This window comes from Leucoraja erinacea, chromosome 8, assembly GCF_028641065.1.
Source record: "Leucoraja erinacea ecotype New England chromosome 8, Leri_hhj_1, whole genome shotgun sequence".
Lineage (NCBI taxonomy): Eukaryota > Metazoa > Chordata > Chondrichthyes > Rajiformes > Rajidae > Leucoraja > Leucoraja erinaceus.
In genome coordinates, this window is record NC_073384.1 from 25,177,954 (window position 1) to 25,322,132 (window position 144,179).

A 144,179-nucleotide genomic window follows, 5' to 3' on the forward strand; every position below is an offset into this window, starting at 1 on the left:
TTTTTTTTAATTTATTCTGTGGTTCTTATAGTCCCAGATAAAATTTGTAACAGCTGAATCATTTTTTAAAATAATTTTTTTGGGAGATATATTGGAATTGATTGGAATAACTATAATAATTGTGGGAGAAAAATCATCTTTATAGCATTAATTCTACCAACTAAAGAGATGGGAAGCGTTTTCCAATATTGGATATTTCTGTGTAATTTAGTAAGTAAAGGAGGAAAAATTGATTTGAATAAAGAAGTATATTTCTTGGTCACATAGATTCCAAAGTATTTAAACTTTTCAGAGGTAATTTTAATACTGTTGAAGTATGTGGGTTTTGTTCCATTATTGGCTTCATTTCGCTTTTATTCCAATTAATTCTATATCCGAGAATGAACCAAATTGAGTTATGAGATTTAATAAATTCGGAATGCTAATTTCTGGGTTTGTGATGTATAATAATACATCGTCTGCATATAATGAAATTTTATTAACTGTATGTTTAGTATTATACCCATGTATTTCTGAATGGGATCTAATACTCTCTGTGAGTGGTTCTGTAACAAGGGCAAATAGAAGCGGGGACAGTGGACATCCTTGTTTCACACCCTCTGGATAAATTAAATTTAGGTGACAACATTTGATTTGTCAATATTCTAGTTGTTGGGTTTTTATATAGGAGTTTCACAAACTACCTGAATTTTTAACAGCTGAATCATTGTAAAAATATTATATAAATCATACCTCAAACTCGTCAAGACCAAAACCTGCACATTTTTAAAAAATGTGGTAATTACGAGTAGTAATTGTCCAATCAATGCACGTTTGACATTGAGGTCGGACCCAAATTGACCAATCACGCGCTTTGTTTTATGATCGCTAGGGATCAATTGTTGTATAACCTTGGGATCATGGCTGCCTCCTCATTACATCAAAACAATAATAAGGTTTCCAAGGAATAAAGATAATGCTAACCTTGCTGATCATTTTGTTTTTCAATTGATTTATCTTTATAAAGTTATGATGTGAACTGTTAAATAAAAATGATAAATAACAAATGTAGAGCTAGGATTAGGATTAGGGTCAGTCAGTCGGTTGGTCAGTCGGTCAGTCAGTTATTCAGTCAATCAGTCGATCAGTCTATCGGTTAGGCTGTCGGTAGGCCGATAGATGATGTGGAGGGTCGGTTGGTCTGTTGGGCCGTCGGACGGCCGGTGGGCGCTGCGAATGGTCAGACTGCCGGTGGGTGCTGCGAGTGGTCGGACGGCCGGTGGGTGCTGCGAGTGGTCAGATGGCCGTTGGGTGCTGCGAGTGGTCGGATGGCCGGTGGGTGCTGCAAGTGGTTAGTCGAGCTGTCGGTAGGCCGGTGTTGCAGCGAGCGGGCGGACTGACAGAGCAGGCGCTATGGGGGTGCTGAAGGCAGGCCCGGGCGGTGTGCAAGGCAGTGCTGCTCCCCAACAGAAGGGCATGCTGGCCGATGTGGATGCGCTGCGGGGCCACACGTACGGAGCCCGCAGCCGGTCCCAAAGGGGCTCCAGCTCCAGCCGTGGGCAGCTCTGGAAGGGGGGCGAGTTAGGGTTAGGCATTTTCCAGTCAGTGGAAGATACCTTAGCCTTCCCCTAGCCTGGCACTACCTCAGTTCCCACTATGGCCGTGACCCCCACTCTGCACACTGGCAGTCAGTGAGGTTCAGTAAATGGGGGAACCCACAGGAACTACCCTCACCCATTAATTAGGCTGGTTCAGGAGCCAGACCTCTGCAACAGTCTCATTCAAAATACCCACTCACAATTATATTAATTACTAGATTAAGTGGGACCCGTTGGGTCCCATGTTCACATGGGAGGGCTGGTCCCTCAACTCAATATTTCACCTCACCACCAATTCCAATATTGGTGGCCAGGGGGGGGGGGGGGGGGGGGGGGGCTAGTATGGGAGTTGTGGGCCGAAGGGATTGGTTTCCAGAGGGCTAGTATGGACATTGTGGTCCGAATGGATTCTTGGGCTGGCAGCTCAGTCACTCAGGCCTGGTGGGTTGGCAGCTCAGTCACTCAGGCCTGGTAGGCTGGCAGCTCAGTCTCTCAGGCCTGGTGGGCTGGTAGTTCAGTCACTTAGGCCTGATGAGCTGGCAGTTCAGTCACTCAGGGCTGGTGGGCTGGCAGCTCAGTCACTTAGGCCTGATGAGCTGGCAGTTCAGTCATTTGGGGCTGGGGGGCTGGCAGCTCAGTCACTCAGGGCTGGTGTGGTGGGCTGGCATATCAGTCACTGAGGGCTGGTGGGCTGGCAGTTCACTGACGGCTATTCCTTGAAATTCCATTTCGAGCTGAGTGCTGGCAACACAATTAGATATAATAGCATTTCAGGCCGAGTGCAGGCCACCAAATCGATTTCATGCAGAGTGCAGGCCACCAAACTCAATTTCACAACATTTTGGGCAAAGTGCAGGCCGCCAAACTCGATTTCACAGCATTTCGGACGGAGTGCAGGCCGCCAAACTCGATCTCACAGCATTTCGGGCAGAGTGCAGGCCGGCAAACTCGATTTCACAGCATTTCAGGCGGAGTGCAGGCCGCCAAACTCAATCTCCCAGCATTTTGGGCAGAGTGCAGGCCGCCAAACTCGATCTCACAGCATTTCGACCAGAGTGCAGGCCGCCAAACTCGATCTCACAGCATTTTGAGCAGAGTGCAGCCCGCTAAACTCAATCTCACAGCATTTCGGGCAAAGTGCAGGCCACCGAACTCTATTTCATGCAGAGTACAAACTCGATTTCATGGCATATCGTGCGGAGTGCAGGCCGCCAAACTCGATCAAAGGCATTTCTGGCGGAGTGCAGGCCGTCAAACCCGAGCTCACGGCATTTCGGGCGGAGTGCAGGCCGCCAAACGTAATGTCACGGCATTTCGGTCGGAGTGCAGGCCGCCATACTCGATTTCATGGCATTTCGGGCGGAGTGCTGGCCGCCAAACTCGCTCCCACGACATTTCAGGCAGAGTGCAGGCCGCTAAACTAGATCCCACGGCATTTCGGGCGGAGAGCAGGCCGCCAAACTCGATCTCACGGCATTTATGGCGGAGTGCTTTCCGCCAATCTCGATCTCACGGCATTTCAGGTGGGGTTCAGGCCGCCAAACTCGATCCCAAGGCATTTCAAGCGAAGTGCCGGCCGCCAAAGCCGACCCAACAGCATTTCTGGCAGAGGGCAGCCCACCAAATTGCCAAACAACTCATTGCATTATCATTAAGGGCAAATCATTTATTGCAAGTACATTGCAGACTCACAGTTCAGTTAATTCACAGCTTAAAATCAGTTGTGGACTCTCCCTCGTGATCTTCTAGAGTGACTGACTAACGTCCAGGCATCCGGGGTTGTATAGTTCTGCTCCCCCGGAAGGGGCGTTACCTTCATCGTGGTGATTGACATGCAAGAGGACCAATCAGCTGATCTCAAGATTTTTTTATACATTCATAATCGATTGGAAAAATTCACGGGGCTGCCTCAGCGTAGGAGGACTGTGAGTAAGATGGCCAAAAACCAGAGCGATATATGGTAGTTTTTTCTAAAATCCCAAGTACCAAAATCAATGTACAGCGCAGACAGGAAGTGGTCAAGATGAGGCTGTTAGTTATAGACACTTTTATATAATACTAGACCAAGGGGTTAGGTCCCGTCCCCTTAATGCGCAGTTGCGGGGGGGGGGATGGGGGCTGCAGCGTCACACACACATTAACCACCCCCCAAACACACAGGGGGGAGGGGGGTGAGAGGGGGGGGGGGGAGGGGGAGGTGGTTGAGGGGGATGAGAGGGGGGGTGGAGGGGGGAGAGGGGGGAGAGGGTGGGGTGAGAGGGTGGAGAGGGGGTAAGAGGAGGGTAGGGGGAGGGCTAGAGGGGGGGGAGGGGGAGAGAGAGGAGGGGGAAGGGGGGATAGAGTGGGGAGGGGGAGGAGAGGGAGATGGGGGGGGAGGGAGGGAGGGAGGGAGGGGAGAGGGGGATAAGAGGCAAATCTCTATCAGAATATGTAAAAATCAGCAGCGGAAATAAGCGCGAAGTTTTAAAAAGATTAACCAATTATCTGTTCAAAATGGAGGAATTTGAAATAAAGAGAGAAATTTTAAAAAATGGTTGTCGAAATCGGCAGATGAAATAAGCACAGTTTTTTTAAACTGAAAAGCAATAATCTGTTCAAAATGGATTAAATTGAAATAAAGAGAGAAATTAAAAGAAAACAGCTCAACTTGGATTGAGGATTTTCCATGAATGTGACTCTGGTCCGTCAAAATTCAGTGTCCAGAAGACGTATGTAAATAAGTTTCGTGGAAGTGGGTTGAAACACTCAGCTACCCCCTTTCTAGGCTACCCTAGAGGTCGTCTACCATTGTTCATTATTGTCAATTTACTGGCTGGAAACATCAACCTCAACCCTGGCCCAAAAGGTCAGCACCGTGGACGTAAACCAAAGTATCCGTGTGGTTTGTGCTCATTTGCTGTTAAAGATTCTGGCATTCATTGCTCGATGTGCACAAGTAGGCTTCACCTGAATTGCTCCAATGTGTCAAACGACACTTTTGTTTTTCACTCCAAAAATCCAAATGCCAACTGGTTATGTCCATTGTGCAATGTCATCAACCTTGCTCGTTCATTTTTTGACTCGTCAAGCAACCTTACATGTATGCTCAACTTGAGCAATTCATTTGAAAGTCTTACATCTCTGATTGATGACCCTGGTTGTGACCTATGGAATCATGAGAATTTAAGATCATCCATCCCAATTTGTGCTAAAATAATACTTAAAAAAACTGCTTCTGGGTGGTCTTGTGTAACAACATCCAAAACAGAGAAAAACCCTCTGCTGAAATGTGCGAAGACAAAGGATGGCTGGACCGTTGTTGGGAAAGATGGTAAGAGTAAAACCCCTGATGATGACAATCCTTCATCCTTCCCCCGACACCAGCTATCACCCCTGTCAACATGTTAATGACAAAGAAATGTGTGTAATGGTGATGCTCAAAAGGAGATTCGTGGTACCAACAAAGATAGTGATCGCAATGATGTCAGCAATGAACATGGGATCAAAATCACTGTTATAAATTGCCGCAGTATAAAAGGAAAGTGTGCTGTGATCAATTTATTTATTGAAACTGAAAACCCTGATATCTTTATCAGGTCTGAATCTTGCCCAGACCCATCAATCAAATCTGCTGAGATATTCCCTCCTCACCTCCAAATTTTTAGAAAGGACAGAAACTCGCATGGAGGCGGTGTCTTAATTGAAGTTAACAATGTCATTCCTTGTTTTGAAAGAACTGATTTAGACAGCGGCTCTGAGCATATCTGATGTCAAGCTACACTACAGGGTCAGTCGTTACAGATTGGAAGCTTTTACCGACTACCTGACATGAAAACGGAGCCTCTTTTAGATCTTGGATCAAACATCTCCAAAATTAACACATCGTCACGCTCTCCACTTATCATCGTGGGGGGCGATTTCAATGCCCCAAGTGTAGATTGGTCTGAAGGGACACAAAGCAAACCAAAAGGGGGTCTCCAGGAAGCCATAGTTGACCTTACTCTGGAAAATCATCTGTCCCAAAAAGTCACTTTCCCCACCAGGCGTGATATGACAAGTGGCACCGAAAATACTTTAGATTTATTGTTCACTTTGCATACAGATTTAATTTTGGAAGTTTCATCGTGTGCTGGAATCAGCGATCATTATATTATCCTAGCAAAACTGCACACAAAGCTTAAAGTTCCTTCAAAACCACCGCGTAAAATTTTAATCTGGAGAAAAGTGGACAGTGAGGAATTTAAAGACGGCAAAAAAAACTGGGAAAATACTTATTCAACCTGCAACTAGATAAAAGATCCGTAAAAGACAACTGGGCGTGGCTGAGAGACTCTTTAAATAATATTGTTGCAAATCATGTTCCTCAAAACTCATTAAGGGCCGTATGCGTCCTCCTTGGTTTTCGACAAAACTGAAACGTCTCTGCAGTAAGAAAGAGAAGTTCTATATCTGTGCCAAAAAAAGGGGTACAAAACTGGACTGGGTTAATTTTACTAGAGTGCGAAAGCAAGTTGATGGTACTATTAGGAATGCTCATAGACAACATGTTTCTTCTATTCTACGGGAAGAGCAACCTAAGGCTTTTTGGAGGTATGTGAAATCCAGACAGACAGACAACACCGGTGTCCAGATGCTTAAAGTGAACAACTGTCCGATCACTGAGGACCAGGCGAAAGCAGAAGCTCTTGGAAACCAATTTCAACACGTTTACACCCGCAAAGATATGGAACCTTCATCATTTCCAGATCTACCGCACAGCCCGTATGCTGATATGCTTGCTATTAAAATTGAGGTTGAAGGTGTCAAGAAGTTATTGCTCAACATCAATACAACAAAAGCAATTGGACCAGATCAGATACAGAATCAAGCCCTCAAGCTCGCGGCTGAAGAACTGACTCCAGTTTTGCAGTTCATTTTCCAACCGTTGCTTTACTCGGGTGATGTTCTGCTGGATTGGAGGAAGGCTAACATCACTCCTCTCTTTAAGAAGGGTTCAACCACCAACCCGGCGAATTATCGTCCTGTTTAATTAACAACTACTTGTTGCAAACTGCTGGAGCATTTAATTGACTGTAATCTGATGAGACACGTGAGCAAACATAACATTCTTGCTGTCAACCAACATGCATTTAGGAGGCATAGATCATGTGAGTCTCAGCTTATCTTGACGACAAATGATCTGGCCAAGCACCTTGATAGTAACGTCATCACGGATTTAGTAGTGCTGGACTTTTCTAAAGCATTTGATGTCATCCCACACCAGAGACTGCTTCGGAAGCTTGATTTCTATGGTATTCATTCCAACACGAAATGATGGATTTCCAGTTTCCTGACAAAATGTCTTCAGCGCGTGTGTGTGAACAGAAGGAGCTACGATCGGCGTCCAGTGTTGAGTGGTACACCTCAGGGCACAGTACTTGGCCCACATCTGTTTTTGCTTTACATCAATGACATCCATGAAAAAGTCACAAGTGTGATCAGACTATTCGCTGATGATTGTTTGCTGTACCGTCCAATTAAGTCAGTTGATGATGAAGATGCTCTCCAAAAGGATCTCAATACCATGGTTGAGTGGTCACAACACTGGGGCATGCAGTTCAACCCTTCCAAATGTGAAACCATGCGTGTCACGAGAAAGAGGAGTCCAAGCAAATAATCTTACAATATACCACCCTTGAAGAATCCAAACAAAGCAAGTATCTTGTCATCAAATTGCAGAATGATCTGCATTGGAATGGGCAGACTCATCATGCAACGGTGAAAGCAACAGGTGTCCTACATTTTTTGAGAAGCAACTTTCATCATTGTTCAACTTCTGTCAAGGAGAAGCTATACTTCACCCTCGTTAGACCTCATTTAGATTACGCAGTTGCAGCATGGAACCCATACACAAATAAAAAAATGTCTTCCATCGAATGTGACCAAAGACAGGCAGCTTGATTTGTTACTAATACCTATGAGAGAGAAGCGATGTTACCAAACTTCTGAATTCACTGGGGTGGAACCCTCTCCAAGACAGACGTGAGGCACACCGTTTGACCTGTTTTCACAAAATGTTAAATGGCCAGCTCGACATAGATTACAAAACCTACACCAAACCCAAACCAATTAGGAGCAGACGAGGGCATTCGATCCAATTTGAGATACCTGAGAGGGACTCAAATAGGGAAACCTAGCTGTCAGTGCGTGAGGCAGGAGGCAGAGAAGAGTAGCACTCGGACCCAAAATGTAGGGGAGAAAGAAGAAAAATACAATAAACAGAGAATAAGAGGGGGTGGGTTTCTTAAATGTGTATATTTTAATGCTAGGAGCATTGTAAGAAAGGTGGATGAGCTTAGAGCCTGGATTGACACCTGGAAGTATGATGTTGTCGCGATCAGTGAAACATGGTTGCATGAGGGCTGTGATTGGAAACTAAATATTCCAGGATTTCGTTGCTTCAGATGTGATAGAGGTGGAGGTGTTGTATTGCTTGTCAGGGAAGATATTACAGCAGTGCTTTGGCAGGATCGATTAGAGGGCTCATCTAGGGAGGCTATTTGCGTGGAAAGGAGAAATGGGAAAGGGGTAGCAACACTTATAGGGGTGTATTATAAACCGCCAAATGGGGAGCAAGAATTGGAAGAGCAAATATGTAAAGAGATAGCAGATATTAGTAGTAAACGCAAGGTGGGAGATTTCAATTTTACACACGTAGACTGGGAAACACATTCTGTAAATGGGCTGGATGGTTTGGAGTTTGTAAAATGTGTGCAGGATAGTTTTTTGCAGCAATACATAGAGGTACCTACTAGAGAAGGGGCGGTGCTGGACCACCTGTTAGGAAATGAGATAGGTCAGGTGGCAGAGGTATGTGTTGGGGAACAGTTCGGGTCCAGTGATCACAATACCATTAGTTTCAATATAATTATGGAGAGGGTCAGCACTGGACACAGGGTTGAGATTTTTGATTGGAGAAAGGCTAACTTTGAGGAGATGCGAAAGGATTTAAAAGGAGTGAATTGGGACATTTTGTTTCATGGGAAGGATGTGGAAAAGAAATGGAGGACATTTAAAGGTGACATTTTAAGAGTACAGAATCTTTATGTCCCTGTTCGGTTGAAAGGAAAGAGTAAAAATTGGAAAGAGCCATGGTTTTCAAGGGGAATTGGACACTTGGTTCGGAAAAAAGAGAGAGATCTACAATAATTATAGGCACCATGAAGTAAATGAGGTGCTTGAGGAGTATAAAGAATGTGAAAAGAATCTTAAGAAATAAATTAGAAAAGCTAAAAGAAGATATGAGGTTGCTTTGGCAAGTAAGGTGAAACTAAATCCAAAGGGTTTCTACAGCTATATTAATAGCAAAAGGATAACGAGGGATAAAATTGGTCCATTAGAGAGTCAGAGTGGACAGCTATCTGCAGAGCCAAAAGAGATGGGGGAGATATTGAACAATTTCTATTCTTCGGTATTCACCAAGGAGAAGGATATTGAATCTGGTGAGGAAAGGGAAACCAGTAGAGTAGCTATGGAAACTATGAGATTTCAAAGAAGAGGAAGTTGGGATGTAATGTTAAAATTGTATAAGGCATTGGTGAGGCCAATTCTGGAGGATGGTGTACAATTTTGATCGCCTAATTATAGGAAGGATGTCAACAAAATAGAGAGAGTACAGAGGAGATTTACTAGAATGTTGCCTGGGTTTCAGCAACTAAGTTACAGAGAAAGGTTGAACAAGTTAGGTCTTTATTTTTGGGAGCTCAGAAGGTTAAGGGGGGACTTGAGGTCTTTAAAATGATGAGAGGGATAGACAGAGTTGGCGTGGATAAGCTTTTCCCACTGAGAGGAGGGAAGATGCAAACAAGGGGACATGACTTGAGAATTAAGGGACAGAAGTTTAGGGGTAACATGAGGGGGAACTTCTTTACTCAGAGAGTAGTGGCTGTGTGGAATGAGCTTCCAGTGAAGGTGGTGGAGGCAGGTTCATTTTTATCACTTAAAAATAAATTGGATAGTTATATGGACGAGAAAGGAATGGAGGGTTATGGTCTGAGCGCAGGTATATGGGACTAGGGGAGAATACGTGTTCGGCACGGATTAGAAAGGTCGAGATGGCCTGTTTCCATGCTGTAATTGTTATATGGTTATATGGTTACTGACACTTTTGAAAAATATAAAAGTGGATAAGTCTCCAGGTCCGGACAGGATATTCCCTAAGACATTGAGGGAAGTTAGAGTAGTAATAGCAGGGGCTATGACAGAAATATTTCAAATGTGATTAGAAACGAGAATAGTGCCAGAGGATTGGCGTTCTAGGGTTCTAAGAGTAAACCTAGCAATTATAGTCCTGGTAGTTTGATGTCAGTGGTGGGGAAATTAATGGAAAGGATACTAAGAGATATATATAAGCATCTGGATTAACAGGGTCTGATTAGGAACAGTCAACGTGGATTTGTGCCTGGGAGGTCATGTTTGACTAATCTTCTTGAATTTTTTGAAGAGGTTACTCGGGAAATTGATGAGGGTAAAGCAGTGGATGTTTTATATATGGACTTCAGTCAGGCCTTTGACAAGGTGCCTCATGGAAGGTTGGTTAAGAAGGCACAATTGTTGGGTATTAATGGTGGAATAGCAAGATGGATTCAACAGTGGCTGAATGGGAGATGCCAGAGAGTAATGGTGGATAGCTGTTTGTCAGGTTGGAGGCCAGTGACTAGTGGGGTGCCACAGGGATCTGTGTTGGGTCCACTGTTGTTTGTCATGTACATCAATGATCTGGATGATGGTGTGGTAAATTGGATTAGTAAGTATGCAGATGATACTGAGATAGGTGGTGTTGTGGATAATGAAGTAGATTTTCAAAGTCTACAGAGAGATTTAAGCCAGTTGGAAGAGTGGGCTGAAAGATGGCAGATTGAGTTTAATACTGATAAGTGTGAGGTACTACATCTTGGCAGGACAAATCAAAATAGGACGCACATGGTAAATGGTAGTGAATTGAGGAATGTAGTTGAACAGAGAGATCTAGGAATAACTGTGCACAGTTCCCTGAAGGTGGAATCTCATGTAAATAGGGTGGTAAATAAAGCTTTTGGTGTGCTGGCCTTTATAAATCAGAGCATTGAGTATAGAAATTGGGATGTAATGTTAAAATTGTACAAGGCATTGGTGAGCCCAATTCTGGAGTATCGTCTCCAATTTTGGTTCGCCTAATTATAGGAAGGATGTCAACAAAATATAGAGAGTACTAGGAGATTTACTAGAATGTTGCCTGGGTTTCAGCAACTAAGTTACAGAGAAGGGTTGAACAAGTTAGGTCTTTATTCTTTGGAGCGCAGAAGGTTAAGGGGGTACTTGATAGAGGTCTTTAAAATGATGAGAGGGATAGACAGAGTTGACGTGGATAATGTTTTATCACTGAGAGTAGGGAAAATTCAAACAAGAGGACATGACTTGAGAATTAAGGGACAGAAGTTTAGGAGTAACATGAGGGGGAACTTCTTTACTCAGAGAGTGGTAGCTGTGTGGAATGAGCTTCCAGGTCTAGGTGGTGGAGGCAGGTTCAATTTTATCATTTAAAAATAAATTGGATAGTTATATGGACGGGAAAGGAATGGAGGGTTATGGTCTGAGTGCAGGTAGATGGGACTATGGGAGAATACGTGTTCGGCACGGACTAGAAGGGCCGAGATGGCCTGTTTCAAAGAGCAAAGAGCAAAGAGTAGGAGTAAACGGGTCCTTTTCACAATGGCAGGCAGTGACTAGTGGGGTACCGCAAGGCTCAGTGCTGGGACCCCAGCTATTTACAATATATATTAATGATCTGGATGAGGGAATTGAAGGCAATATCTCCAAGTTTACGGATGACACTAAGCTGGGGGGCAGTGTTAGCTGTGAGGAGGATGCTAGGAGACTGCAAGGTGACTTGGATAGGCTGGGTGAGTGGGCAAATGTTTGGCAGACGCAGTATAATGTGGATAAATGTGCGGTTATCCATTTTGGTGGCAAAAACGGGAAAGCAGACTATTATCTAAATGGTGGCCGATTGGGAAAGGGGGAGATGCAGCGAGACCTGGGTGTCATGGTACACCAGTCATTGAAGGTAGGCATGCAGGTGCAGCAGGCAGTAAAGAAAGCAAATGGTATGTTAGTTTTCATTGCAAAAGGATTTGAGTATAGGAGCAGGGAGGTTCTACTGCAGTTGTACAGGGTCTTGGTGAGACCACACCTGGAGTATTGCGTACAGTTTTGGTCTCCAAATCTGAGGAAGGGCATTATTGCCATAGCGGGAGTGCAGAGACGGTTCACCAGACTGATCCCTGGGATGTCAGGACTGTCTTATGAAGAAAGACTGGATAGACTTGGTTTATACTCTCTAGAATTTAGGAGATTGAGAGGGGATCTTATAGAAACCTACAAAATTCTTAAGGGGTTGGACAGGCTAGATGCAGGAAGATTGTTCCCGATGTTAGGGAAGTCCAGGACAAGGGGTCACAGCTTAAGGATAAGGGGGAAATCCTTTAAAACCGAGATGAGAAGAACTTTTTTCACACAGAGAGTGGTGAATCTCTGGAACTCTCTGCCACAGAGGGTAATTGAGGCCAATTCATTGGCTATATTTAAGAGGGAGTTAGATGTGGCCCTTGTGGCTAAGGGGATCAGGGGGTATGGAGAGAAGGCAGGTACGGGATACTGAGTTGGATGATCAGCCATGATCATATTGAATGGCGGTGCAGGCTCGAAGGGCCGAATGGCCTACTCCTGCACCTAATTTCTATGTTTCTATGTTTCCGTGCTGTAATTGTTATATGGTTATATGGTTACCTGCTACCAAGTCAGATGTGTACAGCAATTCATTCTTCCCCCGCACAATTAAAGCTTGGAATAGACTTCACCTTACCATGTTTACCCAACCAGATGCAACTAAATTTAAGGTAGCTCTTTCTTCCCAAAACCCCTTTCTGGCTTAAGTCCTCCCTCCACCACGTCCAGTTTAAATTCCATTTGGAATATTTTGGTGGACCAAGAAACCAAGCTGTCGAAATCGGCAGAGGAAATAAGCGCGGTTTTAAAACTGAAAAGCAATTGTCTGTTCAAAATGAAGGAAATAGAAATAAAGAGAGAAAAAAAAGTTGTGGAAATCGGCGGAGGAAATAAGCGCGAAGTTTAAAACTGAAAAGCAATAATCTGTTCAAAATGGAGTCAATTGAAATATAGAGAGAAATTTAAAAAAAAAACGGCAGTCGAAATCGGTGGAGGGTATAAGCGCAAAGTTTTAAAACTGTAAAGCAATTATCTGTTCAAAATGGAGTAAGTTGAAATAAAGAGAGGAACCAAAAAAAACGGTTGTGGAAATGGGTGGAGGAAATAAGCGCAAAGTTTTAAAACTGCAAAGCAATCTGTTCAAAATGGAGTAAATTGAAACAAAGAGAGAATTCTTTTAAAAACGGCTGTCGAAACCGCCGGAGGAAATAAGCGCATTTTTAAAAGTGAAAAGTAATTATCTGTTCATTAAGGAGGAAATTGAAATAAAGAGAGAAAATAAAAAACTACGGTTGTGGAAATTGGCAGAGGAAATAACTGCAAAGTTTTAAAACTGAAAATTATCTGTTCAAATTGGAGTAAATTGAAATAAAGAGAGAAATATTAAAAAACGGTCGTCGAAATGATGCATAGGAAATAACCTTGAATTTTTAAAACTTACTTGTGTAATATAAATCAAAGAAAAACAAAGAACATCAGCGGAGAAAATAAAATTATTATCTGAATTCGGGCGTTCGGGGGAGGGCAGCTGAGACACGTAACTCACAGCTCTGGCTGCGCATTGAAAAGTCTGCGCAGCTGGTCGCGAGGAGCAAAGGCATTGTGACGTCATCAGCTCGCTTCAGATTCAGTTAGATTTTAAAACAATTTTAGTAAAAAACTCGGGAAGTAATGAACCAAATTTTCAGATGAGGGGAATTTTGAACTCGAGGCAAATCACTGCCGGAATATATAAACATTTCTCCGTTACCGCGTCTGGATGCTTGCAAGAGAGAGCTAGATATGGCTCTTAAAAATAGCGGAGTCAGGGGAGATGGGGTGAAGGTAGGAACAGGGTACTGATTGGGGATCAGCCATAATCACATTGAATGGTGGTGCTGGCTCGAAGGGCCAAATGGCCTCCTCCTGCACCTATTGTTTATTGTTTTGGAGGAGATGTGAAAGACAAACAAACTAACAAAGAGAGTTTTAATAGTTACTAGACCAAGGGGGATCCATTGGGTCCCGTCACCTCAACGCGAGGTTGCGGGGGGGGGGGACTGCAGCGTCACACACAGACTATCCACCCCCTACACACACTAACCACCCTCCTTGATATTAATATTATTAATTGGCGCCTTTTAGCCCATCCCATCCCCGCCCTAACTCGAGGGCCAGAGAGATTGGGGCAGAGAAAGAGATAGAGGGGGAGAGGGAGATGAGGGGAGAGAGGGGGGAGATTGGATGGAGGGGGAGAGGGGGGTGGTGAGGAGGCGGGGGAGAGAAGGGGGAAGATGGGGGAGGAGACGGGGAGAGGGGTAGATGAGAGGGGAGGAGATGGGGGAGAAGGGGAGGAGACGGAGAGAGGGGGGGGAGGAGACGGAGAGAAGGGGAGGAGCCGGGCGAGAGAGCAGGCCGCAGCCACAGAGGGCTGATTCCCAAATGTTACCGTTGGCGGCTTCAGGCTTCATTCAGGCTTCAGGCTTCATTCTGGCTTCAGGCCTCATTCAGGCTTCAGGCTGCAGAATTGAGGCTTCAGGATTCAGGCGGAGTGGTCGAGGAGAGAGAGGGGGGTGGAGGAGAGGGGGTGTGAGAGGGAGAAGGGGGGAGACAGGGGGAAGGGGGAGAGAGCGGGGAGAGGGAGACGGGGAGAGGGGGGGGGAGGGGGGTGGGGGTGGAGAAGGAAGGAAGGAAGGGGGGGGAAAGAGTGGAGAGAGGGGGTAGTGGAGGTGGAGGGGAACGGTGAGGTGGGGAGATGAGGGAAGGGAGAGGAGGAGGGAGAGAGGGAGAAGGAGAGGGGGAGAGCAGGAGGGGGGAGGGGGGGGAGGTGGGAGAGGGGGGAGGAGGGGGGGGGGGGGGGAGGAGGGAGGGGGGGGGGGGGAGGGGGGGGGGGGGGAGAGGGGGGGGGGAGAGGTGGGGAGAGGGGAGGGGGGGGGGGAAGGAGGGGGGGAGAGGAGGAGACGAGGGGGAGGGGAAGGGGAGGAGGCGGAGGAGAGGCAGTTGGGGAGGGAGGAGGAGAGGGGGGGGGAAGGGGGGGATAGAGGGAGAGGGGAGAGAGAGGGAAGAGGGGAGAGGGGGTTAGAGGGAGGAGGGTAGAGAGGAGGGAGGGTGGGGGAGGGGGAGGAGAGGGGGGGGAGGGGGGTTAGAGGGGGAGAGGGGGAGACAGTGAGGAGAGGGGGAGGAGGTAGTAGAGAGGGGAGGGGAGAGAGGGGGGAGGTGGTTTTGAGGGAGAGGGGGGGGAGGGGAGGTGGAGGGGGGGGGGGGTTAGGTGGAGAGGGAACGAGGTGGAGGAGAGGAGGGGAGAGGTGGAGAGGAGGGAGGGGGAGAGGGGGAGGGGTTTGAGGGAGTCCCTCCCTCCCATAACTCCTCTCCCTCCCTCCATAACTCCTCTCCCCACTTCATCTCCCCTATCCCTCCTCACCTACCCCACTGCCCGCCTCTCCTTCTATTCCCCACTGCCCACCTCTCAGTCTATTCCCCACTCCTTATCTTCTCCACTCCTCTCCCTCTCTATCCCCTCCTCTCTCTCTCTAACCCCTCCTATCCCTCTCTACACCCTCCTCTCCTTCAATCCCCCCCACTCTGGGGCACGAGCAAAGGCATTGTGACGTCAGCAGCATTTGATTTTAAAAATTGGTCAGATTTGGTGATGAATTTTACTAAAAAGGTGGGAAAATAATTAACCAAATTAGATTTTTGAATTCACGAGGAAACACTCTACCGGAATATGTAAAAATGTCTCCATTACCGCGTCGGGTTTAGGAGGAGATATCACTGACAACTAACTGCAATATTGGAGAAATAGAATGTGTACGAACATTCGAACGAAGAGAGATTTAATAGTTACTAGTCGAAGTTCAGACCCGTTGGGTCTGTTCCTGCAATGCGCAGTTGCGAGGGGAGGGGGCGGCCTGAGGCGTCATACACACACTAACCAACCTCTCACACACACTAACCACCCCTCACACACACACACACTATAAACCCCCATTGATATTATATTAAGAAGGTAGGGAGGAGAGGGTAGGGCCGCCCAGCAGCGGTCGGCCTCAGAGTGAGCCTCAGCTCCATGGCTTCGCATCCTCGGCGCTTCAGACCCCGAGTACGGGGAGGGGAGGGTGGAGTGGGCGAGCGGGCGTGATGCCGAGTGAGCCTGCGGGCCACCAGCGAGGACGGCGAAAAGCAGTAGGGGAACCAGCCGATCTGTGGCTCCCGCCAGCATGACAGAGCCGGGAGGGGGGGGGGGGGGGGGGGGGGGGGGGGGGGGGGGGGGGGGGGGAAGTGGAGGAGAGAGGGCGGGCAGCAGTAGCCGTTATGGTCACACAGGGCACGCGATGAGAAGGTGGCCAGCGGGAGGGAAAAAAAATGGCTCAGTGGGGGGGGGGGGGGGGGGATGAAGGATTTTATTAAAAATGTGTACAGAAAAAAATGAATAAATTTAATGTGGATTTGTGAATGTAAAAGTCAAATCGCTAGGACATTGGTAAAAATCTCTGCGTTTTTGCGTCTGGTTTTCGCGGAAGAGTAATGAATCAAAGGCAAAATCAAAGGCAAAAAATCAAAACCACATACACCCACATACACACACAGAGTTTTTAAAAGTATTTAGATTAGACCAAGGGGGGGACCCGTTGGGTCTCGATCCCTCAACGCTCGTTGCGGGGGGGGAGAGGGCCTGCGGCATCACACACACTCACTAACCACCCGCCAAAAACACACAGGGGGGGAGGTGGGAGGAGGCTGAGGGGGGTTGAGAGGAGGGGGAAGGGGAGAGAGTGGGGAGGGGGAAGTAGTGGAAGGAAGGGAGGGGGAGGGAGGTGGAGGGGAGAGGGTCCCATCCACTCAACGAGCGGTTTGCGGGGGGGGGGGGGGGTGGGGGTGGGGCTGCGGCGTCACACACTTACCACCCCCCAAACACACTAACCACCCCTCCTGCACACACACACACACATTATCCACCCCCCTAGATATATTAATATTGCTCATTGGCTCCTTTTATCCCATCCCCGCCCTATAGAGAGAGAGGGGAGGAGTGGGGAGGGAGGTGGAGAGGAGGAGGGAAATGGGTAGACAGGTAGGGGAAGGAGGGGGGGGAGAGGGGGGGATAAAGGAAGGGGGATGGGGGAGAGAGGGGGGGGGGGTTGGTGGAGGGGGGGAGAGAGAGAGGGAGGGGGAGGGGGGGCGGGGGAGAGAGGGGGAGGAGGAGAGAGGGGGGTAGGTAGAGTAGAGGGGGGGGGGGAGATAGAGGGGGAGGGAGAGTAGAGGGAGAGATGAGGGGGGAGATTAGAGGGGGAAGGAGAGTAGAGGGGAGAGATGAGGGGGGGGAGGGAGATTAGAGGGGGGGGGAGAGTAGGGTGAGATGAGTGGGGGGGGAGAGGAGGAGTGGAGAGAGAGAGGAGGCGGGGATGAGGGTAGTGGAGAGAGGGGCACAGAGAGGGGTGCACAGAGAGAGCAGGGGGAGAGAGAGCAGAGAGGGGGGGTAGAGCATGGGGGGGGAGAGAGAGGAGGGGGAGAGAGCAGGGGGGAGAGAGAGAGAGGGGGTGAGAGGGGGGGGGGAGAGAAAAGGGGGGGGGGAGAGAGGGGGGAAGGGGAGAGAGGGGGGAAAGAGGAGGAGAGGGGAGAGAGAGAGGGAGGGAAGGGGGAGAGAGGGGGGAAGGAGGAGAGAGGGGGGAGGAGGGGGGAGGAGAGAGGGGGGAACGAAGAGAGAGGGGGAAGTAGGAGACAGTGGGAAGGGGGGAGAGAGAGGGGGGGGGGAAGAGGGGTGGAGAGGTGGGTAAGATGGGTAGAGGGGAGGAAGGAGGGTAGGAGGGGAGAGGAGAGTGGCGAGTGAGTAGGTGGCAGGAATTGAACGGGCAGCGAGGCACGTGTCAAACTAAAGGTCTCATCGGCTTCAATCCAGACTCCGGGGGGGGGGGAGGGAGGGGTCGTCACAGAGGAAGACTGATTCCCGTAGGCAGTTCCGGGCTGCAGGTGGCAGGGATTCGGGCTTCAGTTCCGAGTTGGGGGGGGGGGGGGGGGGGGGTAGTGGTCAGGGGGAAAGATGTGGGGGAAGAGGAGGAAGAGGGATAGAGGAGGAAGGGAGCCGGGAGAGGAGAAGGTGGGTGGGAGGAGAATGGGGGAGGGGAGGGGGGGAAGCGATGAAAGAGGGAGGAGAGGGAGAGAAAGGGGGGGAAGAGGAGAAGGGGAGGGAGGAAGGGGGGGGAGAGGAGAAGGGGGAGGGAGGAAAGGGGTGAGAGGAGAAGGGGAGAAGTAGGAGGAGGGGGGAGCCAGGCGGGCAAGCGAGCTGCGGTCACAGAGGAGGACTGATTCCCAAACACTACATTTGGCGGCTGCAGGGGGAGAGGGACACAGAGAGGGAGGGGTTAGAGAGGGAGAGAGAGGTAGAGAAGGAGCGGGAGGTAGAGAGGGAGCGGGAGGTACAGAGGGAGAGGGAGGGGGAGGGGATAGAGAGGGAGGGGAAGGGGGTAGAGAGGGAGGGGGAGGAGGTAAAAGCAGCACGTACCACGAAGAAAAGGCGTCTCTGCCCTGCAGTATTGTGGCCATCTGTGCCAATATGATTACTGAACATCCCAAAAGTTGATCTGAAGATATGGGAGGCAAAAAGGAGGAACAAAAATTCAGACCTAAAGACAGAATATCATAGCCATATAGATAATAGATACAGGGAACACCTCTTAATTTTCACAGATGGATCAAAGGACCCAGTAGCTGAAACAACAGGGGCAGTTGTGGTAGTCCAGGGGATGAATGTTGAGCTTTACAAAAGAACAAATAACTATTTGACAGTATATACAGTGTAACTGTACGCTATTGTGATGGCAGTTCAGTGGATGGAACAGATGCAACCATGTAAAGTATTAATATGTAGCGACTCATTATCTGCAATCCAGAGTATTGGGTCTGGTGCATCCCATTGGCGGCCTGACTTAGTGTATGAAATCCTGCTACTATTAAGCCAAGTGACAAGGAGGGGCAGTGACGTGACTTTGTTGTGGGTCCCAGCACACATTGGTGTTCTAGGGAATGAAAAGGTGGATAAATTAGCAAAGGAGGCTGTAAAAAAAAGAAACATAGAGGTAAACTTACAACTATCCAAATCTAAAGGAAATCACATTGTGTGGAAGAAAATAAATAAGGAATGGCAATAATACTGGGAACAGGAGACAAAGGGGAGACACCTCTATTCGCTACAAAACAGAGTGGGCATTACAGCAAGAAGAGGGGGGAACAGGAGGGAACAGGTAGTATTAACAAGATTGAGGATAGGACACACTCACCTGAACAGCACATTAAAAATATTGGGAAAACACCCTACTGGGCTGTGTGAGGAATGCCATCAGCCAGAAACAGTTGTGCATGCCCTTATTGTATGTAGGAGATATGAGACAGAAAGAGGATTTATGATAATTGAAATGAGGAAAATTGGAGTGACAGAAATATCAGTAAAGAACATTCTAGAGTGTGGAGGGAAAGGAAAAGGAATAAAGTTGTTGTTTGATTTCTTGAGGGCCTCTGGGCTTATAAAAAGGATATAATGTAAAGACATGAGTACTGTGGAATGAAGCCAGAAGGTGGCAGCAATGCAACATTGCGGATGCCGGCTGCCGTAAAACTCCAAAGAAGAAGAAGTAGAAGAAGAAGAAAAGACGTCACCATTCCCCGTGTCCCTGCAATCAAAGGAGGAATCGCAGGTCTCCATAGATGGCCTCTCCAAGAGCCAGGGCCACTTTCCCATCGCGCTGTCTGTCCGCGCGATGGTAATGGCCGCCGAGCTGAAGCTCGAGCGGCGGGGCTGGGCTCTGAGGAAAGAGGGAGGAGGGATGGGATGGAGAGGGGGGGTGGGAAGGTGGGGAGAGAGAGAGAGCAGACAGAGAGTTGGAGATGGGGAGGGGGCGAGAAGAGGAGAGGGACAAGGAGGAGGAGAGGGGAGGAGGGGAGGAGAGAGAGAGGGATGGGGAGGAGGAGGGGGAGGGGAAGGAGGATAGCGGGGAGGGGGTGGAGGGGGAGAGAGAGCGGTGAGGGAGGGAGGTAGAGAGGGGTGGGGGAGGGCCGGGAGGGAGTAGGAAGGGAGAAAGGGGGGAGGGGCGAGAGGGGAGAGAGAGAGGGGGAAGAGTGGGGAGGAAGGGGAAGAGGGGGATAGGGGTAGGGGGAGAGGGGGGAGAGAGGGGAGGGAGGGGTGAGGTTTTTGATATTTTTTAAGTTTTTTACCAAAAAAGCAGTGAAAGGATGAACCGAATTTTGTAATTTTTGAAACAAAATGTAGATGAGGAAAAACCCTCCGGTAATATGTAAACATTTCTCCGTCGCGGCAAAGGGCGGAGGAGCAAGTTCACAAATGCCTTAAACAAATTTTATGATTACAGTCATATTCACAAGTCATATATATATGTATAATATATATAATTAAAAGTCTCATCTTGACCACTTCCTGTTTGCGCTGTATATTGATTTTAGAAACGCCACCCTGTATTGCTATGATTTTTGGCCATCTTACTCACAGTCCTCCTCCGCTGAGGCAGCCCCGAGGATTTTTACGATCGATTAAAAATATATTAGACGATTGTTTGAATAGACATGCCGATACAAGTAAGTTGATATCTTACATTTATAACACTCTTCTAAATATTGATACCCCACCCTCTGAGATTTATAGGCGAGCATGGGAGGACGAGCTGGGTTTACCCATTTCGAAAGATATATGGGAGAAAAGCCTACTATACATAGACTACTGTTCTTTAAATGCCAGGTATTGCCTGATACAATTTGAAGTATTGCATAGGTTATACATTTGAATAAGTCAACATATGAGCAAAATCCGATAATACACAGTACTATCCGTATCTGGAAACAGCTGAAATTCAGTCTTAAATTGAGAAATATGTCTCTCCTTCTTACCATTGCAAATAATCCCTCGTTTAAACCGTCTACTTTAAATGTGGTGTTTGTTCAATGGAAGAACCTGGGAATCAATACTGTGGGAGACCTCTCTAAGAAGGGGACTCTCTTCTTTTCAAGAACTACAGGAGAAATATCACTTGAATGCCAATACTTTTTTTAGATACCTTCAAATCCGAGATTACGTGAAAACATATACACAAGACTGTCCTCTTATGGGTCCAGATATATTAGACGATTGTTTGAATAGACATGCCGATACAAGTAAGTTGATATCTTACATTTATAACACTCTTCTAAATATTGACACCCCACCCTCTGAGATTTATAGGCGAGCATGGGAGGACGAGCTGGGTTTACCCATTTCGAAAGATATATGGGAGGAAAGCCTACAATACATACACTACTGTTCTTTAAATGCCAGGCATTGCCTGATACAATTTAAAGTATTGCATAGGTTATACTACTCAAAGACCAAATTGAACAAGATCTTCCCAACTGTCTCTCCTCTCTGTGATAAATGTCACTTCCAAGAAGCTACCCTAACCCATTCTTTGGTATCCTGTATAAAAATACAAAACTTCTGGACGGGAATATTTAATATCATTTCTAAAACACTCAAAATTCAATTGGAGTCAGATTCAAAATTAATAATATTAAGAATGTCAGAGGGCTGCCCTAAGTTAACGATATCTCAAAGATGCTTCCTTGACAATGGTTTAATAACTGCAAAAAAACTTTTTCTTAAATTCTGGAAAAAGATAACAGTCCCCACAGTGAAGATGTGGATCACAGAAATGGCCGAGACGCTACATGTAGAAAAAATAAGGCTTGTTTTGTCTGACAAACCAGATTAATTTTCCAAAATATGGTCTCCTTTCATTGAATTTCTTCAACAACATAATGGTTGAACACAAATTCAAAACCGACGCTCAAGTCGGGTTGAGTGGGCGTAGGGAAGGGTAGTGGGAATCCCCACTTTTTTCACTTCTTTGTTAATTCAGAGGTTTTTCTTTTTTCTCTTTCGTATCTTTTTTGAAATTCTTTCTTTTCTTTTTCTTTTCTTCTTCGTTTCCCTTCTTTCCTTTTTTCTTTTTTCCATTTTAGTTATTAGTTTATAAAATGTTTAAATTGAAGCTGTACGAAAATTGTATAATTGTTATGTCGATTACTTTCTCCTTGTACAATTGCTTCTAATAAAATAAATATTAAAATAAATAAAAAAGTTATGAGTGTTTAAAAAATCTTGAGATCAGCTGATTGGTCCTCTCGCCTGTTAATCACCATGATGAAGGTAACGCCCCTTCCGGGGGAGGGCAGGACTATAAAACCCCAGGTGCTTAGACGTGTGTCAGTCACTCTGAAAGATTGTGATGGTGATGCCACAACTCTGATTCTGCTGTGAGTCTACTGAACTGTGAGTCTACCCTTTATGTGCTTTATGTGGTTAACCCTTTATGTGCTTACAATAAAGGATTTGTTAGCCAGCAATGTGCTTGCAATAAATGATTTGTTAGCCGTGAATGAAATGAAATGAGTTGTTTGGCCTGCCCAGTGCTTTTGCTTTTGCTTTTGCTTTGGCTTTGCTTTGCTTGAGCTCACCTGAAATGAAAGCAAATGGATTGTATTGTTGGCTGGCCCCACCTGCCCTGTGCTTTTCCTTTGCCTTTGCTTTGCTTGACCTCACCTGAAATGAACAATTAGATTGTTTTGTTGGTATTGTATTGTATTGTATTCAAATTTATTGTCATTGTCTCAATTTGAGACAACGAAATTAATTTCCCTTACAGGCAGTATCATAAAAAAAATCACCAAAAAAATAAATAAATAATAAATAAATAATAAAACATATTAAAAATAAAATTGAAATTGAATTTAAAAAAAAGCACAAACACAGAAAGTCCACGACACAACATAACATAAATGGCACCAAGGTGAGGATGGCACCATAGTCCAGCCAGCCTCCCCTCCGTGTTCATCCGTGGTCGGGGCCTTCCGAGCACCCGCAGTCGCCGCCCCGGGTGGCCCGATGTTCAGGCCCTCACGCCGGGCTGGTGGAACGCCGACGCCGAACCCCGACGGTGAGCATCCTCCTCCTCAGCGGCCCAGACCTCCTGATCAGCCGCCTCCCGCTGCCGGAGTCTGCAGCTCCTGAGTCCGCAGGCTGAGCCGGGCAGAGTCGCAGGACCCCGCGCTGTCCATCAGCGCCGCCCGCGTTGGGAGCTCCGCAAACCGCAGCTCCAGGATGTCGGTGCAGCAGGTCCAGCACTCCGGGCTCCAGACGGCGACCGCCGGTAAGGCATCGCCAGCCCCGCGATGTTTCAGCGCTGTCCCGCCGCTGCTGGAGCTCTGGTCGATCCCGGCAGGAAGGCCGCGCCAATCCAGGTAGGTAGGCCGCTGTGGGGGGAGGGGGGGGAGCGAGGACGCGACTCGAATAATAGTCGCGTCCTCACCAGGAAGCGGCTGAAGGATGGTATCCCCCGCACCGTGCCATCTTCCCCCACATAAAAACACCAAAAAAACACAAAAAAACACACTTTTACATAACTAAATAAACAAAAAAACAAAAAGATACCGGGCTGTAGGTGGAGGCTGCTGGCACCAGCGCCAACAGAAGTACAACACTTCCGTGGACCCCTCCTGCCCTGTGTTTTTGCTTTTCCTTTGCTTTTCTTGAGCTCACCTGAAATGAGAGCAAGTGGATTGTATTGTTGACTGGCCCCACCTGCCCTGTGCTTTTGCTTAGCTTTTGCTTTACCATATAACCATACAACAATTACAGCATGGAAAACAGGCCTTCTCGGCCTTTCTAGTCCGTGCCGAACACTTACTCTCACCTAGTCCCATCTACTTGCACTCAGACCATAACCCTCCATTCCTTTCTCGTCCATATACCTATCCAATTTATTTTTAAATTATAAAATTGAACCTGCCTCCACCACTTCCACTGGAAGCTCAATCCACATAGCTACCACTCTCTGAGTAAAGAGGTTTCCCCGCATGTTACCCCTAAACTTTTGTCCCTTATTTCTCAAATCATGTCCTCTTGTTTGAATCTTCCCTACTCTCAATGGAAAAATCTTATCCACGTCAACTCTGTCTATCCTTCTCATCATTTTAAAGACCTCTATCAAGTCCCCCCCTTCACCTTCTGCGCTCCAAAGAATAAAGACCTATCTTGTTCAACCTTTCCCTTTAACTTTGGTGCTGAAACCCAGGCAACATTCGAGTAAATCTCCTCTGTACTCTCCCTATATTGTTGACATCTTTCCTATAATTTGGCGACCAAAATTGTACACCATACTCCAGAATTTGCCTCACCAATGCCTTGTACAATTTTAACATTACATCCCAACTTCCATACTCGATGCTCTGGTTTATACAGGCCAGCACATCAAAAGCTTTCTTTACCACCCTATCTACATGAGATCCCACCTTCAGGGAAATTTGCACAGTTATTCCTAGATCCCTCTGTTCATCTGCATTCCTCAATTCGCTATCATTTACCATGTACGTCCTATTTTGATTTGTCCTGCCAAGATGTAGCACCTCACACTTATCAGCATTAAACTCCATCTGCCATCTTTCAGCCCACTCTTCCAAATGGCCTAAATCTCTCTGAAAATCTACTTCATTATCCACAACACCACCTATCTTAGCATCATCTGCATACTTACTAATCCAATTTACCACACCATCATCCAGATCGTTGATGTATCTGACAAACAACAGTGGACCCAACACAGATCCCTGAGGCACCCCACTAGTCACCGGCCTCCAACATGACAAACAGCCATCCACCATTACTCTCTGGCATCTCCCATTCAGCCACTGTTGAATCCATCTTGCTACTCCACCATTAATACCCAACAATTGAACCTTCTTAACCAACCTTCCATGAGGAACCTTGTCAAAGGCCTTTCTGAAGTCCATAGAGCCAACATCCACTGCTTTACCCTCATCAATTTCCCTAGTAACCTCTTCAAAAAATTCAAGAAGATTAGTCAAACATGACCTTCCAGGCACAAATCCATGTTGACTGTTTCTAATCAGACCCTGTTTATCCAGATGCTTATATATATTATCTCTTAGTATCCTTTCCATTAATTTGCCCACCACTGACGTCAAACTAACAGGTCTATAATTGTTAGGTTTACTCTTAGAACCCTTTTTTAGACAATGGAACAACATTCGCAGTACGCCAATCCTCCGGCACTATTCCCGTTTCTAATGACATTTGAAATATTTCTGTCATAGCCCCTGCTATTTCTACACTAACTTCCCTCAATCTCCTAGGGAATATCCTGTCAGGACCTGGAGACTTATCCACTTTTATATTTTTCAAAAGTTTCAGTACTCCCTCTTCTTTGAATCTCATAGTTTCCATAGCTACTCTACTTGTTTCCCTTACCTCACATAATTCAATATCCTTCTCCTTGATGAATACCGAAGAAAAGAAATTGTTCAATATCTCCCCCATCTCTTTTGACTCTGCAGATAGCTGTGCACTCTGACTCTCTTTGCTTGACCTTATCTGAAATGAAAGCAAATGGATTGGATTGTTGGCTGGCCATTTCTTCCCTGTGCTTGACTTCACTTGAAATGGATTGACTTGACATGAAATGGATTGAAATGGATTTCCCACAACACCCATGCTAGCGCTCAAGAATCCCCCACTAATATTGGAATTGGTGGAGAAGTGGAATATTGCGTTGGGGGACCAGCCCTCCCGTGTGAACCTGGGACCCAACGAGTCCCACTTAGTCTAGTAATATATGGTTTAAATAGACCGCAGCACGGAATTATGCTCCCCATGGTGTTATATGGGCATTGGACACTAGACGGCGCTTACTATTTCGATCTCATTTTCTAATTAGTTTAATTAATGTGCAACTTTTGGAACTGATGAGTTATGACTTCTCAATTATATTTTATCTAAATCTGTACAAAATGTAATGCGGTTCAAAGACATGGGTCACAAAAGTTAAATTCTAGACACATTTTTGATGCTCGGCCCACAGCCTACAGTTCTCCAGTTGGCTGCTTGCTCTGGACAATTTTTATGCCTCTTCCTTGGATTTAACACTATCCCTAATTTCCCTCATTAGCCACGGTTGAGCCACCTTCCCTGTTTCATTTTTACGCCAGACAAGGATGAACAATTGTTGTAATTCATCCATGCGATCTTTAAATCTTTGCCATTGCATATCCATCGTCAACCCTTTAAGTATCATTTGCCAGTCTATCCTAGCCAATTCCATCTCATACCATCAATGTTATCCTGACATTGTCTTGGTGTTCTCATAATTTGCCTCCAACAGGCTGACTGTGAAAGGTTTAACTCCAATCCATTGCTCTCATTGAACTATTTTTGCCAAATTCATATTCTTGTTCAAATGTTGTCAAAGGCAGCTACTTTCTGCATCTCTTGTGCATGTGCCTAAAGCATGGATGTGGGATGGGCTGTAACCAAATAGTACTGTTTAGAATTTGGGTTGAATGTTAATGAGCAGATTATTGTGGGTACTGAGTAGGCTTAACTTAACTGCTCTACTATGATTGGAAAGTGCAAAATAAATTACTAAATCATTATATTAGAAATTTGATTGCCATTTGTAAAATATTAGTAATGATCCCATTCAGTCAAATAATGTTCATTCAAACACAAGCTATTTCTATTAGCTTTCTGTAGTTCAGCTGTATACATTTATACTAACTAAACGTGACACAGCTACAGAAAGCATATTTAATTCCCTAAAGATTGAAACCTAGAATCCGGAGTACAATAACAAGATAAAAATAGAATTAAAATCATTTAACGGTATTCTTTGTTTTTCCTACAGGTCTCCCTCTGTCACATTAAGCTGTCCTGTGCGTGGAACGTACAGAATTTACCCATGGGTTTATAATCAGGCATGTATTTTTCCCCTTAGTGAAGGGGAGCTAATGAGAGAGATAATTTTATTTTAAACAAAGTTTCCCATGCCACATTTCTTACACTAACTTTCCTCTAACTTGGACAAAATACATTTGAGATTCTACGCTACAGTTATTTTCAATTCAGTGATAGGAAACCAATTTCAGTTCAAATATCTACTCCACATTAAAAAGAAGAAACTGTTGATCAGAATACTTGGAAAAATTAGAAAGGCACTTTATTTCACCATTAAGTAAAGTGTGATTGTGTTACTGGACCAGCAATCTAGAGGTCTGGACCTAAAATATGGGCAAAATGAGTTTAACACTTGCCACAACAGCTGTGGAATTCAAGTTTAATAAGTTACATAATCTGGAATGGAAAAGATACTATCGTTGATATTAATGATTGTAATAAATCGATAGAAATTATACTAGATTGTTGTGAGAAAATGATTTTGTTCATTTCTGCTCATTTGTGCGATGCTTACTAGGGCAGTCCTTTATGTGTCCTTTAAACCCCCTTTTCACGGTGCGACTTGACGCAAGAGGTAACCAGAGTTTGACATCGTGGGAACCTCGTGCGGTAACAATACGGCATTCGTGGACCACCGTGGCGCTAACGGCAGGTAATCGTGTACCTTGGGTACTCGGGAGAAAATTCAAACATGTTTGAATTTGTCCAAGAGTGTCTTGTGCACTTGTGGTTGAGCATTGCAACATTTTATGAACGAAGTCTCCCGTGCGATATCCGTAGTAACTCTTGCGGTCACCGTGGGAACTCCTGCCAACGGTGAACCCGGAAGTTGGATTGAGTGAATCCAGCCAGTTTGCTATTTACATACAAATCTAATAAAACTAGCTAAGCATTTCATTAATGTCAGTGTGTCTCTTTTTGTCTGAAAGCAGTTTCTAACTGGAGGAACTCCGCGGGCCAGGCAGCATCTACGGAGGGAAATTGACAGGCGAGCCTTTCCTCAGGCTGCCTTATCTCTCTACCACCCCAACTCCCACCCACACACACAAATGCTGGAGAAACTCAGCGGGTGCAGCAGCATCTGTGGAACGAAGGAAATAGGCAACGTTTCGGCCCGAAAAGTTGCTTATTTCTTGTGTATGTGTCGGAAGGAACAGCAGATGCCGGTTTAAAGATAATGAGTTCGACGGCAGGCAGCATCTTTGGGGAGAAGGAATGTGTGACATTTCGGGTCGAGACCCTTCTGATATGCTGCTTGTCCCGCTGAGCTACATGTTGTGTCTATCTTCGTTTTAATCCAGCATCCGCAGTTCCTTCCTGGCCGAACCCGATTGAAAGATGAGAGGCTGGGCGATAGAAATCATTAAATGAATTAAATAACTAGATACCTGTCTAATCGTATCTACGGGATTGAACAGGCTAGATGGAGGAAGAATGTTCCCGATGTTGGGTGAGTCCAGAACCAGGGTCCCAGTTTTACAGTCTACCGTGGGAATTCTTTAATTACAGCGGGAAACCTTCAGTTTCCCAGGGGGTCGGGACGGGACTGGAGTTGGGAGGGAAAGGTGGGGGAGTCGAGGGAGAGGAGGGGGAGACAGATGGGGGTGTCTTCATTTACTGGCGGTGGGTGTCTGTCACTGAAACAGGCAGGTAAGATTTCGCATCCACCTTGTGTGTGCGTCTCTCTCTCTCTCTCTCTCTCTCTCTCTCCCTCCCTCTCACACAGGCATGAATGGAGGAACTCCGCGGGCCAGACAGCATTTACGGAGGGAAATGGACAGACGACCCATTCTTCAGGCTGCCTTATGTCTCCCCCCCCCAACTCCCACCCACACACGCGAATGCTGGAGAAACTCAGCGGGTGCAGCAGCATCTATGGAACGAAGGAAATAGACAACGTTTCGGCCCCGCTGCACCCGCTGAGTTTCTCCAGCATTAGTGTGTAGGTGGGAGTTGGGGGGGGGGGGGGGGGGGGGGGAGAGAGAGAGACATAAGGCAGCCTGAAGATGGGTCACTGTCCATTTCCCTCCGTAGATGCTGCCTGGCCCGCGGAGTTCATCCATTCATGCCTGTGTGAGAGAGAGGGAGGGAGCGGGAGAGCGAGGCAGTCCTGGTCAGTCCTTTGAAGATAGACACCAGTTGCTTGGAGCAACTCAGCGGGACAGGCAGCATCTCTGGAGAGAAGGAACGTAAATGCTGCCTGGCCCGCGGAGTTCCTCCATTCATGCCGTTGTGAGAGTGAGGGAGGGGAGAGTGTGAAGAAGGCTCTCGACCTGAAACGCCACCCGTTCCTTCTCTCCAGAGATGCTGCCTGTCCCGCTGAGTTGCTCCAAGCAACTGGTGTCTATCTTCAAAGGACTGACCAGGACTGCCTCTCTCTCTCTCTCTCTCTCCCTCCCTCCCTCTCACATAGGCATGACTGGAGGAACTCCGCGGGCCAGACAGCATTTACGGAGGGAAATGGACAGGCGACCCAGTCTTCAGGCTGCCTTATGTCTCTCTCCCCCCCCCCCCCAACTCCCACCCACACACGCGAATGCTGGAGAAACTCTGCGGGTGCAGCAGCATCTATGGAGCGAAGGAAATAGACAACGTTTCGGCCCCGCTGCACCCGCTGAGTTTCTCCAGCATTCGTGTGTGTGGGTGGGAGTTGGCGTGAGGGGGGGGGGGAGAGAGACATAAGGCAGCCTGAAGAATGGGTCGTCTGTCCATTTCTCTCCGTAGATGCTGCCTGGCCCGCGGAGTTCATCCATTCATGCCTGTGTGAGAGAGAGAGAGGGAGGGGAGAGAGAGAGAGAGAGAGAGAGAGAGAGAGAGGCAGTCCTGGTCAGTCCTTTGAAGATAGACACCAGTTGCTTGGAGCAACTCAGCATCACAGGCAGCATCTCTGGAGAGAAGGAACGGGTGGCGTTTCGGGCTGAAAGTTTCTTCAGACTGAAAGTTTCAACTCTCAGTAGATCATAAAATAACACAATAATCACGGTCAATGTGAGATACAGTCTTTATTCATATTTGACAAAATAAAAAGACGACTTCTTGCACATATTGAGAGAAGGTGCATCACACCAAACAACATTTGTCTAAAAAAACACAGATTATTCTTCAGCTCATTAAAGAGCTCGGGTGAAAAAAACGAATAGAGTGTGTGACAACAAAGTAACATCATTTGTGCCACGTGATTAACTACACTACAGTCCACGATGTTCATTCGGGAAAGATCGGGAGACGAACAAGTCACTCGCACAAATGACAGAATTGCCGAGTACCGTGGGAACTCTTTACTCTACCCCCGTTATATCGTGTGATATCGTGCTAGACCACGACCACTCCACTCTGGCTACATCTTGCGTCAAGTCGCCCCGTGAAAACGAGCCATCATCCTTCTGCCATGCTTACTGGGGCCGTCCTTTATGCGATAACAGTCCAATAACAATATGGCATAACTTCTCAATGAAATAGGTTAACAGGAGACTATGTTATTTCAAACTGTTACATCAAAGCAACTATAAAACTATCAATTATTGAAGTTGTGTGGAAATGACAAAGGCACCTCAGCTACTTGCTCCTGCAGAATCCTCTTTATGAATAACTAGGGATGAGCCTAAATTGCAGGAGTTGCTCCATAGACTTGTTCATCGGTAGATTAATCTTTTTGTTTTTGTTTTTAAATGTTTTAAAGTTTTTTTTTTAAACTATAATTTTGGTTTTAATGTGATTAAATTTATAGTCTTGTTAATGCACTTTGTTTCTTTCTCAGACGATAGAAGATGCTCCCCGCACATTTAATTTAGGTGCTGCCTTGTTTAACTATATATGGTATATGGTGAGAATGCCTGAGAGGTAATTGTTCATGGTGCAAAAAAACTTGTTGAATTAATGCATCAATATGGATGTACAGTACAACTCCATAGCCCACAAATACAATTATTTGGAAATCTTAATGATTCGTCACACCAGGCTGTTTCTTTTTAAACACACTAGGGCTGCATTTATTGCATTCCCTGCAAATACACTAGGCCTCTGTTCCCTGTGCTTCCTGTAAACGCACAAAAAAACCCCCCATTTACTACACTCCCTATAAAACACACTGAGGGTTCCGTTCCTGTGCTCTATGTGAATGCACTGAGGCCCCTTGTTTTCTGTGCTCCATGCAAATGCACTGAGGCCTGCACTTTCTGCATTCACTGCAAATGCACTGAGGGCCCCATTTCCTGCACTCCCCATAAAAGCACAGAGAGCCTTGTTTTCTGCAATCCAAACAAACGCACTAAGGGGCCTATTTCCTGTGCACTCTACAAATGCCCTGAGGAATACATTTCCTGCGTACTCTGTAAGCGCACTGAGGGCCTCATTTCTTATGCCCTGTGTAAATGTACTGTGGGCCCTGTTTCTTGGGCTCACTTTAAGCATGCCAGGAGCACTATTTCCCATGTATTCCCTATAATGCCTATAATAGGTCTTACATATTTTCTGGATGAACAGAATGAAAGGAAAGGGAAGTCCATTTCCTTTTCTAACCAGTCATGTGTTTGGCTAGTAACTGATGTGCTGTTTTATACTCTACTTGGCCTTGTTGTTCCACTCTGCCACAAATATCTGAGATAGCGATGAGTGCTGTGATCATTATTTTCTTTCTCCCATCAGAAAGATCTTTATAGCCGCAACAACCTTCATGTGCCAATTGTTCTGTGGTTTTGTATTAATGTGTACATTTAAGCTGAGAGCAAAATTGGCTTCATAGTTAATTTCAGAGCAGTAATTATATCAATTTTGTGGATTCCCACACAAATCTTTCTGATATTATTTTGTTTGTAATCATTAACAAAACATGAGCTGATTGATTTTGTTTGCTTGATTGTGCAGTTTAGCAGCTGATTATACTGATGTGTTAAAATTTGGACCTGCCGTTCAGAAGGATGTAAGTAATTCTGAGATGAAGCTGAAATTATATGTGTAGTATCGGATCAGACAGCCAAAATAACATTTGTAATCAATGTGCAACTGAATTTCATAGAATATAGAACAGAACATGGGTCTCTACCAAAAACGTCACCCATTCCTTCTCTTCAAAGATGCTGCCTGTCCTGCTGAGTTACTCCAGCATTTTGTGTATATCTTTGGTGTAAAACAGCACTTGCAATTCCTTCCTTAACAGGAGAACAGTATAGCACAGGAACAGGCCCAACGGCCCACAACACACGTGCCAAACATATTGCCAAGTTTAACTAATCTCCTTTTCTGCAAGTGACCCATATCCCTCCATTCCATGCACATCCATGTGCTTATCCAAGACCCTCTTAAACAACTATTGTAACTGACTCCACCACCAGCCCTGATAGCATGTTCCAGGGAGCCACAACTCTCCATATTAAAAAAAGCTTGCCCTGCACATCTCCTTCAACTTTGCCTGTCTCACTTAAACCCATAACATCTAGTCTTTGACATTTTCACCCTGGGAATAGGTTGTGACTGTCCACCCTATCTACACCACCCATAATTTTATATACTTCCATCAGAGATCCCCACAGCCTCTGATGCTCCAGCAAAAAATAATCCAAGTTTGTCCAACCTCTCTTTGCAGCTAATTTCGGTAAACATCTACTGCACCCTCTCCAAAGCCTCCACATCCTTCCTGTAATGGGGCTCCTCACCTGATTCCACATGACTTGCCTTCCTCCTTCTTCTTACCTCTTTTTACTAGCTTTCTCCACTTGACAGTCCTGAAACGTTAACTTTCTATTTGCCTCCACAGTGCTGCTTGACTCAGTTGAGTTCTTCCAGCAGTTTATTGTTTGCTCTGGAGTGATTTGCAGCAGACTGGCTGAATGTGAAGTGACATTAGAGTAGCGTGCTAGGCCAAGACATCTTCAGCTGCTTCATCATAAGATCAGAAATTGAGATGTTTGTTGATGGTTCCACAATACATAATTTCTCAGCACAATTCTCACAAATTCTTACACTATTTAATAGTAATCAATTTGTCTATTAATGTATTTGTGCAGGTACTCCGAGTTTGGATACTGGATCCTGAGAAAGCATCTTCTGCAGAGTTGAATAATAAAGCTGAAATACCTTCTCTGGTAAGAATAGAGGACATTATCTTGTCATACTTGACCAAACACATCACTTCCAGCATGACTGTGGTTACTGAGGTCAGGGTGGGACTCGGCGACTCTACACAAGGATGGGGCAAGAGGCAATTGACAGGATAAGTGGGTGGGTAGCTTGTGTGAGATAGTGTGTTCCTCCTTCCCTTTGCACAAGGGCAGAACAGGGTTTCTGTTTGCTCCTGATGCAAGGATTAGAAGCTTTCAATGACATCCCAAATGCTCCCATGTCAAAGCAGTCTGGGGTTTCAATTTGCAAGAAATCATTGGGGAATTCTTATTTGAGATAACATTTAAACTATTAATTTGTTTTGTTGGAAAGAGATTTTTTTGTCATGATATTTGGAACTTGATCTTACTCCAGAGATGTAATGTAGAAACCTAGGCTGACATTCCTTTCCATGTCGGGAAGAATGGTGTTGGAGCTGCTGCCTTGAAAAAGAGTGATTTAACTTAAACTACATCTGATTTGTCAGGTGAACCAAAGATCCCATGGTTCCATCTTGAAAAGAGCAGATGAGATTTCTTGGTGTTCTTGTCAAGATTTCAATTGCCATTGGAGCTAGTACAGTTTCACAACTCCAAAGATCTAGATTCAATCCTGACCTCTGGAGCTGTCTGTGTAGAGTGTGCATGGCCTCCCTGTGAAAATTAGGTTTTTCTTTGGTAGATCCGGTGTCCTATATCCCAAAGATGTGGGGATCAACAGTTAATTCACCACTATAAATTACTCCTCAAGTATACAAGGGTAGAATCTGAGAATTTTGGGAAAATATACTATAAATGGGTGCTGGGTGGTGGATGCGGATTCAGTGGGTTGAAGGGCAGTTTTTGTGCAGTATGACACAATTACTATTATTTATCCTCAATCAACATTTCCCAAATATGTAGAGACATAAGAGATGACACATGCTGAAATCTGGAGTGAAAAACAAACTGCTAAAGGAATTTAGTGAGTCAAGCAGGATCTGTATGGGAGGGAGGAATTATGGTTGTTTCGGGTAGCAACCCTGCAACAGAACTCCTCCAAAAAAGTGGATTATATGTAAACAATATTATTGTTCAAGGAACCTTTATGCTCAAAATTGGTATCTGTGTTTCATAAAATCAATGGAGATTACACCTAAACTATTTTGGCTGCAAGTCATCGTATTCTGAAAAGGGCAACGTTTATGAACATTTCCTGAGAGTACCTTGGATGCTTCACTTCTGATTTGATTTTATATTAGCTTCTAAATCTTTGTTAACACATTTGGAAGCACAATTAATATATTTTCTCAGACAAAGTAGTTAGTTATCAACGTTGCAAAATTCCCTTGGAATGGAGAGAGGATCTGTGAAGGCAAAGTATAGATAATCAATGTTTCATGCTGTGACTAGCATCAATCATCTTCATGTATTTGACATTGTGATTCATTGGAATCAAAAGAGAACATGGCTGATCACTTAAATAAATGTCACAAAATTATTTACCAGTGAACAGCTACTCGCTATTCAAAACTGTTTAGAACTGACATATGTTTTTTCCCAACAGTTATCTCGTGCTATAACCAAAGAATTCTTTAATCTGGGTCAAACCGTGGAGCTGCACTCTTATCCATTCTCTCTCACGTACAACGCATATTTTCATGCTGCAGACGGGTACGTATTCCAAAAGGGGCTGTTCGAGTAATACCAGCATGTAATATATTCTTTACGTGAACCAATCATATGGGAAATGGGGTCCCAGTGAGTATAAAGGGTGTAGGAAACAGGGATCCAGTGAGTTTAAAGGAGCCTTGGTGAGCTAAATACCTGACTATTGAGATATCTAAATAATTGAATGGCAGATTATTGTTTACTGTGAAATGAAGGATATTTTGAAAGAATCTTATCTATTTCAGCTTGAAGACATTCAACTATTTGATAGAATGAGTGAATCCGCTTTGTTTGTTGAGGAGTTGTTCTCTGTTCTTTCATTGTGAGCCATTAGGCACAGGCTAGATTCAAAACCACCGTATAATTATGAACATTGACTTCTCTAACTTCAAGTAACCCTTGCTTTCCCTCTCTCTCCATCCCTTCCCAGTTCTCCGACCAGTCTCACCATCTCTGACTACATTTTTCCTGTTTGCTTTGTTGTCATCTTCTCCCAGCTAACAATGATCTATTCTACATTTTCCTTGATCTCCATTCCCTTTGCCCTGCTTTCACACCACACCTTCTTATCTATCTATCTATCTATCTATCTATCTATCTATCTATCTATCTATCTATCTATCTATCTATCTATCTATCTATCTATCTATCTATCTATCTATCTATCTATCTATCTATCTATCTATCTATCTATCTATCTATCTCCCTCCCTCCTGGCATCAGTCTGAAGAAGGGCCTCAACACGAAATGTCACCCATTCTTTCCCTCCAGAGATGCTGCCCGTCCCACTGAGTTACTCCAGCATTTTGTGTCTATCCTTTGTTTAAAGCAGCATCTGCGGTTCCTTCATGCACACCACATAATACCAAACTGATTGAGATGATACAAAAGCTGTTGTGGACATAGAATTGACAATGTCATCCAGTGACCAATGGCATGAAAAGCAAAATGCTGGGAGTTGCAACACCAGCTGAATATTAGCTGCTGCAGGCACCTCCTGCCACCTGCAGAAGTTTTCAGATGGCTACAATTGCGGGCTGCATCAGGGAGGGGACAGACGCTGAATGCAGAGGTGTAGTCAATGACTTTGTTCTGTGATGTGTGCTGAATCACCTGCAGCACAACACCAACAAGACTAGGGAGTTGGTGGTGGACTTTATTGGGAGAGGAACACTCCTGTCCCCTGTCTCCATCAATGGTGTGGATGTGCAGTTTACCAGGGAGTACAAATACCTGGAAATGTACCTGGACAGTAAACTGGACTGGTCCAGGAACGGCGAGGCCCTGTACAAGAAGGGACATAGCCGCCTGTACTTTTTGAGATGGCTCTGCTCCTTCAACGTCTGCAGTGAGATGCTGCAGATGTTCTACCAATGCAGTGGTAGCCAGTGCCATCTTCTTCACTGCCATTTGCTGGGGCAGCAGGGTGAAGGCTGGGGACACCAATAGGATCAACAAACTAATCAGGAAGGCTGGCTCCATCCTGGGGGTGGAGTTGGATTCATGGGAGGTGGTCTTGGAGGGGAGGATGCTCCTCAAACTGCGCAGCATCCTGGACAATACAGCTCGCCTCCTCCATGACACACTGGTTAACCAGAGGAGTACCTTCAGCAACGGACTGGTTCCACCAAGGTGCAGGACAGAAAGCCACGGGAGATCCTTCTTCCTAGTGGCTATAACATTTTACAACTCCTCCACCTTCTGTCGTGGGGTAGACTGAGACTGACTCCCCTCCACCTACCCTGCCCCCCACCTCAATCTTAGCATATCCTCAAAGCCTTTCCACTCGTCACTTTAAATTCATGTTTCATGTATTTTGTGTTTTTTATGACTTGGCAAATTAATTTCCCTCCTGGGATAAATAAAGTTCTATGTATCATTAAACCTAATAGCAATGAGACTGGACAGCGGATCTTTGCAGTTTAGAAACCAAATGAATGTGCTAATACATTAAAAAAGCATAAATTGCTTCAACATGCTACAAAGATGTCTGAAGGTTTTATGAATAGCTAAGAACAATGAAGAATCATGAAAAATCTCTGAAATACAGCAAGATATTAGAAATAAAGATATATTTTTTTATTAACTTAGCAGAAAGGCAAGAGAGATAGTCACTGACTTCTTAAATATTAGTCAGGGCATGCACGCATGTGACTCCACATGGTGTTATGACTTCTGACAAAATTTCCAATAGGAAATAAGATTTCTCTCCAAACACCGTTTGAATAGAGGCTGTGGATATAAAGGTGGAAGTGAACTTTGTTCAAGGTTACTGGAAATTAGGAACGGAAGTGCGTGTAAGCTATTTGTGTGCAGTTTTAACATTACCATTCATCAGAGTGTAATAAAAGGTACCCTGACGTGGCGTCGAAAGACGAGAAGCCGAAGCGAAGAAGTTGGAGCCAAATAACTGAACGGAAATGATGCTGAAAAGCCAAATAACCAAAAGCGTACGACCCCGAAAAGCCAAATAACCAAAATGGCGCAATGCCGAAAAGCCAACTCGCCGAACGTGCGCAACGCCGAATAGCATAATAACGAACATGTCGGAGACTGGTCCAGACCCCCATTTACATCACATCATTAGCCAGGGGAGACGAGTGGGTTGGTGTCATTTTCCCACACAAGACCGCCCAGGACTGGAGGGGAAGGCACTCTAAACCCGAGCACCAAGGTGCAAGTGGCCGAAGGAGCACATCCCTCGGAACAGCCCCCACTCTCCTCCTGGGGTCAGCGCTGTCTGGCCACGGCCACCCTCTGCCTCGTCTCCACCGTGCGGCCACACTGTGACAGGCTGTGGGTCGGCAGCGCACACACACATGGGTCTGGGTGGAGTGGGGCCACGGCTCCGGGCAGCGGACACATGGGGACGAAAACCCGGCAACTTCTCCATCAGTTGAAGCAGAGTTGGGGACAGTCTGGTATCTCCACCCACCCAGAGTCACCGACCGCGATGCACCACCACCGGCACTTGACCCCCACACCAGGGCGATTTACCCCCCGACCCGCACATGGGGTGATTCACCCCCACCTTGACCCACACACGGGGAGATTCACCCCCCGCCACCCACGCTCGGTGATTCACCCCCCGGCCGCGGGGACAGTCGGCCCGGGGTACTGGCAGCCATAGTAAGTGTCTCTCTTGGCTCGCTCTCTCTCTTGGCATTCCTGGAATCATTTGGCGTTTTTCAAAGACAACTGCAGCTGCAGTCCCTTCCTATTGAAGAAGAACCCTGGCCTGAAACATTCCCTCCACAGATGCCGCCTAGTCCACTGAGTTCCTCCAGCACTCTGTTTTTTATTTAACTCTGGAATTGAAGATAGACACAAAAAAACTGGACTAACTCAGTGGGACATGCAGCATCTCTGGAGAGAAGGAATGGGTGACATTTTGTGTCGAGACCCTTCAGCATTATGCGTTGCCCGTGCATAAAATAGATCACTCCTGCGTGTGTGTGAGTAAGTGTGAATCAGCGTGAGTTAGTGTCAGCGTGCATGCCTGCGTGACGGGAAGTGTCCACACTGCGCTGCCTTGGGTCTTTATTCCCAGTAAGCAGAATTTTTCCAACTTCTGTGGACCCCCAGCTGAACCCAGCTCCAAAATAAATTACAAATGTCCCCGCAGCCGGGGGGGAGATGAATCACCCGGTGTGGGTGTTGGCGGTTGAATCTCCCCGTGTGTGGGTCGGGGTGGGGGAATCGCCCCATATGTGCGTCGGGGTCGGGGCGTGAATTGCCCTGGTGTGGGTGTCAGGCGGCAGTCAGTGACTCTGGGTGGGCGGAGGGACCAGATTGTCCCCAATCCTACTGCAGTTGACGGAGACTTTGCCGGATTTTCGTCCCTGTGTATCCGCTGCCCGGAGCCGCAGCCCACTTCACCCAGCCCCATGTGTGTGTGCTGCTGCATGGAGGAGATGAGGCGGACTAGGCCGGACATCGCTGACCAGGCAATGCCGTGAGTACTGGGCAGTCAGTCGACTTTAAAAAAATCTTAAACCGCGCATGCACAGATTGTTCTCCTCTCCGTAAACTGTCAGTCGACTTTTATAAGGTAATTTGTCTTCAAAAGTCATATCTCTTTATAGAGTACAGTATTTCCCGGCAATGATGACGCACCTGCGTCAAAGAAGCACCCCCATTTTGAGTTGCTACATTTTGAAAAAAAGCCTGGCGGGACATAGAATTTCTCATGCTCAAAAAAAATAAAAATAAAAATAATGAAAGTAACAATTCAATTTGCCCAAGGTTTCCAAATTTCCTCCATTCTGAATTACTGAATGGGTGTGGGGTGGAGGATGATGGCAGGTAGAGAGATGGTGGGAATAACGGGAGCACACCGGGACAAGTTGAATCAGTTGTGATCTTATTGAATGACAATACTAGTTTAAGGGATTAATTGGGTGGAGATTTCCTTTCACAGCGTGTGGGGAGTCTGGCCCAGGTCAGCGCTCTGGCGCGGAGCCACCGCAATGTGGCCGGGGAGGGAAGTAACTCGGATGGCTGCAAGTGGCTGCCGGGACCTCAGCGCCTCCTGCCGGCCCGCTCACCTCTGGCAGTGCTCTCCGTCTGAGCACCTCTCGCGTGCTGCTCGCCGGCCTCACTCATGTCAGCCGCTTCCCGCAAATCCTTATATTATGACTGCCGCAGGGTTCAGGACATGGCCTCACATGTTGCGCTGGGTGACACTGCATGGCATTCACTGCCTGGTCCATGTCTTTCAATGTGGGGACCAGCTCAAGAATGGGTTAGTGGGCGATGGATAACAGGACAGCGGGTGGTGGAGCTTACTCCTGTGTCAGCACGAGTAACCTCAATTGGTCCCTTGATCGCGCTGACACAGGACGCCGGTGAGCGGCAGGAGATAGGTGTTCAGACTAAGAGCATTGCCAAAGGTGAGCAGAAGGCCCTGAGGTGGCGGGCGGTTCCGCTGTCCTGTCCCGGAGGCCGCTCGCAGCCACCCAAATTAATTCCCTCCCCGGCCACATTGCGGTGGCTCCGTGCCCGGAGCGCCGCGGCAACGGTGAGTGAGTTGCTGGTATGATCCCCAACCCCCTCCTTCTCAACGCTCCTGCCCTCCCCGCAACTTTACCCCTGACTCGACTCCCCACACGCTGTGAAAGGAACTCTTCTCCTCCCCCAGCAGCGCTGTCCTTTTAACAGCCCTTCCCACTTTACAGCCGCTTCCCATCAGCTGCCAGCAATGAGGGATAGACTTGGCTGTTCCTCAGTACAGCAGCATCATTCTTGATGTTGCTGTACTGAGGTATAGGCAAGTCTATCTTTCTTGGCTAACAACCTAACCTGGACGCAGGTAAATTTTCGTGCCTTATTTTTGGGTAAAAAATTGCGTCTTCATTGCCTTGAAATACGGTATTTCATTTATTTGACTTGCCACATTATTTGTACACAAACTCCATTCTTCTCTCTTTGTTTCTTAAGATACTTTTAAGATAATGACAATCCATGTTTGAAAAACCCGCCAAGAATCTTGCGCTGCACATGCGCAGTAGGCTGCTGTACAGCACATGCACGCAGTCCTTGGTGCAAAGGCAGCATTTTTAGCAGCCTTCAGCTCCCCTTGTCATTGAAGGCTTGAAGCAGCGTCGATGGCAAGTGAGCTGCACATACTTTTGCGTGTTACATATACTGCAGATGAAAGGCACGGGAGAATTATGCCTACCAAAGATATTGATCCCGTGCCTATACTATTTATATTTAATAATTACCATTTTATAATTTTAGTCAGGGTGGGCACTGCCTACCTTGCCTACCCTGACGGCACGTGCCTGGCGCTGATCACGGGGACAGTGGGGGCTGCCCCGAGGGATGCGCTCCTTCGGCCGCTTACACTTTGGTGCTCGGGTTCAGAGTGCCCAGTCACCACCCAGCCCCGGGGAGTCTAGTGTGGGAAAAGGACCCCCACCCTCCCGTCTCCCCCGACCCATGATGTGATGGACTCGGGGGTCTGGACCAATCGCTGACAAGTCACACCCGCCCCCCCCCCCCCCCCCCACCCCGGTGACGTCATGTCCGTTATTTGGCTTTTCGGCGTTGCGTCCGTTCAGTTATTTGTCTCCCACTTCTTTGCTTTGGCATCTCGTCCTTCGACCTCATGTCCGCACATGATAATAAAACAATATATTTACATGTGAATGCTTGTGTGCTTCAAAACCAAGTACCTATTTGATTTGCCCCCATCCTATGATTCCCCCCCCCCCCATCCTATTATTCTCATAGAACTATTATGTTTTATTTACCATTTCAAAAAAATCCTATTGCTTCTATCTTATTACTAAAACTCTCATCTTGACCACTTCCAGTTTGCTTTTTTTTTACTATGCGCAAAAACGGTATCCTTTATCAATAAATAAATTGCCACTTTACTCGCCCTTCTCCTCTATTCCAACCCACCGAGTTTTGTTCTGATCGGTGGAATTATACAAACGTTATGAAGGTTTAAAAAATCGTGAGATCAGCAGATTGGTCTTCTTGCACGTCATTCACCATGAAGGTAACACCCCTTCTGGCACTCGCTGGAGAATAAAATCCCGGAGGCGGGGCTGAGTAAACGAGTGCTAATTGAGTGTGCAAGAGTGGAGTCGGGAAAGTCGCTGTGTGGTGTCGGGAAAGTCATTGAGTGATGCCGCGGCCGGTGGCCGCTGAGTGCAGTCGCTCGCCCCCCCACACAGCCCCACACACCTCCCCCACACACCCCCTTCCCACCTCCCACTTCCCCTTCCCCCTTCCCACACACCCCCCTCCCCCAACACATCCACCCTCCCCCCTTTATCCCTCTCCTGTTCCTCCCCCCACCCCCCAACACCACCCCACTGCCCTCTCAACACCACCTCACCCCTTCCAACACCACACCCCACCCCACCCACCCCCTAATGCCACCCAGAAAGTCCAGAAAGCCGTGTCAGTGTCCAGAAAGCCATGAGTCAGTGAGTGAGTGTCCAGAAAGTCGTGTCAGTGAGTGTGTCCAGAAAGCCGTGTGTCAGTGAGTGAGTGTCCAGAAAGCCCAGTGAGTGAGTGTCTAGAAAGCCGTGAGTCAGTGAGTGTCCAGAAAGCTGTGTGTGAGTGTCCAGAAAGCCGTGAATCAGCGAGTGAGTGTCTAGAAAGCCATGCGTGAGTGTCCAGAAAGCCGTGAACCAGTGAGTGAGTGGCCAGAAAGCCGTGAGTCAGTGGGTGTGAGTCCAGGAAGCCGTGAGTCAGTGAGTGAGTGTCCAGAAAGCCATGAGTTAGTGAGTGTCCAGAAAGTCAGTGAGTGAGTGTCCAAAAAGAGTTAGTGAGGGTCCAGAAAGCTGTGAGTCGATGAGTATCCAGAAAGCCGTGAGTAAGTGAGTGTCCAGAAAGTCAGTGAGTGAGTGTCCAGAAAGCTGTGTCAATGAGTGAGTGAGTGTTCAGAAAGCCGTGAAACAGTGAATGTCTAGAAAGCCGTGAATTAGTGAGTGAGTGTGTCCAGAAATCCGTGAGTGAGTGTCCAGAAAGCCGTGAGTCAGTGAGTCAGGTACGAGAAAGCCGTGAGTCAGTGAGTCAGGTACGAGAAAGCCGTGAGTCAGTGAGTCAGGTACGAGAAAGCCGTGAGTCAGTGAGTCAGGTACGAGAAAGCCGTGAGTTAGTGAGTGTGTCCAGAAAGCCCCGAGTGAGTGTCCAGAAAGCCGTGAATGAGTGTCCAGAAAGCCGTGAGTCAGTGAGTGAGTGTTCAGTAAGCCATGTGTCAGTGAGTGAGTGTCTAGAAAGTCATGAGTCAGTGAGTGAATGTCCAGAAAGCCATGAGTCTGTGAGTGAGTGGTGGAACATTGCATTTGGGGTCCAGGCCTCCCATGTGATAATGGGACCCAGCGGGTCCCACTTAGTCTAGTTGGACATAAGAGCAGTGCTCGATAACCTAATCAACAGTCACACGGGAGGCCTGGTCCCCCAATGCAACCCATCCCCTAACGCAATATTCCACCACCCACCTGTTCCTCCAACGCAACCCGTTCGCCCAACGCAATATTCCACCACTCACCCATAGCCCCTAACTGCACAGGCGCAGCTCATTTCCCCTCATCCCCCAGCACTCCCTCACCCTCTTCAGGTTTGCGAAGAAAGGTGGGGGAGGGGTGGAGTGGGAGGGGAGGGCAGGGAGTTTGTGGGCGGGGAGGTGTAGGAGGGCGGGGAGGGTGGTGTGGGGGGTGTGTGTGTGGCAGGGGGGGGGGGTGAATGTGACGGGAGGGGGTGTGTGGCGGGGAGGGGGTGTGGTAGGAGGGGAGGTATGTTTGGGCGGGAGGGGTGTGGGAGGTGGGATGTGGTTGGGGGAAGGCAGGGCAGGGGGAGTGGTGTGGGTGGGGGAAGGGTTGTGGGCGGGGGGTAGTCGGGGCATGGAGCAGGGGGGGTGTGGGGGGGTAGGAGTGAGGCGGGGTGTGGGGGGGGTTGTGTAGGCAGGGGAGTTGTGGAGGTGAGGTGGGGTGTGGATGGGGGTTGGCGGGGGGATTTGTGGAGGCAGGGGGGTGTGTGGGGGGGAGGGGGGGTGTGTGGTTGCGGTGTTGTGGAGTGAGGGGGGAGTGTGGGCAGGGGGGGTTGTGGGGGGAGAGGGGTGAGGGCGGGGGGGGGAGAGAGGGGTGTGTGGGCGGGGGGACAGAGCTTGGAGAGAAAAGACGGGTAGAGCCATGGGGGAGAGGGTGGTATCACATGGAAGGGGGCAGTGAGGGGGACCAGAGGGGAAGGGGCTGTAGTTGGCGGTGCAATGGGGATTCACAGCGGGCGCTGGTCATTCTCCTCCGCCAAAGTGTCTCCGCTTTCCATTTGGCGACAACGGCGACATCTCCGACTCCGTGCTGGGTTGGGCCGTTTGCAGTCTCTCCGAAAATTGTGTCCAGTTGCAGACCTCCACCGGCCATTCAGAGCATCCCTCAGCTCCAGTAAAGATGCGATGGTGGAAGAAGGGGCGGACCATCCTGCGGAGTGACAGGAGAAGAGACTAATCCGCGCTGCACTGACTGGCAGGAGAGGAGATCGATCTGCGCACCCGTGGTTTTTAAGATTTTTAAACCTCGCTAACTTTTCCAATATGCCACCGATTGGGAAAAATCTTTTTGTATTGGCAGCACAGGAAAACGGTGAGTGAGCTGGCGAAAAATCGCTTACCGTTTTTACGCAAATAGAAAAACTGCAGAAACCGGAAGATAACAAGATCAGATTTATAGTTATGTACTAGTACAAGTGCAGACCTGTTGGGTCTGCTCCCCCACCGTTCCCTACAATTGTGAAAGAATCAAATTGAAAATGTAAGTGGTGTCCTAGGATGTTTACCCTTAGTCATTGGATCACCAATTTTTAAAAAAGTTTTAACCATTTTTTCTGCTTTTTACAGGTACTGGACAGTTGTCATCTATAATGTAACTACTGAAGTAGTTTTAACAATTCGTGGCAAACCAATAACTTTCCAAGATTTATTTATCATCGATACACACTATACAGTTGAAAAACGTCTTGATTTGTCTGTCATTAAAGCACTGGGATATCTTTCACTGAAACTTGCTTATGGCAGCAACCCCTTAATTATACATCATCCCTGTTCTGTCACCAGTGCTTTACTTCTGACTGATTTTGGCACCTTTATAAGTCACGATGGTTTCATTACAGTGGAGGAGCTAAAAATTGTGCCCACTGAAAGACAACAAGAGGAAGAAATTGAAGTAAAGACAGCTGCCTTCCTGGAGCTAAATATCTTATTTCTTATTGGAGATGCAATCTACATAAGACATGCAAAAGGTTTTTATGCACAACTTGGCAGTGAAAATAATCTACCTGAAGCCGAGATTATTGGCCTACTAAGCAGAATGTCATGTGCAGATGCATATCCAGTCAAGGTAAGTCTATTTAGAGTATAGCTAAGTTAGAAACATTTTCTCTTTGCAAACTTTTATATTTATTGACCAATCTGATTTTAAATTACTCGCTATGGTGATGCTGCAGATGGTGTAGCTGACTCACAGCTTCAGCGACCTGGGCTCAATCAAACATCCAATACTATATACAATATCATACAATATTTTATTCAATGTCATTTGAACCTCTGTGAGGCTGTTTCTACAGCCATACAAGCAAAACAATTCATACAAGACACACAAACAATTCAATTCACACAAACATCCATCACAGTGAATCCCCTCCTTACTGTGATGGAAAGCAAAGTATTTTCTCTCCCCTGTGCACCATTTTTCTCCCGATGTTGAAGCCCCAGGCGGGCGATGGTAAGTTCCACGGCCATTAAAGGCCGCATGGGGCGATGTACGGCCCCGCTCCAGGTCTAAATGTCTCAAAGTTGGAGCCCCGGCGGGCGTTGGAATGTCCCGCGGCCATTAAAGCCTTGCCGGGCGATGTACGGCCCTGCTACGGGTCGTTACAACCCTGCGACACGGGCTGGAGAAGTTGAGTTGCAGAGCTCAGAAAGCGGTCTCCACCAGGCACCAGCGAGCTCCCAACGTCTCGTCCACCGGGCCTGCGGCTGGAGCCTCCGAGCTCCGGAGTCGGGCCGCAGCAGCGAGCCACCACCGCTCCCCACGCTCCGAGGCGAGCGAGCCCCATGATGGTAAGTCCGCAGCTCCGCATGCTCCGCGACTGGAGCCCCCAGATCGTTCCAGTTGGAGGCCGTTCCACGGTGCTAGGCCCCAACGACAACGGAGACCCGGCAGGGAAGAGATTTTAAAAGTTTCCCCCCCCCCGCCCCCCACATATACACAGTTAAAAACAGTATTAAAAAAAAAACCACAACTACATTTAACTAGTCTAAAATGTTTTAAAGGACAGACATGCTGCAGGGGCCGCTGCAATGTGCTATTTATATGGTTTGCACATTTTCACTGTAACTGCCGGTTTCCCGTGCTGCTCGGATTTCCTCCCACATTCCAAAAGCGTGTTGGTTATTAGGTTAGTTGCCTATTATAACTTGCCCCAAATACCCCAAGGTGGCAGGAGAATCGAGGGGTGCTCAGGGGCATGTGTGAGAGAATAAGCTGCAGGAAAATAATTAAGGGAATGGGATTGATGGAAAGACTGGAAGAAACTCGATGGACCAAATGGCCACAGCCTATGCCGTAATGTAAGATGAAGAAATATGAACAAAAACGTGTCAGTTATGTACGAAGAGGTAAGGTTGCCAAATTTGGATGCCATTTTGCTGGTTCCAGTATAATGAATGATGCTTATAGCACAAGTAATGATGTTCATCATTGGTCATAGGTTAGTGCATCAGACACTAGTGCTCATCAGAAAAGTGCTCTCTCTCTCTCCCTCCCTCCCCTTTCCCTTTCTCTCTCTCCCCCTTCCTTTTTTCTCTCCCTCCCTCCCTCTCTTATTCCCTCCCTCTATCCCTCCCTCTCTCATTCCCCCTCTCACCTTCTCCCTCTCTCCCTCCCTTTCTCCCACTCCCTCCTCTCCCTCTCTTCACTCCTCCCTTTCTCCGTCTCTCTACCCCTTCCTCTCTCCCTCTCTCCACCCCTCCCTCTCTCCACCTCTCCCTCTCTCCCTCTCTCCCTCTCAGCCCCATGAGCCCACCCACCATTCTGTCAAATCAAGGCCAATCTCAATCCCAATCTCAAACTGCAATGCCACCGCCCACTGGTAACTTTTCACCACTAGGCTTATCCAGAAATCTACGACTGCCTGAAAAATAATCAAAGGCTCAACTTCCACTATGAAAGAGAATTCCAAAGACTCATTGTTATACGAGATTTTCCCGAACAGTGTGTGACCCATAGCGCTGTGGCCATAGTGCTATGTGTAAAGCCCCTAATGCTGCAGCCGGTTGCGCTATATTTAGAATCCATGGCGCTGCAGCCGACAGCTCTTTGTTTAAACTTCAAAGCATTATACTGACAGTGCTCTGCTTAAACCTTTGTGCCAAACCGGCAGTGCTGTGTGTCTTTACATCCATTCGCGGGCCGGATGTGGAAATTTCCAGAGATTTCTCGAAAATTATTAAATTTTCCTAAAATTACTCAAAGACAACCACAATTTCTCGTATTTCGGGTAATTTCCTTCAAGGTGGAAACACTGGTTCTTACTGGTTTGAGCTCTCTTCAAACTCTCCCAAAAAAGAATAAAGAGTGAGAGCTCTCAACCCAATCACAACAGTGCATACTCGCATAACAGCATCAATCAGGCTTCACGTGGTTATGTAGGTGGTAACCTCTCAGCTCAATCACAACAGTACACATAGCATAACAGCCATCAATCAGGCATCACGTGGTTACAGAGAAAGAAACTTAAGTCACATGGTTTCCCGGAAAGTTTATGCTTTACTCTTTATGTCTCAGAGTATACCTACTCCAGTATATTCTCATTCCTTTCTTTTATCATTTTATGATAACTCCTCATGTTCCTTCTAATCTAATCTCCGTTCGAGCAGTATATTCGGTTGCTTCTAATCTTCCCAGTCGTTCAAACCCTTCCTGCACCCTATCAATGTACCCAGCCTCTTCTTCATCGCATACTTTAGTCTGTCTTACTAATAACATTCTCGGAACACGTATGCCTTCTAACGCCATCTGCATTCTTCCCAATACACAATTCAGAATAGCCAAAAATACAAACATACAGACAATTGCGATCCCCAGGTACATTGCCATATTGATTAGCCACACTGACCAGCCTCCGAAGGCCCAATTACCCCAGCCACTTGCCTCCTTCATGTTATGCAGCTGTTCAATTATTTTAACAATGAAACGGGTGATCTCAATCTGGTTCTCTACTCATATGATACACTTTCCTTTCACAATGATACAAACACCATCGTCCCGAGCCAGTAGTAGTGCAGGGCATATCTATCCTGTTTCGCAAATAGTCTGAGCTCAGATAACTCTTCAGTTACTGCTGCGAAAGCCCCCAAGGTAGCATTTTTCCGGTTGTTAGCCGCTATGTAGCATCCTGTTCATCCTAGAAAGAAAAAGCCAGCCCATCCATATCCCACCGAATTTCCCAAGGGTGTATGATTTTTTCCATTTAGAGCAGAATTCTTCCGAAACTGCTTTAGTCACCAACCTTCGATCGGACACCCACTGTGAAGGACAGGGTATAGTCATAGGGACCAGGGTTCCTACCACTACCTGCCTAGGAAATGGTGGATTCAGGACATTAATGGCTATGCCATCAAAGAAAAAGAGGAGAGTCGCGATTCTAAAAACAAGACGCCATTCCATCCCGAATACACATTTACATCTGGGTAAATGGGAGCATGTAGTTTCCTACCCCTACGTGTGTTTTATTGCATACTCCACAAACCAGTTGGGGTTCCATGGCAAGGGGAACACAGGTATAGTGGTGACATTCACTCTTCCCTTGGTCGTCTTTGCCCTGGCTGGTCCTGTTATCGCAGAGCGACATCAAGCACGCAATGGTCTTTGAGTTCTTGACATATACGCATTCCTCCCCTTCCTGGTGGAAGCAATTCTCGTATGACCCGGGGTCCACATTGGGTTTGAATTTGCACGGGTTGGGGGGCCTCTGTTATTACATCCAGCCCACGAATGTGAGTTGTCCTTTGGTAACGGAAGACAGATAGCAAGCGGGACATCAGGGGGGGTCATAAATGAGGAGGTTGGGTTTGGGCGCCTTTACATTTTTGTTCCCCATCCAATTCTCACATGGAAGGTACCTTAGTGGGTTCCATAGTGGCCATCATGTTGAATAATGCCTGTACTGATGTCATGGAGCGGTAGCAAACAACTGACTGTGGGGAGAACAGTGGGCTTGGAGGAATAAGCAAAGTGGGCTTGGAGGAATAAGTTGCCCTTGGATTTCTTCTCAAGGAGGTTTCTTTGGAGGTCCCATTTATCTCTTATTATCTGTGGACCTTCGTGCATAAAGGGACTTCATGGCACAGGGACTTTTGCTCCTTCTTTTGACATACATAATCAAATTTACACGGCACCTGGTAACATGGCAATAATCCATAATTATGATTCTTCTTCCTTAACAATGACGATTGGTGAGATTGTGCCAGGAATCTGAGGCATCCGGCCAGTCGAGTGAGTCTCCATTCTCCGAATCCTTCCTTGCTGTCGTCATCATATTGCAGCGCATCTCCTTCACATAGGTGATGGATTATCTTCGGGTCATCACGTCGGCATACTCTGTTTATCGCAAATCCATGTATCAGTATCCCAAGGTAGACGAGCAACAGTGGCGTGTCCATGGTGACTCAACTTGTCTGTCCTGGGAAGAGCTTTCTTCAGGAAAGAAGAGGTTAGCATTTTAGGTTTTAGGCACAATACTGACAATCTCAAAGGTTCAAAAGTTATTTTATTGGTCACATACACCTAGGTGTAGTGAAATGCTTCTTGCCATGCAGCACATAAAGAAATAATACAGACATAACAGTAATAAAGAAATGTAAACATAAAAACATCCCCCCACAATGGTTCCCATTATGATGGAAGGTACAATGTCCAATCCCCATCCCCAGTTCACCCATAGTCGGGCTTATTGATGCCTCCACAGTTGCCTCCACGGAGGCCCGATGTTCCAGGCCGTTCTCGCCGGGTGATGGTGCTCCGGCGTCGGGAGAATCCTCACAGCGGCATGGGACACCTGGAACGGCCGCTTCCGTACTGGAGGCCGCGACTTCCGAAGCCAACAAGGCCTCGCCGGATGGAGCTCCATAACTGGTGATCTCGCTGAGAGATCCCAGGCTCCCGATGAAAAGTCAGCGCCGCCGCCCGCAGCTGGCCGCTCCTCAGACCCGCAGCTCTGCGATGTTTATATCGGCGGTCTCAGCTCACTGGAGTTCCAGCGCAGCGACCCAGGTAGGGCATCGCCCTGCTCCGCTATAGCGCTCCAGCGCTGTGCCGCTGCCGAAGCCGAGGTTCTGGGCTAATCCCGACAGGAAACGCCACTCCAGGCCCGCTGGTAGGCCGCGAGGATGGGTCGACGGTGCAGCCCGGAGAAAAGCTGCCTCTCCGACCAGGTGGGGACCCTAGAAAAGCAGTTTCCCCCTCCCCCCCACATAAAAAAGGCTAGAACTCCAGAACAAAAACCTCAACTAACTAAAAATTAAAAAAAGAGAGAAAAAACGGACAGCTGCAGGCTGGGCAGCCATACCATACAGGACGGCACCCCCAATCTTACAGTGGTGAAGGTGGATCCACATGTTTCTCCCTTCCAATTTGGCAGCGGTCGGGGTTGTGAGAAGGACCTGTTATGGTCTTTCCCACTGAGCATCCTGTCCCTTTCTCGTCCAATTCTTGTTCATTACATAAGCACAAGGTTCAATTTTAGACGGAGTGGTTGGAGGTGGGAGTTCAATGTCCGCCTCTCGTACCCTGGAATGTAGGTCTCTCAATGCCCTGCTTAACGATAAAATATAGTTAGTCATTTGCGTTGTCATGTGGTGAAAGTGAACGGCCTTTGAGGTATTCTGGTTCCATGGGGTTCAGAGTGGGCGATGCCCAACTGGGTACAAAATTCTTTGTTCACCTGTCCCACAAAATGAGGGACATTGTCCGAACTCAGCCGAGTTGGGAGCCCAAACCTGGATGTAATTTATTTTGTAAGTACTTTAACAACCATAGAGGCTTTGTTATCTGTGGTAGGGTAGGCCTCAATCAATTTACTAAAGACACCAACAATAACCAATACATATTTATAACACTGACATCGTTCCAACTCAATGTAGTTCATCTGGACGGTCTCAAAGGAACCCATGGGTAATGGGGTTCTCCCATTTTCGCAAGTCATACCCTTCCCGGGATTATGTTGTTGACAGTTCAGACGACGACTACTAATCCGCTGAGCCAGCGTCTGCAACTTTGGATGCCACCATGTAGCTAGAAGCATATCGCCAGTTGGTTGGGCGCAGCATAATACATCTCAGTCAATCACAACAGAATCAAATGTCACATGATTTACAGGAAATTATACGTGTCTCCAAGGAAATCGATACATAACTTGTGATATCTCTACAAGAAAGTGAAGCTTTAGTTTAATCAGTCACTTGGTGTCCCATTCTTCCAAAGAGAAAATATTTAACCCTTTCAGTCCCAGAGTATCCCCAAATAATCTAAAATATCAGCAGTTGCTTGGGCACCGCAGTGAGTTGCAAAGTGTATATATTCAATAACCCACATAGCGAGTTCATCTGACATACATGTTTGCCGTGCCGGGTTAACTCATAAGCCCAACATGCACTCAACCGTAGAACCGAGCTGCTTCCACATTTCTATGTCTTGTTCTGGAGCATCCTCCTGTAATCTAACGACGTCTTGGATGGTTGACATTGGCTTTTCCGAGGAAGACTTGCTTTTGTCTATGCCTTTAGTCTGCCTAATCATTTTAGGCACAGCCACCCTGCGTCCCTGGGACACTTCCTTAGCTTCTTGGTCGGCACGGTGATTTCTTATATCTACTGGGGTTTGGCCCGTAGTATGGGCCGTACACTTTATAATGGAAATTTGTTTAGGCAAAATTAAAAATAAATAACTGAAATATCACATTTACATAAGTATTCAGACCCTTTACTCAGTACTTTGTTGAGGCACCTTTGACAGCGATTACTGCCTCAAGTCTTCTTGGGTATGATGCTACAAGCTTGGCACACCTGTATTCGGGTAATTTCTCCCATTCTGCTCCGCAGATCCTCTCAAGCTCTGTTTGGTTGGATGGGGAGTGTCGATACACAGCTATTTTCAGGTCCCTCCAGAGATGTTCGATCGGGTTCGTCCGGGCTCGTCACAAAGCCAAAACATATAGTGCTGAAGGAACTCAACAGTTCAAGCAACATCTGTGGAGGAAATGGACGGATGGCATTCAGGTCAGGACCCTTCTTCAGATTGAAGCTCATGACCCCAAAAAGTAATCTGTTGATTTCCTCCACAGATGTTGCCTAACCTACTGAGTTCCTTTTTATGATGCCCAAGATTCCAGCATCTGCCATTCTTTGTGTCTCTATTTAACTAACTTGTACACAGCTTATTGGTTCTGTTGAGGTCCAATATCATGAGAGACTAGCATCAGATAAAGCCAGACTACTGTTCTTAAGAGGCAATATGATGTGGTTTTGGTAACACTGGTAGAGCCTCTTGACCTCATTTGCCATCGGGAAGAAGGTACAGGAGCCTGAAAACTGTAACATTCAAGTTCAATAACAGTTTCTTCCCTTCAGCCATCAGGCTATTAAACACGACAACCTTCAAATAAGCTCTGAACTACATAGACCTGGTGGGCATTGGCTTTGTCTTTTTGCTATATTATTGGAGTTATTTTATGTGCACCTATATGTGTACATACATCGATGTGTGTGTATATATATACATATATATTACACAGATTCACCACACATGGGTGAAAAAGATTTTCCTTGCCTCAGTCCTATATGGCCTACCCCTTATTCTTAAACTGTGACCCCAGTTTCTGGACTCCCCCAACATTGGGAACATTTTTCCTGCATCTAGCCTGTCCAATCCGTTACGAATTTTATGTTTCCATAAGATCTCCTCTCATCTTTCTAAATTCCAGTGAACATACAGTGCATTCAGAAAGTATTCAGACTCCTTCACATTTTCCACATTACAGCCTTATTCTAAAATGGATTTAATTAATTTTTTTTTATCATCAAGCTACATACAATACCCCATAATCAAAAAGCAAAAACAGGTGTTTAGAAATTACTTAATTAAAAAGTAATAACTGAGTAAATTGGTAAATCAGGCAATTTATCAGCCAATTTAAGCAAGACGGCTCTTAGCGAGTGGCAGTGAGGAGCGGCCTTGTGAGGGAAGTGCCCTGTGAGTAAAGTGTGAGTCTTTGGCTCGAGAGTCTTCGGCGAGGAGGCTGAGGAGAGGAGACCACGCAATACGCTTGAGAGGTAGAGACGAAAGAAGGAGATGTCAGGCAAGCTGATTCAGTGTGATACTTGCAGTATGTGGGAGGTCAAGGACACCGCTGGTGCCTCTGGCTGCTACAAATGCGAGAAGTGCATCCAGGTAGAGCTCCTGAAGGGCCGTGTTGGGGAACTGGAGAAGCAAGTGGATGACCTCCGGTTCGTACGAGAAACGGAGTCGTTCCTCGATAAGTCCTACAGTACGATTGTTACACCTAGGGTACTGGAAGAGAGAAGGTCGGAGACAGTGAGAAAGGGAGGGAAGCATGGAATGCCAACGTCCCCGGGTGGTGTACCTCTTGTGAACAGGTTCACCCGCTTAGAAGCTGTTGGGACAGAAGACGTGTTTACACTGAGCGGCGGACTGGCTTGCGATGCGAATAGGGCTGTTGAGCCAAAACCAAGAAGGCCTAAGGCAGGCAAGGCCATTGTAGTGGGAGACTCCATTGTGAGAGGTACGGACAGGGGTTTCTGCGGCAACAGACGGGATGCGAGGATGGTGTGCTGCCTTCCCGGTGCCAGGATCCAGGATGTCACGGACAGAGTACAGAAAATCCTCAAGGGCGAAGGTGAACATCCGGAAGTGGTAGTGCATGTCGGCACAAACGATGTCGGAAAGAAGGGGATGAATATTCTGCAGCATGACTTTAGAGAGCTCGGAAAAATGTTGAAAAGCAGGACCTCCAGGGTTGTTATCTCCGGTTTGCTTCCAGTTCCCCGTGCTGGTGAGAGCAGGAACAGGGAGATACGGGACCTGAACGTGTGGCTGAGGAACTGGTGCACGGGGCAGGGATTTAGATTCTTAGATCACTGGGATCTGTTTTGGGGTAAGGGGCAACTGTACAAAAGGGACGGATTGCATCATAACAGGTGTGGGACCAGCATTCTGGCAGGCAGGTTTGCCACTGCTACACGGGTGGTTTTAAACTGAATAAGGGGGGTGGGGTGTCGAATGGGATAGTGGAGGATGGAGTTAGAGGGAAAGGGTTTCTTAAATGTGTGAGCGTAGAGACAGAGGGATGTAAAATGGGGGTAGAAGCAATAGGTAGCAAGGTGAAAAGTAATGGCTCGTTTTCACGGGGCGACTTGACGCAAGATGTAGCCAGAGTGGAGTGGTCGTGGTCTAGCACGATATCACACGATATAACGGGGGTAGAGTAAAGAGTTCCCACGGTACTCGGCAATTCTGTCATTTGTGCGAGTGACTTGTCCGTCTCCCGATCTTTCCCGAATGAACATCATGGACTGTAGTGTAGTTAATCACGTGGCACAAATGATGTTACTTTGTTGTCACACACTCTATTCGTTTTTTTCACCCGAGCTCTTTAATGAGCTGAAGAATAATCTGTGTGTTTTTTTAGACAAAATGTTCTCTCTCTCTCTCTCTCTCTCTCTCCTCTCTCTCTCTCTCTCTCTCTCTCTCTCTCTCTATGTCTCTCTATCTCTCTCTCTCTCTCTCTCTCTCTCTCTCTCTCTCTCTCTCTCTCTCTCTCTCTCTCTCTCTCCTCTCTCTCTCTCTCTCTCTCTTCAAAGGACTCTCTCTCTCTCTCTCTCTCTCTCTCTCTCTCTCTCTCTCTCTCTCTCTCTCTCAGGCATGAATGGATGAACTCCGCGGGCCAGGCAGCATCTACCGAGAGAAATGGCCAGACGACCCATTCTTCAGGCTCCCCTATGTCTCTCTCCCCCCCCCCCCCCCTCACGCCAACTCCCACCCACACACACGAATGCTGGAGAAACTCAGCGGGTGCAGCGGGGCCGAAACGTTGTCTATTTCCTTCGCTCCATAGATCCCGCTGCACCCGCTGAGTTTCTCCAGCATTCGCGTGTGTGGGTGGGAGTTGGGGGGGGGGGGGGAGAGAGACATAAGGCAGCCTGAAGACTGGGTCGCCTGTCCATTTCCCTCCGTAAATGCTGTCTGGCCCGCGGAGTTCCTCCAGTCATGCCTATGTGAGAGGGAGGGAGGGAGAGAGAGAGAGCGAGAGAGGCAGTCCTGGTCAGTCCTTTGAAGATAGACACCAGTTGCTGGGAGCAACTCAGCGGGACAGGCAGCATCTTTGGAGAGAAGGAACGGGTGGCGTTTCGGGTCGAGAGCCTTCTTCACACTCTCCCTCCCTCACTCTCACACAGGTTATGAATGGAGGAACTCCGCGGGCCAGGCAGCATTTACGTTCCTTCTCTCCAGAGATGCTGCCTGTCCCGCTGAGTTGCTCCAAGCAACTGGTGTCTATCTTCAAAGGACTGACCAGGACTGCTCTCTCTCTCTCTCTCTCTCTCTCTCTCTCTCTCTCTCTCTCTCTCTCTCTCTCTCTCCCCCTCCCCCCCCCCCCCCCACCCCCCTCAACCCCCCCCCCCCCACCCCACCCCCCCCCCCCCCCCCCCTCCCACCCACAACATACGAATGCTGGAGAAACTCAGCGGGTTCAGCAGCATCTATTCACGAAAAGTTACCCATTTCCTTCGTTCCATAGATGCTGCTGCACCCGCTGAGTTTCTCCAGCATTCGCGTGTGTGGGTGGGAGTTGGGGGGGGGGGGGGGGGGGGGAGGAGACATGAGGCAGCCTGAAGAATGGGTCGTCTGTCCATTTCCCTCCGTAAATGCTGCCTGGCCCGCGGAGTTCCTCCATTCATGCCTGTGTGAGAGGGAGAGAGAGAGAGAGAGAGAGAGAGACACACACACAAGGTGGATGCGAAATCTTACCTGCCTGTTTCAGTGACAGACACCCACCGCCAGTAAATGAAGTCACCCCCATCTGTCTCCCCCTCCTCTCCCTCGACTCCCCCACCTTTCCCTCCCAACTCCAGTCCCGTCCCGACCCCCTGGGAAACTGAAGGTTTCCCGCTGTAATTAAAGAATTCCCACGGTAGACTGTAAAACTGGGACCTTGGTTCTGGACTCCCCCAACATCGGGAACATTCTTCCTCCATCTAGCCTGTACAATCCTGTAGATACGATTAGACAGGTATCTAGTTATTTAATTCAATTAATGATTTATATCGCCCAGCCTCTCATCTTTCAATCGGGTTCGGCCAGGAAGGAACTGCAGATGCTGGATTAAAACGAAGATAGACACAACATGTAGCTCAGCGGGACAAGCAGCATATCAGAAGGGTCTCGACCCGAAATGTCACCCATTCCTTCTCCCCAAAGATGCTGCCTGCCGTCGAACTCATTCTCTTTAAACCGGCATCTGCTGTTCCTTCCGACACATACACAAGAAATAAGCAACTTTTCGGGCCGAAACGTTGCCTATTTCCTTCGTTCCATAGATGCTGCTGCACCCGCTGAGTTTCTCCAGCATTTGTGTGTGTGGGTGGGAGTTGGGGTGGTAGAGAGATAAGGCAGCCTGAGGAAAGGCTCGCCTGTCAATTTCCCTCCGTAGATGCTGCCTGGCCCGCGGAGTTCCTCCAGTTAGAAACTGCTTTCAGACAAAAAGAGACACACTGACATTAATGAAATGCTTAGCTAGTTTTATTAGATTTGTATGTAAATAGCAAACTGGCTGGATTCACTCTATCCAACTTCCGGGTTCACCGTTGGCAGGAGTTCCCACGGTGACCGCAAGAGTTACTATGGATATCGCACGGGACACTTCGTTCATAAAATGTTGCAATGCTCAACCACAAGTGCACAAGTCACTCTTGGACAAATTCAAACATGTTTGAATTTTCTCCCGAGTACCCAAGGTACACGATTACCTGCCGTTAGCGCCACGGTGGTCCACGAATGCCGTATTGTTACCGCACGAGGTTCCCACGATGTCAAACTCTGGTTACCTCTTGCGTCAAGTCGCACCATGAAAAGGGGGTTTAAAAGTGGCAGGCAGACAAAACCAGGGCAAAAATCAAAAAGGGCCACTTTTCAACATAATTCAATTCAATTCAATTCAATTCAATTCAACTTTATTGTCATCGCACAAATACAAGTATGAGTACAATGAAATGCAGTTTTGCGTCAGTCCGTAGTAGTTGTGCACAAAGAAATAAAAAAAAATAGAAAGAGAGAAGATACAGAATAATCAAAAGATACAGAATAATTAAACAATGGGGACGGAGGGACCGGAGAAATCTATCGGCGGGTCTCCGAGTTCAGCAATGTGATTGTATTGTTGTAGAAGCTGTTCCTCATCCTACTAGTACGTGACCTGAGGCTCCTGTACCGCCTCCCTGATGGGAGGAGGGCAAACAGTCCATGGTTGGGGTGTGAGGGGTCTTTGATGATCTTCCCAGCCCGTCTCAGACACCGTTTTCGGTGGAGGGCATCCATGGCAGGGAGCGGGGCACCAATGATGTGCTGCTTGGTTTTCACCAACCGTTGTAGTGCCTTGTATAATTGTATAAGGGGTAAGAGTGTTGTAAAAACAAGCCTGAAGGCTTTGTGTCTCAATGCAAGGAGCATTCGTAATAAGGTGGATTGAGTTGAATGTGCAGATAGCTATTAATGACTATGATATAGTTGGGATCACGGAGACATGGCTCCAGGGTGACCAAGGCTGGGAGCTGAACATCCAGGGATATTCAATATTCAGGAGGGATAGAGAGAAAGGAAAAGGAGGTGGGGTAGCGTTGCTGATTAGAGAGGAGATTAATGCAATGGAAAGGAAGGACATTAGTTTGGAGGATGTGGAATCGGTATGGGTAGAGCTGCGAAACACTAAGGGGCAGAAAACGCTGGTGGGTGTTGTGTACAGGCCACTTAACAGTAGTAGTGAAGTTGGAGATGGTATCAAACAGGAAATTAGAAATGCGTGCGACAAAGGCAAAACAGTTAAAATGGGTGACTTCAATCTACATATAGATTGGGTGAATCAAATTGGCAGGGGTGCTGAGGAAGAGGATTTCTTGGAATATATGCAGGATAGTTATCTAAATCGACATGTAGAGGAACCAACGAGAGAGCAGGCTATTTTAGACTGGGTATTGAGTAATGAGGAAGGGTTAGTTAGCAGTCTTGTTGTACGTGCCCCCTTGGGCAAGAGTAACCATAATATGGTTGAGTTCAAGGGAAATCAGGGATAGTATCAAAAAAAAGGATGATGCGTACAAATTAGCCAGAAAAAGCAGCATACCGGAGTACTGGGAGAAATTCAGAGACCAGCAGAGGAGATCAAAGGGCTTAATTAGGAAAGGAAAAATAGATTATGAAAGAAAACTGGCAGGGAACATAAAAACTGACTGCAAAAGTTTTTATAGATATGTGAAAAGAAAGAGATTAGTTAAAACAAATGTAGGTCCCTTGCAGTCAGAAACATGGGGGACAAGGATATGGTGGACTAATTGAATAACTACTTTGGTTCCGTCTTCACTAAGGAAGACATAAATAATTTGCTGGAAATAGCAGGGGACCGCGGGTCAAAGGAGTTGGAGGAATTGAGTGAAATCCAGGTTAGCCGGGTAGTGGTGTTGGGTAAATTGAATGGATTAAAGGCCGATAAATCTCCAGGGCCAGATAGGCTGCATCCCAGAGTACTTAAGGAAGTAGCTCCAGAAATAGTGGATGCATTGGTAATAATCTTTCAAAACTCTTTAGATTCTGGAGTAGTTCCTGAGGATTGGTGGGTAGCAAACGTAACCCCACTTTTTAAGAAGGGAGGGAGAGAGAAAACGGGGAATTACAGACCAGTTAGTCTAACATCGGTAGTGGGGAAACTGCTAGAGTCAGTTATTAAAGATGGGATAGCAGCACATTTGGAAAGTGGTGAAATCATTGGACAAAGTCAGCATGGATTTACGAAAGGTAAATCATGTCTGACGAATCTTATAGAATTTTTCGAGGATGTAACTAGTAGCGTGGATAGGGGAGAACCAGTGGATGTGGTGTATCTGGACTTCCAGAAGGCTTTCGACAAGGCCCCACATAAGAGATTAGTATACAAACTTAAAGTACACGGCATTGGGGGTTCAGTATTGATGTGGATAGAGAACTGGCTGGCAAACAGGAAGCAAAGAGTAGGAGTAAACAAGTCCTTTTCACAATGGCAGGCAGTGACTAGTGGGGTACCGCAAGGCTCAGTGCTGGGACCCCAGCTATTTACAATATATATTAATGATCTGGATGAGGGAATAGAAGGCAATATCTCCAAGTTTGCAGATGACACTAAGCTGGGGGGCAGTGTTAGCTGTGAGGAGGATGCTAGGAGACTGCAAGGTGACTTGGATAGGCTGGGTGAGTGGGCAAATGTTTGGCAGATGCAGTATAATGTGGATAAATGTGAGGTTATCCATATTGGTGGTAAAAAAAACTGGAAAGCAGACTATTATCTAAATGGTGGCCGACTAGGAAAAGGGGAGATGCAGCGAGACCTGGGTGTCATGGTACACCAGTCATTGAAAGTAGGCATGCAGGTGCAGCAGCCAGTGAAGAAAGCGAATGGTATGTTAGCTTTCATAGCAAAAGGATTTGAGTATAGGAGCAGGGAGGTTCTACTGCAGTTGTACAGGGTCTTGGTGAGACCACACCTGGAGTATTGCGTACAGTTTTGGTCTCCAAATCTGAGGAAGGACATTATTGCCATAGAGGGAGTGCAGAGAAGGTTCACCAGACTGATTCTTGGGATGTCAGGGCTGTCTTATAAAGAAAGACTGGATAGACTTGGTTTATACTCTCTAGAATTTAGGAGATTGAGAGGGGATCTTATAGAAACTTACAAAATTCTTAGGGGGTTGGACAGGCTAGATGCAGGAAGATTGCTCCCGATGTTGGGGAAGTCCAGGACAAGGGGTCACAGCTTAAGGATAAGGGGGAAATCCTTTAAAACCGAGATGAGAAGAACTTTTTTCACACAGAGAGTGTTGAATCTCTGGAACTCTCTGCCGCAGAGGGTGGTCGAGGCCAGTTCATTGGCTATATTTAAGAGGGAGTTAGATGTGGCCCTTGTGGCTAAGGGGGGTCAGAGGGTATGGAGAGAAGGCAGGTACGGGATACCGAGTTGGATGATCAGCCATGATCATATTGAATGGCGGTGCAGGCTCGAAGGGCCGAATGGCCTACTCCTGCACCTAATTTCTATGTTTCTATATTTCTAAATATCACATTTACATAAGTATTCAGACCCTTTACTTATTACTTTGTTGAGCGATTACTACTTCAAGTCTTCTTTGGTATGACGCTACAAGCTTGGCACACCTGTATTTGGGGAATTTCTCCCATTCTTCTCTGCAGATCCTCTCGAGCTCTGTCAAGTTGTATGGGGAGTGTCAATGCACAGCTATTTTCAGGTCCCTCCAGAGATGTTCAATCAGGTTCAAGTCCAGGCTCTGGCTGGGCTACTCAAGGATATTCACAGACTAGTCACGAAACCACTCCTGCGTTGTCTTGTCTGTGTGCTTAGGGTCGTTGTCCTATTGAAAAGTGAACCAATTCTGAGGCCCAGAACACTCTGGTGCAGGCTTTCATCAAGGATCTCTCTGTAGTTTGCTCCGTTCATCTTTCCCTCGGTCCTGACTAATCTCCCAGTTCCTACCGCTCAAAAATATCCCCACGGCATGATACTGCCACCACCATGCTTCACCGTGGATATGGTATTGGCTAGGTGATGAGCGGTGCCTGGTTTTCTCCAGACTTGACGCTTGGCATTCAAGCCAAAGAGTTCAATCTTGGTTTCATCAGACCAGAGAATCTAGTTTCTCTTGCCTTTTGGCAAACTCCAAACGGGATTTACTGAAGAGTGGCTTCCGTCTGGCCACTCTACCATAAAGGCCTGATTGGTGGAGTGCTGCAGATATAGTTATCCTTCTGGAAGGTACTCCCATCTACACAGAGGAACTCTGTCAGAGTGACCATCAGGTTCTTGCCTGCACATGGCCCTTTTCCACCGATTGCTCAGTGTGGCCGGGCGGCCAGCTCTATGAAGAGTCCTATGAAGTGGTTCCAAGGTTCTTCCATTTAAGATTGATGGAGATTGGTGTGGAAACCATTTTTGATAGGCATAACTGTCGGATTTATTTATTTTGCTGCTGTGCTATGTCTTTAATCTGAGCGAACTTTGATCTTGCACTCTGACTGATATTCTGGCTGCTCTCCACTCTTTTTTTTTTTTTTAAATTGTTTGTTGATATGTTCTTGGGTTTATTTGTTTGTTTTTGTTTTATTTGATTTTTTTTGTTTCTTTAATTGTTGTTTTTTGTTCTCTGTCTACTGTGTGTTTGTTAGGATAAAATTTGAAAAAAGTGAAGCTGTACAATATCCGTGTACAATTGCTTCTAATAAAAATAAATAAAAAAATAAATAAAAAAGATTGATGGAGATTACTGTGCTTTTCAGGACCTACAACGTTGCAGAAATTGTTTTAGACCCTTCCTCAGATCTGTGTCTCGACACAACCCTGTTTCAGAGGTCTACGAACAATTGAAGGGTTTCGGCCCGAAATATTGCCTATTTCCTTCGCTCCATAGATGTTGCTGCACCCGCTGAGTTTCTCCAGCATTTTTGTGTACCGTCTACGAACAATTCCTTTGTTTTCATGGCTTGGTCTTTTATCTGACATGCACTGTCAACTGTGGGACCTTATATAGACGGGTGTGTGTTTTTCCAAATCATGTCCAATCAATTTAATTTACCACTGGTGGACTCCAATGAAGTTGTAGAAATATGTCAAGGATAATCAATGGAAACAGGATGAACCTAAGCTCAATTTTGAGTGTCTTAGCAAAGAGTCTGAATACTTATGTAAATGTGATATTTCAGTTATTTCTTTTTAATTACTTTACAAGAAATTCTAAATACTTGTTTTTGCTTCTTCATTCTGGGGTATTGTGTGTGGATTGATGATAAAAAAAATGAGTTTAATCCATTTTTTGTTTATATAATAAAGGTGCAGTTTAAAGGTCAAGAGGGAGCAGCTGTTGTGAGTCAGATACCTGATGATTTCTCTCAGCAGTTTCTATTGTATTATATTTGTATCGGATCCAGGGTAAGGCGGGAGAATGACAGTCAGAGCAGTGTACTGTTCTGGATGTCAGATGTGGGAGGTCATGGTGTCGGATGGCCCTCCAGACGTCCACATCTGCACCAGGTGCAGCGAGATGGGGCTCCTAAGGGACCGTATTAGGATCCTGGAGCAGCAGCTCAATGACCTGTCTGATCAGGGAGAGTGAGGAGGTCATAGAGGGGAGTTATAGGGAGGTGGCCACTCCAAAACCACGGGAGGAAGACATGTGGGTCACGCTAAGGAAGGACAAGGGGCAGAGGCAGGAACGAGTGAGTACTCCAATGTCGGTACACCTTGCAAATAAGTACTCCTGTTTGAGTACGGATGGGGGTGACAGCCTACCCGGGGGTAGCGACAGCGGACGGGCCTCCAGCACAGAGACCGGCCCTGTTGCTCCGAAAGGTAGGGAAAAAAAGGAAGAGGGCAATAGTAATTGGGGACTCTATTGTTAGGGGGTCGGATAGGCGATTCTGTGGACGCAGTCGGGAGACCAGGATGGTGGTCTGCCTCCCTGATGCCAAGGTCTCGGACGTGTCTCAACGCATCCAAGATATCCTGAAATCAGAGGGAGAGGAGCCTGAGGTCGTGGTACAAATAGGTACCAATGACATAGGTAAAAAAAGGGAAGAGGTCTTGAAGGGAGGATTTAGGGAGTTGGGAGGAGAGATAAGGAAAAGGACCAAAAAGGTAACAATCTCAGGATTACTGCCTGTGCTACGTGACAGTGAGAGTAGGAATGGAGCGAGGTGGAGGATAAATGCGTGGCTGAAAGACTGGTGCAGAGGGCAGGGATTCAAGTCTCTGGATCATTGGGACTTCTTTTGGGGAAGGTGGGACGTGTACAGAAAGGATGGGTTGCACTTGAACCCAAGGGGGACCAATATCCTGGTGGGGAAATTTGCATAGGCTACTGGGGAGACTTTAAACTAGAATGGTTGGGGCGAGGGACTCAAATAGAGAAAGCTAGTAGACAGAATGGGAGGCAGGAAGCAGAAAAGGGAAGCACTTGGACACAAGAGGAGAAAGAAAAAAAAGGAAATAAACAGAGAATAAGAGACAGGGGGTTTCTTAAATGTGCATATTTTAATGCTAGGAGCATTGTAAGAAAGGTGGATGAGCTTAGAGTCTGGATAGACACCTGGAAGTTTGATGTTGTGGCGATCAGTGAAACATGGTTGCAGGAGGGCTGTGATTGGAAACTAAACATTCCACGATTTCATTGCTTCAGGTGTGATAGAATTAGAGGGGCAAGAGGTGGAGGTGTTGCATTGCTAGTCAGGGAAGATATTACAGCAGTGTTTTGGCAGGATAGATTGGAGGGCTCATCTAGGGAGGCTATTTGGGTGGAACTGAGAAGTGGGAAAGGTGTAGCAACACTTATAGGGGTGTATTATAGACCGCCAAATGGGGAACGAGAATTGGAAGAGCAAATATGTAAGGAGATAGCAGATATTAGTAGTAAGCACAAGGTAGTGATTGTGGGAGATTTCAACTTTCCACACATAGACTGGGAAACACATTCTGTAAATGGGCTTGATGGTTTGGAGTTTGTAAAATGTGTGCAGGATAGTTTTTTGCAGCAATACATAGAGGTACCTACTAGAGGAGGGGCAGTGCTGGACCTCCTGTTAGGAAATGAGACGAGACAGGTGGCGGAGGTATGCGTTGGGGAGCACTTCGGGTCCAGTGATCACAATACCATTAGTTTCAATATAATTATGGAGAGGGTCAGAACTGGACCTAGGGTTGAGATCTTTGATTGGAGAAAGGCTAACTTTGATGAGATGCGAGATGATTTAAAAGGAGTGGACTGGGACATTTTGTTTTATGGGAAAGATGTAGAAGAGAAATGGAGGACATTTAAAGGGGAAATTTTAAGAGTACAGAATCTTTATGATCCTGTTCGGTTGAAAGGAAACAGTAAAAATTGGAAAGAGCCCTGGTTTTCAAGGGAAATTGGACATCTTGTTCGGAAAAAAGAGGGAGATCTACAATAATTATAGGCAGCATGAAGTAAATGAGGTGCTTGAGGAGTATAAGGAATGTAAAAAGAATCTTAAGAAAGAAATTAGAAAAGCTAAAAGAAGATATGAGGTTGCTTTGGCAAGTAAGGTGAAAGTAAATCCAAAGGGTTTCTACAGCTATATTAATAGTAAAAGGATAACAAGGGATAACATTGGTCCATTGGAGAGACAGAGCGGACAGGTATCTGCAGAGCCAAAAGAGATGGGGAAGATATTGAACAATTTTTTTTCTTCGGTATTCACCAAGGAGAAGGATATTAAATTATGTGAGGTAAGGGAAACTAGTAGAGTAGCTATGGATAAATGTGAGGTTATCCATTTTGGTGGCAAAAATGGGAAAGCAGACTATTATCTAAATGGTGACCGATTGGGAAAGGGGGAGATGCAGCGAGACCTGGGTGTCATGGTACACCAGTCATTGAAGGTACGCATGCAGGTGCAGCAGGCAGTAAAGAAAGCGAATGGTATGTTAGCTTTCATTGCAAAAGGATTTGAGTATAGGAGCAGGGAGGTTCTACTGCAGTTGTACAGGGTCTTGGTGAGACCACACCTGGAGTATTGCATACAGTTTTGGTCTCCAAATCTGAGGAAGGACATTATTGCCATAGAGGGTGCAGAGAAGGTTCACCAGACTGATTCCTGGGATGTCAGGACTGTGTTATGAAGACAGACTGGATAGACTTGGTTTATACTCTCTAGAATTTAGGAGATTGAGAGGGGATCTTATAGAAACTTACAAAATTCTTAAGGGGTTGGACAGGCTAGATGCAGGAAGATTGTTCCCAATGTTGGGGAAGTCCAGGACAAGGGGTCACAGCTTAAGGATAAGGGGGAAATCCTCTAAAACCGAGATGAGAAGAACTTTTTTCACACAGAGAGTGGTGAATCTCTGGAACTCTCTGCCACAGACGGTAGTTGAGGCCAGTTCATTGGCTATATTTAAGAGGGGGTTAGATGTGGCCCTTGTGGCTAAGGGGATCAGGGGGTATGGAGAGAAGGCAGGTACGGGATACTGAGTTGGATGATCAGCCATGATCATATTGAATGGCGGTGCAGGCTTCAAGGGCCGAATGGCCTACTCCTGCACCTAATTTCTATGTTTCTATGTTTCTAGCTATGGATACTATGAGGTTCAAAGTAAAAGAAGTACTGACACTTTTGAAAAATATAAAAGTGGATACGTCTCCAGGTCCTGACAGGATATTGCGTAGGACATTGAGGGAAGTTAGTGTAGAAATAGCAGTGGCTATGACAGAAATATTTCAAATGTCATTAGAAACGGGAATAGTCCCCGAGGATTGGTGTACTGCGCATGTTGTTCCATTGTTTAAAAAGGGTTCTAAGAGTAAACCTAGCAATTATAGACCTGTTATTTTGACTTCAGTGGTGGGCAAATTAATGGAAAAGATACTTAGAGATAATATATATAAGCATCTGGATCAACAGGGTCTGATTAGGAACAGTCAACATGGATTTGTGCCTGGAAGGTCATGTTTGACTAATCTTCTTGAATTTTTTGAAGAGGTTACTAGGGAAATTGACGAGGGTAAAGCAGTGGATGTTGTCTATATGGACTTTAGTAAGGCCTTTGACAAGGTTCCTCATGGAAGGTTGGTTAAGAAGGTTCAACTGTTGGGTATAAATGCAGGAATAGCAAGATGGATTCAACAGTGGCTGAATGGGAGAAGCCATAGGGTAATGGTGGATGGCTGTTTATCGGGTTGGAGGTAGGTGACTAGTGGGGTGCAGTAGGGATCTGTGTTGGGTCCTTTGTTGTTTGTCATGTACATCAATGATCTGGATGAAGGTATGGTAAATTGGATTAGTAAGTATGCAGATGATACCAAGATAGGGGGTGTTGTGGATAATGAAGAGGATTTCCAAAGTCCTCAGAGTGATTTAGGCCATTTGGAAAAATGGGGTGAAAGATGGCAGATGGAGTTTAATGCTGATAAATGTGAGGTGCTACACCTTGGCAGGACAAATCAAAATAGGACGTACATGGTAAATGGTAGGGCATTGAAGAATACAGTTGAACAGAGGGATCTGGGAATAACCGTGCATTGTTCCTTGAAGGTGGAATCTCATATAGGGTGGTAAAGAAAGCTTTTGGTATGCTAGCCTTTATAAATCAGAGCATTGAGTATAGAAGCTGGGATGTAATGTTAAAATTGTACAAGGCATTGGTGAGACCAAATCTGGAATATGGTGTACAATTTTGGTCGCCCAATTATAGGAAGGATGTCAACAAAATAGAGAGAATACAGAGGAGATTTACTAGAATGTTGCCTGGGTTTCAACAACTAAGTTACAGAGATAGGTTGAATAAGTTAGGTCTTTATTCTCTGGAGTGCAGAAGGTTAAGGGGGACTTGATAGAGGTCTTTAAAATGATGAGAGGGATAGACAGAGTTGATGTGGACAAGCTTTTCCCTTTGAGAATAGGGAAGATTCAAACAAGAGGACATGACTTCAGAATTAAGGGACAGAAGTTTAGGGGTAACATGAGGGGGAACTTCTTTACTCAGAGAGTGGTAGCGGTGTGGAATGAGCTTCCAGTGGTAGTGGTGGAGGCAGGTTCGTTGGCCTGTTTCCCTGCTGTAATTGTTATATGGTTATATTTTAAAATGAGACTAACGTATCAAAATGTGGAAAAAGTGAAGGGTCTGAATGCTTTCTGAATGCACTGTAGCTAATACTGATTTCACAGAAATACAAATGCCAGCTGATTTCACAGAAATACAATGCCAGCATCAGAAGTTGTGTGCCTATGTTAATCGTGTATTGTTGATCCTGTATTTAGACATTGAGTCCTCTTTGGCTCATACTATTGCTTAAAAGTATGTTGACAGAATTTTTGAAGTGTTGATTAATTATATTTCAGAGTATTTAGTTTCACATTACTTTACAAAGTACACGGAAAATCTGGAGCTCTTCATATAACATTTTACTTTTGTTCACAAAACTAACCACTTTTATTAAAGTGTGTGTATTTTTCATTTTATTTTGCAGGGTGGACGTACCATAAGTTCAATTGCTGTATGGACTGAGAAGAGCTTGTATCTTTTAACTTCTAAGGATCACAAATATACTAAACATTTACAAATACCTGAATGGCCATATAGAATTCTGACTTTAAAAATGGACAAAGTAAAAATTAGTACCGTATCATATGGTTCTCGTCCACCTGAAATTGGAGTTCTGATGGAGGGAATGGATTACTTCGGTTCTAGAAGATTGTTCTTAATTATTTACAATGAGGAAACAGGAACGTGGGTACTTTCTTCCCTTTTTTTTCATTCTTCGTCGGACTCTTTGCCTGCCGGTCTTCTTTATATGCAATTTATTGATTCAGCTTTGCCAACAGTGTTTATCTGGAATAAAACTTCAGTGCACTATAGCCTAAGGAACAACAGCGATAGTGGAACATTGCATGTTAATGGAGTTACCGACCTTTCCAAGGCAATGGAAGGAAGCTCTATCCATCAAATTGTTTTTGGTTAAGTACTTCACTTTCTTAATTCAGAGTATTTTTTCTTATTATGTTAAGGAGGCAATGAAGTTGCTCAGGATCCTGTTATTGGAAATTGGTTTTGTCATTCATCATGTTTACAGTCGTTAGAAATATTTTGGAGTGTTTTAAGATAAAAAAAAACCCTGGTTCTTAGAGATCATTTTCAGCTTGTCACACTAGTGTAATTATGTGGTATAAATGAGTGAAGTGAGCAATGGCTTAAATTAATCAAATTTAAGTACTTTCATTTAGATATATGGTTGGTAATTATAACCATAATCAACAGATGGCTTGAGGAGGAACCAATCCCAAGCCTCGAATTACCCATTTACTGATTTAATAAAAGTAGAATAATAGGGCTGGAAGCCTCATAAAAGCATATAGTTTTACACATTTAATCCTAGCTGGCCAAGTCCATGGAAGTTCAGAGTTAACAGAGATGGTTGTGTGCTGGGGAAACAAGAGTATTTGCAACATTTGCTAACCCCCAAGAAAGCTACTGTTGCTTTCTATCATTCCCCAGTACAATACATACATTCATAGTTAAATCTGACATCATATTTTGATTAATCACCTCTTCCTCAGTGATTCCACTAACTCTGCAACAGGTCTGACAAAGAGATGACCCTGTCAAGCAAGGTCAGCCAGACATAAAAACAGCTTTTTTCCACGAGTAGTAGCTCTACTCAATAACCAAAAAAGCCTCCTTTTGCTCTGGTATTTTATTTAATTCACATGTTTCATCAATAATGTTTTATTATTAATGTTTAATGTTTTATGTATCATTCTTAACTGTCACTGTATGTCATGATGTCACTTGCGGGCGGAGCACCAAGGCAATTCATTGTCTGTGAATTCTTGGCCAATAAACATATTCATTCATTCATTCATTTTGGGCAGGGATCCTGTAAATATGAAGCTTTCTCTGGAGTTAAAACCATATAGCATGACATGAAACTAGTTTTGCAGATTGAAAGCACTCCTTCCCAATTTGAAAATCCATACACAGAAACATACAAATGGAAATAATCCCTTCAGCCCAACTTGTCCATGCTGAACAGGTTTTATAACGGAGTTAGTCCCATTTACCTGTATTTGGCCATATCCCTTTCATCCTCTTACCAAGTACTTGTCTATATGTCTTTTCAGTCACATTGTACCCATCTTTACAGCTTCTTGTATTCCCTGGGATGGCAAGACTGTCATACAAGGAAGGATTGAAAAGACTAGGCTTGTATTCACTGGAGTTTAGAAGGATGAGGGGGTATCTTATAGAAACATATAAAATTTTAAAAGGACTGGACAAGCTAGATGCAGGAAAAATGTTCCCAATGTTGGGCGAGTACAGAATCAGGGGCCACAGTCTTAGAATAAAGGGGAGGTCATTTAAGACGGAGGTGAGAAAAATCTTTTTCACCCAGAGAGTTGTGAATTTATGGAATTCCCTGCCACAGAGGGCAGTGGAGGCCAAGTTACTGAATGGATTTAAGAGAGAGTTAGATAGAGCTCTAGGGGCTAGTGGAGTCCTGGGATATGTGGAGAAGGCAGGCACGGGTTATTGATAAGGGACGATCAACCATGATCACAATGAATGGACCAAATAGCCTCCTCCTGCACCTATTTTCTGTGTTTCTATTGCTACTCCGGCCTCTTTTAAATCCTTCCCCTCTTGCCTTAACCCTTTGCCCTCTGGTTTTGGCCTCCTTCACACCAGGACAAAAACTGTGACCATTTACTTTATCTATGCCTCTCATAATTTAGTATACCTCCATAAGGTTTGTCCTCCCATACTCCAGGGAAAATAAATTCCAGTCCTTGAGTCCTTGTAACATCCTGGTGAATCTTTTCAGAACTTTTTCCAGCTTTATTAGATCCTTCCTATAGCAGGGCAACCAGAATTGCATATAATACTCCAAATGTTGTATCATCAACATCTTGTACAACGGCGATTTAACAATGCAATTCCTGTTCTGAGTAGCCTTAACGATGGAGACAAACATGTCAAAAGCGGTTCTCACCATGCTTCTACCTGTGTTGCCACTTTCAGACAACTGTGTGCCTGTAGCTTGAGGTCTCTTTGTAATGGCAGATTATTATATCATTCAAGGAATCTTTCCTCTAGCCACTATGATTGAACACAGGGGTAAGGAGATAATTTTGATATGCATGTGAGCTCTCCATGAGACTTTCAAAGCCGTCCATAAATAAATCTTCAAAACACAGTCTCTTAATTTATAGTTTCTTTATTGTCGTAGCAAAAACAGTAAGATATTCATCAAAATTTCTTCTTAAGTATATTTTGCTCTTACTCGTAGTCAAACTCGAGCATGGTCGAAAGCTGTGCATTCTTCCCCCATGCTTCCTCCAACTAAACTAAAAACTACTAGTGCATCTGCGTGAGAATCCCAGCCTCAAACACGCCTCCGACTACCTAATTAATCCCACCCACATAATTACAGGCAGATAAAATTTAAAGGTAACTGGTTATAATTATAACATACAGAGTTAAGCTAAATGGCTACCTCATATTGCCCCTTAATTGCTCTGAGTATATAATGAGGCAATTACTAATAGACATTAAAAAAGGTAGCTATAAAAGCTTAAAATTCTTTATTTTTTATTTTTAGTCTGGCAAAAAGTTTTGTTTTCGAGGTCTTTTAGTCTTTTTTATGTGGGGGATGGGGGGGATGGAAGGGGGAAACTTTTTCTTAGTCACTACCTGGTCGAGGATGCGTCTTTCCTCCGAGCCGCATCTTCGCCCCTCGTCGCCGCCTATCATCTGGATTGACGCGGCCTTTCCTGCCGGAGACAGGCCAGAGCTTCAGCTTCAGCAGCGGCGCAGCACTGAAGTACCATCGCGGAGCGGGCGATGCCTTACTGGGATCGCCATGTGGAGCGCCAGAGTGCTGGGACTGCCGATGCTAACAGAGTGGAGCTGTAGTCTGCGGAGCTTCCAGCCGCAGGCAGCGCTGACTTGAATATTGCGGAGTCCTGGGATCCCTTAGCCGAGGGCCGCCAGTGTTGAATCTCTGCCAAGCTCGGCCTATAGACTTCAGGAGACGCAGTCTCCGGTAAGAACTGGCCGATTCGGAAACACCAAGCCGGTGAGAATGGTCTACCATTCCGACGTTGGAGTTTCGGTCATCCCGGCGAGAGGGCCTGAACATCGGGCCACAGGGGAACAAAGAGGAAGGAAGATGACTGAACTTTATTGCCTTCCCTCACAGTGGGAAATTCTGATTCCGCTGTGTGGGGATGTTCATGTTAAATTCTATCGTGTGTTGTGTTCTTTTTATTCGTATGGCTGTATGGTAACCCAAATCTCGCTGTACCAATTGGTACAGTGACAATAAATGTAAACTTGAACTTGAACATATATCGAAAACAAAAAAATAGCATGCATTATATATCCACATTCAGACTTCTTTAGTGATTCTTCCATCTTCACCTTCGCCTTCTAGTAGCAAACATAACTAGGTTATTGGTCTTATTAACACATTGTGTTTAGTCTAAAGTTGTACTGTGCGCACCAAACCCTTAACATCGGGCATGATACCCAGTATATGGTCCTAAACACAAGTTTTGACAGCATGAAACTTCTTCCTCCATGTCCAATGAACTCATGGATATGTCGTAACAATAATGTTGAATTGTGAAAATCTTTCGAAAGAATAATAAGATTTTTAGCAATAACGTTCACTGTGATGTTTTGTTTAATAGTAAGATTAAACGAGAACTTACCATTTTGAAGTTTGATCTTTATTTTATTAAAGTAAATTAAAGAGAATACCCCTAGAGCCTGCGAGAGCGGGGGCGGAAGATGGCTCACCGATTGATAACACGGTTACAGACCCAGGAACGGAAACGACTACGGACAAGGAGAGCATGGCACATGAGACATTCACAACGGCATTTGTGGTTGGGAGAAAATTACATCAGTGAAAGGCTTGAAGATCCACCAAGGGAAGAAAAAGTGCTTGAGAGAGCAGAGACATGGGCCTCGCATTGACCAGTACTTCTTACGAAGCAACCAGTCAAATCAGTCGAGTGAAGCACAGCGACGGGACACAAACCAAAGTTCGCAGAGCATCAGCACCCATGTCACTGAAGAGGGTGATACAAGCACAGAAATGCCGGTGGAGGAGCCCACGCAACAACGACAAAGACCTCCATTGGAGGGTAAGATCAAAGGCCAAAAACCTGGAGTGAAATGGCCCAAAGCTGTTGAAAAGAAAGAGTGGGAGATGGTCAACAGTGACCTTATACATATCTTGGAGCAACAAGCGGGCACAGCAGTGGAAAAGCTTGAAAGGATGGGCAACACAATCTACAGCTACGGAGAAGAACGGTTTGGGGTGAGTAAAGGGAGAGGTGGAAAGAAATTACCAACACCAATCAAGTCCAGGAGGCAGCAGGAGATCGAGAGGCTAATCAGAGAGAGGAGACAGTTGAAAAAGCAATGGAAAAAAGCAACTGACGCAGAGAGAGAAGGTATCATGCTACTCCAAGAGGACATCAAGAGCCGATTGGCAACCTTGCGAAAAGCAGAGAACTTGAGGAAACTTCGCAAGAAGAAAGAACACACAAGAACACGGTTCTACAAAGACCCTTTCAAGTTCATCAAAGACCTCTTCGCAAAGGAAAAAAGTGGAACTTTGAAAACATCGAAACGGGAATTGGAGGAACACCTGGAAAAGGCCCACCAAGACACGAAAAGGCATGAGCAGTTAGTCATCCCACATGACATCCCGCCTATTCAACCACCTGAATTCAACCTGGACACCAGCCCTCCAAGATGGAAAGAGGTAGAGAACACTGTCCGGCGGGCAAGAGCAGCATCAGCTCCGGGGCCAAACGGAGTACCATACAAGCTCTACAAGAATGCACCGGATGTGTTACGCTTTCTATGGAAGCTCATGAGGGTGGTGTGGAAGAAGCAAACAATACCTAAGGCGTGGCGAAGGGCCGGGGGTGTGCTAATACCTAAAGAAAAGGATGCGTCAGACATCAGCCAATTCCGGCCAATATGTCTCCTAAACGTTGAGGGGAAAATATTTTTCAGCATTGTATCACAAAGGCTGTCCACCTATCTGGTAACAAACAAGTACATTGATACATCTGTACAGAAAGCAGGAATTCCAGGATTTTCGGGCTGCTTGGAGCATACAAGCATGATCTGGCACCAGATCCAAGCAGCTAAGGACAAAAGAGACCTACATGTGATCTTCCTCGATCTGGCCAATGCATTTGGTTCAGTTCCCCATGAACTCCTTTGGGAATCTTTTGCCTTTTTCCATGTACCAGAGCTCATCACCACACTGGTCAAGAGCTATTTCCAAGACCTGCAGCTGTGCTTCACAACAGCTGACTTCAGTACAACATGGCAGCGCTTGGAAGTAGGCATCATGGCAGGCTGCACAGTCTCACCCTTGGCCTTTACAATGGCCATGGAAGTCATCATCAGGGCCTCAAAATGGGTGGTGGGCGGTGAGCGAACAAGGGCTGGGCTCCGTCTGCCACCCATCAGGGCATACATGGACGACATGACAACACTAACCACTACTGCAGCATGCACCAAGCGGCTACTTGGAAAGCTGCAGGAGAACATCAAGTGGGCCCGAATGAAAATTAAACCAAGTAAATCTCGAAGCATTTCCATAGTCAAGGGGGTGCTTAGAGGCACAAGGTTCTGTATCGGTGATGACCCAATACCAACAGTGTCTGAACAGCCAGTTAAAAGCCTGGGCAGATGGTACAACGCAAGTCTCAAGGACAAAAGAGCAGGTGCAACAACTAAGGCAAGAGATTGTCAACGGCCTGGAGAACATCAATCAGACCCTGCTGCCTGGGAAACTGAAGCTCTGGTGCCTACAGTTTGGACTCCTTCCTCGGACGATGTGGCCACTGACAGTTTATGAAGCCCCAATAACAACTGTGGAGAAGATGGAGCGAACCATAACTTCATACGCGAAGAAATGGCTCGGGGTCCCACGATGTCTAACTAACATCGGCCTATATGGCAAAGGGGTCCTGGAACTACCTCTCACTAGTCTAACAGAGGAATACAAGTGTTCTAAAGTAAGACTTCAGATGACACTGAGGGGCTCTAGAGACAAGACCATCAGTGCTGTTGCGCCACCCCTAGTAACTGGCCGGAAGTGGACACCATCTGATGCAGTACAGCAAGCTTCATCAGCCCTGAGGCACAAAGACATCGTGGGGCAAGTCCAGCAGGGAAGAGGAGGCTTTGGCCTTACGACAAGTAAACCAACTTGGCGAAAGGCCACAACATCAGAGCGGAGGACATTGGTGGTCGAGGAGGTGCGGTGACAGGAGGAGGCCGCAAGAAGTGCAAAGGCTGTCTCTCTTGCCAAACAGGGGCAATGGATGCAGTGGGAAGGTGTGGAGCGGAGGAAGATCAGCTGGAAAGAACTATGGGAAATGGAAGCAAGCAAGATCAGCTTCATCATCAGAGCGACTTATGATGTGCTTCCAACACCAAAGAACCTCCAGCAGTCGTACGGCGAGGATCCAACCTGTGCCCTCTGCCCAACTCCAGCAACCCTGAAACACATCATGGTAGGCTGCAAGACCAGCCTCACGCAAGGGAGATACACGTGGCGGCATAATCAGGTACTAAAAAGCCTGGCATCAGCCCTTGAGAACAGGCGGTGTGCGACCAAATCCTTGCCTCCGAGAGCAAGCAACCCCCCCCGCCTAAGGGCAACAACCTTTGTCCGAGAAGGACAGAAAACATCTAAACATCCTTCCACCCAGATCAGAAGAAGGAAACCTATGCAGGGCCCGTGACTGGAGGATGCTGGCGGACATCGGCCGACAACTAGTTTTTCCACCTGAAATAGCTTCCACCAACCTCAGGCCAGACTTGGTGTTCTGGTCCCCTTCACAGAAGACTGCTTACATCATAGAGCTCACAGTTCCATGGGAGAACTGTGTTGAGGAGGCCTATGAGCGTAAGAAGCTGCGCTACGCAGAGCTTGCAGCAGAGGCAACGCAGCGTGGCTGGAACACCAAAGTCTATCCAGTTGAAGTGGGATGCAGAGGATTTGTTGCGTCATCTACCATCAGACTGCTGAAGGAGCTTGGAATCCACGGTCAGGCTCTGCGGAAGACCATAAGATCACTCTCAGAGGCGGCTGAAAGAAGCAGCCGGTGGATTTGGCTCAAGCGGAAAGACCCATGCTGGGCCCCAAGTACGTCAGGGTGAATCTTTGGGATGGTTTGACACGGGACACGCGCTGAGGGCTGATCATCCTGCAGCGGGCCGCCCTTGTGGAGGGTGTATAGTGTTAAAAGGCCGAAACACCCAGTGATGCAAGGGTACACTACTGATGATGTGTCCTGTGCCCAACTATCCTGAAGGTTACACAGGCCAAGATATGTGTATCACCCCCCCCGCCCCCCACCGATGTTGAGCGTCTACCACTCTCAACAATCAACGGATGTCGTGAAATGCTCCCCACCTATTGGCACAAGGGACTTTTAACATCTAGTCCTGTGTATTTGATTCCTATGAGGAGTTACGGTGAGCGATTACGTGAAGAAGCCCCGCCAGGCCGCATGCGTATCATTCTTCAAAGCAGCGGTGTGAAATCACAGATAACAGCAGTCGAAGTAACATAGTAAGACTCAGAAGACTAGAACTACCAGATGATCTTTGCGATTATGAGGGCCAGGAGCGGAGGGCACGTAATTGCTCACCGTAACTTCAAACTGGTAAGTTCGCGTTTAATCTTACTATTTTACTTCGGAGTCACGTGAGTGATTCCGTGAAGATTTCAAAGCTCTGTGATTTCATGCCGTGAGAATCGAGTCACCACGGTTGCTTCAATGATAGATGAGGGAAACATTCATAATGAATAAATAATAGTAACTCCTCTCATTCGGGAGTAACTAACCACTGAACCCAAGTAAAGTTGGCAAAACCCCTGTTCTGGCCTTGGGTTATTATGAATTTTTTATAACCCTTGCTGCGGAAATAGTAGCAGCCCTGGTGGAGTGAGTCTCGGAAATATATCAGTATCTACTCCTGTATGAGCCAAACCCCGTTTCAATCACCTGGGGATGGCCTAACCCAATATCCTTTTAAAGTTTTTTATATTATCAACATTGCTAGTTCCGAGCCTCTAAGCTCTTCGCGAACTTGATGTATTGTTATATATATATGTGACCATAACCGAAGGTTCATGAGGTATGTCATGAATTAGTTTGAGATTTTATGTCTATTCTGCTTATATAAATATTAAAACATAATATTATTTGCAGATGTAATCATCCTATGTAATCACAATGTAGTGACTGAATCCGTTGGTTGACCTGCGTCTTGAGGATAACTTCCTATGATAGCCGAGCCAACTAAGGATGTACTTGGAGCCCTCTGTTGAAATAGTATTAATACCACATTAAATATCCCATTAGCCCTGTGCTTATCTTGGGAACTAATGTGAAAAATATCCTTTCTCCCTTGATATTAGCGGTGAACCCTGGCAAAGTGGGTCCCTATTGCTGCCGTAAATAAGATAGGAAGCACGTTGGGCACAGTTAATGGTCCTATAACTTAATTTTGTCAAGACCCATTTGAAACGAACAGCAAGCTGTTAGTTATCTGTGCCGTATGAACTGTGACTTAAATATTTAAGCAACACTTCCCATTTCCTGAAGATGAGATGTAATGCTTTCCTTTCTTGGTGCTATCCCTGCATTTGCAGCGAACACAGACATGAATTGGACTGACAGTCCAAGTCACAGGACTGGTCCACTCAGAATGTATAAATGAATAATTGATTTACCATGCAGAGGCTGGTTTCCCGAACCACAGGCTAACCCAGCAAATTTTATGTTAAGTATAACCGTAAAGGTTGTATTTTTATTCCCGGTAAAGCGGGAAACATAGCTGCATAAGACAGTCAGACAGAACGTTGGTACTGAATAATGTACATCTTTCAGATCTAAACTTGCCATATAATATCCTTTGGAAACCAATTGTTTAGTAGTACCGAATGTTTCCTTTTAAAAGCTTATACTGGACATAGGAATTCAGTCGGGTTAGATCCAGAATGGCTCTCCACCCCCCATCCTTCTTTTGCTTGAGAAATATATTTAGACACAAACTGCAGAGGCTGATGAACCGTCTTTTTTATTACACCTTTTGTGAATCATGGTTTCAATTTTATCATTTTTTATCTGTAAAGTTTCTGGTTTTGAAAACATCAATTTCTGACTTGGTGTATGTTTAGTTCAAGAATAACTCATTTTGAACCCCTGAATGCTGTCCAGTGTGAAAGGATCTGATGTTATGCAGCACTATTCATTATACACATTTGCAATCTCCCCCCATTGGTGATTGGTCTATAGGAGATATGTCCTGGTCAAGTCCAGCTGCTTGTGCCTCCATGGTTGCTGGATTCTTTTGCCTCCAAATTTTAGTGGGAGTATGCACTGGTGCACGCCAATGGCGTAGTGATGGGATAGTACCCTTAATAAGACCGACCATCTTTGCCTCGTCATCTAAGTCCTTGTCTTACTTAGCCAGGACTTCTCCAAATATCAAGTTTGGTGGCTGTATGTTTGATGATCAGCACAGTGCTACAACTTTGGATTTAACGTCGGTCTGATAGTTCTTTCTCAGGCAAATAATCTCAAAGTGGGCGTTACACACCCGGCCCAATGTATCCTGCTGGGTGTCTGATAATGGCTTAGACTGACCGTCCAATGCCGTTATGCCTGATCCGATTGGTTTTAATACTTTCTGTAGCCTTAGTTCCTGCGATTGCAGGATTGCACCCATTTGCCCCCAGATAACCTGGTTCATGATGGGCATTCTGAGTGACGCATGATTTACAGGCGTTTCATAGCGTTTTGATTCTTGGAGCTCATATTGAGCTCACATGGAGAGGTCATATTGTTGATATTACCTCACCACTTTCTGCCGGTATGGTAAATTTACTTGCCACATCCGGCTCACCTGGAGCATGGCTCTCGTGCCTTCAGGGTCAGTGCCCTGGTTCTCCCTGCTCTTGCATGAGGGAGGCTTTAGCAGCCCTTGACATGGTGCTGCTGGTATGGGCACCCAGGTAGACCTACGGTGCCTTGGGGTATGCTCCTCCGCTATACCTCCAACTTCAAGGTCAGTGCCGTACTGCCCTGGCTCTCCCTCTTTTTTTCATGAGGGAGGCTTCAGCAGCCCTTGACATGGTGCTGCTGGTATGGGCCCCCATGTTGACCCGTGGAGGTATGGTTCCTCCTGTTTGGTACAGGTCTGCCCTGTATAGACCTCTGCTGGAGATTGCTGCCCCAGCTGATGGGGTGGCCCATGAGTATAGTACTTACGTTGGAATTGTCATGATGGAACATCCTTTCCATAAGGTGCTCTTTTTTGTCTAGACGCCCCCAGACGTTTTTATGTCCCAAAGCTATTCCAGGCCATAATACTGAGCCTGCCCTGAAACAACTCTGGACAATTTCTGTGCTTGGATCCTAGCATTGTGCAGTTTTACATGGTTAAATCTCATCCATTTGTGTGTTGTAAGGCTACTAGGACCTTTTTTATCCTTACCAAGGGAAATGCTATTTTCGTACGACAAATGACCCAAACATATGTTGTTATTATCATCAGTGCCAACAAGTGTAATTATTGCCAACTTTTAGATGGCCCCATATTTTCCCTGAGCTTGACTAAGGTCTAGTATTTTCCCGTCCATCTTTCATGCTACCACCAGCTTCAGTGAATTGTTTACTGTCTCGAGGGCGTGGGGTGTGTTGTTGCCGCAATAATGAAGCTTTGCTTATTAACCTAATGAAGACTTTGTGGCATAGTTTTTTCCCCTAAGAGAAGTTCAGCGGCTTATTTTTATGTCACCCCTTAAGCGTTTTTATTCTCGTCACTTATAGCATTAGGGGAACTCTGACTGGGTATTTTTCCACCTTTGTAGTTGGTTATACTGACACTGATGATCTCTTTCATGGAGAGAGGATTTTTGGACAGCCTGACCAGGTCCAGCAAGCAGAGTTTCCTGAAGAGACCTTCAAATACAAAGCTCCCTTACTGGAGCATATACTACTGGAGCTGTGCTCAACAGCCTTACTTGGCTTTATACTTTGGGGTATGTTTTTCAATACCTCCAACCTCAGAGTCCACCTCTACCTCAGGATATAATGCTCTTTTGCTGGAGGATATCATGCTGGAGCTGTGCTCAACAGCCTTGCTTGGTTTTATGCTTTGGGGTATGCTTTCCAATACCTCTAGTCTCAGAATATATAAAGCTCCTTAGCTGGACCATGTTATGCTGGAGCTGTGCTCAAACAGCCTTACTTGGTGTAATGCCTTGGTGCCTGCTTTTCCATACCTCCAATCTCAGAATATAAAAGTTCCTTACTGGGGTAAATTATGCTGGAGCTGTGCTCAACAGCTTCTTGGCTTTATGCCTTGGGGTAAGCTTTGTAATACCTGTAACCTCAGTGACAGAATAACTCTGCCCTGGTAGGCTCAACCTCCTTCATGAGGGAGACATAATGCAGCCTGCCTATAGGTGTTGCTGCCATTATCCCCCAAGAGGACCTGTGGATATAAAGCTCCTGTCCTGGAGCTGATTTTATTTATACAGCCTTACCCTGAAGCTGCTGCCATGGCCCTTGGGGTGACCTGTTGGGTATGAAGCTCCTCCTGGAGCCTGTCGTGATGGAGCATCTCTTTTATCAGGTGCTCCATTTTATCACACGTCAACAACAATGTTTTTATTGGGAGGTGTATCTTCCTGGCCCAATTTACGAGTTATATTTAGAATAGCTTATAGCCCCGGCATAAAGCACAGAAAGCAAGCCCTTTGGCCCAACTCAACCACCTAAGCTAGTCCCAATGTCTTTTAAAGAAAACATAAAAAAGACATATGTAAGTTACCCTAATATCGTTGGGACTTACCCCTCCACGGAAACCTCAGCGGTCTGGAAGTCGCTGACTGCCTTGTCAGCGATTGGAGTAACGCACCCGGCGCCCGCCGGCTCCTGCGTTAGCGGTCTGGACTTGGAGTTCTCCCTACAGCCCAATGCCGGTTTCCCAGCTGCTCGCCCGGACTGCGCTACTATAACCAACAGGAACCTCTGTAAGAGGAGGTTCCTGCAGGAAAAACACAACCTGGTAACTAATGAAAAGTTACCTGTAGGTTTAACTTACCGCTGGCAGGAATGAATTGCCTGCCAGACCGGTGCCTCGCCATGCGGATGACGATAATGATACGCATGCGGCCTAGCGGGGCTTCTTCACGGAATCACTCACGTGACTTCGAAGTAAAATTTCTGGATCATTAGCAGGGATTTCAAATCCCAGCTCAAGTTTTGGCCATTCTCTATCTGGCTTACAGAGAAACTCTGGTCCATTGATCCATCTCTTATTGCTTAAGAAGCGGTCTGCTGTTAGTCCTCTAGAAGCTTAATCCGCAGGATTTTCCTTTGTGTTAACATATTTCCATTGTAAAACTTTAGTAGCTCCCAATACAAAAGAGATTCTGTTTGCTACAAATGTCAAAAATGTTTGTTCTCATGTTGAAGTATTTAAGTACCGTCGTACTATCAGTCTAGAAGATAGATTCTTCCAGTTGAAGCCATAGTTCTTTTTGCAGCAATATGTCAATTTTAACAGCTAAGACTGTGGCAGTAAGTTCCATTCTGGAATTGCCATTTGTTTCAATGGTGCCACTCTGGCTTTTCCCATTAAGAATAAAACATGTACTTCTTTGTTATTATTTTCCAGCCTTAGATATTAAACAGTACCGTAGTCACTTTCACTGGCATCTGAGAAATGATGCGGCTGTGCACTTCTGACCTTACCAAAGCTTGTAGGCTTCATGCACCGGTTCACTTTGAATTCTGAGATCTTGTTGAGATGTGCTAACCATTCTGTCCATCGGTGAGGGGAAGTATGTGTACACTCTCATCCCATCCAAGTTGCTCCTTACAAAGATCCTGCAAAATCAACTTGGCTGGCAGTGTAGATGGTGCAAGAAATCCCAGAGGGTCATAAACAGAACCAATCACAGATAGGATACCCCTTCTAGTACTTGCTCTTGAATCGAGATTCTGAACGTGAACACATCTGTTTCAACGTACCAGTGCAGTCCCAATGCTCTTTCCATTGGCAAATTGTCTTTGTCCAAATCCAACTCCCTTGTCTCCTTGGCTCTGTCATCTGGTGGAATGCTTTCCAATACAGCATGACTGTTGCTGATCCACTTGGACAGCGCAAATCCTTTCTTATCACAGAGTGAAGTCAAATGTTTTACCATTTGAATTGCTTCCTGCTCTGTAGACATGGATTTTAAACAATCATCCACATAGAAATTATTCTTCACAGTGGTTATCACTTCTGGAAAGTGAGTTTTATTGTCCTCTGCATTCTTCTTTAATGCAAAGTTTGCACAACCTGGTGATGACACTGCTCCAAAGAGATGTACCTTCATCCAGTATTCAAGATCTTGTTGTGCATCCTCTTCAGGCCACCATAAGAATCGCAAGTAGTCAATGTGTTTTTCTGATACTTTGACGATGAAACATTGTTATAATATCCACCATCAAAGCAATTAGTTCTTGTCAGAATTTAATGAGAACTCTAATGAGTGAGTTGGTAAGGTCTGGACCTTGCAGTAGTTGACAGTTAAGTGATGTTCCTTTGAAGACTGCGGCACAGTCAAAGACCAACCTCAAGGTCCGTTTCTTCGAGTGATACACCGCATGGTGCGGAATGTACCAAAGCACTCCATCACTTCGATTTAGTTGGTTTGTTGGTACCATTTTGGCATAATCATTGTCAATCATATCGTTTAGGAGAGACATATATTCTTCATGAAATTTCGTATTGCCAAACATGCGTTTCAGATTCTGGGTGCGTTGCTCTGCCATACGGCAATAATTCGGCAGACTAACACTTTCTTGTTTGAAAGGTAAGTCCGGACAATAGTGTTCGTCTTATCATCTTTACTGAGTAGTTCATAATATCCAAGAACTTTATCTCTTCCCTGGACATTTCTTCAGATTCCTTACTGGTACTTTCATTGAAGTCATGATTGTATTGCTTGATCAATAGCTTTTATAATTTATCAGTAGATATTTGATTAACAGCAGAGGCAGGGTAGTTCTTCTGGTTCCTGCTTTCGTTGTTCCTTCTCAAGGTACCATAAATAACCCACGCTGGTAGGGTTTTCACAGCAAACAGTCGACCCCCTTAGTTCCTCACAGTCTGTATGGGTTCCAATGCCTTCAAAGCATTCGTTCTGATAAGTAGGTCGATACCAGAATTTATTTTTAGGTATCTTGATATCCTTCAAGTAAGGCCATTGTCTCAAGTCATCATGTCTGGGTATATTTTGATGACAAACTGGTATGGTCTCATGTGTAAACACTTCAGATATTGGTATAAAATTGTCTTCATCCAGACTAGATATTTACATACTTGTAATGGAATGACTATCACAGGATTTCTCCTCATTCATGGTACGCAATAGAATCTTAACCTCTTCTCCTCTTATGTCCAGCCTTATCAAGCTTTCTGTACAAAAGTTAGCCGAACTTCCATGTTCCAAGAAAGCATATGTTTGCAACACTGTACTCGTCTTGCTATTCTTTACCTGAACTGGTAAGATAGAGAAAATACAGGTTTCTACCCCGGCCCCAATATGGGCAGTTATCTGAGGTGAGGTGACAGCAGCACTGGTAGCTAGTTTCTCCTTCTGTTCTATTTGCTCAGGCTCCTTCTTTACATTTTGAAGTGCTTCAGGATGGTCTTGCGTGCACCCATCACAAGTTGTAGGACTCCCACAGTCTTTAACCATGTGTCCTTTTTTCAACCATTCAAAACAGATTCCCTTCTCTTTTAAGAAATCCATCTTTTCTTTATATTCCTTCTTCTTGAATCTACGACATAATCTTATGGTGTGACCAACTTCATCACATAACAAACAAAATCCTTTTGCTTGACAGTAGATACATCACCTTTCATTCCACCTGTCGATTCCATAGGTATTATCGTGGTAGCAAAACTGCTTCCCTTAGGTCTTGATCTTCCTTTAGTTTTAGTAAAGGTAGAACCTTTGACAGTTGCAATTGGTTTAGGATCTTGAATACTCCCATGGCATGGATCTGACATGAACAGTACTTCCTTTTCTAAGAAAGCCACCAGATCTGGTAACATGGCTACACAATTCATAATTTCCATTACTTGGCCTGCTTTATCTCTCCACTCTTCTCTAAGTCTATAGGGCAGTTTTAGAATGATGGCTCTAGTTTTACTAACAACATTCATTTCCTCCATGTGGTCGAGATATTTAATCGAACTACAACAACCTCTAAGAAATATTGCAAACTCACTTAATGCCTAAACATCTTCTGACTTGATATCTTTACAAGCATAGGCCTTCATATATGCATTAGCAATCCTCTGTTCATTACCATAATGTTCTTTAACTAACCTTCTTGCCTCTCGATAGTCTTAGCTTCCAGGCCTATTTAGACAACTTTCTACAAGCACCAGAAATCATAAGCCCTCTTTTTCATCAGTAATTTTCATTTCTACTCCTTCGTGAAACGCCATTATGAAAGCTTCATACCGCAAAGGATCACCATCATATCTAGGAATTTCTATTGGTGGTAGGGTGGAAGAGAGATTTTGTTGAGCTATGAGCTTGTTGATTTCAGCTTGATTCCGCACCAATTCAAAGAATTCACCTTGGGATCCTTGGCTTGGCGCAGATGTATGATAAACAGGCCTCTGAAAAGGACACTGGTCTGAGTAAGCTTTGTCATGAGTCATACGACTAGTTGTTTGTACCTGATTAGGCTTCTTCGCATCATGAACAGGCGTTGTCCAATCTTGGCTTGCTCAAGCCTGTGTAGTAGGCCTCAGAAAAGAGTACAGGTGCACAACCTTTTAATCCGAAAGCCTTGGGAGCGGACACTTTTCGTAATTCAGAATTTTTCGGCTTTCGGAATGGAAGATTTTTAGCGTAGATTTTAACGGCTGGCGGAGTGGTAGAGTGCTCGGCTCATATCCGCAAGGTCGCGAGTTTGCGCCTCGATCCCGGCAGTTACTCGAGTTTTGAATGTAGTTTTTTCTTGCAGAATAGGAGAGAATAGGGAGGGTTAGGCTGGGATCATTCTCTGCGAGATGATCTTAGTGCGGGAGACAAGTGTAGGAGAGGTGTACTGACTGTGTGGGCAGAACTTTGGAAGTGATTGCCCACCATTCTCAAAAGCCGCTGTGTCTCCCTGTCCCTCCAACTCCAGAGGAAGCCGCTCCCCGATGGGCCGCTACGGCGACAAGTGGCAGTTCGACCCCAGCCCGAGCTGCGCCCCCTCATCCGCAACCCGAGTTGGAGCGGGGCTGGGCTAGAGTTGTTGCTGGCTGTGAGTCTCCGGGATCTCCGTGCTTGCAGTGGGCCTGGGGGTCGGTGTCCCGATGAGGGGGCGCAGCTCGGGCTGTGGGCGAACTGCCACTTGTCGCTGTAGCGGCGCATCGGGGAGCGGCTTCTGGTGGTCCTGAAGTCTCTCAGCTCCTGTCCAGGGGGGTGGCCGGAGACGTCAGGACCAACAGCAACCCGCTCCCCAATGCGCCGCTACAGCGACAAGTGGCAGTTCGCCCACAGCCCGAGCTGCGCCCCCTCATCCGCAACCCGGGTTCCTCTGGAGTTGGAGCGGGGCTGGGCTAGAGTTGCTGCTGGCTGTGAGTCTATGGGATCTCCGTGCTTGCAATCGGTATCCCGGTGTCCCGACGTTTCCGGCCACCCCCCTGGAATGGAGCTGAGACTGGGAACTGTACCGCCCTTGCCCCCTCCCTCTGCAACTGCAAACAACCCCACAGTTCCCAGTCTCAGCTCCTGTACAGGGGGGTGGCCGGAGACGTCACAGCCCGAGCTGCGCCCCCTCATCCGCAACCTCAAGACCAAGACGTACTTTGCACACCATCAGCTTCGGTCCCTACGGGGAGCGTGTTCCTCTGGAATTGGAGCGGGGCTGGGCTGCTGCTGGCTGTGGGTCTCTGGGATATTCGTGCTTGCAGTGGGCCTGGGGGCCGGTGTCCCGTTGGTCCTGACGTCTCCGGTGACTGGCACTAGCTCCAACGTGAAGACAGTGCAAAGCCCCCGCGCTGGTGCAATGGGCGGGGAGCTGGAGAGGGGAGGGAAGGGGTCACACATATGGCCGGGAAGCAGAGGGGTGTAGGTGGGGTGAAACTGAAGGGAGCGACAATTTGCTGCTGCCTGCCCGCTGAGTTAAAAAATTCCCACGCAAGACTCACGATACACTGTGTATAGTGAGTCTACCGTGGGAACTTTTTAACCCAGCGGGCAGGCAGCAGCAGATTGTAAATTATTAACCCTCCCGTGCAATATACCCTCACCTTCTCTTTTATGAATGGGGATTTAGTTCCCCTTTCTTCGAGGACCGACCGGAGGTTCCGCTGTCACCTCTGCGGGCCGCCCTCGGTGAACGTCTTCAAAGACCTTTCTTCAAGGACCGAAAAAATGTCCGCTATTCGGAGGTTTTCGTTATTTGGATCGTCGGATAAAAGGTTGTGCACCTGTACTGAGTTGCTGGTTTGTCCCGAGCCTTGACAGACGCCCAATTGTAATTTGCTTCGGTCTAGCACCCAGGTGCTGAGATTAAGTTTTGTCGCCCATCAACTGGCCACGTACTACTTCTGAGTCACGAGGCCGGATATCCTCTGTCTGCAGATTTGATTTAGCTGTTGTTTCCTTTTGAGCATCAGATGCTTTAGAGCCGCATCTTGAACCCACACTTTCCATTGCCTCCTTCTTCGATTTGACAACCGCCAACTTTGTGGCTAGTTCCATCTGTTCTTTTTGTCACCTCATCTCTCCTTTCAGCTGTTCTTCTTGTCTCCTCATCTTTCCTTTCAGCTGTTCTTCTTGTCACTCAATCTCATGTTTCTTCTCCAAGGCATCCGCTTGTATTGAGAGGGCGACTAAATCAGCATTCGAGCCTTGACTCTGAACTGGCTATAGAGCCAGATTTATGTCTTGATCTTGGTGTAGAGGTACATTCGAGATACTATCATGTGGTGTAATCTCCTCCTCCATTTCAGCACCTTGTTGCATCGCACTTTCAACTGTACCATAAGTAAGTTGTCCGATTTCTTCTAACCACTTCTGCACATTATCTACAAACTCATCGAAAACATTTTCTTGGAACCACTAGGTGTGGTTTTTGAGTTCTTCCCGAGGCAGCAGTAAACTCAGCAATGAGCTTTGCTTCTCTCCAACCTCGTGACCAAGGCTGAATAATTGCTTCAGATTAGATTGCACTATCTTCGCATTTTCTTTTGATTCTAATAGTTTCATCCGGATTTCAATTTTCTTGATCATCTGCTTCCATAAGTTGTTTTGATCCTTCTGAGTTTCTTTCAGGAAGGCTTCTTCTCCACCTGGCTTACTTGTTGAAGATCCCATGGTTCCCTCTGGTGGCGCTCCTTCGCCTGCCTTACCTGCTTCATCTTGCTCCATGGATTTAAACAGGTCTTGGAAGACTGCCAAATCTGCTAATTGGACCAACAGGACCTCTTCAGTTTGCTTCAGTCATTATTGATAAACATTCTACACCGTGTTTTGTAAACACCCGATAAGAATCCAAAACAAATCTGGACTTTTAAAAAAACATCCAAATATTTTGGAAGTATAGAAGTGAAGTCAGTTCAGAAAGAATGCGTCTTATCTCCACTTCAAAACAAACCAAGGCCAGCATCTGGATTTCAGTTTTATTCACCCTTGACTCCCTTCAAAAACTTAGCAGAACTTGCTTCTAATACCTCCAGACTCTTTATCAGAGCCTGTAATTTTACTTTTAAAATACGACGTTTGTCGAACTTTCACAGCACCTCGTTAAGAAGCTTTTCTAAATTAAAGCATTCCGGCTTTCAAATATACAGCATAATATAGTTCTTACTAATGCTCTCAACCAATGAAGTTTTCAATCTTCAAATAAGTCTCGTGGCTTTGTCGATTAACCTACCAGTCAAGTAGGTTCTATATCTCTGGCTGAGATCTATTTTCTTCAGTTCCTCTTCTTCAGAACCAGTCTTCAGTTCCTCTCCTAGGGAACCAAATCTTCTGGCAGTAATCTCTCTCCAGAGATCCAGCCCAATCTTCAGTCCCTCTTCTATGGGACCAATCTTCCACCTCCTGGCTCTAAGGTAGCTTTCGAGTAGATGTAATGGCAGATTATTATATTTTACAAGGAATAATTCCTCTAGCCACTATTATTGAAGACGGGGGTAAGGAGATAATTTTGATACGCATGCAAGCTCTCCACGAGAATTTCAAAGTCGTCTAAAGATTAATCTTCAAAACGGTCTCTTAATTAATAGTAAGATTAAATGAGAACTTACCAGTTTGAAGTTTGATCTTTATTTTATGAGGAGTTACGTTGAGGGATTACGTGAAGAAGCCCTGCCAGTTCGCATGCGCGTCAATCTTCAAAGCAGCAGTGTGAAATCACAGATAACAGTAATTGAAGTGACATAGTAAGATTAGAGAAGACTAGAACTACCAGATGACCTTTATGAGGGTTGGGAGCGGAGGGCACATAATCCCTCAACGTAGCTCCTCATAAAATAAAGATCAAACTTCAAACTGGTAAGTTCTCGTTTAATCTTACTATTTTACTTCGGAGTCACATGAGTGACTATGTGAAGATTTCAAAGATCTGTGATTTCATGCCATGAGAAATGAGTCTACACAACCACAACTGCTTCATTGACAGATGAGGGAAACATTCATAATGCATACAGTCATGACATAGATTTATGTCATGACTGTATGCATGCTGATGCTGTTAAATGAAGTAATAATAATAGTAACACCTTTCATCTGGGTGGAACTATAATAAAACGTAAAATAGAGTTGACAAATACCCCTGGTCTGGCAATGGGTTATTATAAAATGTTTGGAAATTCGTTCGTTTTACAATACTGCAGCCGTTAGGATGTGGTCCAGCGGAACATAAATAACCCTTGCTGCTGATGTTGTAGCAGCCCTGGTGGAGTGAGATCTGTAAATCATTATCTACTCTTGCATAAATCAAACCCCGTTTTATCACCTGGAAAAGGTCTGACCGGATACGTTCTTATAAAGTTTTTTGTAACTAACAAGCACTGCTAGTTCAGAGCCTCAAAGGCTCTTGGTGACCTTGACGTATTATTGTATATGTGTGCCCTCACATAACCAAAGGTCCCTGAGTATGCCTTGAACTATTTTGAGACCTGACACCCCTTCTGCTCTGCTTAAGTAATTATAAACATAAAATATTATATATATTATTTACAGATGTAATCATCCTGTCCCGTCGCAATTATGTAGCGACTGAACCTGTTGTGCTAAACCAGCGCCAGGAGGATAACTACCTTATGAGATCCGGCCAAAGCTAAGGCTGTAGCTGGAGCCACCTGGTGAAATAGTGTTATCACAATGTCAATATCCCATACTGCATTGTACTTGTCCTGGGAAAACATGTGCCAAAGATATCCTTTACAAACTCGATATCCGGGGTGAACCCGACAGAGTGGGTCTCGTTTGCTGCAGCAAATATGATGGGAAGGCACGTTGGCACAGTTAATGGCCCTATAACGCAATTATTGTCAAAAGACCATTTAAAATTAACTCCAAGACGTCAGTAATCTGTACCGTTTTAAATGCAACATGAGCATTAACTAAACGCTTCCCATCTCCTGAAAAAGAAATGTACTGCTTTTTTGGTGCTTTCCCAGCACTCTGGAGTGAGCACATACAAGGATAGGTGTGACAACCTAAGCCGTAGGGGCAGTCTATTCAGAATCTGCCAAACATAAATTGATTTTATCATGCACAGGCTGAGTTCCCGAGCCACAGGCTGAACCAGCAAAGTTTATGTTTAGAATAACTGTATAAGGTTGTATTATTATTCCCGACAAATCGGGACTCAAAGCTGCATAGGCCAACCAGACATTAGGAAAAAATTTAAACAGGATCTTGATGACTTTATTTGAAGACCCGAGGCAAAATGGAGGAAGGCATAAAAGACCATTCCTCCTCCTTGTAGCAAGAATGTATCTTTCGCCACTGTTTATGCCCCATATTTTTGCAACCTGAGAATAAGCATGAAAACCAACATATCGATATTCGGTGTTCTATTGAACCAGAATTTCATGAATATTGTATGATACAACACCCATTCTGTGTTGTCATTGATCTGTACTTGATGATACACCAGTGGTAAATGAGATTAGGTAAAGTATTACAGGATACTTTTACTTGATTGTACCCATGTGACTAACATATGTCACCATCATAGTGTATCAACCTGAAGTTGGGCATGTAGATTATGCATATTCGCTCAATCACTCTTTAACCCATAGAATGCATGTAGGGACTATAGATAGTTGATACCAATAACTGAAGAATTGGTAACTCATGCAAATCTTCTCCACCTCCAAAATAGAGATGACATTCGCAATTTCCCACGTTAGGGCCATTAGCATCAGTTTGCAATATAACTGAAATTTTTACTGACCCAACTACTGGAGCAATGCTGAATACTGTTGTCAATCATTGTGACTGGTAGCTTCAGCTAGTAATAGCATAGGTGTGTTAACAATTACCTACATGGCACTTTAGAGTTTGCCATTTAGCATGGTGTCAGTTCCCCCACTTGCACAGCTGAATCACAGCTATTATATTGGCAATTAGTCTTAATAAATAGAAGGCTGCTTTATAACAACAAGGTTGTACAGGTTTCTATTAACTCCAATCTGTTGCCCAGGGCGGAGTCATAGGCCAATTAATAGCTAAAGGTATATCCCAATGACCAAGTCTATTTGGTAACAACTTAATTTTAACTGGATAGAGGAGCCCAATTTCTCAAATATAGTTTGAGACTGAAACAGTGGATTTTAGCAAAATACAGCATTAAAAATATCATCCAGACAAGACATAATACTGTTATTATTGCCTCATCATAGCAATTGCCTCCTCCAAATATCTCTGATGATCACTGTAAATGGGAACACCTTATGAAACCAGTTGTCAATCAGCCATTTTTTATAACGAACAGGCCACGCCTGCCATCATTTCGTGCCTGCACGACAACTCTGGCCCGATTTCCGAGCCTGTCTTGCAAGACAATCCTGGCCATAATACTGAACCTATCTGATAATTCTAACCTGTCTTAAAAGCCAACTCTGGCCATAATTCTGAGCCTGTCTCGAAAGACAATTCTGAGCCTGCCTCGAAAGACAACTCTGCCCATATTTCCGAGCATGTCTCGAAGGCAATCCTGGCCAAAATTACCGAGCCTGCCTCAAAACACAATTCTGGTCCAATTCCAACCTGCTTGGAATGCTAGTATTGTCCATTTCATGGTTAGATGCCTCTAAGTAAATAATAATGTCTTAATCATTTGTGTATTGTACAACCAAGTGCAAATATTACCAACTTGTAAGTCGTCCCTTAGTTGTAGAATAGAACTGGTAGATTACGTGGAACCTCTGGCCAGCTTTGATGCTGCCACCAGCTTCAGTGAACCGCTTATTGCCGATGAAGACATGGGGTGCGTTGCCGCCGAAACAATGAAGCATTGCTCGTTGTTGGCCTTGATTGGTCCAATAGCTTGTGCTTCATTCTCCAGGTATTGCCTGTTGAATAGGTCTTACCTGAATAGAAGATTCTGCGGCTGGCTCCAATGTCCCCCTGATAGCGGTGTTCACTGCTTGTGTTGGGATGGCAAACCTTGCTGCCAGGAATGGTACCTCTGACTCGCCTTCATCCCTTGGGTATGCTCCACAGCTATACCCTCAGACTCGGCATCAGATTTACACTGACCCGGCATGGTCTCCTCCAAGAGGGAGACATTAAGCAGCCCTGTTACAAGGCGCTGCTGGCGCGGGCTCTCTCATTGGCCAGCGCTGCCATAGACAAGGCATGAGCATGAAGCAACCCTGACCAAGGCGCTGCTGGCGCGGGCTCTCCCATAGGCCGGCGCTGCCTTAGACTAGGTATCAACATTAAGCAGCCCTGTCCAAGGCACTGCTGGCGCGGGCTCTCCCATAGGCCCGGCACTGCCACAGACTTGGCATTAACATGAAGCAGCCCTGTCCAAGGCACTGCTGGCATGGGCTCTCCCATAGGCCCGCTCTGGCACAGACTTGGCATCCACATTAAGCAGCCCTATCCAAGGCACTGCTGGCACGGGCTCTCCCATAGGCCCGTGCTGACACAACCCCTGCTAGTGTATCTAGATGGAGCATCCTCTCCATAAGGTGCTCCATCCTAGCCAACATCCAAATTTTCTACATTACTGGAGGGGAACCCTCCCAGCACTAGGGCTGACCATTTTGGTCGGTTTTACCCCATACCCTGGGGACCACTGCGGTTTGGGCGCCCCATTACTGCTAGATTTCCCCTCCCCGGGAACCCCAGTGTCTGTATACATTACCAGAGTCGAATCCTCCCGGCACTAGGGTTGACCGTTCTGGTCGGTTTCACCCCATATCCTGGGGACCACTGCGGTCTGGGCACGGCATTGCTGCTGGATTTCCCCTCTCCGAGGGAAGTCACTGACTGTGTTGTCAGTGACTGGGATCGCGAACCGGACATGCGCCAGCTACCCGTTTCCGCTGTCGGAACCGGTGTCGCCCCACAGCCCGTAGCTGGTTCCCTCGTCGGCTTCACGAAATACCGACAGGAAACATCTGTAAAAAAGAGGTTCCTGCACTGAATCAAAACCAGGTAAGAAATAGTAAACTTACCTGTAGTTTAAACTTACCGCTGGCAGGGGCGACGTGCCTGCCAGTGAGGTGCTTCGCTATGCGAGTGACGATAATGACGCGCATGCGAACTGGCGGAGCTTCTTCACTTAGTCACTCATATGACTCCGAAGTAAAATAGTTTCTTTATTGTCGTAGCAAAAACAGTAAGATATTCATACAAATTTCTTCTTGTTTAAGTACATTTTGCTCTTACTTGTAGTCAAACTCGAGCATGGTCGAAAGCTGTGCCTTCTCCCCCATACATCCTCCTACTAAATTAAAAACTACTAGAGCGGCTGCGTGAGAATCCCAGCCTCAAACACGCCTCCAACTATGTAATAAATCCCACCCACATAATTACAGGCAGATAAAATTTAAAGGTAACTGGTTATAACATGGTATAACTGGATATAAGTTATAACATACTGAGTTAAGCTAGATGGCTACTACACTCTTTATTCCTTGCAGGTAAATGGAAATGTGATAAGTGAGATGCAAGATTTAAAAGTAAGATAGGGAGAGTTCAGGGCCAGTATGTTTCACTTAGAACAATGGACAACGGTGGCAGGATTAAGCAATGCGAATAGAGCTGTTGAGCCAAAACCAAAAAGGCCTAAGGCAGGCAAGGCCATTGTAGTGGGAGACTCCATCGTGAGAGGTACGGACAGGGGTTTCTGCGGCAACAGACGGGATGCGAGGATGGTGTGCTGCCCTCCCGGTGCCAGGATCCAGGATGTCACGGACAGAGTGCAGAAAATCCTCAAGGGCGAAGGTGAACATCCGGAAGTGTAGGGCATGTCGGCACAAACGATGTCGGAAAAAAGGGGATGAATATTCTGCAGCGTGACTTTAGAGAGCTCGGAAAAATGTTGAAAAGCAGGACCTCCAGGGTTGTTATCTCCGGTTTGCTTCCAGTTCCCCGTGCTGGCGAGAGCAGGAACAGGGAGATACGGGACCTGAACGTGTGGCTGAGGAACTGGTGCACGGGGCAGGGATTTAGATTCTTAGATCACTGGGATCTGTTTTGGGGTAAGGGGGAACTGTACAAAAGGGACGGATTGCATCTTAACAGGTGTGGGACCAGCATTCTGGCAGGCAGGTTTGCCACTGCTACACGGTAGGCGGCGCGACTGTGGTCAGCAGCGGCCTCTGCAGCCCGTCCGCGTTTTTGTTATTTTCTGTCTATGTTTCTGTGTAGTTTTTGTTGTTTTTTGTTGGGGTGTGTGTATGAGGGTGGGGTGGGAGGGAGGGGGCAAGTTTTGGATCTCTCCCTGCACGGGAGACCCGACCTTTTCTTGTCGGGTCTCCGTTGTCGTTGGGACTGCAATGAGGTGCGGCCTCCAACAGTAGAGGCTGGGGACTCTGGTGCCGACTCACCTCACCGTCGCCGTCGTGGAGCTGGCCGGGTCCGGAGCGGGTGGAGCGGTGGTGGAGTGCTGCTCCTGCTGCGGCCCGACCTCCGGAGATTGGGAGGCTGCTACTGCGGGTCTGCGGACGGCGGCACCGGGAGCCCGCGGGTCCCTGGAGGGAGACTGCTTTTCAGGGCTCCTGCAACGGTGACTTCTCCCGCCCGAGTTGCGGGGTCGAAGAGCTCCTGGAGCGGGGCCTAACATCACCGCCCCGCGCGGCTTGGAATGGCCGCGGGACTCTGCGAGCGCACGCCGGGGGCTCTTACACCAAGACCCGGTGTGCGATCTTGCACCATCCGGCGTGGCTTTAATGGCCGCGGGACAGTCGCCATCGCCAGCCGGGGGCTTTGACTTTCACTCTGACGGGGGGGGGGGGAGAGTGCAGTGGAGAGATAAGTTTTTTTTTTGGCCTTCCATCACAGCGATGTGATGGATGTTTATGTAAAATGTAAATTATGTTGTGTCTGGGGTCTATTTGTTTGTAATGTATGGCTGCAGAAACGGCATTTCGTTTGGACCTCAAGGGGTCCAAATGACAATTAAATTGACTATTGACTATTGACTATTGACGGGTGGCTTTAAACTGAATAAGGGGGGTGGGGTGTCGAATGGGATAGTGGAGGATGGAGTTAAAGGGAAAGGGTTTCCTAAATGTGTGAGCGTAGAGACCGAGGGGTGTAAAATGAGGGTAGAAGAAATAGATAGCAAGGTGAAAAGTAAAAGTGGCAGGCAGACAAAACCAGGGCAAAAATCAAAAAGGGCCACTTTTCAACATAATTGTATAAGGGGTAAGAGTGTTGTAAAAACAAGCCTGAAGGCTTTGTGTCTCAATGCAAGGAGCATTCGTAATAAGGTGGATGAGTTGAATGTGCAGATAGCTATTAATGACTATGATATAGTTGGGATCACGGAGACATGGCTCCAAGGTGACCAAGGCTGGGAGCTGAACATCCAGGGATATTCAATATTCAGGAGGGATAGAGAGAAAGGAAAAGGAGGTGGGGTAGCGTTACTGATTAGAGAGGGGATTAATGCAATGGAAAGGAAGGACATTAGTTTGGAGGATGTGGAATCGGTATGGGTAGAGCTGCGAAACACTAAGGGGCAGAAAACGCTGGTGGGTGTTGTGTACAGGCCACCTAACAGTAGTAGTGAAGTTGGAGATGGTATCAAACAGGAAATTAGAAATGCGTGCGACAAAGGCAAAACAGTTATAATGGGTGACTTCAATCTACATATAGATTGGGTGAATCAAATTGGCAGGGGTGCTGAGGAAGAGGATTTCTTGGAATGTATGCGGGATAGTTATCTAAATCAACATGTAGAGGAACCAATGAGAGAGCAGGCTATTTTAGACTGGGTATTGAGTAATGAGGAAGGGTTAGTTAGCAATCTTGTTGTACGTGCCCCCTTGGGCAAGAGTGACCATAATATGGTTGAGTTCTTCATTAGGATGGAGAGTGACATTGTTAATTCAGAAACAATGGTTCTGAACTTAAAGAAAGGTAACTTTGAGGGTATGAGACGTGAATTGGCCAAGATTGACTGGCAATTAATTCTAAAAGGGTTGACGGTGGATATGCAATGGAAGACATTTAAAGACTGCATGGATGAACTACAAAAATTGTTCATCCCAGTTTGGCAAAAGAATAATTCAGGGAAGGTGGTACATCCGTGGATAACAAGGGAAATCAGGGATAGTATCAAAGCGAAGGATGATGCGTACAAATTAGCCAGAAAAAGCAGCATAACGGAGGACTGGGAGAAATTCAAAGACCAGCAGAGGAGGACAAAGGGCTTAATTAGGAAAGGAAAAATAGATTATGAAAGAAAACTGGCAGGGAACATAAAAACTGACTGCAAAAGTTATTATAGATATGTGAAAAGAAAGAGATTAGTTAAAACAAATGTAGGTCCCTTGCAGTCAGAAACAGGTGAGTTGATCATGGGGAACAAGGATATGGCGGACCAATTGAATAACTACTTTGGTTCCGTCTTCACTAAGGAAGACATAAATAATTTGCCGGAAATAGCAGGGGACCGCGGGTCAAAGGAGTTGGAGGAATTGAGTGAAATCCAGGTTAGCCGGGAAGTGGTGTTGGGTAAATTGAATGGATTAAAGGCCGATAAATCCCCAGGGCCAGATAGGCTGCATCCCAGAGTACTTAAGGAAGTAGCTCCAGAAATAGTGGATGCATTAGTAATAATCTTTCAAAACTCTTTAGATTCTGGAGTAGTTCCTGAAGATTGGCGGGTAGCAAACGTAACCCCACTTTTTAAGAAGGGAGGGAGAGAGAAAATGTGGAATTACAGACCAGTTAGACTAACATCGGTATTGGGGAAACTGCTAGAGTCAGTTATTAAAGATGGGATAGCAGCACATTTGGAAAGTGGTGAAGTCATTGGACAAAGTCAGCATGGATTTACGAAAGATAAATCATGTCTGACGAATCTTATAGAATTTTTCGAGGATGTAACTAGTAGCGTGGATAGGGGAGAACCAGTGGATGTGGTGTGTCTGGACTTCCAGAAGTCTTTCGACAAGGTCCCACATAAGAGATTAGTATACAAACTTAAAGCACACAGCATTGGGGGTTCAGTATTGATGTGGATAGAGAACTGGCTGGCAAACAGGAAGCAAAGAGTAGGAGTAAACGGGTCCTTTTCACAATGGCAGGCAGTGACTAGTGGGGTACCGCAAGGCTCAGTGCTGGGACCCCAGCTATTTACAATATATATTAATGATCTGTATGAGGGAATTGAAGGCAATATCTCCAAGTTTGTGGATGACACTAAGCTGGGGGGCAGTGTTAGCTGTGAGGAGGATGCTAGGAGACTGCAAAGTGACTTGGATAGGCTGGGTGAGTGGGCAAATGTTTGGCAGATGCAGTATAATGTGGATAAATGTGAGGTTATCCATTTTGGTGGCAAAACGGGAAAGCAGACTATTATCTAAATGGTGGCCGATTGGGAAAGGGGGAGATGCAGCGAGACCTGGGTGTCATGGTACACCAGTCATTGAAGGTAGGCATGCAGGTGCAGCAGGCAGTAAAGAAAGCGAATGGTATGTTAGCTTTCATTGCAAAAGGATTTGAGTATAGGAGCAGGGAGGTTCTACTGCAGTTGTACAGGGTCTTGGTGAGACCACACCTGGAGTATTGCGTACAGTTTTGGTCTCCAAATCTGAGGAAGGACATTATTGCCATAGAGGGAGTGCAGAGACGGTTCACCAGACAGATTCCTGGGATGTCAGGAGTGTCTTATGAAGAAAGACTGGATAGACTTGGTTTATACTCTCTAGAATTTAGGAGATTGAGAGGGGATCTTATAGAAACTTACAAAATTCTTAAGGGGTTGGACAGGCTAGATGCAGGAAGATTGTTCCCGATGTTAGGGAAGTCCAGGACAAGGGGTCACAGCTTAAGGATAAGGGGGAAATCCTTTAAAACCGAGATGAGAAGAACTTTTTTCACACAGAGAGTGGTGAATCTCTGGAACTCTCTGCCACAGAGGGTAGTTGAGGCCAGTTCATTGGCTATATTTAAGATGGAGTTAGATGTAGCCCTTGTGGCTAAGGGGATCAGGGGGTATGGAGAGAAGGCAGATACGGGATACTGAGTTGGATGATCAGCCATGATCATATTGAATGACAGTGCAGGCTTGAAGGGCCGAATGGCCTACTCCTGCACCTAATTTCTATGTTTCTATGTTTCTATCCTTGCTTGACAAAAGATATCTATTCTATAACACTTGCCCTTGTTTCACTTACATCACAAAATACATCACCATGCCTTGTCAAAGTTTAAATTCTATCTACCATTCTTTGACCCACCTCCTTCATTATCCCAGGTCCTTTTCTAAACTTATTGGCCACTATACCATAACTGTTGGTGTCATCTGCAAATGTATCATCCATGTCAACTTCAATATCATCCAACGTCTACTGCCCTGTCCCTGTCAACCATTTTGGTGACTATTCAAGAACATTCAGATTTGTGAAATATGACACCTTTCAAAATTTGGGCTAGAAAACCCAAGCCATGAAATGTAAATTTAAATATTTAGTTCAGTATGTAATAATATAGCCAAAACAAAATGCAAAGAAGAATGAGATTGAATGCATAAGAAAGAAAATGGTAAAATACTTATCCAAAAGTTCATCCCATTAGGAGCTGGTTGTTAAGCACATAATAACTCAAAATGGGGCGAGAGTAAACCATACTCCACTTCAAGTCTATTCCACATTTTAGTAAGTTCTTAACTAATCTAGTTATTAGCCTCAACTTCACTAGCACAGCATAATCTCCATTAAACCTTGATTCTCCAAAGTCGAAAATGTATCTCAGACTGAAATGCACCATAGGTAATGAAACAGAGTTAGAGTTATACAGTAAGGATACAGGCCTTTCAAGGGAAATTTCATGGCCAACTAAGATGTAGTCCCATCTGCCTGTGTTTGGCCTATATCCCTCTAAACCTATTCAATCCATGTACCTGTCCAATGAGGTTTAAACATTGTAGTTGTACCAGCATCCACAGTTTTCTCTGTCATCTTGTTCCAAATTCCTACGTTGTGTGGAAAAAGTTGCAAATCAGATCCCTTTTAAATCCTGTCTTTCTCACCTGAAATCTATGCTATCTACCTTATTAATGCCACTTGTGGTGTTATATACTTAAGATCACCGCTTAATCCTCAATAGACAAAAACTCCCAACCTAATCAGCTTCTGCTAATAACTCAAATTACCTGTCCTGGTACCATTCTCATGAATTTCTTTGCACTCTTTCCAGTTTAGGGGCTCATCCAGACTTAGACTCAGCACCAATCACCTTCTATGACAAAATAATTTCAAAGATGAATCACCCAAGAGATCAAGCTCCTCTATAATATGATCAAGTTGTTTCCATATCTCAATAAGGTCACTTCTCATTCTGAATTCCAGAGACATAAAATAGAACTTGATATTCTCTCATTTGTTAGTTCCCTCATCTATGAATAATTCCACAGAACCATCATGACAATGCCTGCAGCGCAAGCACTGTATATGTTCCTTCGAATAAGGAGACCAAACTTTTTTCTCTCTCTAATTCTTATTACTATAATTACAACACAAGCTATCAGCGTAAATTACATTTTCCCATCACTGTTGGTGGATTGCACTTTACGCCTTCACATATTTACAATATATACTTCCATATTTAATGTGAAGAAATGAATTTAACCATAAATTACAATGATTTGTGCAATGAAAGTAAGATTATTTTCTGCTTATTCAGATTTTAATTTTTTTTCCCCCATTTATTTCAGATTACAGATTGAATATTCTAATCAAGATGGTCAATAATGTAATGCTTTTTGGTGTGGTTGGCACAGATGCATTATTAAAGCTACATGTGTGGGAAAGAAAAGATTCAAATATAATCCTTTACACTAACCTCATTAGTAATATTTATGTTCTTAAATTATACAACTCTGGAGTTGAAGAACGCATTTACCCCATGGAAATGGAAGTTTTCAGTTCCCTGTTAACAGTAGATGCACCGCAATGTCCTTTTAGAAAGTTCATCCACAATATGCGGTATCCAGTGTACCATGTAGATATGAAAGAAGAAGCTAATTTTTGGGCAGAAATCATCTACCTGAAAGAAAGTGGATTACATATAGTCATAATATATTTTAATAAGGATCTACTACACTTGGAAGCTTCCTCTACATTTAAAATTACTCAAAATTTCTTTACAAAAAGAGAGGTATGTAATTGTTGTGGTGTCATGTTGATGAATACTATATATATTCTTATAAATGCTAGATATCCATTTAAAGTTTTTAAAATGCTAAACTATTTGCGGATATTGGAGGTAGGACATATAGCAGATGTGTGGTCGATGAGAAAGTCGAGGCATGCATAGAAGTTAGTGATCAAGCTCTGTAGGCAGGACAGGCAGTAGGACAGCAAGCGAATAAGTCAAAATGCAATTTATTTTAATACAGAAAGCCTGACAAATAAGGTAGATGAACTTAGACAATGAACAGATGCATGGGCCTGGAGATTATATTTAATCATAGTCGAGGGATGGACAAGACTTGCAGCTCAGTGTTCTAGGCTATAAATACCACAAATATGATAGAAGTGGGAGTAAGAGAGAAGGGTGAATTGCTCTTTTTTGATTTGGGAAAAAATCACAACAGTGAGAATTAACCTGGGGGATTGTCCCATGAGACTATATTGGTGGAATTCAAAAGTAAGAAGAGCATGATCACAATTGATGGGATTGCATTATAGTCCCCCTGGTAGTCAGCAGGAATTTAAGGAGCAAATAATTAGGGAGATTCCAGCTAGCTATAACAGTAATAAGGTGTAGTGGGAGGTGATTTTAATTTCCCTCATATTAACTGAGACAGCCATTTTGCTAAAGGCTTGGACGGGGAGGATTTTTTTCAGTGTATCCAGGCAAGTTTTCTCAAACCATATGTTGATGGCCCTACCAAAGAGGAGCAACACTGGATTTCCTATTGGGAAACGATGCAGGGAAAATGACTGAAGTGCAGTGGTGGTGCACTTTGGGACCAGTAACCATAATTGCATTTGTTTTAAAAATAGGTCTGGATAAAGATGGGACTAGTACATAAGTTAAAGTGGTTAATTTTGGTGACATTAGGCAGGAGCTTTCAAAGTTTGATTGGGAGAGGCTGTTTGCAGGTAAATAGAAATGTGATAAGTGAGATGCTTTTAAAAGTAAGATAGGGAGAGTTCAGGGTCAGTATGTTTCGCTTAGAACAAAGGACAACAGTGGCAGGATTAAGTATCCCTGCTTGACAAAAGATATTGAGGCTCTGATCAGTAAAACAAAGGCATATTTCATGTATAGGGGATCAAATAAATCCATTGAGTAGCGTAAAGGATGTAGGAGTAGAAGAGGGGAACGCGAAGGGTCTAAAGAGGATAGGAGATAGCTTTGGCAGATAATGTGAAGGAGAATCCTAAGAGATTCTATATCGAGAACAAAAGCTAACTAAGTAGAGAATATGGCCTTTAAGGATCAACGTGATCAGCTGTGTGTGGTACCACAGGAGAAGAGCGATGTCTGACATGACTCTTGTCTGTAATTACCACAAAAGTCATGGAATCTAGTGAGTTCACTGGTAGTGAGTAGATATATTTTGGCACATGCATAATATAAAGAGGACATCAACAGAGTCTTAAAGCACAAAAAGGTGGACAAATCCAAGGACATAGATCATGCATTCTCGGACATAGTGCAAAGCCAGAGAAGAAATTGTTAGGACCTTGGCATAGAAAAGGAAAAAAGGGGAAGAGTAAAATATAAAGCCAGAGGGAGGAATAAATACCAAATGAGTTGGCCCCACAGCCTTCTGTGTTAATGAATTGCGTAGATTCGCTGCCCATGGCTAAATAAATTCCTTCTCATCTCCATTTCAAAGTTAAATCCTTTTATTCAGAGGCTGTGCCCTCTTATTTTAGACTCTCCCATTACTGAAAAAAACCTTTCCACATCCACTATGTCTAGGCCTTTCATTATCCGGTCGGTTTCAATGAGATCCTCCCTCATCCCTCTAAAGCTGAGTGAGTACAGACACAGAGCCCTCTCCAATGCCAGCACATCCTCAGATATGGGGCCCAAAACTGATCACAATGCTCCAAATGTGGCCACACCAGCGCCTTATAAAGCCTCAGCATTACATCCTTGTCTTTATGTTCTAGTCCTTTCAAAATGATTCAACCTGTGAATCAACCCTTTGGGAATCCTGCACAATCACTCCCAATCCCTTTGCACCTCTGATTTCTGAACCCTCTCCCCATTTAGAAAGTAGGCAACGCCTTTATTCCTTCCACCAAAGTGTATGACCATACACTTTGCTAACATTGTATCCCTTTTACCACTTCTTAGCCCATTCTTCCAACCTGTCCATGTTCACCTGCAGACTCCCTGCTTCCTCAACACTACCTGCCCCATCACCTATCTTTATATCATCTGCAAACTTGGCCACAAAGCCATTAATTCCATCATTCAGATCATTAACATATATCATGAAAAGTAGCAGACTGACTCCTGTGGAAGACCACTAGTCACCGGCAGCCAACCAGGAAAGGCCCCCTTTATTCACACCCTTTGCCTTTTGCCATTCAGCAAATCTTCTATCCATGCTGGTACCTTGCCTCGAATACCAAGGGGTCCTATTTTGTTTAGCAGCCTCAGGTGTGGTACCTTATCTAAGGTATCAAGTCTCCCATATTAGGCTGATCTGGAAGAATGCACCATATTCACAGTGACTTGATCACATTGATTCAGAACTAGTGTACGCATATTGGACAGAGGGTGTTGTTGAGGGGCATTATTCTGGCTGGAGGTTTGTGACGAGTGGAGTTACAAAGGTATCTTTGCTGGGATCTTTGTTGAAAATGGCATGAACATAAATGTAGATGGGTTGATTAGAAAAAAGAAAGACGGCACCAAGATTGCTGGAGCTGTGGACAATGCGGAAAGCCGTCAAAGCAGGATATAAATCAGCTTCAGAAATGGACAGAGAAATGGCAGATGGAGATTTATCCAAGCATGTGTGAGGTGTTGCAATTTGGAAGATCGAATTATGTGAAAGGTATATGGTTGATGGAAAAACCTTTAATGGCATGCATGTGCAGAGGGATCCAAGTCCATAGCTTCCTGAAAGTTGGAACACACGTAGATAGATTGGTAATGAAATATATCAAATTTAAGACAATAATCCTATTAATTACTTCCCATTTTAGACTCTCAGATTTTATCACTCCAGGGACTACAGCCATTCGGAGAACTATTTTGCAGATATGTAAGTTTACTTATTTTGGTATCAGCATTCATCTTTACTTTAAAATAAATCAAATTTGTCTTTGGTTTATTCTCACAGTTAATTATTACTGAAAATAAAAAATGGAACCATCTGCCTGTAACTACCCACGTTATTTGGATCCACCTATAATTTACCAGCCCCTGTATCACACTTAGCCCATCACTTTGTGCTGGTTATTTGAACTCCATAATCTTAGTTCTAATGCAGGGTCTCTACCCAAAATTTTAACCATCTCTTTGCCTCCACAGAAGCCGCTGGATAATTGATTATTCCAGAGAGGATTTAGGAAGGGAAATATAGTTTTGGATGCAGCCCAGTCCATCAAGCAGAGCATTTCCCACCCACTCCCATTTCCCCCTCACCTGTCAACTCCATCTCCACTTCACGCCACCTCAGGAAAACAGGCAACATATTCAAAGGCCATTTTCACCTCCATCATTCCCTCTTCTCCACTCTCCAATGGGCAGAATATGCAAAAGCTTGTAAGGCAAACCACCAGATTCAGGAACAGCCTCTTCCCCACTGTTATCAAACTGTAAGGATGTTGGCCCGATCTTCCAACCTATCTCATCACAGTCCTTGTACATTTTCTCTGTAATAGTAATGCTATAATGCTGTTACTATAATCTGCACTCTGGTATTTTTCTCTTTGCACAATCTGTTGTACTTGTGTATAGTTTGTTTGTACTCATGTATAATACGATTCGACCAGATAGCACACAAACAAAGCTTACCACTACATCTCGGTACACATGACAATAGTAAACCAGTACCAATGACTCGCTGAGTTCCTCCAGCAGGTTTTTATAACCAGAGGTAGCCTATTCTGCCATTGTAAGATTGTGGCTCACCTTTCACCTCAGGGCACATTCTGCTAATATGTCTTGGATGTACTCAGTGATTGAGCCTCCAACTGCCATTTTGGGTGGTGAATCCCAGAGATTCTTTATTTTGAGTGGGGAAGCTAGTTCTAGATACCCAATGTGGTAACACAACGTAATAAAAATTCTGCTGTCCTGTATCCTGGCTGCCCTTTCACCAGTTTCTCCCCTCCACATCCACCTGTAATCCCTTCCAATGGCTACACAATGTTTTAATTTCTGACCTTTGTCCAACAATCTGCATGTCAACAAACCTCTTCATCCATGTTCACATATTACCGGCCACGCTCTGTCCTACCCCTCCTCGTTTCCAGCTTTCTTTCCTGCCTCTCCTACATTCAGTCTGAAGAAAGGTCACAACCCGAAACATCACATATCGATGTTCTTCAGACATGCTGCCTGACCCGTTGAGTTACTTCGACATTTTGTGTCTTAATGTGGTAAAATAATAGCTGTGCCTTTACCCTGTCAAGGCTGAATTTAAACCGAGAATAAAAAATAAACAGAAATATTTGCATATAAAAGTTCATGATTATGATTGATGTCATCCAGAGCATTTTATAGCAAACAAAATGTCCTGATATATGGTCACTGTTGCAGCGTAGAAGAACAAGATCCCTCAAACACAATAAGCTGAATGGTTGTTAACTAAAAAATTGGATTTAGTTGGATTAGTGAGGGAACAGATAGTGGCCAGGGACTCCTGTGCTGTTCTTTGAAATGTAGTACCTAAGAGGACATTAGGTTTTCAGCCTAACGTCTCCTCCAATTTAAGAAGATCCACCAATGCAGCTTTAGAAGCAAAAGTATTGAAGGTCGTTCCATCAGAGAATACTGTCAAAAGTGGAAATTAATTAAAATAAAACAATTGGACGCAGTAAATAAATAAATAGCAAATTGTTGCAATGTTACAAAATTTGGAGATTTTAAAAATCAAGTGCAGTTTATCCAGTCAGATAAAGCATAAAAATAAGTTTAATTTGACACCTAATTCACTTTCATATCTTCAGTATTAAAAAAGTTATGGCCATTTTCATACTCGGAAATTAGCATCTTGTTACCTATTGCTTTTTCATTTACTTAACACAAAAGCTGTGATCAAGGACAGTCAAATGGCCATAACTTTATTAAAAATTAAGAGAACTGAAAGAAATTTTCAGTTATTATAGATTGAAGCATTCTGAAACAAATATTAAACAATCTTACTTGGATGACCTGAAATTAAAGCATATAATTAGTTAGTTACCTAATTGTAGCTAATTCCAAAATTCAATTACTAGATCTCAACATCTATCCATTTATTAAGAAAAGATTTACATTTTTTAATAGCCTAAATGTCCAAATAACATTCAAACAAGAATTCACAATATAACATGATTTTAAAATCTCATTGTCATAAATTTAAAGGCCAAATGGAAGGAATTTAGTGTTTAATTGCTGTAAATTAATGGCCATTTAAATCATCTTGCGAGTGGGATTTTGTGGAATGCGCTGGTTTGGAACGTTGCGGATGCAGTGAATTTGAAGCCCATGTCGGCATGAAAAATACTGCCGGTTCGGATGGGCTCCAAGTCACATTCTCGCAACTTAAAAGTTTGATTAAAGGCATCTTAAGAAGTACTTTTTAATGTAAAAATAAACAGCCTACCTTGCCTTGTCCCCTACGTGAGATCCGTCCCATTGTCGGTGTTCACGGCTTTAGAAGATGATTTTTAATTTACTCTAACAATTAAATTATCCAAGCGCTAATTTTAATAAACTTAATAAAACGGCAGTCGAAGCGATTTTTCTTTGGCAACTAAACAGCCTAACAAAGATCGATTTGAATAGGCTGAAGAAAAATCGCATTTTAAACCCGCCCCCCTCTCAAAGGCGCAAAAGTCGCGCACACGGGCAGCGGCAGAACTGCAGCGCCGCTGAAGGTAAGTTTTGTAACATACCTACAAATTGAGCAGTAATAGCAGCAAAATTGTGGAGAGAGAAAAAAAAAGAGTAAATCAACGTGTTAGAGGATTAAATCCCTTCATGCACACACACATGGTAAATGATTAGAAACTTTTGAAACGTTTCTGAATATGTGTAGAGAAATGAAGCAATGAGATTGACAATGAGTTAATCAAAGGAGAGGATCTTTAGGATTGGTTTTTCACAAGATTCTGAATCTTTTGGTTTTGAGATCCCAGGGAAACAAACACAGACTCAGGTTTGATCCAGACAAGAGACTATTCAAATGTACCATCCTCTCACCTTTACTAAGCAGCATAAAATAATAAATTAACACAGTTTACTAAGAATCGAGGTCTTAATAATAAATTGGTAAGTAATTTGCTGGGTGCAATGAGATAAGAAACAATGGGCCCACTCTGAGACATCAACTGTATATAGATCTCAATGACATGCAGAAGATACGGTCGTTCCTTTGGTAATAAGAATTAACCAGAGGCCTCAGTCAAGACAGAGTGATGAGGCTAATGAGTCCAACATAAAGACTGAGGTCCTTATATGAATAATCAGGAGCAGTCAATTCCATGTTGCTCTGTACCAGATTAGCTCAGTACCAATAATAATAATATAATAATAACTTTATTTACAGAGCACTTTAAAAACAACCACTGTTGCAACAAAGTGCTGTACATGACTAATCATGTACAAAAAAGTATTACACGACAATATAAACATTAAAAGAGAGAGTAAAAACAATTTTTAAAAAATTTAAAAAATACAATAAAATAAATAAATAAATAAAAACATTAAAAACACTAAAACAGGAGTAAAGTCTCATGCAGGGTCAAAAGCCAAGGAATAGAAATAGGTTTTAAGATTGGTTTTGAAGATGGACAGTGAGGGGGCCTGTCTGATGTGCAACGGCAGAGTGTTCCATAACGCCGGAGCAGCAACAGAGAAGGCTCTATCCCCTCTGAGCTTCCGCTTAGACCTCGGTACCTCCAGGAACAGCTGATCAGCTGACCTGAGGCACCGGGCAGGAGCGTAGGGATGAAGCAGCTCAGAGAGGTAAGGCGGGGCGAGGCCATTTAAAGATTTAAAAACAAATAAGAGTCTTAAAATGAACTCGAAAGTACACCGGGAGCCAGTGGAGGGAGGCCAGAATTGGCGTTATGTGCTCCCTATTTCGAGTTCCAGTTAAAAGGCGAGCAGCAGCATTTTGAACCAACTGGAGACGAGCCAGGGAAGATCGAGCAACTCCAAAATAGAGTGCGTTACAGTAATCCAGCCTAGACGTGATAAAGGCATGGATTACTGTTTCAAAATGCTGCCGCTCAAGAATGGGCTTCACCTTTGCCAGCTGCCTTAAATGAAAGAAGCTGGACTTTACTACCACGCCTATTTGATGATCCAATTTAAAATCACTGTCCATCTTAAAACCCAGGTTCAAAACTGTTGGCTTCACATACCGTGCCAGGGGACCCAAGTCAACAGGGGGAGGTTCACGGCAGCCATTGGGACCAAACAATATCACCTCTGTCTTCTTTTCATGAAACCTAGAAAGTTTAGGGCCATCCAGGATTTAATGTCATCAAGACATAACAGAAGTGATTTGATAGAGAATGCATCTTCCTTCCTCAGCGGCATATATAGTTGGCTAACATCAGCATAACAATGAAAAGAGATGCCATGCTTTCTAAGAATGGAACCCAGAGGAAGTAAGTACAGTGAGAAAAGCAGGGGCCCTAAAATTGAGCCCTGTGGAACCCCATATGACAGAGGAGCGGGGGAGGATTCAAAACCAGCAAGGCTTACACACATAGTTCTGTCTGCCAGATAAGACCTGAACCATCCCAGGGCACTGCCACAAATGCCCACTAGGTGCTGTAAACGAGATACTAAGATACCATGGTCCACTGTATCAAAGGCGGCAGATAGGTCCAGCAGGACAAGAACCACATAATCACCAGAATCGTTAGCTAGGAGGATGTCATTAAAAACCCTTAGCAAAAACCTCTCGAATATTATGCTCGTCCAAGAAGAGTTTTAGCTGAGCATAAACAACTTTCTCCAGAATTTTAGAAATAAAAGGCAACTTGGAGATCGGTCTAAAATTGGCCAGAACAGTTTGATCCAGGCCAGGTTTCTTAAGTAGTGGTTGCACTACTGCATGTTTAAAACTTACGGGGACAACCCCAGAACACAAGCTGCTGTTGATAATGGCAAGAACCGACTGCCCTATACTGGGGAAAACCTCCTTAAAAAGATGAGGAGGGACAGCATCACAAGGGGAACCCGATGGCTTAATATGGCTAACCACATCCTCTAAACGCGACAATGTCACAGGCACAAACTTATCCAATACCACCAGGCATGGGACAGAAACAGAGGGGTCAGAGGCAGGAGCTGAAATGAGAGCCCTTATGGAAACAACCTTATTAATAAAAAAGTGCAGGAAGTCATTGCACATTTCAGACGATGCTTCCAGACAGACAGGCTGTGGGGCATTAAGAACAGAGTCAATGATTTTAAATAGCACACGTGGGTGTTTGACAGGTATTCTCTTTTGGCCTCTTTAACAGTGTTCTGGTAATGACGCCAGCAGTCCTTTAGGATTTGAAATGAAACCTGCAGCTTGTCCTTCTTCCACTTGCGTTCAGCTTTGCAGCACTCCCGTCGAGCTGTACGAGTTACATCACTGAACCAGGGCTCGGGTTTAGCTCTATGCCGCAAAGTTTTTAATGGAGCCACAGAGTCCAGTATAGTTCTGCAGGAGGAGTGAAACCAAGAACTGATCTCCTCCGTATCGAGAGAAGTGGAAGCAGAGAGGGCACAGAGCTGATTGAAAGCAGCAGAGAACTGGCCGGCAGCAGAAGGGTTAAAAGTCCGACAGCGCCGAGCAGGAGCGCCAGGTTTAACTGCAGCACAGGAGAAACCAACATCAAATAATACGGGCATATGATCAGATCTCAGATCACAGATCTCCAAATTTAACACAGACAAGCCATGAGAGAGAACAAGGTCTAGTGTATGTCCATGTTCGTGTGTGGGACCAGGCACACACTGCACAAAATTAAAAGAGTCAATAAGGCTTAAAAAGTCCTTCACCAATGGCTTATCAGGACAGCACACATGTATGTTAAAGTCCCCAACCATAAGGACACGATCATAGTTGGGCATAATCCCAGCCAGAAAATCAGAGAAGTCATTCACAAAGTCCTTATGATATTTGGGGGGGGTCGGTAGATGACAGCGCAAAGCACCGGGTCAGAGCGACCCACCTCAAATAAAGTAGCTTCGAAGCTGGAGAACGAGGATGATATAGCGCACTGCTTGCATTTAAAGTTATTTTTATAAATAGCCGCTGTTCCTCCTCCATGGCCCGACATCCGCGGCGAGTTGAAATAAGAACAGCCAGCCGGTAAAAGTTCAATAAGAGCGCTGCACTCACCAGGACCGATCCAAGTCTCTGTCACAGAGGAAATCCAGGCCACGGGAGCAGAAGAAATCCCTCAGGATAAAATAACTAGGATGCGAAATAATTAATTAAGTGATAAGTAGAGAGTGATGATGTTATGATGATGAATAGTCCAGTTATAATGAAACGAAAATGGCAAAAAAGTGTCGGGTCTGGACAGGACTACTGATATGGTAAAGCCCCATTGCGCAAAATAGGAAGAGTGAGGAAGTAGATTCTCACCAATAATGCCAGTGCCCAAGAACAGAAAGGTAATATGTCTCGTGTTTAAGAGGGAACTGCAGATGCTGGAGAATCGAATGTTACACAAAAAAGCTGGAGAAACTCAGCGGGTGCAGCAGCATCTATGGAGCGAAGGAAATAGGCAACGTTTCGGAGTCGAACGTGAAGTTATTGAGGGTAAGGACCAGCTCCGCTAGGCGGAGGAGAGTGTCAGTGGCTGGGTATGGGTTGCTTCTCCGGTTCTTCTTCGACCAGAGAAGCAACCCATACCCAGCCACTGACACTTTCCTCCGCCTAGCGGAGCTGGTCCTTACCCTCAATAACTTCACGTTCGATTGCTCCCACTTCCACCAAATACAAGGCGTAGCTATGGGCACACGCATGGGCCCCAGCTATGCCTGCCTATTTGTAGGTTACGTCGAGCAATCCTTGTTCAATACATACCAGGGCCCCATCCCCGACCTCTACCTCCGCTACATCGACGACTGCTTTGGTGCCACCTCCTGCACCCGCACACAACTGACTGACTTCATCCACTTCACCACTAACTTCCATCCGGCACTCAAATACACCTGGACCATTTCCGACACTTCCCTACCATTCCTTGACCTCACTATCTCCATTGCAGGTGATAGACTTCTAACCGACATACACTATAAACCCACTGACTCCCATGGCTATCTGGACTACACTTCTTCCCACCCTGCTTCCTGTAAGGACTCCATCCCCTACTCCCAATTCCTCCGTCTACGCCGCATCTGCTCCACGGATGAGGCGTTCCACACCAGGACATCTGAAATGTCCTCACTATTCAGGGAACGGGGGTTCCCCTCCTCCACCATAAATGAGGCTCGCACCAGGGTCTCCTCCATACCCCGCAACACTGCTCTCTCTCCCCATCCCCGCACTCGCAACAAGGGCCGAGTCCCCCTAGTCCTCACCTTTCACCCCACCAGCCGTCACATACAAAAAGTAATCCTCCGTCAGTTTCGCCACCTCCAACGTGACCCCACTACTCGCCACATCTTCCCATCTCCCCCCATATCTGCCTTCCGCAAAGACCGCTCCCTCCATAACTACCTTGTCAATTCTTCCCTTCCCTCTCGGTCCACCCCCTCCCCGGGCACTTTCCCTTGCAACCGCAAGAGATGCAACACTTGTCCCTTTACCTCCCCCCTCGACTCCTTTCAAGGACCCAAGCAATCGTTCCAGGTGCGACAGAGGTTTACCTGCATCTCTTCCAACCTCATCTATTGCGTCCGCTGCTCTAGATGTCAGCAGATCTATATCGGTGAGACCAAGCGGAGGTTGGGCGATCGTTTCGCCGAACACCTCCGCTCGGTCCGCAATAACCAAGCTGACCTCCCGGTGGCTCAGCACTTCAACTACCCCTCCCACTCCGCCTCCAACCTCTCTGTCCTGGGTCTCCTCCATGGCCACAGCGAGCAGCACCGGAAATTGGAGGAACAGCACCTCATATTCCGTTTGGGGGGTCTGCACCCCGGGGGCATGAACATCGAATTCTCCCAATTTTGTTAGTCCTTGCTGTCTCCTCCCCTTCCTCAGCCCCCCTGCTGTCTCCTCCCATCCCCCAGCCTTCTGGCTACTCCTCCTTTTCCCTTTCTTGTCCCCACCCACCCCCGCCCCCGATCAGTCTGAAGAAGGGTTTCGGCCCGAAACGTTGCCTATTTCCTTCGCTCCATAGATGCTGCTGCACCCGCTGAGTTTCTCCAGCTTTTTTGTGTAACCAAGGTAATATGTCTCAATGACTTATGACTGGTGGCATTATTGTCCATGGTGATGAAATGCTTTGAGAGGATAATTATGGCACATATTAACTACTTTAATAACAACATGGAACCTACTACAATTTGTCTACCGACACAACACACTAACGGTGGATGCAATGTTGCTGGATCTCCACTCTGCACTGAATCACTTGAACAATAAAGCCATGTAGGTCAGGCTGTTCATTGACAACAGCTCGCCATTCAACAATATCATCCCCACGAATCTTGTTACCAAGCTCAAGAACTGAGTCTCTGCTCATCCCGCAACACCATTGGTATGAATTAACAAGAACACGTTCACAGGGGCACTTCAAAGCTGTGTGCTCAGTCCCCTGCTCTATACACCTTATACCCATGACTGTAAGCGGACACAATTCCAATTCCATCTTTATATTTGCTAAGAGCATCGGTGCTGCTTGATGAATTACTGGAAACTATGAGGTAGAACATAGGAGGGAAATCACTCATCTGATTTAATGGTACCAGAACAACAGCCTTTCTCTCAACATCAGTAGGACCAATGAAACTGATTGTCTTTAGAAGAGGAAGGCCGAGAATCCACAAACATTTATTCATTGACAGAGTCTACAACTTCAAATTCCTGGGTATGCATATCACTAAAGATTATCCTGGACCATGCTCATTGGTGCAAAAGAAACACCATCAACACCTCTATTCTCTTAGAAAGTTGAGGAGATTCAGTATACCAATAAATACTCTCTTGAATTTTTTTAATGGTAGAGAGCATATTGCCTGACTGCATCGGGGCCTGGTTTGGCAACTCAAACACTCAGGAACGAAGGACATCACAAATGGTGGTGGACACAGCCTAATCCATCACAGATACACTTCCCACCATCAAACGGATATATAGGAGTCACTGCGTCAATAAGGCAGCCAGCATCATCAAGGACCCACATTCCCCCGGCTATGCTCTCAATTAATTCCTACCATCGCAAAGAAGGTATAGAAGTCTGAAAACCAGGACCTCCAGGCTGTTTGGGACACAGCAAGTCGTGTAAATGAAAGTAGTCAGGTTTAGTATTTTGTTGCCTATCCTTAACATGCAATGACTGCTTGAAGTCTGCGATTCATGGACATCACCAGTTGCTGGGTGTCTTCTCTGGTGATGCTCTGCCAGGCCTGTATTGCAGCCATCTTTAGCTGATGCTTGTTTTGGGGGATAGTCCCCTTCAGTTTCTCTACAGCCTATAAAGGGCATGCTCAATTGGGTTCAGATCAGGTGATTGACTTGGCCACTCAAGAATTGACAATTTTTTAGCTTTGAAAAACTCCTTTGTTGCTTTAGCAGTATGTTTGGGATCATTGTCTTGCTGTAGAATGAACCGCCGGCCAATGAGTTTTGAGGCATTTGTTTGAACTTGAGCAGATAGGATGTGTCTATAAACTTTATAATTCATTGTGCCACTACCATCAGCAGTTGTATCATCAATGAAGATAAGTGAGCCAGTACCTTCAGCAGTCATACATGCCCAGGCCATAACATCTACAGAGGAGGTGGCATGCTTTGGAACTTGGGCAGTTCATTCTCTCCTCCATACATAGAAACATAGAAAATAGGTGCAGGAATCGGCCATTCGGCCCTTCGAGCCTGCACCACCATTCAATATGATCATGGCTGATCATCCAACTCCGTATCCTGTACCTGCCTTCTCTCCATACCCCCGATACCTTTAACCACAAGGGCCACATCTAACTCCCTCTTAAATATAGCCAATGAACTGGCCTCAACTACCTTCTGTGACAGAGAATTCCAGAGATTCACCACTCTCTGTGTGAAAAATATTTTTCTCATCTCGGTCCTAAAAGATTTCCCCTTTATCCTTAAACTGTGACCCCTTGTTCTGAACTTCCCCAACATCAGGAACAATCTTCCTGCATCTAGCCTGTCCAACCCCTTAAGAATTTTGTACGTTTCTATAAGTTCCCCCGTTAATTAGGAAAGGGAAAATAGCTTATGAAAGAAAACTGGCAGGGAACATAAAAACTGACTGCAAAAGGTTTTATAGATATGTGAAGAGAAAAAGATTAGTTAAAACAAATGTAGGTCCCTTGCAGTCAGAAACAGGTGAATTGATCATAGGGAACAAGGACATGGCAGACCAATTGAATAACTACTTTGGTTCTGTCTTCACAAAGGAAGACATAAATAATCTGCTGGGGACCGGGGGCAAATGAGATGGAGGAATTGAGTGAAATCCAGGTTAGCCGGGAAGTGGTGTTAGGTAATTGAATGGATTAAAGGCCGATAAATCCCCGGGGCAGGATAGGCTGCATCCCAGAGTACTTAAGGAAGTAGCCCCAGAAATAGTGGATGCATTAGTGATAAATTTTCAAAACTCTTTAGATTCTGGAGTAGTTCCTGAGGATTGGAGGGTATCTAATGCAACCCAACTTTTTAAAAAGGGAGGGAGAGAGAAAACGGGAAATTGCAGACCAGTTAGTCTAACATCGGTAGTGGGGAGACTGCTAGAGTCAGATATTAAAGATGGGATAGCAGCACATTTGGAACGTGGTGAAATCATTGGACAAAGCCAGCATGGATTTATGAAAGGTAAATCATGTCTGACGAATCTTATAGAATTTTTCGAGGATGTAATTAGTAGAGTGGATAAGGGAGGACCAGTGGATGTGTTATATCTGGTCTTTCAGAAGGCTTTCGTCAAGGTGTCACATAAGAGATTAGTATACAAACTTAAAGCACACGGTATTGGGGGTTCAGTATTAATGTGGATAGAGAACTGGCTGGCAGACAGGAAGCAAAGAGTAGGAGTAAATGCGTCATTTTCAGAATGGCAGGCAGTGACTAGTGGGGTACTGCAAGGCTCAGTGCTGGGACCCAAGCTATTTACAATATATATGAATGATTTGGACGAGGGAATTGAATGCAACATCTCCAAGTTTGCGGATGACACGAAGCTGGGGGGCAGTGTTAGCTGGATGGCAGTGTTAGCTGTGAGGAGGATGCTAGGAGGCTGCTAGGTGACTTGGGTAGGCTGGGTGTGTGGGCAAATGCATGGCAGATGCAGTATAATGTGGATAAATGTGAGGTTATCCACTTTGGTGGCAAAAACAGGAAAGTAGACTGTTATCTGAATGATGGCCGATTAGGAAAAGGAGAGATGCAACGAGACCTGGGTGTCATGGTACACCAGTCATTGAAAGTAGGCATGCAGGTGCAGCAGGCAGTGAAGAAAGCAAATTGTATGTTAGCATTCATAGCAAAAGGATTTGAGTATAGGAGCAGGGGGGTTCTACTGCAGTTGTATAGGGTCTTGGTGAGACCACACCTGGAGTATTGCATACAGTTTTGGTCACCTAATCTGAGGTAAGACATTCTTGCCATAGAGGGTGTACAGAGAAGGTTCACCAGACTGATTCCTGAGATGTCAGGACTTTCATATGAAGAAAGACTGGATAGAATTGGCTTGTACTCGCTAGAATTTAGAAAATTGAGGGGGGATCTTATAGAAACTTACAAAATTCTTAAGGGGTTGGACAGGCTAGATGCAGGAAGATTGTTCCCGATGTTGGGAAAGTCCAGGACAAGAGGTCACAGTCTAAGGATGAAGGGGTAATCCTTTAGGACCGAGATGAGAAAAACATTTTTCACACAGAGAGTGGTGAATCTCTGGGACTCTGCCACAGAAAGTAGTTGAGGCCAGTTAGTTGGCTATATTTAAGAGGGAGTTAGATGTGGCCCTTGTGGCTAAAGGGATCAGGGGGTATGGAGAGAAGGCAGGTACAGGATACGGAGTTGGATGATCAGCCATGATCATATTGAATGGCGGTGCAGGCTCGAAAGGCCAAATGGCCTACTCCTGCACCTATTTTCTGTTTCTATGTCTTATAGAGCTGTAAACTGTGTCTTTTCAATCAGGAGTTTGAATAAAGTTGAGTGTATATTTGTCCAGTTATTAGTAATGTGATTCTAATATAAATGAGAATTTGGAATACCTGGATTTGTTAACTTAATTTCTATGTCCAGAGGGCTACATATCTAAATGCAAAATGAGTTCCTGTACCTTTGAGCTTTTTTGGAGCAATGCAAGAAACTGAAGACTGAGTGCTCCGAATGGGAGAGTGATGGAAAATTAAAATGACAGCTTACAGGAATCTCGGGCTTGTCTTTGCCAACTGCAAAAGATGTTCTGCAAAGCAACTCATTAATTTATATTTGGTTTCTTCAGCACAGAGGAGATTACATTAATAACACCAAACACAATACCCTGAAATAGAATTTTCCCAGTAAGCCACGTGCCGGGAGTATACCAAGCCCACCAACAGGCCCACCGTGGACTGAATATTCCCTCATCGAGAGCAGTGGACCTGCCCGGTAGGTCTGACTTACCCACCACAGACATCAAAATCAGCCCCAAACCACCAGCGTCGACGGGACACGCTCGCGACCGCCGAGAGCGAGGTGGATCGTTGAGAGTGAGGACCCTAATGACTTGGGGGAGGAAGGGGACCCATGCCACTGATAGCGAGGAAGGCTGCCGCAAACAAAGGGGGGACCGGCGGGGGATCCACTGAGAATGAAGGGGGGGTCGGCAAGGGGGCACCAAGAAACTATGGGGGACCTGCGAGGGGCTGTCTGCTGTCGCGTGCATCACAAGGCAGAAGATGCTACTATTCAGTGAACTTTTATAACTTGTCACCTCCAGAAACGTGTTGCTCTTGTGTAATGCCTAGGCGAGGTATACGGTATGAATTTACTGGGTTGCGTGCAAAACAAAGTATTGCAAAATAAAACAAAACAAAACCTAGTTACAGATGACAATTAAGTTTTATTCTGAAGGGTAATTATCTGGAGGCAGAAAGTTTCATAACTTTTAAGAAATATCTCGAGGAGCACATTACAGAAACGTTAAATAAGATGCTCAAAGCCGAAGAGATGAAAACACTTGTGGCATTATCTGTGGCTGCAGTTGAAGTGCAATGAGGAGGGGAATGATTGGTGGAGATAGATGAATGGAGCAGGGTGTCACGATGTGAAACAACCCATCAGAATGCGGAAAGAAAATGGGAAAATATATCTGGTGGTGGATTCTCATTGATGGTGGAAATCACAAAGAATGTCATTGGAATCATTTGGTGGGGTGGAAAATAAGGACCAGTAAAAGTCTATCCTTGCTCTGTCCAGGAATTATAAAATAGATCACCCGAACTGGAGTAACTCAGCGGGACAGACAGCATCTCTTGAGAGAAGAAATGGCTGATGTTTGGGTCATAGAAACATAGAAAATAGGTGCAGGAAGAGGCCATTTGGCCCATCGAGCCAGCACCGCCATTCATTGTGATCATGGCTGATCGTCCCCTATCCATAACCCGTGCCTGCCTTTCCCCCATATCCCTTGACTCCACTAGCCCCTAGAGCCCCTATCTAACTCTCTCTTAAATCGATCTAGTGATTTGGCCTCCACTGCCCTCTGTGGCAGGGAATTCCATAAATTTGCAACTCTCTGGATGAAAAATGTTTTCTCACCTCAGTCTTAAATGACCTCTCCTTTACTCTAAGACTGTGGCCGCTGGTTCTGGACTCGCCCAACATTGAGAACATTTTTCCTGCATCTGGCTTGTCCAGAGCCCTATACAACTGCAGAAAGATCTCTTTACTCCTATACTGAAATCCTCTTGTTATGAAGGCTAACATTCCATTAGCTTTCTTCACTGCCTGCTGTACCTGCACGCCAACTTTCAGTGACCGGTGTACAAGGACACTCAGGTCTCGCTGTACCTCCCCCTTATCTAACCTAACCCCATTGAGATAATAATCTGCCTCCTTGTTTTTGCCACCAAAGTGGATAACCTCACATTTATCTATATTATACTACATCTGCCACGCATCTGCCCACTCACTCAACCTGTCCAGGTCACCCTGCAACCTCCTAACATCCTCTTCACAGTTCACGATTCGAGACCCTTCAGACATTCTAATACGGAATGGTCTGTCCTCAACTAAAGCCAAGGGTTTGGGTGCCATCTCTCTCTCTCGTGGACTTCCCTGCTACCTGGAAGGACATAATAAAAGGTACCTCCCGAAACACCTGGCTCGTCGCTTTCATTTCGGGACCTACGCCCCACAGCCTCACCTTTCCCTCCGCCCGCACCTCAACAAGTTCCGAGTTCGCCACAACGTAGAGCTTTTCTTCCGTCGCCTCCGCCTCCGTGCCATTTTGTATGGGAAGGAGTCCACACCACCCCATGATGACACCTCTCCAGCGGTCCTCCTCCTCTTGGACTCCCACGGATGGCCTTCTATCCTCTATAGACCTCTTCATTTCTAACTGCCACATGACATTAATTGTTTCAGCTTTTCCACTCCCCTCACCTACTCTAACCTCACCCCCTCTGAATGTACAGCCCTCCGCTCACTCTGCAGCAACCCTGACATTATCCTCAAACCCACCGACAAGAGAGGTGCCGTGGTAGTCTGGCGAGCTGATCTCTACTGCACTGAGGCCAGCGCTAGGTCTTGGATACCTCTTCCTACTTATCCTTGGACCATGACCCCTCAGATGAGCTTCAGGCCATAATCTATTAGTCCATTTCAGATTTTATTTCATCCGGCTGTCTGCCCTGCAAAGCCTCCAACCTTATAATTCCCCAGCGCTGCATGGCCTGGTTTTACTTTCTCCTCAAAATCCATTAACATAATTGCACTGGCAGACCCATTGTTTGTCCCTACTCCTGTCCCACTTAAATGATTTCCACGTACCACGACTTCATCCTATCCCCCCTGGTCCAATTTCTCCCGACCTATGTCCAAGATACCTCACACGCCTTTCATCTCAATGATGACTTCCACTCTCCGAGCCCCCACTCCCTCATCTAGTAGTCGCAAGAAGGGTTTCAACCCAAAACAACACCCATTCCTTCCCTACAGAGATGCTGCTTGCCCTGCTGAGTTACTCCAGCATTTTGTGTCTATCTCCGGTTTAAACCAGCATCTGCAGTCCCTTCTTATTAGAAATTATAAAAGTGTTTATTTAATTGTATTTCTAATGCTAAAATAATTTACGATGATAATTGATGGCCAAGTTCCCTGAAGCTGTTTTTCCCTAACAGATCAGTTGGTTTGTTTGTAATCATTTTCCATTGATTTTAATTGATTAACTGACTTTGGAAGCAGAATAAATATACAGCTACCACTATGTTACAATGAGAGCTAGCAACAGAACAATCAGAATAGATCTTCTTGTTTTGTCCTTGAAGCTCGCTTTAATACTTAAACTCAACAGCGATAAAACAGAATTCCTCCTCATAGGCTCCAAATCCACACTCAGCAAAATCAATAACCCCACTCGCACCATCGACAGCACCACTGTCTCCCCATCTCCCCAGGCTCGCAACCTTGGCGTGATCTTTGATTCCACCCTCTCCCTTGAGCCTCACATCCGCCATGTCATTAAAACCTCCTTCTTTCACCTCCGCAACATCGCCAAAATCAGACCCTCTCTCACACCTCCCGCTGCTGAAAGACTCATCCATGCCTTCATCTCCTCCCGACTGGACTACTGCAACTCACTTCTCCTTGGCATCAGCTCCACCTACATCAACCGACTCCAACTGGTCCAGAACGCAGCCGCCCGACTCATCACCCACACCAAATCCTGGCATCACATCACTCCAGTCCTCAAACAACTTCACTGGCTTCCCATCTCCCACCGGTTCACCTACAAAATCCTGGTCCTCACCTACAAAGCCCTCCACCATCTGGCCCCCCCATATCTCACTGACATCCTCTCCCCCTACCAACCCTCATACTCCCTCTGATCCACATCAGCCGGTCTCCTCTCCATCCACAAGTCCAACCTCCACAGTTTTGGGGACAGAGCCTTCTCCAGGGCAGCTCCCAGGCTCTGGAACTCCCTCCCCCAACTGATCCTCAATTCTGTGTCCCTCACCATCTTCCAGTCCCGCCCTAAGACCCATCTCTTCACCTCTGCCTATCCTTAGCCCCACGTCCCCCTCACTTTTCATCTGTGCATTAATTGCCTCATATTGTGTTTTGAATTGAATTCTGTCTTTAATTTGTGTACTAGTCATGTCTCTATTATGTATTTCATTCCGCTTACATGTTTTTCCTCTACTTGCTAAATTTTTGTAAGGTGTCCTTGAGACTCTTGAAAGGCGCCCATAAATAAAATGTATTATTATTATTATTATTATTAATAAGTTGTGTGCATAATTGATTGATTTTGCAGAGAATCAGCAACTGGAGTTTTATCTTTGGAATTCCAGGTCAATCATGCTGAATATACTTGTGAATTTTCACCTAATAGGGTAAGTTTTATGTTAACTAATTTGTTTGTTATTTGATAATGTTACTGGTTCTGTCTCAATTACTGTCCTGCTCGCGTTCAAATCTGCCTTCATTATTCCTGTACTTATAAACATCTCCATCCATTCAAACTGCCACTCTATTTCCAATAATAATGTAATCTCCTAAACTCCTACATTACTCTGGTATCCCCCAAGAATCAATTCTTCGACCCCTCCCTCCCTCCCTCATATTTCTCATCTAAAATCTGTAAATCACAGAGATCTGACATTACATAGAAACATAGAAAATAGGTGCAGTAGTAGGCCATTTGGCCCTTCGAGCCTGCACCACCATTCAATATGATCATGGCTGATCATCCAACTCAGTATCCCATACCTGCCTTCTCTCCAAACCCCCTGATCCCTTAAGCCACAAGGGCCACATCTAACTCCCTCTTAAATATAGCCAATGAACTGGCCTCAACTACCTTCTGTGGCAGAGAGTTCCAGAGATTCACCACTCTCTCTGTGAGTTTGCATGTGTCTTCTGATAACATTTATTTATCTTGCTACCACACTTTTGAATCCTCTGCTGTCTCTAGATTGTCATATTATCCCCCAACTTCACCTGATCCAATAAAATATTAATACATTCACTATCAGTCCATGTCAAAAAATTCCTTTCCTTGATCCCAACCTAATTGTTGCTGGCTAGCTATCTACGTATTTTAGTATTTTCTAATTCTGGTTTCTTACTCACCCTCGGAAGCTGTAATTTTAATTGCCAGGTTTTCGTCTTCTTTTTTCTTTACCGTCTTTTTAAGATTGAAATTAAAAAGATTCCTTTACAATCTTTTTAAGATTATATGATGGACTAAGTTTTTGGATATGTAGGATGACTATTTCATACTAGCCAATTATAGTGCTTGTTAGTAGTGACTCCGCCTATCATGTGCATTATATTATCAAGAGTTTGCCTAAGCTAGTTAGTGGTAGTAGCAGCTCGGAGATGTAACGTCTGCAGATCCTTGCTGAGAGTAGATTTAATAAACATGTGTTGTACATTCATGTGTGTTCGAGTCAGCTCATTACATGGTGTCAGAGAGTGAATCTTGCCCATTCCGCTTATATTTATCGGGTTTTATTTTCTATTTATTATTTGGTGTGCTTTTTTATCTCGATCATGGCAAATTCATGTCGCCATCCAAGTCCTGTGATCTTTGATTCTGACATTGCTGAATGCTGGCGTCTTTTCGAGCATGACTACACTCATTATGCTTGCATCGTTCATTGCAATGACCCCCCCCCCCCCCCAATGTGTGTGCCTCTGTATTGCTTAACTTGGCGGGACCTGAAGCAATGAATCGTGCTGACAACTTCACTTTTGTGCCTGCTGTTTTGGATGATAACGGTCAGGTCAGAGTGCCTGCTGAGACAATCGACGACCCTGTAGTTTTGCTCAGAAAATTCAGAGAGCTGTGTGACCTGCCCTCAAACTATTATTGAAGTTCTATGCTCGTTACAGCAGGTTGATGAACCAATTGAACGTTTTTTTAGTAACTTGAAGCACATGACTGCACACTGTCGATTTCACGATTTACACAATGAGCTCACCCGCGACAAACTTGTTGGAGGAATGCTGGATAGCAAGCAACGAGGTGAGCTTCTTCATAATACTGACTTAACCCTTGAACAAGCAGAGCATGCCTGTCCGATTTCTGAGATAATGTCTCCCCACAATGACTCTGTGCCCTTTAGTCACTGTTCGGAGCATAGTGTCAATCTTACAGACTTCTCGTCCCGCAACCCCCGCACTGGGTGTGCTGTTTGTTGTCAAAATTGCAATTATTTCCATGCTACGGGTCCTCAGTTCTCTGCTGCCTATGGGAAAGCCTGTCATTTCTGCAAGAAATTAAACCACTTTGCTCGGAGCTGCCATTCCCATGTGACTCCTGCAGCCTTAAGGACGAGCCTGCACCTGCTTCAACTTGAGCTTACTGATAATGATTTCCAAGAGCCTGACTCGCCATCCCCTGCTCTGCTCTCAGAGAGTACAGACACCAGTTATGCCATCAGTCTGAAGAAGAGTTTTGGCCCGAAACGTTGCCTATTTCCTTCGCACCATAGATGCTGCCGCACCTGCTGAGTTTCTCCAGCACTTTTGTCTACCTGCCATCCACTCTCTCCTCACTTCGTCTAATGAGCAACTTAACCCTGAGGTAACCATGTTTGTGAATAACAGGCCTCTGATCGCTAAGGTTGATACTGGCGCCAAATGCAACGTCATCTCATTAAGAGAGTTTAAAAAAATTCGTAATGCTCAACGCATTGATAAGGCCTCCGCAACGCTTCGGGCTTATGGGGAAGAAGTTCTACACCCACTTGGACAAGCTGATTTAAAATGCACCATAGACGAACAGACCCGCACCTTACAGTTTTATATTGTTAAGGGAGATTCAGAGTGGTATCAATGCATGTCACGATCTAGACCTGGTGTACTTTGGCTGCACTATCCATAAACTCTATCTCACTGACGGGTTCTCAACAGCTACTCTCTCAATACAAAGAACTGTTTAAAGATGAGTTTGGCAAGTTGCCTATCAAATACCACATTGCTGTTGATCCCAAAGTTACTCCTGTGGTCCGAGCACCACATCGTGTTCCATATGCCATGCATGACAGAATACACAATGAACTCAAGCGCATGGTCTCCATGGGTGTTATTGCTGAAGTTACTGACCCGTCTGACTGGGTTTCCACCATGGTGGTTGCAACAAAGAAAAACAAGGAGGAGATCCGCATCTGCATCAACCCAATGCGAATGACAGAAGGAGTTGCTGCCCAGATAGGCAACGCAGCACCATTCACGGTTCTGGATGCCAAAAGCTCATTTTCGCAGATTCCACTGGACCCAGACTCGTCCAATCTCACTACGTTCGGCACCCCCTTTAGCCGATACAAATTTCTGAAAATGCCCTTTGGCATCAACTCTGCCAGCAAAATTTTCCAGCGCACTATGGAACAATTGTTTGCACAGTACCCATGTGCCATCATTGTTGATGATATTATCATCTACGGATGCGATCTGGCTGAACATGATGCCAATCTGATGTCCGTGCCAAAGACATCCCCTGAAGTGCAGGTTTCGAGTTCCAGTGTTTACTTACATCAGACATGTTTTCACAAGTGATGGTCTCAGACCAGACCCGTCAAAAGCTGCAGCTATCAAAGAAATGCCGGTTCCTACTGACGTCGTGAGCTTCCAAAGGTTCCTCGGAATGGTCAACTACCTGGGAAAGTTTATTCCCAACCTCAGCAGCATATCTGCCTCCATGTGAGAACTTGCACACAAGGGCGCGGCATGGTCCTGGTATCCGCAGCACCAAAGAGCTTTTGACACTCTCAAATTGCAGCTGGCTAGTGTACCTACTCTTGCCTACTTTGCTTTGGAGTTACCAGTAACGCTTACCTGTGATGCGTTCCAGTATGGGCTAGGCGCAGCATGCCTGCAGACCACTACCAATGGCGATTTCAAGCGCGTTTCATACGCCTCCCGTATGCTAACTAACACTGAAAAGCGTTATGATCCAGATCAAAAAGGAACCGCTCGCCGTGCTCTTCGCCTGCACTAATTCAAGGACTTTATCTTTGGTAAGTCTGTGATTATCGAGACTGACCACCAGCCGCTGATCACTATTTTGAACAAACCTATCCACACTTCCCCAGCACGAATGATGATGCAACTGCAGCGATTTGATTTCAACATCGTCTATAAGGAAGGCAAATGCATGCACATAGCAGGCACGCTATCCAGGGCCCCACGTAAAACTAACGAACAACAACTCTCTGAACAGGACCAATTGTCAGTAATGAAGGTTTTGTTTGTGCCAACTGATCGTTTGAGCAGCCTAGCAGAACACACGGCTGCTGATGTGACTTTACAATTGCTGTCTGCAGTCATTCGGCGTGACTGGCCAGATAAACAACACAACAACCCGCTCGAAATCCGCCCATACATCCTGGTTCGTGACAAACAAGTACTACAGAATGGAATTATAGTCAAGGGCCACAAGGCAGTGGTCCCAGCTGCACTCCGGGACAAATATTTGACGACATCCACAGGGGCCACCCCGGTGTGAAGGCAACCCTACAAAGAGCGCAAAGCATGTTTTACTGGCCCGGAATGACCAAATACATACGAGAAAAAATGAAATTTGCGCCATCTGCAAAAGCCTGACTCCACATCAGCAAAAGCAGTCTTTACTGCCGTACTCGGTCCCTCCTCTCCAGTGGTCCACGTTAGCCACTGACATCTTCGAGTGGCGTGGGAAACACAATCTGGTTCTTGTTGACTCTTACTCAGGCTGGTTCAAAATCGATTTACTTCGAACCACTACTTCTGAAGCAGTTATCGAGAAGTTGCGGCATCACCTCTCCGTGCACGGCTCCCTGCACGTATCCAGTCTGACAACGGCAGACAGTTCACCAGCCAATTTTTCAAAAACGTTGCAAAACGATGTGACTTTCAACTTATTACCAGCAGCCCTGAATTCCCACAGTCCAACGGACTCACCGAACGCGCTGTCCGAAGTGCAAAACAATTCATGGAGCGGTCATACCTTGCCCAATCAGACATGTACCTGGACTTGCTCAACCTAAGGAATATTGCACAGTATCCCATACTGGGTTCTCCAGCCCAACGACTGATGTCTCGACAAATTCGTGCTCCCCTGCCTGTGCCCCAGCAGCTTTTGCAGCCACAAGTTCGTTCCCCGCCTGCAGTTCAGAAACAACTACAATTCAAACGTGACATGGAGAAACGCTTCTTTGACAATTCCAGCAAGCCACTTGTCCACCTCTTGCATGTGGACAAGTTGTCCGTCTCCAGACCAACAAGGGCTATGTACGTCTGGGACACATCCGCGGCCCTGCCAAAGAGGTGCGGTCTTATCTGGTCGAAGCAGACAGAGTCGTCTACAGACGCAACCGTCAACATATCCTTCCGGTGAAGGAACCGCTTCCTGCGACCCCATATCCTGACGTCTCGCGTTTTGTATACCCTCCCACATTCGGTTCCATGTCCCCACTGCCACCTATTGTTTCCACCGCGGCCTCCCCGCTATGCTTGTCATCAAGCCCGTCTATCCCTGTCGGGTCGCCGGTCGTTTCCCCACTTCCCTCCCCGGTGTCTTCTCCAGTGAAAAGAGGTGAGGCGGATTCGTACCGCACACGGGCCAGACGGGTTTACGGTTAGATTTGGTGATTTTATGTAACTTTGCAAATGTATTATTAACATTCCACCCATATTGCTTAGCCACCGATGTTTCTTTTGTTTCTACACGGAAAGATGTAGATTGGCTATTTCATACTAGCCAATTATAATGCTTGTTAGTAGTGACTCCAGCTATTATGTGCTTTATATTATCAAAAGCTTGCCTACGCTAGTTAGTATGAGTAGCAGCTCGGAGATGTAACGTCTGCAGATCCTTGCTGTGAGTAGATTTAATAAACATGTGTTGTACCTTCATGTGTGTTCGAGTCAGCTCGTTACAGGATACTTTGCCCAATATCTACTTTTTATAGCTTGTTATCAATTTTTGTTCGTTAAAGTTCCCATTAAGTGCATTGGGATGTTTTTTCTCTATGTTAAGGGTGATGCATAAGTAGAAATTAGTATCTGTTAATAAATTTGTAATGGGTATGTTTAAAGAAAATAAGTATCAAAGTATGAATCTTACATATTACAGTTAACATTTTAATAGGAAATCTTTCCTTGCAATTCAATATTCCTTTTACAAAATAGTTCACTATGCTTTTAACATAGATGTATTGTAATAACATTGTCAGTAAATATTGAACTTTGTGGACTTATTTCCCACATTGTTGCCCCATTTAAATCACCTGGATATGTGTTATTGATATGTTTCCTTTTTTTGCAGCAGAATATCATTCTCTTTCAAATAACATCACTAGCTTTTCTAGATGGAGATCTGATTATTGAATAATAAATATTTTTGTTTTGGATTTCTCCTTTCCTGCAGCATGATTGCTTCTCAACATTTAAAGGATAATAAGATGTTAAGTCAGTGGATATTTTTAAGGCAGAGATAGATAGATTCTTGATTAATGCAGATGTCAGAGGTTTTGGGGGGAATGTAGGAGAATGGGGTTGGAGGGAGAGATAGATCAGCCATCATTGAATGGCTGTTGAGCAAGTCACACATACTCACGGATCTGGTACAACAGAATGTATTGAGTAACATATACAACACACTACAGCATGTTAGCTCTACCATGCTGCATCATCAGCTAACAGCACATGTCGGGTTGCAATAATAAGAATGGTGTGGTAGTAGGCGGAGCTTATATTAATAAAGCACTACATTGGTAAGTAAGTAATGTAACTAATCTACATCTTTCCCTGTAAGAATAAAAAGTGAAACACATCTACAATAAAGTGATATATATGTATCAGCACATAACTTGGTGCTGTCTGATTAATAATGCAACCAAAATGCTAATAGCGCATATAAGGAAGTTCAGATGTTTGAAACAAAGTCCTTGTATCTAAGGGGCGGCCAACAAGCCCGTCCCACATGCGTATGGTACAAATCCACATCTCTCCCCTCCACCGGCCAGAATGCCGGGGTTCCGGGCGGCGGGAGCACTGGGGACTCGGGCGCAAACATGGCGAGGCAGGTGAGCGGGTCACCGAGCGTGGTGGTGAGGGAGCTGGAGACATAACCAGGGGTGGGTCTGCAGCTGCAGGTTGTGAGGGAAGAGAAAGTCCGTCAGCAGATGGGTAGATCGGACGCGGAGAATCAGGATATGAGACAGCAGGATGTGGTTCCTTCACAGGAAGGAGATGTTGATGGTTGCGTCTGTAGATCCCTCCATCTGCACTTACCAGGTATGAGCGTGGCTCTTTTGCGGGACTGTGGACGAAACCAAAATGGCCGTAGCCATTTTTTGTTTGAAGGCGAACGACTTGGCCACTGGAGAGAGGTGTAAGTGGTTTGCTGGATTTATCAAAAAACGCTTTAGGGTATCGCGTTTCAGCTGGAGTTGTTTCTAGACCAAAGTGGCTGCAGAAGTTGTTGGGGCACAGGCAGTGCAGCACGGGTCTGTCGGAACATCAAGCATTGGGCAAGAGACCCCAGTATTGGTTCACGGGCGATATTTTTCAGGTTGAGCAGACCCAGGTAGATATCGGGTTTAGCAAGGTGCGAGCGCTCCATCAATTGCTTGGTGCTCCTGACAGCCCGTTCTGCAAGTTCGTTTTGATCGTGGAAATTCCGGACTGCTGGTGACGTGGCAAAAATCCCATAATTGGGCAAAGTTTTTAAAAGACTGGCTAGCGAACTGACTGCCGTTATCTGACAAAAGGCATGTATGGCAAAATTGCGCGCCAGCTTTTGGATTACTGCAGCGGATGATTTTGAACCAGCCCGAATACGAGTCAACAAGAACCAGATACCACTCGAATACATGTCAATATATGTCGGTTGCTTCCATGCCGGGTGACCCCTGTGGACAGCATCAAAATATTTGTCCCATAGAGTTGGGATGACTGCTTTGTGACCCTTGATTATGACACCTTCCTGCAACACCAGTTCGTCACGGATCAGGCAGTATGGGCGAATAGGAAGTGGTACGTGACATTGTTTATCTGGCCAGCCATGCCGGATGACTGAAGATAGTAGTTGTAAAGTTGTATCTGCAGCCATTTGTTCTGCCAGGTCGATTAGGCATTCTGTAGGTACGTACGACACCATCATTACTGTGAACTGGTCATTTTCAGACAGCTGTTGTTTGCAGGTTTTTCATGGGGCTCTTGATAGCGTGTCAGCCAGATGCACGTTCTTGCCCCTTTTGTAGACCAGTGTGAAATCGAAACTGTAGCTGCATCATCATGCGTTGCAGGCGAGCAGGAGAAACATGAATGGGTTTGTTCAGAATAGTGACCAAAGGTTGATGGTCTGTTTCAACAACCATGGACTTCCCAAAAATAAAGTCCTTGAATTTCGTGCAGGCAAAACCCACGGCCAGTAATTCCTTTTCGATCTGGGCGTATCGCTGTTCCGCCTCTGACAAGGTACGGGAGGCGTCAGCAACAGGCCTGCAGTCTCCCTCGATGGAATTCTGGAGGCAAGCAGCTCCAAGTCCATATTGGGAAGCATCACACGGAAGTGTCACCGGGAGTTTCAAATCGAAATAAGCGAGGGTATGAGCACTGGACAATTGTAATTTAAAGATTTCAAATGCCCTCTGATGTTGTGGGTACCAAGACCATGCAGTGTCTTTGTGAGTCAGATGTCGCAGGGGGGGCAGATATTTTGCTGAGGTTTGGAATTAATTTCCCCAAGTAATTAACCATTCCCAGGAATCTCTGCAAATTTGTCACGCCAGTGGGAATTGGCATCTTGTTGATGGCAATGGTCTTGGAGGGGTCAAGACCGAGGCAGTCACTGGTGTCTCACATAGTGGACCTCACTGACAAGGAATCTGCACTCCAGAGGGTTGAGTTTGAGGTGGATGTCTTTGGCACGATCCAGTACTTTTTTAAAATTGGCATCATGTTCAGTCATGTTGTGTCCAGCAACGAGAATGTCGTTGACAATGATGGCACAAGGATACCCCACAAATAATTGTTCCATTGTACGCTGGAATACTTTGTTAGCAGAGTTGATGCCAAAAGGGCATCCGCAAGAACTTGTAACGGCGAAAAGGGGTGCTGAGCATGGTGAGTTTGGACCAGTCGGGGTCCAGCAGGATCTGCCAGAACAAGCTTTCGGCATCCAGAACAGAAAACACCGAAGCACTGCCAAGCGACATAGCAACTTCTTCCACCGTGCGCATTGGGTAGTGCGGCCATTTTACCTCGGTGTTCAGATCTCTGGGGTTGATATAAATTCAGATTTCTGCTTTGTTTTTCTTGGTTGCGTCCACCAAGGTGGAAATCCAGTTGGTTGGGTCAGTAACCATGGCTATGACACCCAGGGACACCATCCGCTGAAGCTCATTGTGTACTCTGTCACGCATAGCATGTGGAATGCAGTGTCGTGCTCGTACCACAGGTAAGACATTTGCATCGGAGACGATATTGTACTTGATGGGTAGCTTCCCAAGCTTTTTCTCAAAAAGTTGCTCGTACTGGAAAAGTATCTGCTGGTGGAGTCATTGGCAGGAGAAATTTGATGGACAGCTGGCCAGAAAGTTAACAGTTCCAAGTCATGGCATGCATCAATGCCAAGCAGAGTTGCAACTTTCCCACAGACTTGCAGTAGGGACGACATATGGCGCAATGGGCTAAGTGTTCAGCTGGCGACCGGAAGGTAACCGGTTCGAATCCCGCTAGGAGTGCATGCTGTCGTTGTGTCCTTGGGGCAAGACACTTCACCCACCTTTGCCTGTGTGTAAATGTAATGTAATTATGTGACGCACTTTGGGGTCAATGCAAGTTGACTAAAAATGTGCTATATAAATAAGATTATTATTATAATAAAAAAGTTCAGCTTGTAAGCTTGTGAGGCTAGGTGGCACTGCAGCTCAGCTTTTCCAACTGGGTGCACCGCCCCACCTTGATAGGCTAACAAAGTAGCCAAAGTGTTTACAATATGTTCGGCATTCTCGACTCATGTAAATTTGGACAACGACGTGAAATTACATTTGGCCCCAGTGTCGATCTTTGCAACAGTAATGGTATTGTTGACACAAAGTGAAACTTCAGGGTCGAGGCGCTTATTAGTGGAATCAACCAGGGAGTGTATGTTATGTCTGTTATCTTCAGGCTTGGAGAGAGTATCCGGAGGAATTGCTGGCACTCAATATCAGAATCTTCATGTTTTAACAGGTGCACAGGCTGCCTTGGAACTGAGCGATTCCCACGGGCTTGTCAACATTTAATGAATTTGTTTTCCAAAGGCAAGGCACAGTTCGCGATTAGCGGGGTGTGACCCGCCATAGTTAGAACACTTTTCAATAAATCTGAGGTTGTCGAGATGATGTATAGGACTGTGAGCGCTGGGTGCGGTAGGAGGTGTCGGTAGCGTTGGCACGGTATGAGAAATGCAGTCCAGGCCCCATTGATTTAGTAGGAGACTAGGTGAGTTCAGCAATGCGACAAGCATGTTCAGCTCCGAGCAGGGTTAGTTCAGTATCATGGAGTAATTCATCACGTACATTGTCAATGAGAATTCTACCCACCAGTCTGTCGTGGACGAGATCATCACACAGATTCCCAAAACAGCAGCGTGCAACAATATTGTTTTAGAGTGCTGATATAAGTCTCCACAGGTTCTCCTTGTAGCTGATTTTGAGCAAAGAATTTAGTACGTTCCAGTATGGAGTTAGTGCGAAGATCACATAGCTGTCTGAATTTGGTGATCAGAACTTCTGGAGCATCTAAAGTTTCAGCAGGTACCACGATCTGATTGTTGTGATCCAGAACTGCAGGAGCAATGTCGAAGCGCTCTGCTCGTTTGATAGCTTCTGGGCTGAGATTTGAGTAAATCATGTTTCTGTTGCATTCCACTGAAGTTTTTGTCGAAAAACAAGGACACTGAGGAAGTTTCCAGCCAACAGAAAATCCTTGAGGACCAAATGCCAGACAAGGTTGAACTTTATAGTGTGGCCCAAAATGGGAGGTTCAATTAATGTTTAAAGCCAGGCCTCATTCTCGAAAATTTGCAATGTTTTGTAGAGTGCAAAGTAGGATTAATTGAATAAAATTTATCCATGAAGAACCAGTACAGATGTAATGAAGAAAATGTCGCTCTTCAAAGGAGATGCTAAATGCATTTCGTTGTCTCTGTACTGTACACTGACAATGACAATTAAAATTGAATCTGAATCTGAATCTGAAAATGTGTTCCTGCAATGTAAAATTCATGGCAAACTATAGAGGACTTTCTATATAATGGGTTTAACTGGAACAGAAGGGAAGAATTTGAAAATACGTCGTTGTCGAGTTTCTGGCCAATATGATGGTGAGATGTAATTATTATTGTTTTTCATTCTCTTCCCCACCGTCCTCCTACACTGAACACGATCTGCCTCTCTTCTAATCCTTATTTAAGCTGACAGTTTCCTTACTCTTATTCTCTCCCTGATAAAAATGTATGGTTTGTGGCAAAATGTAAGAGGAAGGAAGAGTCCAATGATACATTCTTAAACATCTACTTCACAGGTAGCGCATATTTCAGTTGGTTGTCCACCGAACAGAATGATAGACATAGAAAGGTATGGTCTTTCTTTTGACTTTTTAGAGTTTCACCCCAGCCTTCTGCTTCACCTTGGTGAAGGACCTGTCCCACTTACCCAATTTTTTTCAGCGACTTCCCCTCAGTCGCAGCAGGTCGCCGAAGATTTTCAAAATGTTGAAAATCCAGCGGCGACCAGAAAAAGGTACGACTCCTTGGATGACTACTCATGGGACTAGTCATGACGAATAGAGTAAAGCTTGGCTTGGTTTACCTTTAACCCTTTGTGTTGTTGTCTGTATTAAGTAGTGAACTTTATCATTGGCGTGGTCGGCAGGATTTCGCTGGGACCATCAGCAGACGGCTGAGCAAGAGGCCGTAGTTTGTCCGGGATCGGATGAGAAGTGTACTATACGGACCCCTTGAGACCAACCTCCCGAAGAAGCTCCCAGGAAAACTCAGGTCCCTCGTCAGAAGGTTGATCTGGTTCCTTGCCGAGATCCTTAGAACCAAGCAACAAAGGTAAGACAAACTGTATTGAGAATTTGCTACTAGGAGAGTAGTTGGTAAGGCATTTTGCTACTGGGAAAGTAGTTGGCAATTGGATAGAGCAAACTAAAAAGGTTTGTCGTAAATGAATATATTTTTTCTACTTGGAAAGTAGTTGGTAAGAGATTTTGCTACTAGGAGTGTAGTCAGTAAGGTATGTTTTTCTACTGGGAAAGTAGTTGGCAATTGGATAGAGCAATTACCAACTACTTTCCCAGTACTTGCGGCTATGGGGAATATTCTGGATAAAAGTGACGGGGGAACACCCGTCCAACATATGTGTTATTTGAACCCTAATAATAATAAAGACTATAGAATATTAAGTTATAAGCTAACCAAATGTTTGGGAAGTTAGTTTTGGCAAAACTAACTTCCACACTCTAGTCGCACCCATACGTAACGTGGAATCATCCTCATTTAGGAGGGCCATCTTCTGGTAGGTTCATAACTTGTTGTGTTATCAGTTCAAAAGGCTTTAACCGTCTCTCCAGCTGGAGTCGTTCTGAACCATCAGAATGGTTGGGAATACCTTAACCCATTCCTCTCCTGTTTCGATCAAGACTCTTTAGTACCTTTCATTCCCTCCACTAATCCAAAACTCTGCGGGTGGTTTGGAAATGTGAAATCACTCTTTAACTACTGACAAGGCAGAAGCCTCCTTCATTACCTTCACTGTGAACGTGTTCCCTGATCAGAGTCTATCTGAAGCGGGGTCCCCACCCAACTATTATCTCTTTGACTCCTTGTCACAATTCTATCTGTTCTATCTTGGCATGGGAATACCTTTACGTAGTCACTTGCTTTAAGCACATCAGTGCAGCCCAGCCTAGTTGAACAGCATGCAACTGGCCTAATTCTGTCTTCATGGTCTATTACTACCACTTTTTGGACCTTTCTTTCATTATCACAGCACACATGGTAGAGTTCAGTCAAATATGAGAATCCCAGTGCTGGGAAGGAGGTCAGGGTTAGTTTGTATTTTTCTCTTCAATTGTCCAAATATGTTTCTCCTCCTGAATCTACTTTATCTCTCACTTTTTACCCCCCATAGTGAGTTCCCTCAAACTCCCTTTTGTAAGCTACAGTCTGATGTAATAAACCAGCACAATACTGCATGGACCTTGAATTGTTTTTTACACAGCACATGCTACAAGCTTCCACACATTTACTTGCCTGGAAACAGGAAGCCTGGCTGCTCATTTGCATTCTAAACGACAAACACTATGATCACATCAAAACAAGCTTTCCCAAAAAAATTCAAAAACTCAAAATCAGTAATCCATAATGGGCCTGTCCCACTTAGGTGATTTTTCAGCGGATTGCCAGCGACTGTCAGGTTCGCGGCACTCGCCTGAAAACCTGCGAACTGGAACGATGACTGTCAGAGGGACACACACACACACACACACACCCAGACGAAAGTTAAGACAGCTAGTGTGCGAGAAGGGGGGGGAGAAGGGGGGGGGAGAAGAAGGGGGGAAGGGGGGGGAGGAGGGGGGGGAGAGGGGGGGGGAGAAGGGGAGGGAGGGAGAAGGGGGGGGGAGAAGGGGGGGGGGGGAAGGGGGGGGGAGAAGGGGGGGGGAGAAGGGGGGGGAGAAGGGGGGGGAGAAGGGGGGGGGAGAGAAGGGGGGGAGAGGGGGGGGGAGAAGGGGGGGGGGAGAAGGGGGGGGGAGAAGGGGGGGGAGGGGGGGAGGACGGGAGGGTGGAGGGGGGGAGATGGGGGGGGAAAGGGGGGGGAGGAAGGGGGGGGGGAAGAGGGGGGGGGGAGAAAGGGGGGGGAGAAGGGGGGGAGAGAAGGGGGGGGAGAAGGGGGGGGAGAAGGGGGGGGAGAAGGAGGGGGGGGGGAGAAGGGGGGGGGAGAAGGGGGGGGAGAGAAGGGGGGGGGAGAGAAGGGGGGGGGGGAGAAGGGGGGGGAGAGAAGGGGGGGGGGAGAAGGGGGGGGGAGAGAAGGGGGGGGAGAGAAGGGGGGGGGGGAGGAGCGGGGGGGAGAGAAGGGGGGAGAAGGGGGGGGAGAGAGGGGGGGGGGAGAGAAGGGGGGGGGGACGAGAGAAGGGGGGGGGAGAGAAGGGGGGGGAGAGAGGGGGGGGGAGAGAGAAGGGGGGGGAGAGAAGGGGGGGGGAGAAGGGGGGGGGGGAGAGGGGGGGGGGAGAGAAGGGGGGGAGAGAGAAGGGGGGAGAGAAGGGGGGGGGAGAGAGAAGGGGGGGGGAGAGAAGGGGGGGGGGAGAAGGGGGGGGGAGAGAAGGGGGGGGAGAGAAGGGGGGGGAGAGAGGGGGGGGAGAGAAGGGGGGGGAGAGAAGGGGGGGGAGAAGGGGGGGAGAGAAGGGGGGGGGAAGAGAAGGGGGGGGGGGAGAAGGGGGGGGAGAGAAGGAGGGAGAGAGGAGAGGGGAGAGAGAGGGGGGGGGAGAAGGGGGGAGAGAAGTGGGGGGGGGGAGAAGTGGGGTGGGAGAAGTGGGGGGGAGGAGAAGGGTAGGGGAGAAGGGGGGTTCTGAAAACTCGTGCATACGTTTTTCCCCCCCAATGAGCCAATGAAAATATCCGGTCAGCAAAGGCAATTAACTAAAACTACCTACAACTACCTCGACTACCCATAACTACATGGCAACCCCACTAAAACTGCACCTACGACTACATGATTATCGATATTCTCCATGGTGACCAATTTTTGGTCGCAGAAAAATTTTCAATGTTGAAAAATTTGCGACGACCATACTGAGGCCGCGACTAGTTCCCAGAATGTGGAACTTCTCGCAACCATGAAGGAGACTCACCAGAGACAACCAACAAACATGTACGACTGTGTGGCAATCATGAGGCGAGCGCAGAGTGTCCTACACTCGCCTAAAAGTTTGTTTAAGTGGGACAGGCCTATAACACTTCGTCAATATCCTTAAACCCTTTAAAAATAGATAATTATTAAGAAAAAACATTTTAAAAAATGATTCCCAATTGTTCCAATCTATCTCCCCAAATTCATAATTTCAAATTCCTAGTATAAATGTACACTAATCACAATTTTCCCAAATTAACATTTTCTCTGCGATATTGGCATCTCCAATCTCATTTTACACTTTAACCAGGATGCCAAAAGTATCCAGGTCCCCTTTTTAACTCAAATCAAAAGATAGGAAATAGGAAGAAAACAAACTTAAAACATCAATAAGTCAAAACAAACTGCATATTTGCATCTCTCCTCTGTTGAAGAATTAAGAGAAAACAAAGAATAAACAGTTAATTTCCACATAAATAGATAAGCATATCCAAAAAACGAAGGAAAAGAAAATAACTGTGCGTGGCTCCATCCACACACAACTGGAACTTCTAAAAGAGACACTACCTCTTAAACACATGAGACTCCACAATTAATTAGGTAGAAGAGCAAAATCATTCAATGACATCCTATTTCATCTGAATTATAGGATAAATTTAACATTCACCCAGAAGTGGTTCCACCAACACGTACAATCTTTAAACTCACTTTATACCTTTTTTCAGTGACATTCACTCACAAGTTGCCACACCTCATGCAATATGCCAAATCACAGATATTCACACACTTTGAAACAAAAATATTCTCACTCAAAAATAACACAATTATACACACCTCAAGGGAATTATTCAAATTCTTAAAACGATACACCCAAATACATTCATAAGCTTTCCCGCTATTCCACATGTGATGTATTGAATTAACATGGAATTTTCACAAAGGAAAATGTGCATCCCAATTAGATTTTGAAATTGTAAGGTGTACCTCCATTGATTTCCCTCCTTACCAGCATGCGTAAAGGAGTGTATATATAATATAAAAGAACGGGCAGAAAAACATCAGTTACACAAACTTGTCTGAGAGAGATGAGCCAGAGTCCCGTCCAAGAGTCAATGGCGCAGCCCTCTCGTTTCCAAAAATCATGTTGCGCGACAGAGACATCCCTCTGTATTAACTTTACATCACCCATGTCTTGGCAAGGCCATTCAGTCTATTAGAATCTTTGGTTCTGTGCAGAATTCAATGTCTTGGCAGAGGCAAGGGGCAACAGTAGTATCCTGTCTCGATGATACTCTGTGTTGTTTAACTCTCTCACTGATAGTCTCAATTACTGCTCCTCCTTCCCCTTTTCAGTAAATAGGGTCGCCATGCCAGACAAGGGGTCCCCGAGGTTATTTCATTTTGGTGCCATTTTATTCTTTTTTTTTGTTAGAATTGTCGCTTAATTTGCAACTCTATCAGGCCTTTTCTTTTTCAGCCGTTTCCTGGTGTTTTATCCTGCCAATTACATTCTGCTTGCACACATCCCAATTTTTAGATATGCCATCCTCTTTCATCCATTCTGCCTTTTTTTTACATTTTCTACATTCCATGTTCCTCCGACTGGCCGGGATTCATTTCTCAAACATTTGGTTAGCTTATAACTTAATATTCTATAGCCTATGTTACATTTAGGATTCAAATAACACATATGTTGGACAAGCGTTCCCCCAGCACTTTTAACCAGTTTATTCCCCATAGCCGCGAGTCTCTCTCAGCCATCTACTTTGTAAACAACAAACTTTTTCAGTCTACGCTACCCAATTGCCAACTACTTTCCCAGTAGCAAAATGTCTTACTGACTTACTCTCCTAGTAGCAAAATCTCTTACCAACTACTTCCGTCATAGCAAAATCAATCAAGCAATCAATCAATCAACCTTTATTGTCATCTTGCAAGCAACAGTTGTGACAGTGCAAAATGAAAAGACGTTTCCCAGTGAATAGCGGAGCATCGCACATGAAATTTAAAACACTTCACACATAATAACACTAAAAAACAATCCAGTCCCTGATGGAACAGTATAAATAGTTAAAAGCAGGTAAAAAAAAAAACCACAATGTTAAAATACAATAAACCAATCATAAAAAATGTCCGGGGCCGCTGATTTGAGTGGCCAGTGCCAGTATTAAAGTGTCCGTGCCAGCCGCAGAGTCAAGTCAAGTGACTGTGGGTGCAGAGTGACTGTTTAGCAGCCTCACAGCCTGTGGTAGGAAGCTGTTTAGCAGCCTCGTAGTCCGGGCTTTGATGCTTCGATATCTCTTGCCTGATGGCAGGAGATCCAGGTGTGTGTGGAGGGGGTGCAGTTTGTCCTTGGCAATTCTCTGTGCTTTCTTCAGACAGCGGCTCTGGAACAGTTCTTGTACCGAGGGTAGGGAGATGCCAATGATCCTCTCTGCTCCCCTCACTACCCTCTGCAGAGCCTTCCTGTCCGAGCAGTTGCAGGTGGAGTACCACGTATTTATGCAGTACGTGAGTACAGACTCCACCGTGCCCCTGTAGAAAGTCCTGAGGATGTTGGTGGGGAGTGAGGCCTGTTTTAGTTTCCTCAGGAAGTGCAGTCGCTGATGGGCCCGTTTGACGGTCCCAGTGGTGTTCCTGGACCAGGTGAGGCTGTCCGTTATTTGCACACCGAGGAACTTTATGCTCTCCACTCTCTCCACTGCAGTGCCACTAATGTTGAGCGGTGTATGCTTTGGCTGCGCCCTCCTGAAGTCGACAACCATCTCCTTAGTTTTGTCGACATTCAATTCTAGGTTATTTTTGCCGCACCAGTCCACCAGTTGTTCTACTTCCTCCCTGTACATTGTTTCGTCATCTCCACTGATGAGTCCCACCACTGTAGTGTCGTCCGCGAATTTTATGATTTTATTTTCCCTGAATCTGGCAGCACAGTCATGTGTGAGCAGTGTGAACAACAGCGGGCTGAGCACACAGCCTTGAGGGGAGCCGGTGCTCAGCGTGATCGAGCCTGAAGTGTTCTTGCCAACACGGACTGACAGAAAGTCCAAGATCCAGTGACACAGGGTGGTGTTGAGGCCCAGCAGGGTTAGTTTCTCCACAAGTCTCTGTGGGATGATGGTATTAAACAAACCTTTTTAGTTTGCTCTATCGAATTACCAATTGCTTTCCCAGTAGCAAAATACTTTACCAACTATTCTCTGAGATGCAAAATCTCAATACAGTTGGTCTTACATTTGTTGCCTGCTTCTAAGGATCTCAGCAGGGATCCAGATCAACCTTCTGACGAGGGACCTGAGTTTTCCCGGGAGCTTCTTCGGGAGGTCGGTCTCAAGGGGTCCGACTAGTGCACTTTTTTCTACCCCATCCGATCCCGGTCAAACTGCAGCCTCTTACTCAGTTGTCTGTTGATGGTCCTAGCGAAATCCTGCTGACTACGCCAATAATAAAGTTCACTACTTAATACAGACAACAACACAAAGGGTTAAAGGTAAACTAAGCCAAGCTTTACTCAATTCTTCATGACGTGGTTGGCGGGGACCAGTACAGGGAGTATACCAATACACTCAGTACTCGCCGAGCAGCCACCCAAAGTTACAATGGTTTACAATTTCTTATCTACTCTTAAAGTCGTAAATGCCTTAGTCATTTTTCCAATAACTACTGCCGAGAAGCACTTCCAAGAAACAACTGCTGACGTCTGTTCCAGAGACTGTTATCTTATCTTCTGTGGAACAGTGATCCATGTACGCCAGTTCAGTTAACTGCCGTTCTGTAGTTTACTTAACCCAGGCATATTCTGTTTTGTCGTTTTCCAAGGATTGCAAGTTTCGGTCACATCTACACGAGTCAGCAGTATTTCAGTTATCAGTTATCCCCATATGAGGCACCAGCAGAATTCCAGTTTTCAGCTACATGAGTCAGCAGTATATTTCCTCTGTCAGTAGTTTTATACCTACAAAAGCATTTAAGCAAGAATGCAGAAATGGTCAAGTATCCCATCATGCAAGGTAACCCTAGCTAATAGCGATTAACTCTTTCAGACCTTTCAAGCAGAAATAAACATTCTTGTGGACTTTATGGTAAAACTGACCAATTTGATCAGGTTCAGCTATGGAGTGTGCTGATGAGAATGGGCTTCAGATATATACACCCATTGAAAATTATAACTGTTATGTTGGCTCTCTGACAAATTCCAAACACAGTGCTGGGCTACATCCACCCTTGCCATGGCTCTTGGACATGATTCCAATCTCCTGCAATTCCAATATTTTCCCCCAGAAGATTATGGCTTTGACCCCACCCTGATGCCTCGATCTGAACCATACAATCATCATCCATCTACCTACTGACACCGCAACATTACCCCACATCTGTAAAATGACTTGATTCCTACACAGAGTCGTTTACTGATGGTTTATTATAATCACTAACACACACTATGCAATAGCTGTCCATGGTCATCACTGGAGCTAGAGAGCGAGCTGGAGGTGGGGACCTTACAATTATACGAGAGACAATGGGGAGTGGTTAGTAGTGGTGAGGTCACTATGTTAAAGGAACATGCACTGATCTACATCCCTCCTCTTGGAAACAAAAGCATGGCAATACACAGAGCGACCACGGCTCATACGCTAGGATTACAAACCGCGCCGGGAACAGTTAATCGTGTCATAACACAGCTAAGCAAGCTCCCCGTAACGGACAGGCGGCTTGACCAACCGCCCAGAGCGGGTGCGCAACCCACATTCCCCCTCAACCGCAGGAGCAGAAGGGACAGAGGCAAGGACAGAGGTGGGAGAGCCGGGCGGGGAACGAACCGGAGACGGAGGAGAACAGCGAGGTGAAACGGGCACGCTGGCAGGCGAGGCAGGGAAAGAGGCTTGTGAGCGCGGGGCATAGAGAGCTGGGAGGGCAGTTTCCGCGGCATGCGAGGAATGACAGGGGCTTGCGGAGCTTCGGGCAAAGTGGAAGGGATAGGTGGCTGAAACGGGTCCGCGGGAGGCGGAGGAGGCTCGTTGACGAGCAGGAGGTGCTGGCGTGACCGACGGTAGACAGTGCCCTCATAGTCGACGAGGTATGACCGGGGAGAGCCGGCATTACCAACCACTATGGCCAGCCTGTAGTGCCTAGAGGGGGACTGCATCCGAACCACCTGGCCCGGGAACAGGCGAGGAGGCGGCCGGGCCAACTTGTCAAATGAGCGCTTCTGGATGGCTTTCTTCTCGATGATGCGCTCTGTGACAGCAGCAGGGTTCTGGACCGAGGGTTTGAGGGACTGTTGCGAGACAGGGAGAGGTGGTCTAGTGGTGCGGGACATGAGGTGCTGGGCAGGTGAACCGAGCGCGGGGTCGCGGGAAATGTTGCGGAGGTTGAGGAGGGCAAGGTAGAAGTCGGAATGGGAAAGGCGGCAGTGTTCCAGCAGCTCCTTGGCACTGTGGACGGCGCGTTCCGCAAGGCCGTTGCTCTGCGGATACTCAGGGCTGCTTGTGATGTGCCGAAAGTTCCAACGGGCAGCGAAGGCACGGAACTCGGCGCTGGAGAACTGGCTGCCGTTGTCCAATTGGAGGGTCACCGGGGATCCGAAGGTCGAAAAGTGGCGGCGAAGCTTCCCGATGACGGCGGCAGAGGTGATGGAAGGTAGCTGATCCACCTCAAACCAACTGGAGTATGAGTCCACCAGGACCAGGAAGTGCTTGCCACACCATTCGAACAGGTCCATGGCAACAGACATCCATGGGAGCTCGGGTGCCGGCTGCTGCAGGAGAGGCTGGCGCTGCTGATGAGGCAGGAGACTGTTACAGGCAGCGCAAGCGGAGACCCTGTCACCGATGTCCTGAGCCATACCTGGCCAGTAGAATTGGCTTTGGGCCTGGGACAAAGTGGCCTCCACCCCGGGGTGGCCGTTGTGTGCGGATTGAAAATAGTGATCCCGCAGAGCGGCCGGCACCACGACCTTGTGACCCTTCACCACCACGCCGTCGTGTAGCACCAGTTCATCCCGAACCAGGAAGTAGGGCACGGCACTAGCCGGCAGGGAAGAGCGTCGGTCAGGCCAACCACAGCGGATAACGTTCGCTAGTTGTTGCAGGGCAGGATCATCAGCAGTGTGTTTGACCAGGGACTGCATCTGCTGGGTAGGAACAATGTTAACGTTCAGTACCATCAGGTCAGACGATTCGTATGGGTGGCGGGCAACGGAAGGGAACGGCGCACGGGACAATGTGTCGGCCACAAACATATCTTTGCCCTTGCGGTACACAATCCGGAACGTGAAACGCTGGAGCTGCAGCATCATCCGCTGCAACCGGGAAGAGGCGACATGGATAGGATTGTTCAAAATAGTGACCAGCAGCTGGTGGTCAGTCTCAATGGTGAAGGTGTTGCCCAGAATGTAGTCCTTGAACTTGGAGCAGGCGAACACCACGGCAAGTAGCTCCTTCTCGATCTGAGCATAACGTTGCTCGGCAGGGGTCATGGTGCGAGAAGCGTAGAAGACAGGTAGCTGCAGGCCGTCATAAAGCTGCAGACATGTGGCACCGAGACCGAACTTAGAGGCATCACAAGTGAGGACAATTGGTCTGTGCAGATCAAAGAACTTGAGAGTCGGTGTGTGTGTGAGCTTGGACTTCAGAGCCACGAACGCCGACTGGTGATGCGGGAGCCAGACCCATGCAGCGTCCTTCTTGATCAGCTCCCTCAAGGGAGCACTCAGTTCGCTGAGGTCAGGTATGAACTTCCCCAGGTAATTGACCATGCCCAGGAAGCGCTGCAGGCCGGGAACGTCAGTAGGAGCGGGCATTTCGGTGACTGATGTTTTCTGGGGGTCAGGATTTAAACCCCCCGCCGTGAAAACGTGACCAACGTAAGTGACTTCCGGGACCCGGAACCGACACTTCTTTGGGTTGAGCTTGAGATTGATCTCATGAGCCCTGTCCAGGACTTTGCGGAGGTGCAGGTCGTGCTCAGCGACGTCCCTCCCATACACCAGGATGTCATCCACGATGATAGCGCACGGCAACCCAGCAAACAGCTGTTCCATGGTGCGCTGGAAAACCTCACTAGCCGAGTTGATCCCAAACGGCATGCGGAGGAAACGGAACCTGCCGAAGGGTGTGCTGAAGGTGGTCAGGAATGAGGAACGTTCATCTAGAGGGACCAGCCAAAATGAGCTCTTGGCGTCTAAGACAGAGAAGACAGTGGCAGGACCGACCTGTGCAGTGACATCCTCCACCGTCTGCATGGGGTAGTGCGGGCGCTTGATGGCAAGGTTCAGGTCCTTTGGGTTAATGCAGATCCGGATCTCGCTCTTGTCCTTCATGGCAGCGACGACCATGGTGGAGACCCACCTGGTGGGAGCACTCACCTCCTTGAGGATGCCCATGGTCACCATATCACGCAGAGTAGATTCCACGCGGCCCTTCATTGCAAAGGAGACGCGGTGGGCCAGTCGAATCACCGGGTCGACACTCGGGTCGACAACGATTTTATAGTCACAGGGCAATTTGCCCAAAATGTCATCAAAACGGTCGGGGTATTCGCCCAGGGGGTCCATGGGGGCCTGCACCAGGTGAATTCCGCGGTGGAAGGAAACCAAACCAAGGTCCTGGCACGCACGGGCGCCCAACAGGGTGACGTTGTCAGAATCCAGCAGGTGGAAGGTGAGGGGCCGAGAGGTCTCAAGGACTGTGCAGATAAGCGTGGCCTTCCCCACTGGAACCAGAACACCTCCCCCATAGGCATGAAGGCGGGTGTCGCCGGGAGTAACTCTCTCACCAGATCTTATCCGCTTGAAGAGGCTGACAGGCATAACGGCACAGGCACCAGTATCGACCTTCGCAGAGAATGAATGGCCATTCACAGTAACATGCACAGAGGGATCTGTTATCGTAGCAGGTGCACCAAAAGCGAAAACACCGTTGAATCACCATGGGAGGAGCTCGTACCAGAGTCTGGGAGTTCATCTGACTGGTACTGGGAACCAAGCGCGCTATCAGGGTCTGCAAGGTTGTTTAAATTCCTCCTTGGAGCAGGGACCGGCTTCCCACGGGACCGACAAGCTGCCGAAAAGTGGTTCAGTTTGCCACAGGAATTACAAGTCGGGGTAAACGTTGAATTGGTGGGAAGAAAAATTACAATTGGGGCAACGGCGTGGGGTGACCTTAGCGGGCATAGCAGCAGTGTTTTGTCGTGGCGGACCAGCGTTCCGCTGGCGGCCAGCTGCACCGGTAAAGTTAATGTCCTGGGACACCGGTTGAGACACGGAGCCAACAGCAGAGGCCATACGAGCGGCATGCATGGCATCCCTTAATGTCAAATCGGGTTTCATGAGGAGTTCATCACGCAGCTTAGCATTCAGGAGACCATTGACCAGGACATCCCTGATCAATTTGTCAGTGGAGATCGTTTCAAGGCGACAATAAAAGTGTCAATATGCTCCCTGGGAATCTGCCGCCTCTGGAAGAATTTAAAGCGCTCAATAATGTTATTGGTAAGGATATCACAGAGGGCAGTGAATTTAGCCATGAGACATACCGGGTCCCGACGGTCTTCACCGGGGGCGAAGTCAAATGAAGCATAGTGATCCATGGCCTCCGGGCCAGTGAGGTTGAGCAACAGGTGAGCCTGCACAGCAGGGGTGGCATCAGGATGAGCGATGGCTATGTATTGTTCAAAGTCGCGCTGGAACACAGTCCAGTGGTGGACAATGTCCGTGTCAAAGACCAAAGTGTCGGGTCGACGCCAGGCGTTGGACATAATGAAAACGGGGGGGGGGGAGACGGGAACAACTGGGAGAAAGCAAAGAATAAAAAGAAAACCAATAAACAGGAGACGCGAGTCTACCGCTGTGACACCATGTAAAATTATTTGATTCCTACACAGAGTCTTTTACTGATGGTTTATTATAATCACTAACACACACTACGCAATAGCTGTCCGTGGTCATAACTGGAGCTAGAGAGCGAGCTGGAGGTGGGGACCTTACAATTATACGAGAGACAATGGGGAGTGGTTAGTAGTGGTGAGTAGTCACTATGGTTAGTAGTCACTATGTTAAAGGAACATGCACTGATCTACAACATCCAGGCCACTCTCTCCTGCCTCAATGATGCAGGATAGTCCTGTTTGATTCTGCAGTGGTAAACTTTTTCAACCTGATTGATCTGTGAAGCGCAGCATAGTGGCGCAGTGGGAGAGTTGCTGCCTCACAACACAAGAGACCCGAGTTCGATCCTGATTACGGGTGCTGTATGTACAAAGTTTACACATTCTTCCTGTGACTGACAGTTTTCTCCGGGTGCCCTATTTTCTATGTTAGAGGCCAATTAACCAAGTAAAATTGCTCCTAGTGTGTAGGGTACCAGTGATCGTTGGTCAGCATGGACCTTATGGGCGAAAGACCCTGTTCCCATGCTGTATCTCTAAACTAAATTAAATAGCACTGTGCCCTTGAAAGAAACAGTTACTGGAGTATGCGTTTAAAGCTACCAAAGGGTCTTAAGGCTTTATAGTTTTTCAATATTTAAGTCATCTACACAGGATTTATTCTTTCAAGATTAACATGCGTTAAATGTGTTTAGCAGTGAGTTAAAGGGATGAAAAGAAAGAGATGTGTGATGGAGTGGACGACAGGAGCGATTAAGTGACAAGAGGGATGATAGTCCATGGCAAATGAAGACAACAATTGGGTTATAAATAAACTAGGCTAAGTGGGACCCGTTGGGTCCCAGTCACACGGGGGGGGCCTGGTCCACCAATCAGATTTTGAATCACACTTTATTTGCCAAGTATGTTTTGCAACATATGAGGAATTTCATTGGCCAGGTCAGTCAGACAATTAAAAGTAATAGATCACTTCAAAAACACATTTTAACATGAACATCCACCACAGTGACTCCTAGACATTCCTCACAGAGATGGAAGGCGAAATAAAGTTCAAGTCCTTCCCTTAGTTCTCCCTCGGGTCGTGGGTCATGAGCCCCTGTTGACAGGATGATCTTAACTCCCATAGCCGGAGGCGTTTTGGCCCTCCATGTCGAGGCGATCCGCTCTCCCGTCAAGGGGATGTCAGCTCCCTCGCGCTGGACGATCGAACCTCGCGTTGGGGCTGGCGAACCTTCCGCGACGTTGGAGCTCCCCGACTTGGCCTCACCTGATACTGCGAGCCCTTGATGTTAAAGTCTGCGGTGGGAGCGATCCCAGCCAAGGGATCAGCTCCGATGTTAAGTCCGCGCCCCGCGGTGGGGCTCACGACAGTCCGAGGAGGCTTCCAGCTCCATCGATGGTAGGCTGCAGCGCCCGGAGAACGTGATCCGAAAAATTGATCACAACCTGAAAAAACGTTTCCCCCGACCCCCTCCCCCCATATAAAACAAACCGAAGATCATTAAAAACAAAACTTTTAACAAACTAAAAAATAACAAAAGGAATGAAAAAACGCACAAATAACTGCCGGCACGGCAGCCATCTCCCCGGCGTCCCTGGTGGTCAATGCAACAGAAGGGGGGTGTGGGGGGGGGAAGGGGGGGGGTTGGGGGGGGGAGGGGGATGGGTGGGGGAGGGGGATGTGTGGGGGAGGGGGATGTGTGGGGGAGGGGGATGTGTGTGGTGGGAGGGTGTGTGTGTGTGGGGGAGGGTGTGTGTGTGTGGGAGGGGTGTGTGTGTGGGGGGGGTGTGGGTGTGAGGGCGGTGTGTGTGTGTGTGGTGTGGGGGTGTGGTGGGGGAGGGTGCTGCGTGTTTGTGGGGGAGGTTGTGGGGGAGGGCGTGTTTGTGGGGGAGGGGGGGATAGGGGATGGATGCGTATGTGGGGGGATGGGGTGTGCATGGTGGGTGGGTGTGGGGGAGGGGGGAGTCTGTGGTGGAAGGGGGGGTGTGGGAAGGGTGGAGAAGGGAGGAGTGTGAGAGGGGGGTGGGGAGAAAGGGGGTGTGTGGGCTCTGTGGCTCCCAGCCCTAGCTGCAACTGCACTCACCGGCTCCAGTACCCGACTCTGGACTCACTCAGCGGCTCCCGTCCCCGGAGCCTGTCGCACTCAACGGCTCCCAGCCCCGGCTCCACTCTTCGGCTCCTGGCTCATCGTGGTGTTCACTGCCGCCCCCCGAACACAGCTGCCGCCCGCGAACACAAGCCCCCCGCCCGCGAACACAGCCACCGCCCGCGAACACAGCCCCGGCCCGCGAACACAGCCCCCGCCCGCGAACACAGCCCCCGCCCTCACTCCGCTCCGTCAGCTTTATTCTCGCTGCCAGTGATTGACAGCGGGTGCTGGAAGGGGCATCACCAACCCGGCTAATGACAGACAAAAAACTTTTGTAATATTTCACCGATCGGAATAAAACTTGATGCACTTGCAGCACAGGAGAATGGCGAGTAAGGTGGTGAAAAATCGTAGCGCTTTCATGTACCGTTTTTGTGCAAACCGGAAAAGGACAAGCCGAGAGTTTTATGTATAAAGAGGAGGAAAATAGAACCTATAATGAGATAGGAATAAAAAAGTCAAGGAAGTTTGTAGTGAGAATAGTGATGCAAAAATGTGCATATAATCACGATTACATTTAGTCAATTTCACTGATATACTCACTTTTTGTCAGATGGTCAGTTGATTTATTTGAACCATGTGTGTTTTTTTGTTACTATATCTTTGTTTCATTGGCCCTTTATTTAATGGTTATTATCTGCCCATTTACTTCAGACCCACGTTCAATGAATGCGCCTTCAGAAATTTGACAAGGGTCACAGTTTCTAGGTGAGATGTAATATTTTGCCATATATGCTTAATTGTGTAATGATTAAGGGAAAGTATGAGTTATTTTATGGTTTGCTTGACAACTCCTTTTTACATTTTTATCATTATTAGGGACATAGATTGCATTAATTGACCTTATTTAATTTGTTATCTTCCCGTTAAAATTTTCTTTTAAACATGATACCAAATCTAAATGTAATGTGGATTTTCGATGAAAAGATTCACTCACATTCTTTACTATGTGATAGGAACAGGATCAGGCCATTCGACCCATCACGTCTACTCCATCATTCAATCATGACTGATCTATCTCTCCCTCTCAACCCCATTTTGCCGCCCTCCCCATAAGCCTGTACTAATCAAGAATCTGTCTATCACTGCCTTAAAATAGCCATTGACTGCCTCCACAGCCTTCTGTGGCAATGAATTCCATAGATTGACTACCATATAACCATATAACAATTACAACACAGAAACAGGCCATCTCTACCCTTCTAGTCCGTGCCGAACACGTATTCTCCCCTAGTCCCATATACCTGCGCTCAAACCATAAACTTCCATTCCTTTCCCGTCCATAACTATCCAATTTATTTTTAAATGATAAAAACGAACCTGCCT

General features: G+C 45.9%; 1 pseudogene; it reads right to left on the bottom strand.

The window, feature by feature from the left end:
- Positions 1 to 77,105: 77,105 nt before the first annotated feature.
- On the bottom strand, positions 77,106 to 77,244 carry LOC129699924 (U6atac minor spliceosomal RNA; annotated as a pseudogene).
- Between the last annotated feature and the right edge of the window lie 66,935 nt (positions 77,245 to 144,179).